Below are 137,510 nucleotides of genomic sequence, written 5' to 3'. Positions count from 1 at the left end.
ATTTACACTCATGGGAAAAAGAATTCAATGCAACCGACGTTCTGTGGGTATTTACTGTGGTATCCACTCTTATTACATCAGGCAGGGAAACATTAACTATACATGTTCTGTGTGCGGGATAGGGGTCAAAGGTCATTATTGTTTATGTAAGAAACAGGGTGCTGATAGGGTCAGGAACCAGATTATTTACGCTAGGAAGAGAGATTACATCAATGAGAGGAATAGGTTGGGGAGAATACGTATTTAGATATATGAAAAACAACCATTTAGAGATTTGACTCATTTTACATATACCATTAAACCGAATGAGAAAAGCCGAATTGATCGCTTTACTAGATAATAATCAACCCGATGATGTTGAAAAAAATAATGAGTTAAAAGTTGTACCCACAATATAAATATCTAAGAGGTTGGAAGATTGATATTAATTCCAACATGGATGTTAATGATGTTAAGCCCATCGTATCGAGCAAAATTAACGAGGAATTAGATGATTTACATAATATAAAATACCAGCTGACGATTAAAATGTTACGCAGACGATAGCACTGAATATACCGAACCTTATTTCCGGAGCAATCAAGAACTTATAACCGAATCCGATACTATAAACACATCATTAGATACATCAATTCAAAGGATACAAGAAACTTTAGAATGCTGGACTAATAGAGGATAGGGTTGGGGTGTGGATAAAATGGATAGTTTATATTTAGACATAGCAAATTATATGCCTTTCAAAGGTGGATCTTATATAGATTTACCTCCGTATCATAAAAAGAAAAAAGCCATAATTAATGTAAAAAATAAAGGCGATGACTGTTACAGAATGATGATAAGATCTGCATTGTTCCCCGTAGACAAAAATCCGGATAGACCTTCTAGCTATCCTCAAAACGATGGACTAAACCTTGATGGTATAGATGAACCTACACCAATATCACAAATTGATGAGGCGGAAAAGCAAAATAATTTAGCTATAAATGTTTTCGGACATTCTTCTAAAGGAACTGTTGTACACAGAATAAGCTCCGCCCCAGAACATATTCCCAGAATCATTCATTTCTGATCGAAAAAGATTGTAAATATCATTATACATGGATAAAGAGTTTAAGCAGACTATTATGCGATCAAACAAAACATAAGGAAAAGAAATATTTCTGCGAAAGATGCCTACATGGGTACAACAGACAAGATCTATTAGAAGCGCATAAAGAAGACTGCAGAGGTGTTGGACAGAATGCAAAAATGATTGATATGCCTAAAGAGGGGAATTTTTTTTTTTAAATTTGAACATTATCGTAATCAAATGCCAGTACCATACGTAATTTATGCCGACTTCGAGGCGCTTATCAAACCCATAGAAAATACTGAACACAATACTGATAGTAGTTTTACGTACAAAACTCAAGAACATATTCCTTGTGGGTTTGGATATATAGTTGTAAGGCATGATGGGAAAACAAACCCGTCCGTGATATACAGAGGTCCCGATGCAGCGGGAAAGTTCCTAGAATATCTACAAAATGAAGAGAGAATAATCAGGGAAAATTTATTGTGTAAGAAACCAATGTGTATGATGATCTGTACTTAAAAACCGATGTACTGTTACTCGCCGATATATTCAAGATATTTAGAAAGACATGTTTAAAACAATACCGCTTGGACCCGGCATGGTACTATTCCAGCCCCGGACTATCGTGGGATGCATTGTTGAAGAAGACCGGTGTAGAACTAAAACTACTCACCGATTACGATATGCACTTGTTTATTGAGTGAGTGAGTTAAAGCTTTACGTCACATCAGCAATATTTCAGCCATATCGTGAGACTTGTTTATTGAGAAAGGAATAAGAGGTGGTATATCGATGGTAGCGAAAAGGTATTCTAAGGCTAATAATAAATTAGTGGAAGGATATGATCCGAGAAAACCCGACACGCATATATCAAATCTCGACGCCAACAATCAGTACGGATGGGCTATGAGTCAACCTTTACCCAAGGGTGGTTTTGAGTGGGTCGATAATATCGAAGTGAATGATATCCATAATATCAATGTGAATGATGCGAATAAAGGGTACACACTAGAAGTTGACTTGGAATATCCACACTCCTTGATGGGTAATACTATGGTAGCAAACGTAGAAAAACTCATACCAAATTTGATGGATAAGACAAAATATATAGTTCACTACAGAAATCTCCAGTTATTTCTATTGTTAGGTATGAAGCTAAAGAAAATACACAGAGTTCTAAAGTTTGATCACAGCCCTTGGATGGAGCCCTATATAACGCTGAACACAGATTTAAGAAAGATAGCTACCAGCGATTTCGAAAAGAATCTTATATAAGCTCATGAATAACTCTGTATTTGGTAAAACTATGGAGAATCTAAGAAAGCCTGTTGATGTTAAATTAGTCAGATCTAATGAGGAAGAAAGACTTAGGAAACTTATAGCCAGTCTGGCTTTTAACAGAAGCAAGATATTCGATAACGACTTAGACGCATTGCATATGCAGAACAGTAATATAAAATTCAACACGCCGGTGTACGTTGGTATGAGTATTCTTAACTTGTCAAAACACTTAATGTATGACTTTTATTACAACGAACTTAAGAAGCAATACGGCGATAGATGCGAGGTGTTATATACCGACACAGATTCTTTGTTGATGGAAATACAAACCGAGGATGTGTATAAAGATATGGCAGAAAAAATTGATATGTACAACACGAGCGAATACCCAAAAGATAATCCACTGCACAGCGAGTAAATAAAAAGGTGTTAGGTAAGATGAAGGATGAATGTGCTGGGACCCCTATAGCAGAGTATATCGGATTAAGCCCTAAGTTGTATTATATAAAGAAGTCCGATAATGGAGAGATAAGAAAAGCTAAGGGTGTTAAGAAGTATGTGTTAAAAAAGCATATCAAACATGGGCTGGTATAAATATCTAAGGCTTACTCTATCCGGAATTTTTTGTTCTTTGCCTCTCCTCGGTGCTGACGATTCGGAAGTCACGGATTTCATTTTAATCGCATCGGATGGTTTCTTCCAGATTAATCTCGTTTCTTCATTATTCAGCACTGATACAACAGCTGATAGTCGTGTCACCCATTCGGTTGATCTTAATCGTTCTGATTTCATTTCTATCCCATACTGATAGCCAAACAAACGTTCCGCTAATTTCCTGTTAAATCTTTCGACGATAGCTTGACTACGGTGGGCCTCTTTTTCACCACGCCTGATTTCCACATCGTGCTTTGTTAACAGTTTAGTTACTGATCCCATAAACTCGCGACCAGGATCTACTTGAAATAGCTTAGGCCATTTTAGTAAATATATGCGGCTCAATGCATTAGCTACTTCTGTTGAATCTTTCGAGGTTAATGGCTCAGCCTCTTTGTATTGATTAGCCACATCCACTACGGTTAAAGCGTATTTATATGTTTTGCGTCTTTGCTTATCATGGGGAAGAAGCAAAGGGTCAGCCTGATGAACTTCATTCATTGTAAAAATATCAAACTTCTTCCTCAGTATATAAGGCGGTGCTGGTAAGTCTATTTGCCACATCGCTTGTTTCTTTAACCAATCCTTGGCCACATCTTTAGATACCTTAGCCGCAGTGGCTAATTCTTTTATTGCTCCTATACCTTTCCAATATCCTCGTGGGCTATAGTGAATTTTATCCATTATTAATCAACATTGATGTTTCTTTTAATAAGAATCATGACGATCGTTGAATCGCATCATCATTTTTGCATAAAAAATTCCCCTGTAGTGGTGGTATAGGTATATATATCCAGTGGAAGTGGTCCAGAATCCCCATTACCTATATTACTCCTCTCAATCTAATAGCTCTGTCAACCAGCTCCGCGATGTTCGAAGTGGATAAAGTGAAGAATGTATTTGTGAAGTAAAACAAGCCTCATGAATAGTCTTCAGCTACAATGTGCTATTAACAACGACCCATTATGTGTCGTTGGGGTGTATGATAGGGACACTCTTTGGAAAGTCAAACCCCCTACACGCCAGCAACGGGGATGGGGTTGCATTGTGAACACTGATGCTGTTCAATTACCAGGTCAACACTGGGTAGCTTTCTATTTTAAAAATAACCAGGCTCAATTTTTTATAGTTACGGACATACGCCAGCGTTTTATAACAAAGACTTTGTACATTTCTTGGAAAAGCATTCATCAACATTTAGATATAACACAAAAGTTCTTCAGCAGTCTATCTCGAGTGTGTGGATTTTATTGTTTGTATTATTTGATTCAGAAATGTAAAACACAGTCATCACTTAACCATACAGTGTCAACCTTTACAGTTGATAAGCTTCACAGTGATCTGTATGTATCAAACTACATTTGTCGTTATTTCAAATATTGTTTATCACATGTATGTAATAGGCTTAATAAAAGTATTTAATCTCTCTGATTGTGATCATGTTTTCAGTCTAATAGGAGATTTCATAAACAACAGACCATGGCTAGACGTGTTCTAACCCATTACAACTTTTTGAGACATCTCATTCTACAAAATGATTATGAACAAACACAAGATGACATACGTAATATGTCTAGTGCACAAATCAAAGCCGTCAAAGCTATTGTCAGACGCCTGCTGAATGGTCGCATACTTGTAACACGCAATGAGAATCGAAGGTACTCGCAGCTAAATCTAAATAACTCCTATTTGAGGATTTTACGGCGCATCTCCCTCAACACCACTACTGACAACAGTGTCAAACGCAGTATCATTCGACATACACAAGTGATACCGTTCATATTTAAATATGAACATGTGCGTCAGGTGATAGATGAGGCTGAACAGAACCTTCTCCGTCAAGCTAGACGAATGAGAGGTCCTCTTGTGCCACGAGCGGCTTAAATACGAGTGTCAACTACTCAATGATTCCATTTATTTTTCAACTGTATATAAGTCAACATGGGAACACAGTGTTTGCTACCTCTCTCTACACCAACCACAATATCTATCATCGGTGGTACATGTAGTGGAAAGACTTACCTAGCTAGAAAAATACTGCAAAACGTCAAAGAGTTGTTTGATAAGACACCAGAGGTCATGGTATATTGTTATGGTGCTTGGCAAGACATGTATACTGATATGCAAACTTCTGTTGAGAACATTGTGTTTCATGATAGGTTGCCCAGTGAAACTGAACTGTACTCTTGGTCTGAAACCTCTCACAAAAATATGATTTTGGTGTTTGATGATCTTAGGATGGAAATAGCGGGGAGTAAGCTTATGTTAACCTTGTAGTATAGAGCACACTCTCATCATTTGGGTATTAGCGTAATTCATTTTTAACAATGGGCCTACCCTAAAGGCTCTTTCGCTCACACAATAAGTTTAGATACACACATTTTCATTTTGATGTCCAATCCTCGTTCAGCGCATGAATACAAAATTCTAGCCTCTTTCCAGCAGAAGCAAAATACTTTACAGATTCATATCGAGATGCTGTGGAAGGAGGCAAAAAATATAATTATCTCTTGGTGGACACTTCTGCCTATAACAATCCAGAGTATGGTTGTCTGAAAACTGGTATTGTACCGGGTGAACTTTGTACCATCTATTTATCCAAAGACTAAAAATGTTATAAAACTGTACTTATCTAGCAACTACGACAGTGAGCAGTACCAGCTCAGCGGAGAGTCATTCTATCTCACTTAACAAAGAAGCAGTTCAAGGCTGTCATTACACTTCTTTACAATGTTTTGATTGGAAATACACCTCATTTCAAAAGTCACTTCCCCTGTATCGCGAAACTATTTCGCTATACGTTCGCGATAGTGCCGTGAAAGTATCGCGAAAGTGACTCGAAAGTGGCGCGATAATACTGCGAAAGTGGCTAGAAAATGCTGCGAAAGTTGCGCGCTAATGCCGCGAAGTTTCGCGTAAGTGGCGCAAAAGTGCCGTGAAAGTGGCGCGATAGTGGTGCGATAGTGCCTTGAAAGTGGCGCGATAGTGCCGCAAAAGTCGGTAATAGTGCCCAGAAAGTGGCGGCATATTGGTACACTGCATGTACACTTCAGAAATGCTGTCGTGCGTTACTTCCCCATGTATGTCGTATGTATGTTCAATCTAACCTGGAGCTATATAAGCATGTTGCTCGTGTTATATTTAAAGAGGTGTAGGTGGTAGGTCCATTAACAGTATAAAGCTTTACATGGATACAAAATTATGTTCTTAAAACTGTATTTTTTCCGCAAGGATGCATGACCTATTCTATATTAATCAATAAGAAATTAATGGACAAATGTTTATATTCCCTGATGTGTGTAACTCATTTGTATAAGTTATCAATAGTCTTCGGAATTAGGAGTAGTGTATGAGAACGCAATTCCCAGTGGTGCCTGAATACACTTTTTGTTCTAGATTCACCCCGATTTTGGTCCTCAGTTCATCTGATTCATACACAATAAGGACTTGCGTTCGTCCGTAAATGCCTGAAATACCGAGTGTTAACAGCGGCCATCACAGTCTCTGTTTAGCATTTAGCATTCAGGATTAAATATATGAAAATACATTTTGCTTTGATGTGCTTATGAAAACGGAATAACTTTCCTCAAAACGAAGTAGAAACCAGGTGATACACGGATGATACATACATGTAAGGAAGAGAATTTATGGATGGTTACTTTATTATGAGGAACACAATGTTTCGAAGTAATATTTACTCTTTCATCAGATGAAGGAGTAAGTATACACTCCAAAACATTGTGTTCCCCAAATTAAAGATGCCTTCCTTATGTGTTGAACTTGTAAATGATTTTCAAAGACATGATCCATAGGTCAAATACTGTGTTGTTTATCTGTTCCACATAGTGGTAAGTTGTAAGATGAGTTTCTGCTCGTTAATCAGACAAACTACTGCTACACTTGGTTTGTGCAAAAGTGGGGCAACCTAGGGGGGCTTCTTAGGGTTGTTTACTTAATTTGGATAACAAATTTGGAATTTTGAAATATGCCATGCAAAAGATGGGGGGGGGGGGGGGACTTAATTTAGTTTTAGTAGATGTAGTTCTAAGTATGTTTTTGTAGATTTAGAATTTTAAGGTTTTTTGGCAGCTTGTTTGTTGTACTTTGTTAGATGCGTCCGAGTAGGCCTGTTTTGATTAGATATATGCCTAGTGCTTTAAAGGTTTGTAAGTCATTTAGGGGGTTTAGTACCGTTGCTAGTGTCATTTGATTGTGGCAGTTTAGAGTGGATTGGAGTGTTGTTCTATGTTGCTGGTACTGTGTGCAATATAGTATTATGTGTTCAGGAGTTTCTTTTAAGTTGCAGTGGGGGCATTTCCCGGATTGGTGTTTTTTTAGTTTGGTGTAGGTGGGAGTTTAACTTAGTGATGCCTGTTTGTAGTTTAGTTATTTCTGATAGTTATTTTGCCACTTTTGTATTACTTTTAATTTAATCTTTTACATTGGTAGGTTGATGCTTACTTCTTCTAATTTTAGTGCAGATTTGGCTGCTTTGTCTGTGTGTTCGTTGCCAAACACTCCAACGTGGGCAGGGATCCGTACTATTTCTATGTCTTTACCTAGTTTAAGTAGATTGTTGGCGCTTTTAATTATCCGTTGTATTAGTTTTGGGCGGTTTTTGTGTTTTAGTTTTTTTATAGCCTGGAGCCCATTTAATGAATCTGAAAGGATTAGGATTTTTGGTGGCGGGGTCTGCAGATATAGTTGTTATTTGATGAATTCTTTATTCTCTAGACATTCGCGAACCAGACTGCAACATTATTCACAATGAATATACTCAGAATATCTAGTCCAATAAAAAAAAGCACCCCACAGTTTATTATGTAACTTATAGCGAGACAACTCGGATAGTTAATTACATTGTCTACTCACAATGCTAAGCAGGTGCACGAAATAACAGGAGTCATGCGTCATATAACATCATAAACGTGGAGGATGAAATCCACCTTCCAGCAAATTGTAGGAGTAGGGCAGATTCAGCTGTGCAGGCAATTGAGTAGTAGCGTTAACCAATGGCATTTAAGACGTTTTTACATTTAAGAACATATCTAATAATCATGGTCATTAGGACGGAAGCGCAACAGATATGAACGATATTGATAGGTTTGTGCGAGGAACAAGGATTACCATATATTTGTGACACAAGATCTACATGTATACTGTATTTTTCAGTGAGTATTTGTACGTGGGCCTATGGCCTTTATACTGAAAAATAAAGAATTGAATTGAAATAAAAAATTAAATTGAGTTGACACAAGATCATATTTCTTCGTCAGCAACATCTCACATATCCTGTGGTATCGTGTTTGCTTAGAATATAGAACAATGACTTCAAACACATTACACTATGCAGTCATTTTGTTGTCTTGTTCTAAACATTCCTTCACTGAAATAGGATTGCTACGCAGTATTTAATTAACTTGTTACGTTGATTCGAGACCAGAGAACATGTTATGTATCGATACCGGTTGTTTATTAATGTTCACTAAAGGAGGGAGGGCTACAATTGACAAGGACCTCTAGGCTACAGGTCATGAAAATATGTTTCTCATGTCGTTGTGTTTAGTTATACGTGTGCGCCTGCACTAATGAAGTAAGTGAATGTTAAGAAGACGAGGTAACATGTACCTGTATCATCCATCACACAAAACAATGTAGGTATGGTTTGACACTGTTTTATAACGTTTTGTAAAACGGATAGGACAAAACAAGCCAGTGCTGGCTTCTGCTGCTGCCCCTCCGAAGATCTGAATAAAAAGGTTATCATACTCATTGCCACATATTACGTTCTAAAATAGGAACATTTACAACGCGGGATTGTTTGCTCATTTATTATGTACCACACCATATATTTAAGGAGTGTAGGACATTTCCCCCACACCGACAGACCCCTACTCGGACAATATCCCGTACTGACATTTCCTCACATTGAATAAATTAATAATTCATATTACAGTTTGACAAACTATTATAATATCAACATGAAAAGTCATCATCACATGCCAAGTTCACTACATGTCACCAGCTGGAAGTGACATGGGAAATAGATTTTACTCTTTGTTCAGCTGTCCTTCGTTTAAAGACACATTTGACAAAAAAAAAAGCACGAACTGGTTGAGTGACCTCCTTTCATCAGGTTGAAAGGATTACCCACAGACAAAGAAAGGATTAGAAATCGACATGCCATTACGTATTCACTACCAACGTCCTCTAATATTAAACTGATACCCTTGTTATCCCCTAATGAGATCTTGTATACTTTGTCACACCCGGTAATTGTTAAGGTCACAAATCCTATCTACAGCCAGGCAATCTATACATGTTTCCAATACACTGTTATAATTAGTGGTGAATGCTAGAAAACACATCCTGGAAGATATCCTGAGACGCCTCCAAATGTCCACTTCATAATACTTACAAAAAGTGATATTCTACAGTCATAGCATTTGAAGGCTAATCCACAAATACCATCGCATTAATTGTTACGGAGTGGTGACCAGCATTCGTAAATGCAAAAATCAAACTGCCGAGGATAGAATGCACTTTAAAGCGAGCTGCAATCTTCTTTCTGATATGAGATATTCGTTAAGGAGATATTCATAATAATAAAAAATATTATCGAAATAAATCAACTAAATTATCTTTTTTAAAGTCTTAAATATTCTAGAATATGTCCCTAACTTACGTTAAGCATCCGACAATTATAGTTATAATTCACCCAATATGCTGCTGATAAGACAATAATATTTGAATGCGCCCCGGATTTAATCGGAGCATATCCTAACGTTGTATAGAGGTCTGACGTAAATTGACTATCGCCTGTCTGTAAAGTGTGACCCTCATGACGCTCTTATTTATTGCCACTGTCTTACTTAAACCATTCGAGTGACTCCGGTTTTCATTTCGTGTGACGGTGAGGCATTAAAACATTCATACACCCCTCACACCTTTGACTCGTCTCGATAAACATATCAATACAAAGCTTATGTAATCACTATCAGAACTAACAGATGGGCGAGAAGCTTTAGTGACAATAACCTAATTACTTCATGATATGGATGACGATGACTGAGCGGCGACAGTCGGTTCAAATGTGTGCCTTTGTTGTCTAAGCGTATGCTTTTAACACCTGGTCGTGTTTAAAGAACAGTTAACATTTCAGATATAATGGAGGGTTTACTACCGAATGTAACGTAACCACACAATCCTTCTGACTCCCAAACAACCAATCAATATTCACGGCAGAACTAATGGGCATGGCCTCAGCCCTCCATAATCAAGAATCCACGGTAATGAAAACGCCGATAAAGCAGCTAAACTATCCCTCAAAATCCCAGAAATAAGCTTAAACTTACCCATCTCAAAATCAGAAATTAAAAGTGTAAACAAGCAAAAAATCACACAAAAATGGCATAACCTATGTCTAAACTCAAATAGCCAAATCAAAAAAATGCTCAGCAAACCACTAACCAAACCATCAATTCTCCATCCATCAAAAACATTCGGCAGAGTAATCACTTAACTCCAAACAGGACACACCGACCTAAATAACCATCTAAAAAAAACTAAAAAAAACACTACAGGTAACTGCCCACACTGCAAACAACCAGAAACCCCAGAACACGCACTCATCCACTGCACACACTACCTAACACATCGAACCGCATTACAATCCCCTCAATCTAAACAAGGCTCTCACTCTAGAAGCAATACTAAACCCACAAAATAAACTAGAAAACTTCAAGGCCTTAGGCGTATTCTTAATGAAAACAGAACTAATAAAACGCATCTAAAAACACAATAACCTATCAAATAAAAATCACATAAACAAACAAACATCCACCATACCCAGCTCCCTTAGTTCTCCTCCCTAACCCCATCGGCATCTATTCCAAATCTCAAAATCCCCAAATTCTATATAAGCAACCCCTAAACCCCCCTCTTGGGTTGCACAGACCACTTTCGCCTCTTTAGGAAACGCATTAAATGGCCTGGCCGGGCCTGTGTGCGAAATACGCATCAGTCGGAAAGCGCACGTTAAATCTCCAAAGTAAGTAAGTAAGTAAGTACCGAACGTAACGGTTGTCACAAGCATGATGATCAAGTCAAGGATAAATAAGCGATGGTCCTGAAGCGATAATTCAAATACGAATGTACATATGTTGCTCTTTCTAAATAAGCACATTTACATTTATAAGCAAACATAATTTGACACAGTGTCATGATTTTGCTGAATGGTTGCTTGGCCACCCATAGCAGGTGTTGGGTGGTCTGCAGGGCGTTATCAGGCGCCCTATTTTTTCTTCTTAGGTGTCAGGCGACCCCCGGCATTCAGCTGCATGATCAGGGTTTCTGTAGCTTTTTCTTCCGTCTATAAATGCGTGTCTGGTCGGACCCCGCTTACTTTTATTAGAATGCCAGCCTTCGACCTGGTTGGTTGTTTCAGGATCCTGTGGAGCTGAAACCTCTGCTCACCATCTTGAGCCTCGCTCACTTGCCTGTGAGACGCCCCCTATAATCCTCTATTGTTTTACCAATCAACACGCTTCATTGGCTATCGTTTTACAAAAACGCTTTTCGCAATAGAGTGATTAGGTTTTCTTTTGACACTGTTTCTGGTAAATATTCCCTGGATAGAGAAGATATTGGCGACATGGGTTCCAAGCATCGTTTGATATTTGTAAACAATTCAATTCATTAATTTGAGCTCGAACATATGTTTAAGAAAGTAAGAGAGGTTCTGATTACTCGCGAGTGTGTTATCGGATATGTCGACAGATGGATTCAAACTTCAAATGGTATATTTCGAAATTCAAGCGTCTATACTGACTGCACTAACACCCGCCAACAACGTTAGTGAAATATTTAATATGCTACAGTTTCATAATAAAGGCGACACAATCCTTTCCATATTCAAAAGAAAATCTCTGCTAAAAGCATTCCGACTGTATAAATCTAAATAAAACTTATAAATCACTATCAAATAGTGATGGTATCGGGCGTTCGTGAAACGTTAATTCCATGTAAGGTGGAAAATAATACAACACAATCGTCTTGCCTCCTACCATCCCAGATAATATTTCCCCCGGGCCCCTTTCAAGGATGTTCTTTTAAACACATACATGCGTATCTAAAGAAAGAAGTCTGTGTATTGCTTTAATAATAAATATTGCATATATTTAAGGCAAAGCATTAAACTGACACTTTTGCTACGTACACGTGTCACAAAATGAACCCATTAGACCACTTCATGAAGCTCATCGGATGTCGTTATTTGGAAATACCCCTGGTGATTATAGTTTATAATAAGAAACGTATCCCTGCAGTGAAAGCATTTTCGGATTTCCGATTGCGTGGGTAAACTACTCCCTAGTTGTCATCCATGTTTTCTGGTATAACCCTAAACTTGTGTATTTGTCGTCATTCAATTGATGCTCAGTTAATTTATTACAGGTATAATTACTGGAGGCACCACTCAGATTACCTGATAAAGGTTCCCATTAGGCATTTCGTGTGTCTGGGGTATTTATTCAATTCAAATCCAGGTTTAAACCGAATCCCGGTGTGAAGTGAGGTGAAATGTATGTCATATAATATGCACGTTTCGGCCCAGCAAGAGGAGTGATCAACATCATTCCTCGCCATCAAAGGATCAGCAGAAATTACGTTGATTGAATAATCACTGTTATTTTGCACAGTGGATTTGTCAAAAGTAAGCGTTTACATGTGTATGTTTACTAAAGCAGACGGAATACCCCAATAACTGGGCGTGAAGTGCCGATGTGAAAACAACATACTTTCAAAGCCGATATAACGTTGATTGATTGCTGATTGTTATCTAACTCAATGGATTTTTTTAAAGAACCGTGGACATTATGAAAACAGTTGTCACGTGGGCTTTCTCAGCTGACCTTTGAGACTTGACACTGTGGCGATATGACAAAGATGTCTTCGTTTGTTAAGTGTGTTTATTCACTGGAAGTGTAGCTGTGTACAGGAGTGTGGCTGAAGCCATGTGCTTCCAGCCAGCAGCATACTCGTGAGAGTTATCTCCCCTCATGTCTTTGGCTGGGGCCCATTTAAGGACGGGGCCCACTTAGGGTTTAGCTAATACCACATCTCCCTTTGTTAAGCACAAAAGCAAGTTGAGAGTTCTCTAACATTAAAACTAGTAATAAAAGAATAACTGTTGATGCTGAACTATACATCACAAATAATAATGTCCTTTCCATTTTTTTGGAGTAAACATACATTTGAACCTCAGTGTCTTTTACTGAAATCAAACACAATGTAGATTTAAATCTACTGAACTGTTAACGACTAACATGAAACAATAATGTTTCTTAACTGACTACTATTCGTTTTTCTACAAATCAAGTCTGTCAGGTTTAACTGAAACCCTTCCGGATCTGATCAGAGTCACATCAGGTGGAATGTCACGCTGCACACTTGATGGTACACCAGACGAGACATTCAAGGGCTGTGACCTGGCGTCTGTGTTTGTTGGCTGCTTTCCTGGCACAGGAGTGAGGTGTCTACGATTCCTGCGCAGAATGCTATCACCTGCCTTGATGTAGAATGATCTTGGAGTTTCAGCCTCCTTGTGGATTTGACCTTCTCTGATGAATCCACTGTCATTAACAAGCACTGTATCTCCCTCCTTCACCTGGGGAAGAATGCGTGATCTGTGACGAGAGTCATAGTTCGATTTTTGACGCTGTTGGATTTTGGTAAACGACGACTTCACTTCCTGTGAAGATGGTTGATTAGCCTGAAGTTGAGATGTATGAACTGGGAGAGTTGTCCGCAAGTTGCGTCCCATCAAGAGCTGAGAAGGGCTGAATCCATTTTGTAACGGTGTACTCCTATAGGTGAGGAGTGCCATGTAAGGATCAGATGATTTCTTTAAAAGTTGCTTCACAGTTTGAACTGCTCTCTCTGCCTCACCATTACTTTGTGGGTACCGCGGGCTACTTGTGATATGAGTGAAGCAATAGGTCTCAGAAAACTTCTGAAAAACATAGGACGAGTACTGTGGACCGTTGTCCGAAATCACAATGTCCGGAATACCGTGTCTTGTGAAAAAAGATTTCAGATGGTTTATCACACTTGCAGAGGTAGTACTGTCAAGTTTTGCAATCTCAATATACTTTGAGTAGTAGTCCACTACAAGTAAGTATGGTATGGAATCCAGTTCAAATAGGTCTGTCCCCACTTTACTCCATGGGCGAGATGGAATTTCTGAAGATCTCAGAGGTTCAGGTGGGTTTGGTCGGAATCGCGCACATGTATGACAACCCCTAACTACATGTTCTATCTGTGTGCTGATGCCTGGCCACCAAACTGACTCATTTGCTCGCGCCCTGCACTTAGTAATACCTTGGTGAGAAGAATGCAAAATGTCAAGAATTTCAATTCTCATGCAAGCTGGAATTACCAGTCTTACTCCCATCATGAGTAGCCCATCTACTACAGTGAGATCCCCTTGATATGGCCAGTAGTTTCGTGCACAGTCCGGCAGAGATGTGTATTTTGGCCATCCATCAGTACAGTATTTCATTATGAGTTCACATACCGGGTCTTCACGTAGTTTGAGACATATCTCATCCAGTCGTTGATCTGTTGCAGGTAATGTAGCAAGAACAGAATCAACATAGATATTTATGTCCCTCAGAAGACAAGACTCTTGGCTTGAGAGTGGAATATCCGTCGGCGCTCTAGAGAGTGCATCCGCTGAACAAAGCTGTTTCCCTGGTACATGTGATATGGTATAGGAATAGGCCATGAGGCGCATCTTGAATCGCTGTATGCGAGGTGGCAATTAGTCCCAGCTCTTGTTTCCCAACAGAGAAAGAGGTGGTTTGTGGTCAGTGTTTATGTGAAACTGTTTACCTAGCAGGTAGTCACGAAAACGTTCACAAGCCCAGGTAATTGCCAACGCCTCTTTTTCCACTTGTGCGTAGCGCCTTTCTGTGTCCGTCATTGATCTAGAGCAGTAGGCTACTGCTTTATATACTCCACTGCCGTCTTTCTGACAGATCACTGCCCCCAATCCAAATGAGGAAGCATCGGCTGAAACACAAGTCTCCGCATTTGGATCATAATGTCCGAGTACTGGAGCAGATGTCAGTTGGTCCTTGATAGACTGAAACGCAGAACGCTGTGGTTCTTCCCAGACCCAAGCTCTGTCCTTGACAAGGAGTTCGCGAAGAGGTTGTGTTTTAGATGCAAGATTGCGTACAAACTTTGCCAGCTGATTAACCATACCGAGAAATGTCCTGATATCAGAGACTTTCTGTGGCTCGCTCATCCTGGTAATAGCATGAATTTTGTCTGGGTCTGCATAAATGCCAGTGCTGTCAATTATGTGTCCACGGAACTTCACTTTATTCTTTGAAAACTGACACTTCTCCAGATTAAGTGTTATGCCTGCATCACGCAATCTGCTCAAGGCTGCCGCTACATGCTGATCATGTTCGCTTTCATTCATTGACCATGAATCAGGATATCGTCCATCTGGCACACAACTCCATCTAGACCTTCCAGAACCTGTTGCATTCTTTTCTGAAAATGTTCTGGTGCTGACGAGATGCCAAAAGGTAGGCGGTTAAAACAATACCGGCCAAAGGGTGTGATGAAACAGGTAAGTAGTGAGGAATCTGTGGATAATGGAATCTGGTGGAATCCAGAGTTTGCGTCTAGTTTTGTGAACACTTTAGCTCCACTCAACAGACTTAGTGTGTGATCCACAGCAGGAAGAGGGTGATATTCTCTCCTCACAGACTCGTTCAATTTAGTCAGATCAACACATATTCTGACCTTCTCTGAAGATTTTGGGACGACCACCATACCAGCACACCAGTCGGTAGGACAGTCCACTTTAGATATGACACCACTGCTTTCCATTGATTGGAGCTCCTGTTTCACTTTCTTCATGAGAGGTAGAGGCACACGTCTGGGTGTTGAGATAGAGAAAGGCTTAGCATCCTCTTTGAGCTTGATAGCATATTCACCTTCCATCTTTCCTAGCCCAGTGAAAAGTTTGGGAAACATGTCTTTCCATTTGTCCCCAACAACGGTATCAATGCGGCTGACAAGGTTGAGAGCTTGAATTGCGGGTCTACCCAGCAGAGAACGAGTAAGACCTCTGGCGACATATATGTCCTGCTCAGTCACAACATCACCGTACACAGTTTTAAGTTTTGCTATGAATTTTCCAACAACATACAAACTAGAGTTAGCTGGACCATACAGTCTCTTGCCACTTTGCTGAAGTTTTGGAAAAGGCTTAGACACATAAAGGTCATAGGGAATGACGGTGACGTCAGCACCCGTGTCAATCTTAGAGTCACGAACTAGTCGTGAGTTAACCTCAAGATTTACAAGCCAAGGCCGTGATGGATCGGAGCTTTCACTATCAGCACTAATGGAACCAAGGAACGCATATTCCTTCTCGTTGGTACACTCATTGTTAGACCCTTGTTCGAGACGAATCTCAGGTTAAATTTGGTTAAATTTAGCTCGCTCAAATATGTCATTTCGACGAACAGAAAAGTACTGATCAAACTTAGCTTTGACAATAGTATAGCTCGTCTGTTCCTCTTCAGAGAGAGTGAAAGTCGGCAAAATCTCATCAGCTTCTGCTCCCATCAGGTATATGAGCTGATTTACTTGGGTTTCTTGGTCTTTTGTAGCAAGCATGGAGGTGATGCGATACCGCTCGAATCGACGGATCCATCTTGTCCATCCCTCTGTGTTAGAGAAATCAAATTGCTCAGGAGGAGTTATTTGAAAGCTTGCCATGACAAAATCCTTCTTCTGACACCATGTGGCGATATGACAAAGATGTCTTCGTTTGTTAAGTGTGTTTATTCACTGGAAGTGTAGCCGTGTACAGGAGTGTGGCTGAAGCCATGTGCTTCCAGCCAGCAGCATACTCGTGAGAGTTATCTCCCCTCATGTCTTTGGCTGGGGCCCATTTAAGGACGGGGCCCACTTAGGGTTTAGCTAATACCACAGACACCTATGTGAAACAACTGAAACAAACTAAGTGATCAGTTGAGAAACCAAACACGGGTTATAATATCCCGAAACGATAAATATATTTTGAAATATTTGATTGTTACAGAGACATGTGACATCCATTAAGTTTCTTTGTACAGCTGCAGATGTGTGGAATATTGTTCCTTTATGTGAATATTTACGGTTGCATTCCTCGAACAAGGCAGCTGACTAAAAATATACATATAACTTTGGTAGGTTGTATTTATGATATTTGCATTTTGTTTTCATTCATTTGCTGTAGCATTGAACAGAATCATTCTTGTTCCTCTACGTCTTGGTTGAGAAGTTCTTCGATGCGCGATAGACGTTGTTTTTCACAAGTCTTTTCCTTTGTATGCGTGTATATGTTACAGTCAATGTGTAAAATATGATTCATTCAGGCAATTTATAGAATGTCTAAATATTTCAGGCGATGGACTGAAAAATCTGTTCATTTATTTAACAGATTGACTAAAAATGACTAAGACTGTCAAAAGGGCTTAAAAACATCACAATAGATTAATTATGCTGCGATTAGAATCCAAACAATATAGAAATGTACTTTTAATATCCTTACATTTTCAGTCACTTGGTGATGATATTAAACATAAAGATGTTTGGATTTCGTCATCATAATAATACAGATGGGCATATTTTTCAGTCAATTTGTGAAATAACTGAATATTTAGGCGTTTAATAAATTTCCTAAGTGAAACGTTTGCACATTTTGACTGTAAAAAAATAAACACCATAAAATAAGCAATGGGCAGGTGAAATATTTTCTTTGTGTTGCAAGTCAAAATAGTGTAAACGAAAATCACACAATTACCAAGCAAGTGATTTATCAAAACACCGTCACCATTAATGATGCTACCCACAAAGATACCTACATTTCCTTATTATTTCCAAAACTGTATTTCATTGTGTTGATAAATGTGACCATACGCCCTTATACTGTCAATAAAAGTGACAACTGCGCTTACGAATGGCGCAGCACAGACCGTAAACTAGTCTAGATCTCTGCTATATCATCCGGGTACTCACGGGGAAAAACAATAACAAAGGCAACAACTCTCGGGGAATTGCTTAAGGTAATTGCCCATTTAACAGTAATCCAGTTATATCACGGCGTGTCAGCTTAATGTGGGAGGAAAGCCCAAAGTGATGCAGGTCTCAGACTTTCACCATTTTGGTGAACCCCACGAGCATGGGTATGGTGCTGACAAACCTAGAAACTTAATTTGGGCGAACCGGGTTTCGAACCCACAATCATAGGTTTCTGGCTCGCAACTATGCACAGCGAATCGCAACCCCTAAAACGACTGGGCCACCCGTGCCCCCCACTGAAATCAAAATCGGGGCACCATGTTATAAATCCTGAAGACGCTCAAATAGCAGTTCATGGAAGATTTACATTCTCTCATCAATTCTAATGAAATGTACTTGAAAAAAAAAATTTGATTAAAATTTCCCAATCAAATCTAGTTATAATCAGCCTGATAAGTCTATGTAAATACATACATGTATATTCTAGTGTCTTCCTCTAAAACACGAAACCAGCTCTTCCCTAAGTTTATTTCAGAAGCTTCGTATAAAGTTGTGTTATTTCAATGTGGTAACTGTACATGTATGTCTTTGACTTGCAAATACCTGACTTGCATTTGCATGTGTTTTTGGTGGATACGCTCTAACCTGATTCATGAGTATGATTCATTAACACATGCTTATGATATATTCAGAATGGAATGGAAAAGAAGTAAATTATGGAAATGGTTTTGTTTATTTTGTTTCCAATAAAAAGCGTATTCTGTTACAATGTAAATAGTCGTCCACACATCAAGAACTGTGTAATACAAATGCCTAACGACGTAATATTTGTGAAGGACTTCGTTTACCATAGGAAATCTTTAATAACCAAACGATTTTGTCCAGACTATTTCACATTATATTCAGAATGAAACTTATCACGAAACATTATGGGATACTAGACATGCACAAAACATTAGTTGGTTATGAGGTTTCCTGACGGTCATTTTGGCCGACACATGATAGTGTTTGATTCTGTTCTATCTTATTTGTTGCCGTGAAAATCACCTCAGCTAATGTGTGTACGAGTATTTGTGATTGGAGTCATGACCACAATATCACCTTACATTTGAAGTCTAAATAAAGTATAGATATCGGTATTGGCAAAAGGAAAAGAAGCTTTACACTATGATCTTACATAATGCAGAGTAGCATGCCATGGAAAACGTAACTCAAAATCAGTCAAGGAAAAAAGTAATACAATATATTGTACCGTACATTTAGCACCACTGTCACAAGATAGCGTGACTATTCTGTCTCGAAAGTGTCGCGATAGGGGCGTGAAAGTGGCGTGAAAGTGGCGCGATAGTGGCGTGAAAGTGGCGCGATAGTGGCGTGAAAGTTGAAGAGAGAGAGCTACTGTCATCTCATCACTACATCACACCACGCTGTGTATCCGCATTTGTCAGGTATTTGGAAGACGAACCATCTAAGGACTTCACTACAGATGACGAAACCGATGATACTACTCTCAAGGGAGACCTATCAACGACTGATACAGAAGAGGGCCACCAGTCCTTCAATCTATAGCACACCTACAAGTGATACTGAAGTAGAAAGTAACCATCTACCATGTCACGACACAGAAGATGTTGTGAATAGTAGGTTTGACACCAAAAATACGACTTAAAACAAAAGGGATGATTTTCAAACTCGTGAGAAGACAGAATCAAGTCAGCTAGACTCTCTCTTACACGAGGTCAAGTCAGGCGCTACCATGGGGAAGCTAGTGACTTTGTGGCAATCTGTGAAACAACAACGTGAACTCGATCGTATCTCATGGAATTCAAAACTCGAAACTATTGACGACAATAGCCAAACTGTCACCAATTCAAATGTAATCGACTTAATTCGTTATGTTATCTTGACAGCAAGAGATACCATAAATCCACATATTTGGTACAAACAATTTCAGAAAATTTTAAAAATATTAAAGGTTCCAAACCCTTCTTTCATGAAGTGGGTTATGTAAAGAAGAGAGTCAAAAGTTCACCTACTCCTCATAAAATGTATGTTCAAAATAAAATAAAATATGGCATTCCAGGTGTTAAAAGACTAAAGGCTTTAGAAGATATATAAAACTACAACAGTGGAGCTGTATTCACAAAGACTTTGAACTATAAAGTTGTCACTTATTTCTATTTTTCACTTATTTCACTTTCTCTCTTTAGTCGTTTTATTATTAAATTCAATTTTGATTAGTGCTGATGTCATTTTGTCATTTATTGTTCCCAAAAGGTATTTTCCGATCAATGATTTTTTAATGTTTTGTAATAAATAAATGAAAGTATTTTTAATTCACACTTCACTTGTTTTTATTCGAAAAAAGAATGAAACAACTTGGTAAGTGAAAAGAATATTCCCAGGTGATCCAGGGGAGATAATCTGTTTTTCACATCATGAGTAAGTACGACAAGTCATGGTTGAAACACTTTTTATTTTTTCACATACAATCATTATGAAGTTCCCATGCAATTTGACTCCATATCTAATGAATAAACATGAGGATATAATTATCTCATGTAATGAGTAGCGTTTTGTTGTTGTTGTTTTTAAACTCATAAGTACTTTTATCCGCGCTTCAAAGGAACGGGTCTTTAGGTAATTACCTTTTAACCACTCAATGTCCTCATACTTCAACAAGTGTATCTCATGATAGTCGTGAAGCAGATTGCCATCAGTAACATGCTCACTGCATCTGATCACTATTCTATTGGCTTCAGTGCTCTGAATACATCATCGAAATTCCCTTGAGTAGTATAGGTAATGGGAGTTCTGCCGCAACTCCACTGAAGCCAGATTCATATACCTATACTGCTACTACAGGGGGAATTTTTTATGCCAAAATGATTATGCGATTCAACGATAGTCATGATTCTTATTAAAAGAAACATCAATATTAATTGATAATGAATAAAATTTACTATAGCCCACAAGGATATTCGAAAGGTGTAGGAGCAATAAAAAAATTAGCCACCGCGGCTAAGGTCTCTAAAGATGTAGCCAAGGATTGGTTAAAGAAACAGGCGACGTGGCAAATAAACTTACCGGCACCGCGTTATATACCGAGGAAGAAGTTTGATATTTTTACAACGAATGAAGTTCATCAGGCTGACCTCTTGTTTCTTCCTCACGATAAGGTAAAACGCAAAATGTATAAATACGCTTTAACAGTAGTGGATGTGGCTAGTCGATACAAAGAGGCTGAGCCATTAACCTCGAAAGATTCAACAGAAGTAGCTAATGCACTGAGTCGCATATATAAACGCGGACCGCTAAAATGGCCTAAGCTATTTCAAGTAGATCCCGGTCGAGAGTTTATGGGATCGGTAACTAAACTGTTAACAAAGCACGACGTCAAAATCGTCCGTGGTGAAAGAGAGGCCCACCGCAGTCAAGCTATCGTTGAAAGATTTAACAGGACATTAGCGGAACGTTTGTTTGGCTATCAGTATGGGATCGAAATGAAATCCGAGTGATTGAGATCAACCGAATGGGTGACACGACTATCAGCTGTTGTATCAGTGCTGAATAATGAAGTAACGAGATTAATCTGGAAGAAACCATCCGATGCTATTAAAATGAAATCCGTGACTTCCGAATCTTCAGCACCGAGGAGAGGCAAAGAACAAAAACTTCCAGATGGAGTAAGGTTAAGATATTTATACCAGCCCGGTGAACTCGAAGGAGGCCTATGTCGTGCAACCGATCCGATTTGGTCCCTTAAGACATATAACATTAGTCGATTGATTACGAAAGAAGGAGAGCCTATTCTTTATTATCTTCAAGATGGACCGGGTAGGGCATTTGTATGTGAAGAGTTGTTCATAGTTCCCAACGGTACAGTATTACCACCATAACCATAAGCATAGGTAGTTACACCATCATTATCAATCTATCTCTATGTATCTGAGGGGGATAATGATGTCTTGTTCATTCTTAATCCATATATCCTATGATTGTAACTTCTTAAAGAGTTCATCTCGTGTTTGAACGTTCTACCGTGGAATAATGATTCTTTATACTGTTCGTGTTTGATATGCTTTTTTACCACATACTTCTTAACACCCTTAGCTTTTCTTATCTCCCCCATTATCGGACTTCTTTATAGAATACATCTTAGGTCTTAATCCGACATACTCTGCTATAGGGGTCCCAGCACATTCATCCTTCATCTTACCTAACACCTTTTTATTTACTACGCTGTGCTGTTGATTATCTTTTGGGTAATCGCTCGTGTTGTACATATCTATTTTTTCTGCCATATCTTTATACACATCTTTGGTTTGTATTTCCATCAACAAAGAATCTGTGTTGGTATATATAACACCTCGCATCTATCGCCGTATTGCTTCTTAAGTTTGTTGTAATAAAAGTCATACATTAAGTGTTTTGACAAGTCGAGAATACTCATACCGACGTACACCGGTCTGTTGAATTTTATATTACTTTTCTGCATATGCAACGCGGCTAAGTCATTATCGAATATCTTGCTTCTGTTAAAAGCCGGACTGGCTAAAAGTTTCCTGAGTCTTTCTTCCTCATTAGATCTGACTAATTTAACATCAACACGCTTCCTTAGATTCTCCATAGTTTTACCAAATACCGAGTTATTCATGAGCTTATATAGATTCTTTTCGAAATCGCTGGTAGCTATCTTTCTTAAATCTGTGTTCAGCGTTATATAGGGCTCCATCCAAGGGCTTTGATCAAACTTTAGAACTCTGTGTATTTTCTTTAGCTTCATACCTAACGATAGATACAACTGGAGATTTCTGTAGTGAACTATATATTTTGTCTTATCCATCAAATTTGGTATGAGTTTTTCTACGTTAGCTAACCTACTATTACCCATCAAGGAGCGTTGACATTCCGACATCCAATCTTTATTAACCATTAATCTTTCGGGAGCTAGCGGATAACTGTTATGGTCTTTATGTACCGAACATGGATATTCCAAGTCAACTTCTAGTATGTACCCTTTATTCGCATCATTATTATGGATATTATTCACATTGATATTATTCACTTCGATATCATCGACCCACTCAAAACCACCCTTGGGTAAAGGTTGACTCATGGCCCATCCGTACAAAGATATAATATATGCGTGTCGGGTTTACTCGGATAATATCCTTCCACTAATTTATTATTAGCCTTAGAATACCGCTGCCATCGATATACCACCTCTTAATCTTTTCTCAATAAACAAGTGCATATCGTAATCTGTGAGTAGTTTTAGTTCTACACCGGTCTTCTTCAGCAATGCATCCCACGATAGTCCAGGACTGGAATAGTACCATGCCAGGTCCAAGCAGTATTGTTTTAAACATGTCTTTCTAAATATCTCGAATATATCGGCGAGTAACAGTACATCGGTTTTTAAGTACAGATCATGATAATCGCCTAAATTCTAACAACCTAATTTATCCCAGACCATCAGAGCGTGTTCATAATCGGCATCTGTTATTTTAGATTCTGTTAAGTTACTATAGAATGATTCAAGGGGTGGTAATTCAGTTTCTTCGAATCTAGACCAATCATCCATATATTCGTAAGGATATACACCTTTTCTCAGCAACAAATGACGAGTTATCTTATCAGTATATTGATTTGTTATCGCAAAGTCATCGGGATTGTTCGCATTAGCTAAATTGTCCAGGGAAGATAACAGAAACTGTATGGAGTCTATGAATCTAAGCCCATTACTTTGCTTTATTCTAGATTTCCCATCCTTGTCCCTATAATGTATAGGTTTAGTCAACGAGAATGATATGTATTTTTCCATATTGTTAGGAATGCACGTTAAACCGCCGTCGGTCTTTTAGATAGCTTGCATGATGAGATGTGAATCGTATCCCCTAAGGTTATGAAACACAACGGGGATGGGTATTGTTTGAGAATTCATTTCTAGTTTCAAGTTACACTCGTTATGAGCGGCTCCCCGATAATTACCCGTGACGTGGCAATGATCTCTTACGAAATCCCCATTCAGAGGTTTATTACAAACATGACAACTCTTTGACTTCTCATAGGCCCTCCAATCATCCCTCGTCATACGCATGGGTTTCTTACACGATAATTTTTCCCTGATTATTCTCTCTTCATTTTGTAGATATTCTAGGAACTTTCCCGCTGCATCGGGACCTCTGTAAATCACGGGCGTGTTTGTTTTCCCATCATACCTTACAACTATATATCCAAACCCACAAGGAATATGTTCTTGAGTTTTGTACGTAAAACTATTATCTTGATTATCTTGATTGCTACAGTTGGTATTTTCTATGGGATTGATAAGCGCTTCGAAGTCGGCGTAATTTACGTACGGTACTGGCATTTGATTACAATAATGTTCAAATTTTAATATATTTTTTCCCTCTTTAGGCATATTGATCCTGATAGCGGTCTGTCCAACACCTCTACAGTCTTCTTTATGCGCTTCTAATAGATCTTGTCTGCTGTACCCATGTAGGCATCTTTCGCAGAAATATTTCTTTTCTTTATGTTTTGTTTGATCGTATAATAGCCTGTTTAAACTCTTTATCCATGTATAATGATATTTTCCATCTTTTTCGATTAGAAATGAATTGATTCTGGGGATATGTTCCGGAGCGGAGCTTATCCTGTGTACAACAATTCCTTTAGAAGAATGTCCGAAAACATTTATAGCTAAATTATTTTGCTTTTCCACCTTATCAATTTGTGATATTGGTGTAGGTTTGTCTATACCATCAAAGTTGAGTCCATCATTTTGGGGATAGCTAGAAGGTCTATTTGCAATTTTAGAATCTACGGGGAACAATGCAGATCTTATCATCATTCTTAAACAGTCATCGGATTTATTTTTTACATTAATTATGGCTTTTTTCTTTTTATAATACGGGGGTACATCTATATAAGATCCACCTTTGAAGGGCATATAATTTGCTATATCTTAATATAAACTATCGATTTTATCCACACCCCAACCCGAACCTCTATTAGTCCAGCGTTCTAAAGTTTCCTGTATTCTCTGAATTGATGTAACTAATGATGCGTTTATAGTATCGGATTCGGTTATAACTTCTTGATTGCTACGGAAATATGGTTCGGTATATTCGGTGCTATCGTCTGCGCTACTTTTACTCAATAACATTTTAATCGTCAGCTGGTATTTTATACTATGTAAATCATCTAACTCCTCGTTAATTTTACTCAATATGATAGGCTTAATATCGTTAACATCCATGTTGGAATTAATATCCATCTTCCAACCTCTTAGATATTTACCAACGCCAGTGGATGTGGGTACAAATATTAATTCTTGTTGTTTATTCTCAACATCATTATCAATATCATTATGTTCAACATCATTATTATCTAGTAAAGCGATCAATTCAGCTCTTCTCATTCAAGAATAACCTCTCAGCCCACTGTTTCTCGCTTGAGCTTTGAGTTCTCTAACAGTCTGGGGCTTGTTGTATTCCAAACCAAGTAAGGTAATCAATTCAGCTTTTCTCATTCGAGAATATCCACGTAGACCACGTTGCTTTGCCATAGCCTTCAACTCTCTGACAAAAACCGTTGTGGTTGAATGGTATATGCAAAATGAGACAAATGTCTAATTGGTTGTTTTTCATATATCTAAATACGTATTCTCCCCAACCTATTCCTCTCATTGATGTAATCTCTCTTCCTAGCATAAATAATCTGGTTCCTGACACTATCAGCACCGTATTCCTTACATAAACAATAAAGACCTTTGACCCCTATCCCGCATACACAACACATATAGTTTATGTTTCCGCGCCTGATGTAATAATTGTGTATGCCGCAGTAAATATCAACACAGCGTCGGTAACAGAGTTTTTTTACCCATGAGTGTAAATCTGCAATGATTCATGGTTTATGCATCTATCATATCATTTGTCTTAATGCAAATCACATCTACAATATTGATTAGGCAGTCAGCCAACGCTATTTATAGATTAGCTAACTAGGTCATGGTATAGCTGAAAATCAATACAGCAGTTAACCCAATTATCACAAATGTGACCCCGCGGTTCTTTTGAGCCTCTGACGGTGTATAAAACTGACTCATTGTTGGTCTCAATATTGGGTCAATTTTTTTCGCATAAACAAGGAAGTATTCGACATCCTTAAACGTTTGAATTGAATGTCCTTCCTTACGCATTTCTTCATGAATAAAGTCTAATCTCTTCATTCTCTGCCGCGTATATTGTGACTGAGCTGCATCGAGTTGTTCTAAAGCATTGTTATGTCGTTTACGCTCCTCTTCAACTTCTTTAGCGTTTGATTCCCTCATACTACAAAATAAAAAATTCCTCCCCGAAAAAGCTAGAGCATTAACAATAGCTCCACCGACCATCATAGCAATTGTTGCCATAGTATATGAATATAAAATATTCAAATGTTTAATAATATAAAATATTCAAATGTTTAATTAATTACTTCATTATGTCTTCCAGGATAAGTTTTTGTTTGATGAGCATATCCTTCGTTGCTAAAGCCAATCCAATATCCAGAATCATCATACCTATATCAAATCCATTAAAATCTAGCTTGGGAGGTGTGGCTTTAGTAATCATTTTAGCGATACGGGCATAGCAAATGGCCAAGCCGGTGACCACCGCTGAATGATACGTTGCGTTTACCAACATTTTACCGTCTGTAACTGGAGTAGTCATGCTTCTTATAGCATTATATGGGGGCTAACCTCTAATTCAACTTGTTGTTGCATTGGGGGTGACGTTTTCTCTTCTCCGGTCTTATAAAAGAACCATACAGCTGCTATACCAACAATTCCTACTAGTGCCCATGTTTTAATCGGATTAATATTTGAATTATTTATTAATTTCGCTTTCCTCGCCAGTCCTCCCTTCCTCCCAGCTGCGATTTTCAAAGGATTCTTTGTCCCTCTGGCTTTTAGTATTTTCTCATTCACATGTGGTGCAATCGCTGGTATTTCCTCATTCACTCGTTGTTCCGCAATCTGTTGTGCATCCTCGTTCACATCTGTTGTGGTGTCACTTGAGTCTCCATTATTATTAAGTTGGGACGTATGTTTAAATTGACATTACCTAGCCATTATTAAAGCTGTGGTGAGTGGAGCTAAGAACATTCCGTATCTATGATAAAACTCACAGCTCACTGAGCTTATAGCGTGTTCGATGAATGGGTCTTTCTCTAGAGATTCGCATAAATACATGTGATGTTCTGCCGGGCTAGGGAGAAACGTACTAGCTACGACTGTGTATAGTTGTAATATAGCCGACCCTATCGTTTTAGTCATGGTAGCTCCAAGTCTAGACTCGTAACTCCCGAACAGTTTTTTAATCTCTTCGCCGGTCATGTTATCAATTTTTTTTATGGTATAATTTTCTCCCAAATATTGGGAACATTTTCCACCGGCTACCAAAGCCGCGAGTCTTTCTCTATGTTTATCTAAAGATTTATCTACATTTTGATCTGCATCAGATTCTTTGAGCATTTGTTCGATGAGTTCATCGCATTCCATAATGTAATACCTAAGGAGATATTTAAGTCTAACATAATATAACATGGCATATCCAATACAACCCGTAAAAATGAACTGTTGCGAAAGAATGATGATTTTGAACCACATTTTATGTCATATTAACCGCTTATGTTCAATTTATCGTAATTGTCCTCTAATTACCACATTTGGCTATAATTTTGCTATAATTTTGCTATATTTTGCTATAATTTTGCTATAATTTTGCTACATTTTGCTATATTTGCTAAACAATTGCATAAGCAGGTGGTTGATCGGTTTTTAATACAAGTTTACAGTGCTTCGTTGCCAAAAACAGTTTTCTGACTTTATCTCGTTCGGGCTTGGTATAAATAACATCATTTTCGTGTAGACATTCCTCGAATGAATCTCGGTCTTTGCAATCTAACAGGGCTACCCATTTGGTCTGCTCTCTGAGATCTTTCAGGACAGAGTTGTATTTTTGAGTAAGTACCCAAACGCTATTCTGAGTATGCCGACCGGAGAATGCTAAATACGAAAGCATATCTTTCTTTTTGGTGAGGTCTTTACTCGCGCTGCAGTCGTCTATTATGAAAAGGGTTGATTCTCCTTTGTATTTTTCGTGACATACTCATAAACAGTCTTGTAAACGATCGCCCGGATCAACTCTGTGTACCCCGTCGTCATTCATTACCCAATCTCTCGATAGGTATGTTTTATTAACGCTTATAGTCGGACACAGAATAATAATATGATAGAAAACGTCCCGATAATGACTTTGTAAAATATCTAGAATAAAAGCTGTTTTTCCGCAGCCCGTTTGCCCGCATATGATAGCGCAGTGCGGATCTTTAGGTAAAAGATTATTAATAGATTGCTTGAACGAATCTCCCATTCTGTATATTAAGTTGCGCATCCATAATCACGTACAAATATATGTTTAATTTACCAGCCATTTCCTGGAGTTTTGTTATCTGTATAGTGACACCCTCGCTAGCATTTTCTATTCTCCTCCCACTGCCGTGTAGTTGGTCATCGTCCGTTGTTCGCATGTCGAGCCATAGAGCGGTGGTGAGGTATTCACCCATCGATACACTCCCGAGAGACAGATCTTTCACAACCGCGATAACTTCCGGGCTTCGTTTTATAGAAGGAAGTTTTTTAATCTCATCCCACTGGTGATACGCTAGCATTCCTTGGCTATATAGTTGATTAGGAACGCCCTTGATAGTCAATTCTACTTTTGTAATCTTGGGATTGTAGAACTTCTCGGTATTTCTTTTAAACGCATTGGAGGGGTCCTCGAACAACATTAAAATACCCTTCAACGACCTTGTGGGGACGTTTAGATTGATATTCCACATCGTATCTTTTCTGTCCCTCGTGATCTTTTGGTGTCGCAGCATGCGATCGTACAAAATGGCTAAACTTCCGGTATAATGGTTACGAATTTGTCTGGCTAATTCAGGATCCATTATCATATCATACTCCAACGAGATATTGTCAATGGAATAGCTAGCATCATCAGCAGCTCTGATTACACTACCGTAGTCATTAAAAGTGAGTTCGTATTCTAACCTATCGCCTAGGGATGCTTGATAAAAGGGCATGTGGGAATCTAGTAATTCAAAGTCTAGTGGAATATAGAATTGGTTACCTAATGCGTCGGCAACGGCCTTATCTTTTACGACGGTACTATCACCATTTTCAGCACCTATGCGCAGTCTCAATGTGTTCCGATTACAAATACCTTGGTACTGTAAGTTTTCCCGCTCTCCAGAGATCCATGTAACAATAGTATACATCGCTATCGTCGACACTCAAAACCTCATTACCGCTAATTTTAATGGCGATTTTCTTAATGATAGCACGACCTATGTTCTGAACGGGCTCCCTGTTAACGTCGGTAGAAGTCAAAATAATCGTAAATGCTAGTCGGGAGTTCCCGGAACTAACACATCGTGTGCGCTGAGATTAGGAAAGCGAACCAGAAGCGTTTGATTCTGATCGATGGTACTAGGGCTATTAGTTATAGTTACAGACTGACGAATTGCTTTGACCCCTAATGGATCTCGAAGTCTACGTTGTGGGTTTAACTTGCGTCCGTATTGCGAAGACATTGTTATATTGAAATTATATAACCATATGTTTAATATAAAAATGACTGACTTTGATCTAGATTATTTCGATAACCCGAATCCAATCAAAGAGGGTACTGATGAAACCAGCTTTAGTGGCACGAATCTAATGGATGAACTTTCATAAGCAACCGGTGGTGAAAAACTTTTATTACGATTATTACGATACCTTTAAAGATGATAGTCCTATTGGTCGTGAGTATTCAAAGTTTACGATAGATAGTAAAGGAATATTGCGACTGCGTGGCTCTCCGTATATTGACCTTATGCATTCTTGTACTCATAAGCCCCTAGCCTTGTCTACGATAGCCAGTAAACACGGTATCAGCACTGTTCGTGATAAATTAGGTTTTGTAGACTACTCACGACTTTCCACGAAGACTACTAAGGTTCTTAGGACTGTGCGTACTGAACTCGTTAACAACACAGATAATTTGGAAGCTTCCTCGAAGGTGGCCTAGGACGAACTCGAAGAAATCTTCGGTACCTACTACGATAATTCCACGGTCCATATTCGGAGTTCAGTATTAGGGAATTACGAGGTCTTGACAAGGCAATGCGAACAATGCAGGGAGAACTCACCAATAATATGGCCAAGATATCTGAAATCGACAAGCATATAGTTTACGAGAAAACAAAACTTGAACAGGTGGGCGATGAGTTCAGTAGACGCCGCGTAGCGGAAAGATTGCGTAACTTAGAAGACGAAAGATCGGCCCACCTCGAGGCTGTTTCCACTAATAGAGAGGCACTTCGTTCGCAAATCAGTTGAATTCGAGAAACTATTGATCGAGTCCTCAACGCTGACACTACACTGGCCGATCAAATTAAAACATTGTTCAGAGAACAGGGAATAACAATTGCCAGTATTTTAACCGCGTTGGGATTTATTATATCGACTTTGACTCTCCCGTTAACCGGTGGTACAGGTGGTACAGGTGGTAGCAGCGGATCACCGCCTACGTCGGATGGTATAAAAGAGTGGATAAAAAAGCATTTAAAAGCATTAGGTTCAGCACTGGGAAAGCTCGCTGAGAAAGCCGCGGCCGCACTTCCTGGTATAATAGGGAGTGTTGTTTCCTGCCTATTGAATTTATCAGCTGAGACCACAACTTGAATTAGTCAAAACTTGTGGGCACTGATCGTAGCAATTGCAGGGCTGTTGTACGTATCCGCTAAGAACTATTTAACCAAATCATGAGTAAACCAGCCGCGACTCCGCCTAATACAAGCGCTGTTTTTTCATCGATATGCGGCGACACTTGTGTGTCAGTAGATGTTTGTGCGTTGTTAGATGGTTGAGCGATAGTTGGTGTTTGTGGCTTGACTATTCCCTTTTCGCCTGTGATTGTTTGCATTATTAATTCGACGTTAATATCTGAATTTATACCTGGTTTTTGTTGATCGGTAGCAATAACAATTTTATTATTATAGCCTATCACTTGACCGATCTTAAGTTCAATATTACTCGGAGACATGTATAGTCCCGGCGCATAAACGTCGTCTACTTTGGATTGTACTGTAATACATCTTGAAAACGCTTTATAGACGATGGTATGTCAACTGGTGAATTAATGGTGTCCTCCACTTTGCGACAAACTGTTTTTGCGCCGTCCCAGAACCGATAATGGACGATCGTGTTTGCGATTGTGCACCGAGAATTGCCCATACATAAGTTCTTATCGATTCATTAACTCTTACAAATCCTAGGTTAGTAAAATTATTTTCCGTTTTATCATTAAGAAATTCATTCCAAGTGTTTGTGGTATTGTTCAGTTGTATAAATTTTGTAACAATATAAATTAACCCACTCTTAAAACTCATAATATCCCCTCTCCAATCGTTACTCGAAAGTTCCCAGCCATGATAAAGATTATACCAATGACTGTTTTTTTTTAAATAATCAAACATTCTTGAGTAAAGTTTGCTGGTATGCACCAACATAAACATATTAAATGGACCTTTTTTTATTAACTTCTTTAACTAAATTATCGCTTTCTTCTTTGATGGTTATTTCCCCTGTGTAAGGAACACCTAGACCATGGTTTGCTCCTTTAATATATCATGGAACTGTTCTAGGTGAACAATACCTTCCAAATGACGTGCTGGTTTTCTTGGGGAATTAGTCAGCAAGAGCCAGAGTCACAGGAGACTAATCACAATTTTATTTACAAGAACAATTAACAATTTACAATTTATGCTTAGATAATAACTGAGGGTGCCACAGAGAGTCGGTACACACTCTGGGCTGTGGGAGAGAGGTCTGCTTTGTAAGAGAGTCAAACCCCTTCTCTGCTAGAACTTGGCTACAGTATGTATTTAATGAAAGTTTGAACAATAGAAAGGAATGTGATTGGTTGATACACGATTGGTTGTGTCCTAAGCTAAATGGATGGCTAGACAGAGGGGAATACTAAATCCTGTTTATCCTGTTGGACTGGCACTAATCTTGTTGACATATTTACTGGATGCTTTGAAAGAGATTAGGGTGTCACTATAGATGAGCTTGTATGGGGGCTAATCCTTAATGCACTATAGACGAGCTTGTATGGGGCTAATCCTTAATGAGTCTTAATTGAAGTAATGTTATTCTAATATACCCCGGTAGGTGATGACAGATATACTTAAATAAATATCCTTTGTCTGGGAGATGGGATCTTGATACCTTAGGCTAGCAACCATCTAAAAAGCTTCAAATCAATTAAACTATGTAGACGTAACTCTAGAAGATGCGCTCCCATTACCTTAGGCCAGCAACCATCTAAAAAGCTATAACTGAAGCAACTGATATTTTATATATGCATTTTACCTAATGATAATTATTACTTGCTAAACTATAATTATATGAAATGATGAATAAATATTACACCATGATAACTCATAAAAGCACTTGATGTAGATCTAATTATTATAAGATAACTTAGTATAAATGTTAACCATGATAACTTCCCCTCCGTCTGAAAAAGTTTGGACCCCAAACGTGTAAAAATAAAAATAATGAAGGCTTAGATGGACAATGTTAATAAGTTAAACTGGTAGTAGTGAATAATAATTATTATAGAGTCTCTTTGATATAAGGAAAACATAATATAAAAATGCTGTCATCAGGGAATCTGGATGTGGAGCTGGCTTGTCTTGGCACTCTGTACTGGTGGTTTTATGGGTGATGTAGGAGGCCTTGAGTTCCACATCCTGGATTGGGGTTGTAAGATAGTAAGCTGTGTCCATGGAGGTTTTACATGGAAACAAAGAAAAGAGAGTTAGCATGTTCAAATAATATGTCATATATAAATACTTCCTCAGTTTGTCTGTAATAACTAGAAAATAAGACAAATATGATAATTATGATGTAAAAGATCAGTACATAATTATTACTAAACGGTGTCATGGCCAGGAAGAATGTATTGGCGGCAAATTACAAAAGTATATCATGAGAAAAATAGTAATATCCTTCTATTTTTGGATACAATCATTAGACGAATTATATATACATATATGTGCATGTGCATATAACAAGTGCATCGATTTATTACACTAATACGGTATACAAAAGGTGTTAGAAAGGTGTATATCCTTTTTAGAATTCTTTGTTAGTTTTCGTAACTATTTGGTTTGTTTCGCTTTGATTTTCGTTCGGTTCAATGTGATAGGGTTTGGTTTATTTTGCTTCGGTACGGTTTGCTTCGCTTCGGTATGGTTTGGGTTCGATTCGCAGTATGGTTTGCGTCGCTTCGGTACGGTTTGGGTTCGATTCGCAGTATGGTTTGCTTCGCTTCGGTGCGGTTTGGGTTTTGATTCGCAGTATGGTTTGCTTCGCTTCGGTGCGGTTTGGGTTTGGATTCGCAGTATGGTTTGCTTCGCTTCGGTGCGGTTTGGGTTTCGATTCGCAGTACGGTTTGCTTCGCTTCGGTGCGGTTTGGGTTTCGATTCGCAGTATGGTTTGCTTCGCTTCGGTGCGGTTTGGGTTTCGATTCGCAGTATGGTTTGCTTCGCTTCGGTGCGGTTTGGGTTTCGATTCACAGTACGGTTTGCTTCGCTTCAGTGCGGTTTGGGTTTCGATTCGCAGTATGGTTTGGTTTGTGTGATTTCACTTCGCTTTTGAGATTGGTTGATCAGGTCAATGCTCAAAATTTGTTGTGATACAAATAACTCAGATGATCAGGCTGATGCCATTTGTTCTCAACTGGCGACCCATAGTGAAAGGACTGGACACAAGAAAACATAACAAGATACAGCTAATAGCTGTTTCGTGATTTGCACCGTTTATTCAGGAGATTTTGTATTTTGATCAAGAATATGTTCAATTGGCAGATATCGGCATATATGGGGAGTAGATCACCGTATGGTTGAGTGGTACCACATTCTGTGTAATTCAGATATGATTCACGGTAGAAAAAGGTGTTGATATTTCCAAAGTCTTTATGTGGAAAAATACCCCTTTTGGATTTATAAATTGGTGCTTCCTCTGGATCATATGGAGGATTATCTTCTAGACAGGACCACTTACGGAGATCCTTCCAGCTATCATCAAGGTAGCGCTGTATGAGGTGGGGAGGAACACTTTCAAAATAGCATGTGAATTGATCAGGATTTTCTTTATATGAGACCTTGACATAGCAGTCTCCTTGAATAATTTCAATGCCCAGAACTCTTTCTATTTTATGATCGACTTTTCGTAGGTGTTTTGGAAAAAACGGATATGGTTTGACATCTAATTCTATGCATGGTTTGGTGGACATGGTTTGCTGGACATTCCCTGACATTGAATTACCTGACAGAACATTGACTGATTTATTGTCTTGTGCTGAATCCTTTTTGTCGAAAAACTTATGATTCTTCAGTGGACGTTTTCGTCGTTTTCCTGACATACTTCTTTTGAGGTGAAATTCTCTCCTAATGGAGTCTGGAATGCTGCTGCCATACTCCCATGTGTTTCCTCTTTCTGGATCCTTCCATTTCACTCTGTAGTAGATTTTGCTATTTGCTCTCTTAGAACTAACAATTGAGTGGATGTCCTCTGGATTGAAAACCTGAGGGATATCCTTGGTTTGATTACCTGATGTTGGACTTGGAGGTTGTACCTGGCTGTCGTCGGGTTGTTTTCTGGATTTGGGCTGGTGATGCTTACTATTCACTCCTCTTTTCCCTTTGTTTACCTTTTCATTTACCTTGGTTGGAGCACTAGGACCTGGTGTGGCATGATTTTCCTTCATTGTTGCCGTGGGACTGGTAGGTTTTTCTGTTGTACTTGGAACAGGGTTTTTCTTCTTTGTTGGGGTCTTTTGCTTCGGACTCTTGTTGCTGGAAGTACCTGCCTTTGTTTTGGAATTGACCTTCTTACCTTTCTGTTGTGGAGGTGATTGATCAGTAGCCTGTTTAGTTGAACTTGTTGATGGGGAATTGTTGCTGTCAGGCTGTGAATCACTGACTGGTTCCTCATTGTCATCCATGACTCCTGAATCTATGTTACTGGTGTCATTGAGGTATGGTTCTGGAGGATACTGTGGACGATCAGCAGGATCAAAATATGGCTTCAGACGGTTGGCATGGACCAGTGGTTTGTGTATTTTGTCGTCAGAACTTCGGCGTAGTTTGTAGGTATAATTTGGACCTGTATGGACGATATAATAGCTACCATACCGATTTTTGGTTAATTTGTTGGAAAGGCCTTTTTCAACTTTTTGACAGTAAAGCCAAACTCTTTGACCTGGGGCGAATTCTGGTTCTTTAGCCTTTCTATTATATTGTTCTGAATACACCTCCTTAGCCCGAGCAGTGTTTTCAGCTGCGATTGTTCTAGTGATTTCAAGCTCCTCAAGCAAATTGGAAAGATAACTTTTGTTATTGTGGCCTAAATTTTCTTTTGGAATTAATGCTACATCTTGTGGAGCTCTCATTTCTCGGCCGAAAAGCATAACATATGGGGATTTTTGAGTTGATGAATTTGGAGCCATCCGATAGGCCATCATGATGCCAGGAATGAAATGGGGCCAATCATTTTGAGACTTGTTACAATAGGCTCTTAGTGACTGATTGATATAGGAATTGAGCCTTTCTACACAGCTGTTTGTCTGAGGATGGTATGGGCTGGTATGGGTAAATTTAATTGCCAAAAGTTCACAAATTGCTTTGATAAGTTTGGACATGAAGCTCTGACCTCTGTCTGAAATTAAGGTCCGTGGTGCGCCATACCGACAAAATATTTCTCTGACGACAACATCTGCTACTTCTTTGGCTTCTTGGGTCCGAAGTGGAAAAGCTTCACACCATCTAGATGATGCATCTGTGATGACTAAAATGTACTTGTACTTATCTGGTGTTGTTGGCAGGGGACCGAGAATGTCAACGTGCCATCGGGTGAAGACCTCTTCTACAGGTAGTGGACGAAGTGGTGCCTTCTTGCCATGGTAGTGCCTCTTGGTCTGTTGACATACCTCACATGTCTGGACATAAGTGGCAATATCGCTGTACATTTTGGGCCAGTAGTACTTAGGTCTCATGGTGTTGTGCATCCTTTCTTTCCCATGGTGGCAACCGCCAAACTCTGAGTCATGATAGGATTGCAGGACTTGATTTCTGAGGGTTCTTGGGACTGCCAGCTGTTTAATGAACTTGTCTGCATGGCCTTTCTGTCTTTGTGGAACAAATCTGTATAGGATGCCTTCATCAATTTCAAAAGTATTGGCTTCAATAAGAATCTTTTGACGATCCTTTTCATTTTGTGGAAGGACATCATCCTCTTTGTAGTCAAAGATTTGGATGAAATCTGGACAAATCCTTTGTAGGTGACGTAAATTTGGATGTTCTTTTATACTTACTTCAACCAATGTGTCTTGGGTAACATCAGCATTTGTAGCATGTAATGCTGCAACAACATTAACTGGTACTGACTGATAATCCTCTTCATATTCAAAGGTGACTGACCAATGTGTTGTCTGTGTGTCTGATTCTAAGTGATTGACAATAGGTGTGCAAATATCCTCAGTCTGAGTTGTCTGTGTGACCCGTGTGGATGAATGGGTGTTTGGCAAGATTGTGGTATTGCTAGTTGATTTGCTTTGCTGAGTTGAAGTTACTGAGAAGACTGTTTTCTCAGCATCTTCTTCTGTCTGATCATTACAGTTAATATTTTCCTCATATTCCCTACGTGAGAGAGCATCGGCATTCCCATTGGCTTTGCCGCTGCGATGAACAATGTCAAAAGTGTAGGTAGAAAGTTCCAAAGACCATCGCCCTAACCTACCTGTGGCATCCTTGATGGATTTCAGCCATTTCAATGCTATATGATCAGTGTAGACTGTGAATTTGGAATTTGCAAGGTATGGACGAAAGGATCTAATGGCTTCAACTAGAGCTAAGCCTTCCTTTTCTGTAATGCTCCAGTTCTTTTCGCTGCCATGAAGAGCTCTACCACCAAAAGCTATTGGATGTTCATTATTTTTCTCGTCTTTTTGACTCAAAACAAAACCTATGCTCATATCACTGGCATCAGTTGCAAGAAGAAATTCTTTGTCAAAATTTGGATACGCCAGAACAGGTGTATTACTCATAGCATGTTTGAGGGTGTTGAATGCCTGATCACACTCAAGTGACCATTGGAACTTTGGTTTCTTTCCTACTTCTTCCTCTGAATGCTTCTTTAGCAAGGCATTCAGTGGAAGCGCTATGTGAGCGTAATTTTTCACATACTTCCTGTAGAAGTTCGTGAGACCTAAGAAGGAGCGGATCTGCTTTTGTGATTTGGGCACTGGAAAGGTTCTAATTGCTTCAATCTTTTTGTCATCAACTTGAACACCTCCACATGATAAAACATGACCCAGAAAAGAAACTTTGTCCGTTGCAAAATTGCATTTGGATGGCTTTAGTGTCAATTTTGCCTGTTTCAGATAGTAAAATACTTGCTCCAAATGTTGGAGATGCTCTTCAAAGTTTTTGCTGTAAATTATCAAATCATCAATGTAAATCAGCGCAACCTTAAAAAGCAATTTTCTTAGCACCTTGCTCATGAGCTGTTGAAAACAAAGTGGAGAATTTGTCAAACCTTGGGGTAAACGTTTGAACTGATAAAGGCCTTGATGGGTGACGAAAGCAGTTTTATGCTTTGAATCTTCATGTAATGGCACTTGGAAGAAGCCATTAGCAAGGTCTAAAGTAGAGAAGATCTTAGCTTGTGTATTGGCGATGTTATCAACAACATCATCAAAAACAGGAAGAGGCCATGACATTGGTAAAGTGACAGAATTCAACTTTCTGTAGTCACAAACAAATCTATATGAGCCATCGCGTTTCTTGACTAGGATAATGGGAGCTGAATACATAGAAGTAGACTCCTCGATTAAATCATACTTCAGAAAATCATCTATAAGTTCTTCAGTGACTTTTTGGAGATGAGGAGATTGGCGATATGGTCTACTCTTAACGGGTGGGTGGTCGCCAGTGTCAATGATATGTTGGTGCATGTCAGTCTTTCCTAAATCTGCAAGACTCGTTGAAAACATGTCTCTATTTAGTCCCAAGAATCTAAGTAGTCTGTGTCGTTGGTCTGGAGTCAGCTGTGTATTGGTCAAATCAAATCCTAATTCTTGTGCAATTTTAACATAATCCCTGGTGTCACTGTCTCTCTTCTCATTGTCAGTGTTAACGGTACTGATGAATGGTTGGTCACAGTCGATTGCATAAACAGAGTCTTGGTCAATGTAACTAAATTTGCCTACAACTGTTCCCTTGTCAAGAACTTTTTCTTCTTGGGAGGGATTCATAAGCCTAAATGTAGCAGTTTTGCTTTTCACTTTGGAAAGAGTTCTACCACCTGCTACTTCAGAATGAGCAGTGAGGGAAGCAATGGGTTCAATCAGGATGAGGGAATCCTCTTTGACCTCTGATAGTCTAACCTTGAAATGAATTTCACTCTGAGGGGGGATGTAAATCTGATCTATTGTTTTTTGCTAATCCGCTAATCTCTTGCACTGAATTGGCTATGAAATTGATATATTGCCTATCTGAGGTGCTGTTGTTAAGTATCAAGGAATGACAGCTATAATCTAAGACTGCATCATTGTCATCAAGGAAGTTCTCACCTAGTATCACTGCTTCTGGTAGTGTAGGCAGAACATAGAATCTTTGAGAAAATTCCTGATCCTCAATGACAAAATCTAACACAACTGAACCTAACACTTTATGCAATTCGCCGCCAACACCTTTAACCTGTGGAAAGGGTGAGTTTCCAAGAGTAAGGTTTTCAAAAGCTGTGCTCAGAAAAGCAGACGAAATACAACAAATGGATGCCCCTGTATCTACTAAACAATTTGTTGTTTTTGTGCCAAATTTTGCCTGAATTACACTTTTGGCAAGGGGCGTAACTAAAGACACTGTTGGAATTTCACTTTCAAAGTTACTTTCCATACCAGACTCCATATTTGCCATGACACCTATTAGTATGTACCGTACTAAATTAAAGAAAGACAAGTAATCAACAATGTAGTACTTACAATATTTGAAGACTTTTTCTTTCGTTGTTGGTGTCTTTGCAGGAGTTGGTTGTCTTTAATCCAGTGTTGAGGTCAGAGGTAGATGCAGCTTGTTGTTATTCCATCAGATGATCACGGTTGGACATGTCCTCCAATGGGTTCTTGTAGCTGGTTGTAGTTAGTTCCTGGACTCCGTGGTTCCGAAAACGATGATTCTCCGCCAAATTATCATGGAACTGTTCTAGGTGAACAATACCTTCCAAATGACGTGCTGGTTTTCTTGGGGAATTAGTCAGCAAGAGCCAGAGTCACAGGAGACTAATCACAATTTTATTTACAAGAACAATTAACAATTTACAATTTATGCTTAGATAATAACTGAGGGTGCCACAGAGAGTCGGTACACACTCTGGGCTGTGGGAGAGAGGTCTGCTTTGTAAGAGAGTCAAACCCCTTCTCTGCTAGAACTTGGCTACAGTATGTATTTAATGAAAGTTTGAACAATAGAAAGGAATGTGATTGGTTGATACACGATTGGTTGTGTCCTAAGCTAAATGGATGGCTAGACAGAGGGGAATACTAAATCCTGTTTATCCTGTTGGACTGGCACTAATCTTGTTGACATATTTACTGGATGCTTTGAAAGAGATTAGGGTGTCACTATAGATGAGCTTGTATGGGGGCTAATCCTTAATGCACTATAGACGAGCTTGTATGGGGCTAATCCTTAATGAGTCTTAATTGAAGTAATGTTATTCTAATATACCCCGGTAGGTGATGACAGATATACTTAAATAAATATCCTTTGTCTGGGAGATGGGATCTTGATACCTTAGGCTAGCAACCATCTAAAAAGCTTCAAATCAATTAAACTATGTAGACGTAACTCTAGAAGATGCGCTCCCATTACCTTAGGCCAGCAACCATCTAAAAAGCTATAACTGAAGCAACTGATATTTTATATATGCATTTTACCTAATGATAATTATTACTTGCTAAACTATAATTATATGAAATGATGAATAAATATTACACCATGATAACTCATAAAAGCACTTGATGTAGATCTAATTATTATAAGATAACTTAGTATAAATGTTAACCATGATAAATACGCCAATCTTTACTCGTAGAAACATTAAATTCATTACAAATACGTTCATATGCGGACTTATCATATGGATTATTTGCGGGATTCCACTCTGGATCCAGCGGTAATGGAGCACTAATTTCTTTAAGTATACATCTAATCTGATAGTACACGTGAAATAATATAACAGACTTATATAGTTTAAATCCTGGGGCATTAACAGATACGTCATATCCCGTTGTGGCACACCATACGGCAAAGTTTAACTGATTCTGCCAAAATTGCATCGGATTGTGAAACCAATCGTTCACCATTTTATCGTTAGTTGCCGTGAACCTGTATTTTTCAAAGATATCGTGGAATTTAACGGTAAAATCAGCACCAGAGGCAGTTACTATAATCGATTGATTAGTAATGTAAGTTGATTTCAAATTTAAGTTATGATATAGTATCATTGTATATTTAATATGTATGTTACACTCCCGGGAATATCTAATGGTCAGTCTATTCAACTGCTTCGTACTATCGATAACTCGGATGGACAACTCGAAGTAGCTCTGTGCGATGTAACGTATTACCCGAGGTGGACCAATGTAAATACTGTAAAAAGAAATAATGTGATGTTTATACCAGGTGAAAACAGTGGTATTAAAAAATACATTACTATACCTGATGGGTATTACAGCGTATGCTCACTCAATGATGAAATTTTTAAGCCTAATGGAATTAGTATCACACAAAATGAGTCGAATGGGACAGTGAAAATATACACTGGAGAAACAGGTATATTTATTGGCGAGAACTTAGCAATTACATTTGGATTTGGACAGTCAGTATTATTACCAACCAACAAAACAGTGAATGTATATGCATTACCTGATTTAGTTCCCTATAAAGAGTTGTGCATCCATCTTGATCAAATCAGCACGACGGATAATATTCTCAGATCTATTCCAGTGAAAAATGAAAAATATAATAGCGGTAGAACGGAATCTTTCTCAACATTACAATATAAAAAATTAAAGCGGGGTATTATTTCAGACCTCAAAATTTCTGTATTAGATGTAAAACACCAACCTGTACATATAGGATACTTAAATGTAACACTCCATATTATAAATAATGGTTGATGCATCAGGCCCTGGAACGCTCAGAAAATGTAATACAATTACGCTTTCCGATCTCGGAGACACAGGATTCGATAAACCTGGTACCGATGGTAAGTTATACGCTTTACACTTACACGATAATGTATACAAGGGGAAAGAAGTTACATTCACGGGTAATCTAGAAGATTTAAACGATGTCGACGTTAGTAGACTCCTTACAAACACTTCGTACAATATTACTCGCAACGACGATAAAAAATGGACTATAGTCGACGCAAAAATCAAGTGGCTATTGAATATCGTCATTACCCCACCGTATGTGATGATGGGTAAGGGACATAATTTAACTAAGATAATAAATAGTGGCATCGTCCTCGCGGCTTATATCCCGTCAAAACGAAAAAGTGTGTTAGTCTCTCCCCTGCCGGAAGACCCAGGTCATATGTTATATAGTCGTCCGGCCTTAAAAAATGTTAGTTTAAATTTGGTTACTGAATTCGATGATATTAAAGTTAACTTGAGTGCAATACCTAATATTTCTACTCTTATTATTGAAGTCTTGTTCGGAGATGCACCAGTAGATGCCTTCGAAATATTACCAGGTCTATCGATTAAATGGCTCAAGAAACACGAGCGTCGACGTTGCAGTATTATTCATATCAGAGCATCACCCGTTGCAACCGTCGAGGGGGTCCAAATTATTAAAAGTGACAGTATTTCTCTTACTAAGATATTCTTGCCGTATAATATACATTTGATAAGGTTGATGTATACTCTCAAAACATTTAAGCAAGACCAATTAAAGACTATTATAAGATCGTAATATACACTATGAGTTTATATCCGGCGCTCGATGAGGCATTTGAAAAGATGGAAACTGTTGATGGATTTCGATTACATCAAATAAGCAACATAAAACATCGAATAGAGAAGGATAGGGAGTTGAGACTTGGATTGTATAAAAAGTATCGCAGAGCCGTGAATGCTCTGGACGGAGTTGACACCGCGCTTGTAGCAGCTGACATGGGACTCGGTGTAGCCGGTGTTGGTATATTATCAACTATAATCGCCGCGCCTATCGTGCTCGGGATGGAAATAGCGGCCGGAGTCTCGGGACTGGCAGGAATAACGATAAAATTCATTTCTCGTAGGTTGCAAAAGAAAGCATTAAAACACGATAGTATTGGGATACTCGCTGAAGCAAAGTTGAACAGCATTGAGGATCATATTTCGACAGCAATGGTCGATTGTAAGATATCTGAGGAGGAGTTTCGTTTAGTGTTGTCAGATCTCAGCAAATACAACGCAATGAAGCAGGAGATTCGAGCAATGAAGCAGGAGATTCGATCAAATTCTCGTAAGACCAGTGGTAATAGCGAAGAAGAGAAAAAAAAGTTCATAGAACAGGGGAGGCAACAAGCGCGTCAATTATTCCGTGCCAAAACCAAAGAACTGTTGAAGATTAAAAATAGATTGCTTACTATCGTTAGATCACATTTAGACAAATGATTACATAAATATATATAATAATGGAGATCGAAAAAGCTATTAAATGGAGAGAATTACCACAAGGTTTTTATTATATCAGTGATGTCAAACAAACCAAATACGGTTATCAGTTGTTTCTTATCAATTTACAAGAAGAGTGTAGTTATATAGTCTGGTCTCCTAGTAAAATGAACGAAGAACTTAATAAAAATGTTGATTATCGCTTTATTGATAAAAATAATAAAGAATATTTTTATTACCATTTAGGCTCATCTAAAGCAATGATTGGCCCCAGGTGGTGGTGAGCTGGGGTCAATTTAACTTAATCTCATGACTATCATTGAATCGCATAATCATTTTGGCATAAAAAATGCCACCTGTAGTGGCAGTATAGGTATATGAATCTGGCTCCAGTGGAGTTGCGGCAGAACCCCCATTACCTATACTACTCCTTGTGTACTCATTTATCATCAGGCAGGAATAATATTTTTGTGATGGGTGGTCTATAACACACCCTTGGCACTTATCATCTGCAGCACTCATCTGGATACGGTCTATGATTTCTTTAATGAAGAATGTGTCCAACATCTCTTCATAGTTCCTCCTTTTGTCCGATAGGGTGGATTGTTGGGGTAAAGGGATATCTTGACTTGATAAGGTCCATCCTCAGAGGGGAATCCCTTCACCATGTGTCGCCCAGCCTCGATTAAGGACGAAACATTTTTGCACAATTTCATGCTATCGTACACATTCTTCATGCTTTTATTCTCAATGGTGTAACGGTATCTGGATACTGTTGACATGGCTACAACAAACAAATTAAAAACTGAATAGAAAGGGTAGTATGTTTAAAATGAAACAGTGTGATTTCCAATAATGATGTATGATTATGAAACTCAATTACATATGCAGAATCAGTTCATATACACGTACTATATTTACTCTTAACCTGTAATTGAAGACTTCAAAGGTGGATTATTTCTATTTTTAATATGAATACATAACATATAAAGTAAAGTGCATTGTTAAATGAGCGAATGTGATTGAAGGTAGCACAAAACTGTTTCCTATTGAAAAGTGACTCCTTGAACATATCGTGCCGCAGATGTTGTTTTTTTTATCCAAGAGCGTTTCACTCCCTTTGCTGTTTTTTGTTCAGTAAGTTCGCCAGAGCTCTCATCTATCAGAAAACTATAATTTTTGGCTTTCAGTCCCACAAATTCTCGATTGATTTTACCTCCCGCTTCATCCTTCATTAGTCCTGCAACTTTATGCCTCATAGTGCTATGGAGTCGATGCCAGTTAGGATAATTGGAAGTGTCAAACAGATGGATGTTTAGTAACATAAAGTCATAGGGATCAAGTAAAGTCTCTACCGAAAGAGCTCTCACTTCTATAAACAAACTGTCGGTGTCGGTGAAACAAAGTGATACATGATGTTGGTACTGTTGCACTAATATGTCATAGTAGAAAGAATAGATTCGTCGCTTAGCGTGTTCTAAAATGCAGAACCCAACAGCAATAGGTTTGTTCAACGTCACGGTTACACGTTCCATTTCAACAACCACAAGGTCGTCAGAATAAGTGTTCAAATGTTTGAAATTACAGTTTGATGTGTACTTTAAAAGTATGTTAGAATCGGAAATGAGCTCAACTTGTTTGTATTTCCTGATGCTTTCATTTGTCTTTCCAAAGCAAGCATTACAAAGATACTTATATAAATCACGAGAGGCACTGTCTGTAGCTTGCTGACATTTGTGAAAATTAAATTCAATATAAGGTTTCATCCATGATCCCTGAGTAAACCTTGATACTTTGTGAACACGAGTCCCAATCTGAGATAAAATTTTAGTGTTTCATAGTGAATCACATAATTGCCTTTGTCGTTTAAAGTACAAAACAATTTTTTACCAGAAGGTTTGTTCAGAGGGAGTCCCAGCTCCGTCATCAGCTCCATACAGTAAGGAGAAAACTCTGTTGCCTATACATTGCCATGCGATGGTGCCAAAGGGAAAGAAGCAAAAAGCTTGTGTAAGCCACGGCTGACGCTCATGTCACATTCTATAATATAGCCATAATCGTCCTCATCTGGGACAGACATCCAATCAATTTTTTTCAATCTCTTCATGGTCTAAAAATTGGAACTCTCCAATCGGTAAGGGGTCTTGCATACAAGTCGAATACAATAAATTCACTTCAAAATACAGTAGGTAACTTGTGTCTTTTATGGGGTCGTAGTCAGTCATATAGGGGTTGTTGGCTTTGGAGTAACCTTTACACACCATTGATACACCCCCGCGAATTCCCTTCTCAATATAAGTATAAAAGTCGGGGTGTGTAAACAGCTCGAGCTACACTCTCGTGTACTGGAGTCAACTCATCAAACTATCAGCAGGAAACTCAGGAAGTGATAGAGTTCCAAATCATTATCAGTGAAACACATGTGATGGAATGTTTCCATGACGTCACACAGTATCAGTGTGTCTACACTTACATAAAAACTATTCAAATATTCTTACAAAATGGTAACTTTCGTGTCAAAATATGAATGTGATCAGGAAACACTTCTCTCAAGTGTACGAAGTTTTCTTTCCCCTTGTCTTTAAGATTTTGACCCAATTTCTCAAGTGAAGTGGAGAGAAACTTGAAAGAATCAATAAATAAGAGATTATCAATACTGAAACTCAAGAATTGTTCTGTGTTGTGCGCAATACATTTCAACTTTCTATCTGCTAACAATTCGGCTGCTTGCAAGATCAAATGATTGTCATAGGGCTCAGCGTTATGAGGTACACAGCCCACTCGTTTTTGTTGTTGATAATTGATATTGCACATTTGATGAGTCATGCCCCTGCACTCGCCTGTAAGATGACAGTGATCGATATTTCTATCAAACCCGAGTTCATCTCCACAGAGGTAACATGTTGTTGTGTTTTCTATTGCTAGGCGATCTATATTGGTAAGTTTCATGGGAGCGGGGGATTCATAAATGTCTTGTATCCAATCATAATCTTCAAGGATACAGTTCACGAAATGAGCAGATGTATGTTTGCCAGAATATACCTGTAAATCTTTAGAATACTTGTGTACACCGCTAACTAACTTATATGCATAACCACTAGGTATGTGCTTTTGCATACGCATTGTATGTTAATAAGACTTTTGTCGAGGTACAAATTTTAATATGGTTTCATTTTCCAAGGGCATATTTATTCTTTGAGCCTTAATTATGATAACAATACTCCATATGTTTTTCTAAAGCTCCTTGAGAAGAAAAGGGCCACAAACACCGTCTGCAAACCGATCTCTTCACATCACCTTTACTGGTTTGGACCAAATCACCCAGTTTTGTGATCAAGTAAAAGTGAGCTTTTTCCTCATCAGTTAACAGTAACAGATCTATGCATCTGTCTGGAGTGGTCTGAGATTCTACTTTGCTGATATGCACTGGGTAGATAACACCTGATTTGGGGTTTTCGTCTGTCTGTTCGTTAGGTTCGTCGTAGTCATAGACATTGATTGAGAGATTGTTTAGAGCTTCAAATTTTGAAATATGTTTCATAGATACTGGAAACTTAATGCCGATTATATCAAACTTATCTACATGTTTCAAGTAATGGATGACATATTCGCGATGGGAAGAGGGTGGAGCTGGGTGGAGGTGAGCTATGACGGAATACAAGAAACACATTTCGTGGATATTTACAATATTGAGCAAACATTTCCTTCTAGGCTTTAATGCTGTTGGTAAAGGGATATATGAAGAACCCCTGAATGGTTGAAAACGAACAACAGTGAGCTTCAAAGACAGGACTTCTTCAAAATTGAGATTTGAACCCTCCCCTTAAAATTCATCTAGCCTTATCATGATGATATTGGCGATTTCATCATATTGTTCTGTTAAATTGTCGGTTTGTTTAGCAATAATCATCTTGGTTTTGAAATAAGGTTCAAAGAATGTGACCTCGCCATTTTCTCCTAGTTTAGATAATCTGACTTTAACGCAGAAACCCCACTTCACCGAACCCATCTTACTAATCTCCCTCTGCAGATTATTGATAACACTGTTTTGTATGCCAGCCAGATATAGCAGTAGGTCTCCACCTTCTTGTTCACGTGGATAAAAATCAAATTCACGAGACTCGCCGTTAAAAGCCTGTCGCGAACAACCAGCTCGCTTAAGTTGAGAACGAAATTGAGAGCTGTTTGAACTCCTGGCAATATTTTTACTTCTTTTCCCACCCCTTGTTCTACCCCGTGTCATAATCTTCCCCCTTCCCGAAAGCGGGTGATGACATCTTCTCATGTGTTGATCTAATTTACCCTTACTTGAACAGCTATGTTTACACAGAGCGCAGGTAATAGGAGTGGGGTGGTGGCGTGTGATGTGCCCAGATATTGTGGGTGCGATGACCAAGAAAATAAAATCCTTAATTCCGACATCAAAACTCTGAAATGCTGAATACTGCTGTGCTGTTAATTACTTATTACTGACATACAATAAACATATGTGTGGGGGTGGCTCACCCAAGAATATCCCTAATCTGAATTCAATTTTGTAGCAAACTGTGCACATTAATAACTTGTAACAAATGACAAATTTTGTCGTTTAGATTTTTGAAATTACGAGTCGAGCTTTAAGGTGTGACTCGATAACCCTACAGCTTTGGTTTGTCTGGGCCCTAGCTGCAACTATATGTCTGGCTAGGCCTGGAGACATTTAAAAGATTCCCTACACAATAATTTCAAAGATCTAGCTTGACTAAAGATGTAATTTGGAGTATATTGCACATATACAAAACTGAATTTTGGAAAGACACATTTTGGCATTAATATACTGGCTTTGATTAAACATACCTGGTTGCACTATTCAACAGTCACACAATATATATCCTGGATTGAATCCATGTAAGTAAACACAAATTAGTAAGTCCCCACGAGATATCTTGTACACAGTGTCCATCGTGTAGGTGCCCGTGAGGTGGTTTCTGTATTGTGCAGGGTCTGCATGAAGATGGCTGTGGGATAGGCCTGTATACTTCTTTTCTTAGGTCATGTGCAGGAACGACATCTTGAAGGGGAAGTCTTAGCAGTGTTGCTAAGATATTAGAGCAGGGAAGGTTTGGGATCGGAGAACTTGTTCTTGATCGGAGAGGTTCTTGTTCTTTCTTCAATCTGGTTAAAGGCCATTTCTTCGTTCTTGGTGATTGGTCTCCAGGAAGGTAGTATATCCTTTTAATAAGAGACTGTCACTTCCTACAGTTTTGTGAACCATATGCCATGCTGCAAAGAGGTACAGGAAAGGACAGACTAAGAAGTCTGTCATACCCGATAGCTCCACCAAATTAACAATGCGTGTGGTCTTACGTTGATTAATGAATAATTTGCATACTCGTATATGCAAGGGGCCGACGTATGGTTCTCAGTAGGAAGTGACAACTTGGAGACGATGGCTTGCGGTATATACAGTTTTACTTTATACATGTAGATATATACATACAAAAGACACTATATGCCAGCACCTAGTGGTAGTGGTTGTTGTTTAGGTGCCCTGGAGCTCCCAGCCTAACCCTAGCTAGGCTGAGGATAAGACCTTTCTAATCTCCTTCCTCTCAATCTCGTTCGTTCGTTCGTTCATTCGGAGATTTAACGTGCGCTTTCCGTGTGTAATAAATTACACTTAAAGGGGCACTGATCTAACGCAATTCCCCGGGACTGGTTGTTGCCTTTGTTATTGTTTTTTCCCAGTGAGTACCCGGATGTATAGCAGAAATCTAGACTAGTTCGCGACCTCTGCTGCGCCATTCGTAAGCGCATTAGTCACTTTTATGGATACGGTAGGAATAAGGGCGTATGGTCACATTGATCAACAAAATGAAATACAGTTTTCGAGATAATAAGGAAATGTAGGTATCTTTGTGGGTAGCATCGGTAATTGTGACGAAGTTTTGATAAGTCACTTGCTTGGTAATTTTGCGATTTTCGTTTACACTATTTTGACTTACAACATAAAGTAAATATTTCACCTGAGCATTGCTTTTTTTTATAGTGTGTATATTTTTTTTACTGTCAAAATGTGTAACATATTTATTAAACGTATAAATATTCAGTTATGTTACAAAGTGACTGAAAAACATTTCCATCTGTATTATTATGATAACGAATTCCAAACATTTTGATGTTCAATGTCATCACCAAGAGACTGAAAATATTACGTTGAAAAGTACATTTCTATGTTGTTTGGCTTCTAATCCTACATAATAATCTGTTGTGATGTTTGTAGGCCCTTTTGATCGTCTTAATCAATCTGGACAGATTCTTTAGTCAAAATGACTGAAATATTTACACATTTTATAAATTGCCTGAGAGAATCACATTTTACAAATTGACGGTAATATATACTCGCTTACAAAGGAAAAGACCTGTGAAACAACGTCTATCGCGCATTGAAGAATTTCCAACCATGATGTAGAGAAACAAGAACGAATCGGTTCAAATGAAGGAAAACAAAATGCAAATACCATAATTACAACCTACCAAATTTATGTGTATAAATTTTAGGCAGCTTCCTTGTTCGAGGAATGTATCCGTGAATATCCACACAAAGGAACAATATCCAACTCGTCTGAAGCTATACAAAGAAACTTATTCGATGTCACGTGTCTCTGTAACAATCAAATATTCTAAAAGATATATATCATTTCGGGATATTATAACCCGTGTTCGTTTCTCAACTGATCACTTGGATTGTTTCAGGTGTTTCACATAAATGTCAAGCCTCAAGGGTCGGCTGAGAAAGCCCACGTGACAACTATTTTCATAACGTCCACGGTTCCTAAAAAATCCATTGAGTGATAGATAACAATGATCAATCAATCAACTATTATCAGTTAACCCTTTGAACAAAGTATGTTGTTTTTACATCGGCACTTCACGCCATGATTTGAGTGTATTCCCATTGTTTTAGTAAACCTAGACATGTAAACACTCCCTTTTGACATATCCACTGTGCAAGATAACAGTGATTAATCAATCAAAGTATTTTCTGTTAATCCTTTAATGACTAGGAACGATCCGTTGATTTACAAAAAAAGTAAATCAACTGATCATTCATCTCTTGCTGGGCTGCCACGTGCATATTACATAACACACATTTCACCTCACTTCAAACCTGGATTTAGATTGAATAATTACCCCAGACACAATAAATGCCAAATGGGAACCTTTGTCAGGTAATCTACGTGGTGCTACCATTAATTGTACCTGTAATAAATTCATTAACTGAGCATCAAGTGAATGACGACAAATACACAAGTGTAGGGTTATACCAGAAAACGTGGATGACAACAAGGGAGTAGAAATCGTATTATCGACGCAATCCGAAATCCGAAAATGCTTTCACTGCATGAATACTTTTTTAGTATTAAACTATAACCAGGCGTGGGAAGGCACAGCGTCGGCTGGCGAGCTGGTGTGGTGGTGGAAGCTGGAGCTTACTGTTTCTCCCCAGCCAGGAGCCTCCTGGCTAGGTCAAGCTCCCCTGGAGGGAGAGCTTGGAACAGTGCGGTGGTGAGGCGGGCGGCTGCGTTGGTGATGAAGAGGGGGCTGACTTGAAGATCGCAGTCGACCAGGAAATCCGAGAGATCCTGGTAGCTGTGGATTTCATGTTCAAATCTCTCTTCTCCCCAGTACTGCACCAGTACCATGGGTGGGCGTGGCCGGTTGCTGGGGTATACCTTGCCGCTCTCATGCTGGTAGCAGGGGTTAGGGTGGACCTTCTGCTGCTCCAGGATGAGGCTGGCCTTCTGGACGTCTTCCTCAACAACCGGTTCCGGAACCGGGTCGGTTTGGACTTGGCTGGTGTTGAGGGAGGGGCCTGGTGTTGCGGCGGTCTGTGTTTCCGTGGTCTTGCTTGTAGGTGGTGATGGGAGGGGGGGGGGGGGGGGGGGGGGGGAAGTCAAGGGAGAAGATACTTTTCCTCTTTCTCTTCTTCCTCCTGTGTCCTGTTGCTACAGGCGTGCGAAAGGGCTCCTCCTCTCTGGATTCGTGGGGAGCGAGTTCCAATGCTGCTGTTGGGGGCGGAGGGGTGGTGGGTAGGCTCTCCTGGATCTCCATGGCGGTGACTGGTGGAGCCTTCTACACTTTGGGCGACCTGGCCTTCTGTACCGGGCGTGGTGCAGCAGGGATAGGGTTTTCTCCTTAGGCTTGGTCTTGGCCGGAGCTTTGACCAGAGGCCTTTTCCTTTGACCTAAGTCAAAGGAGATGGAGAGGGTGGAGGAGTTGGAATTGTAGGAAGTCCTGAGGGATTAGTCCCCAACCCTGAAAGCCAGCAAGGGCTCCAGAATGGCAACTAGCTCCCTCGGTAGCGACAGAGCCAGAGCGATGTCTCTCATAGTTGAGCGTGGGTAGCGAGCTTGGAAGGACACGTCTGCACGGGGCGAGTGTCCAAGCCGAGATGGCTCTCAATCTCTTACTTACTTACTTATATTGGAGATTTAACGTGCGCTTTCCGACTGCAAGCGTATGTCGCACACGGGCCCGGCCAGGCCATTTAATGTGTTTCCAAAAAGGGGAAAAGTGAGTTTGTGCAACCCAGGAGGGGGGCTTTAGGGGTTGCTTATATAGTAATTTTGAAATTTTGAGATTTGGAAAGAATGCCAAGAGTGGGTGGGGGACGAACTAAGGGAGCTGTGTGTGTTGGGTGATTGTTAGATAAGGTAGTTTTGGTTTTAATATTTTATTTGGGGTTTAAATGCGACTAATTAATCCTGTTTTAATTAGGTATATGCCTAAGGCTTTGAATTTTTCTAATTTATTTTGTGGATTTAGGATTGATTCTAGTGTTAGTCCCGTTTTAAGATTTAGGGTGGTCTGTAGTGTTGTTCGGTGTGTTTGGTAGTGTGTGCAGTGAATGAGTACGTGTTCTGCTGTTTCTTGTTGTTTGCAATGTGGGCAGTTTCCTGTTGTGTGTAGATTAGCTATTTTATGGTGATTATTTAGTTTGGTGTGGCCTGTTTGTAGTTTAGTAATTATTCTGTCGATTTTTTTGGATAGGTGTAGTATTTTTGGTTTATTTAGGGTTTTTTGAGTACTTTCCTGATTTGGCTATTTGAGTTTTGGTATATATTTTGCCATTTTTTGTTGATTTTTTGTTTAGTGACACTTTTGATTTCTGATTTTGAGCTGGGTATGTTTAAGCTTATTTCTGGGAGTTTAAGGGATAATTTTGCTGCTTTATCTGCCTTTTCATTTCCAAAGATTCTTACGTGGGCGGGGATCCAAATGAACTCCATTTGTTTACCTGCCTTAGTTAAGTTGTTTGAGCTGTTGAGTATTTGATTTATTAGTTTGGGGTGGTTTTTAGTGTTTTTATTTTTGAGGGCTTGTAGTCCACTGAGGGAGTCGGTTAGGATGAGGATTTTTTGTTGTTTTTTAGATTGCTGATTGTGTAGTGCTGAGGCCATGCATCATTAGTTCGGCCGTGAATATGGATTGGTTGTCTGGGAGTCGGTAAGATTGTGTGTTTTTGGTTGGTTGTGCGATGTGGACTCCCAAACCTGTGTGTTTTGAGATCGGATCTGAGGATCCGTCTGTGTATATGTGACACCAATTTGGCCAATTTTCATGTATGTATGCTAGTGTGGTGGTTTTAGCGATGTTAGGATCGGTCTGTTTATTTAGTGTATCGGCTAGTGTTGTGTCTATTTTTGGTATTTTAAGTTTTGGAGTGAAGATATTGGATGATTTATTGTTTTGTTTAAGATTATTTATTTTGTGTTCCTTTAGGTAATTGGTTATCCTTTGGGAAATTGGAGCAAGTAGGGGATGTTTCCAGGCTAGGGCTTGGTTTCTAGGGCTAATATTGTTTTTTATTAAGTTTTCGATTAGAGGGTTTGATTGGGACGCGGCCCAGAAGTTTAGGGTAAGTTGTTCCCTACGTAGTTTAAGTGGCATTTCTCATGTTAAGGCCTGGAGTGAGGTGGAGGAGGTGCCATGTTGAGTTCGTGTGATTAGTTTTAGGGCCTGATACTGGATTGAGTCTAGTTTTTTAATGAGAGAGTTGTTTAAGGTGTCGTAAATGGCACTGCCATAGTCTAGTTTGGATCTAATTAGTGATATATAGAGTGAGAGGAGGGTGTAATTAGAGGCCCCCCAGTTGCAGCCGGTTAGGCATCTTAACGTGTTTAGGTCTTTGCTGCATCTGGTTACTAGGTTTTTAATGTGAGCATCCCAGGTGAGATGTTCATCGAAGATTAATCCTAAGAATTTGGTTTGTTTTTGGAATTTGATTGGTTTGTTGTTTAGTTGGAGGTTTACGGAGGCGGGTTGCATATTTGTGTGTTTAAATACTATTCCTGTGTTTTTTTCTCAGTTGAGGGAGAAGCCCCATTTGTCAGCCCATTTTTGTATTTTATTTAGAGATTTTTGTAGTAAGTTTTGGGCCATTTTAATGCTTTCAGTGCGGATCCAGAGGGCTCCATCATCCGCGAATTTTGATGTGTTTACTTTGGGGGATAGTCCCTCGAATAGATAATTAATCATAATATTGAAGAGTGTTGGGCTTAAGATGCTGCCCTGGGGAGTGCCATTTTCTAGGGGACATTGGTCCGATTGCGTTTGGTCTATGCCCACGGTAATTTTGCGGTTAGTTAGGAAACTTTGGATGTAGTTAATTATTTGACCTTTAAGACCTATTTTTTGTAGTTTTTGTATTAGCCTGTTATGCCAAACCATGTCGAATGCTTTGGAGAAGTCTAGAAAGATGCCTGTAGTATATTGTTTGTTAAGTTGGCCTGTTTTAATGTCCTGCTCTAGTCGGGCGAGGTTATCTAAGGTTGAGCGTCCAGGAGTGAAACCGCTTTGGTCTGGATTTATTATGTTGTTTTGTTCTAAGTAGTGTTGTAACCTGTTTTTTGACATTGATTCCATTACTTTGCATAAGTTAAAAGTTAGGGAGATTGGTCTGTATGAATTAGCCTGGCCAGCTGGTTTATTGGCTTTGGGGATTGGTATGACCAGGGCTTGTTTCCAAGGTGATGGGACCTGTCCGTTTAGATATATGAGGTTATAGAGTTTTAGAAGAGTTTGGAGTAGTTTGGGTGGTAGTTGTTAAATTATCTGGTATGAAGTAAGGTCTAAGCCTGGGGCTGTACCCTTTTTCCTATTTTGTAGAACGTGGACTAGTTCTTCCATTGTGAAATGGAGATTAATTTCTAGGTTATTATCTTTTGGGTCTTTGGTCAATTTGGTTTCTGATTTTAGTTGTTCCTGGAATTTTTGGTTGAAGTTGCTATTGCTACTGACGGCCGAGAAGTGGTTTGCTAGGTTATTAGCTTTTTCAGTGAGGTTTGTTGAATTGTTTATGTTGGGAGTTTTTTTTATGACGTTTAATTTTAATTTTTAATTTTCAAGTCTCTAGTTTTAGCTGTTTTAACTAAGCTTTGTACTTTGTGATTTAGTTCATGTGCTATCTTTAGGTGTTTGAAGTCACGTTTGGCTTTATTGAATGCGGATTTGCGTTTATGTCTAGTTTGTTCTATCTCCTCGTTCCACCAAGGAACCGAGGGTTTGCCTATGTTGGTTGTTTTGAAAGGAATGGAGTTTTTATATAGTCAGTGAGGTTTTTACAGTAGATTTCGGGGTCGTTACTTTCTAGGTCAGCTTGGTTAGCCTGGTTGCAAATTTCCTGAAATTTGTCCCAGTTGGCTTTGTTGTAGTGGAATTTAGGTTCCTGGTTTTGGGTTAGTGTTGGGATGTTTACGTCTCCTATAGTTATATTTATGGGGAAGTGGTCACTACCTAGTGGTACCCCGTGTACTTCCCATTGAATAGTTTGGGCTAAATCTGGGGTGCGTATGACCAAGTCGATAGCCGACATTTTGTGGTGTATTTTGTCATATCTAGTAGGTTGGTTGTTATTTAGTAGTATTAAGTCATTTTGTTCTATCCATTCTGAGATGAGTTTTCCGTGTTTATCTATTTTATCTTCTATACCCCAGGTAGGGTGGTGGGCATTAAAGTCTCCTAGGAAGATTGTAGATTTATTGCCTATTTGGAGGAGGGTGTTTAAATCCTCAGGTTTGACCTGTTTTTCTACCCAGTGGTATATATTTATGATATTAATTTTTTGGTTGTTATATATTTGTTATTTGGATACCGTTTGCTTCTAGGTTTGGTGTGTTTATTTTCAGTTCTTTGTAGCTTAAGTCTTCCCTGACGTATATGATTAGGCCGCCTCCGGCTCTACCTGGGTTTGTTTTGGCTCGGTCAGTTCTTATTGAGTTATAGTTTGGTAGGGTGAATTTAGATCTAGTAGAGAATTTAGTTTCCTGTATACAGACTATGTGTGGACCTGAATTTAGCTTTTAATTCCTGGCCGTGGGAGGCTAATCCGTTCGCGTTCCACTGATATATATTTAGTCCTTCCATTTTGGGGGGATGAGAGGTTATTAGTTTGTTTTGAGTTTTAGGTTGTGTTTAATTGGTAGCTTCCCTATGTTGGGAGAGAAATAACTCAAAGGAGAGAGTTGTGAGTTTTAGTTTTTGCGCTACTGAGTGAAAAGCTTTAGTACTAGCATTTGGTGAGTTTTTGCTTATGCATGTAGGCTAGGAGTAGTGTGAGGTTATTAAGAGTTTTAGTGCTAGTTAATTGAGGATTTTTGCGCCTGAAATTTTTGTTTGTTTTAGGGGCTGAGAAAGTGATTTCATTTATTTCCTCGGTGGAAGAATACTCGTCTCTGTCGTTTAGGTTGTTTTTTATTGATTGAGGATTTTTGCGCCTGAAGTTTTTGTTTGTTTTAGGGGCTGAGAAAGTGATTTCATTTATTTCCTCGGTGGAAGAATACTCGTCTTCGTCGTTTAGGTTGGTTTTTATTGTTTGAGTTTCCATTGGGGAGGCTTGTGGAGGTGTTTGTGGTGTGGGGGGTTGAGTTTGTGCTTGCGTGTTGGGTGTAGCTGTGGTTTCCACAGTGTTTGAGGTTTTTTGTTGTGCTTGCTTCTGGGGAAGAGTTGTTGCCATGGGGGCTGTAGAGTGTCTGGCTGAGGGTCGTTGTGTGTCTGTGGTTTTGCTGTTTGCGGGTGTTGATGTTATGGGGGAGTTGGTAGGTAGCTGTGTGAGGTGATGTGTGGATGTGGTGGGTGCGGTTTCTATGTGGTTGCCCCAGAGGGAATCCGTGAGTTTGTGTGTGGTGTTTGAGTGTGGTGTGGGGAGGAGAGGTTTGGATGTAGGTGGTGCATATTTTCTTGTTTGGATTTTGGCCGAATCTGTGTTTATGTGTTTGTTGGCCTGTTGTGTTAGGACATGTCTGTGCGGACACTGGTTTGATAGTGATGTATGTTTTATGCAATTGCAATGGATGCACCATGGAGAGCATGTGCCTGGGCAATCGGTTTGGGCGCATTTTTTACATTTAGTTTTTTTGAATGTACATTGGGTGGCCGTGTGGTTATATCTAAGGTAGTTAGAACATTGTTTGACCTGTTTGGTATATGGTTTAACTTCTAGTTTAGTGTGGGCGCCGAAAGAGATGTGTTTAGAGGCTTCAGGAAATTTAGCAGGTTTTTTTAAGTTTACAATAACGATTGAGGTAGGGAACGTTTTGCCGTTTCTGTTTGAGGTTATCCTGCGGGTGCTGGTTATTTGAGGTTGAGGGTATTGATTTGTGTTTGCTTCTTGGGTGTAGAGTTCTAGGTCTTCGGCTGTTTCTCTAGGGTTCACTCTTATTACCCCTCTGGTGAATTGCTGCCACTTTGGAATTTGTTTTGTTACGGTTACGTGAAATATTTGTACTATTGTTTTAAGCTGCATTGAAGGAATCTTGATTTGGGAATATTATTTGGTAACCTTTATTTGCTTTTTGGATATTGCTGTAATGGATTTTTTCGTGTTTAAACCATAAACCTATCCTGTCTGCTGAGAGTTGTTTAGTTAGGATTGATGCTGAGCCTGTGGCGAAGAAGTATAGTGCGAAGGTGGTGATGAAGGAAGCCGGGGTGGGTGTGGGAGAAGGTGGTCGAGTGGACCAAGGCTTATATATAGCCAAGGTCACCTGACATTTAGTAAGTAATAAATATAAATATAAACAGTAATTCATCCACTTATTAGTGACATACTTGCACATCTCGTTCAGGATGGCAGACGGTCGATGTACACAAAAATGGGGATTAACAATTAGGATTAGCATCTTATAAATAACAGCAATTAAGTGTTTTAAGGCATATGGATGTCATGGCTCCAGGGTAATGAGCCTTTGCAATTAAATGTTCTTCAGACAATGGGTGTTGTAAATCAGTCGCTATGACAGTATGTAAGAAATGTAATGGACATTGAACCATTCTACACTTTCACATTCCAATAAAATATGTGTAATGTCTAATATTCCTTAGTTTCTACAGTATTCAGAGCCAGTTTTAAGGAATGGTATACAGAGAGTCTCCAGTACCAAGCACGCGCATAAAAACTTCTTCGTTTCTTTTCCGATGCGTTTAAAAAAGTGACTCTGGTTTCATGTCTTCTGTTAAAAACAATCTCATCTAGAAACAAAAGAATTCAATGATTGCTAAATGTTTTAAGAACCTTATTTTGAAATATGACACTTTACAGATAATCTTGTTTAGTATCTTTCTTTTTAAGATTTGAATTTCTCAATCTAGAAACATCGAATTCATGGTGAGTGTGTTAAAACAAAATAACAACATGAAAATATCTGTTCGTGGTTTAAAACATCTTAGTAATAACAGTTCGTATCTTTATTGAAAAGGCTTTGAATTGTTCATCTTTGTTAAAAAAAGTTTTTTTTAGCAATAAGCCTTCATATGTAGAAGAGGTCAATTGGGTATACGCCACTCGCTAACCTTATAGTCTCTCTGAGATGTTTCGAATGTAACGCACATGTGTGAAATAGAGAAGTATGAAATGATGCTTATCACATTTAAAAAATTACACACTTATCTCACTTTTTTTAATGCGTCAGCAGCATTTTGTTCTACTTTCGATTGAGTGGTGACCTCTTATTTTAGTTGCAACTGATTGGATAATTTCGTCAACTGCCTTAAATTTGTATTGTTCGTATTCACAAATCTATGCAATTTTTTCCTGTCAATCAAAACCTTAACCGTCTATAAAAGGAGATGTTGTAGCACCCTATCCTCACTTCGTCAAGATAACACGATTGTTTTATTCACCCTACACGAGAGATAAGAAGAAGACATGGCAATCAATAGAGTCAAGTATTGTTTTAACGACACCTTTAATGTAACTGTGTTCAACCAGAGGGTTTATGTTCACATAAAAAAAAGAGATATAGATGGCATTGAAAAGTAGTCAGCTTGACTGTCGATGCCTTTCGTTCGCTCGTGGAACGAAGAGAGGACATTCTGAACATCATAGAAGACTTGCAGTTGGTGACTGCATTGACTGCCACAACCAATACTATGAACAGCCCCACCTATACCGCCACCTCCACAACTCCTGTGACGGAACGTTCAGTGACGTCGTCAAAACAATTTCGCCCATACCAACCTTAAGTATTATTTTACTCTAAATATAGTTTATTGTCAATACATTTATATTTTGTAATGGTTTACATATAGTGCTATGCAGTGTCGTATATATACTCACACGCAAAAGAAACGCAAGTCGAGTATGCAGTATACATGTTATTTATTTTCACCAGTAAAGACAAGAAATATTAATAGGGCAAGATTGACAAAAATTTGGCTGAAGACAGTTTAATGGATTAAAAGGCAGATGACATAATTGTTTTTTTCAAATGTTAAGGGCTTACACAGTTTCGGGTCAATACCAAAAATGTCAGTCAATAGCTGGTGTGACCACCATTAGCATTGATCGCTGCCACACATCACCTGTACATTGAGTGGATCAGACGATTTGTGAAAGCCCTAGTGAACCTCCTGCACACATCCAGAGCAGCTGTGCGTAGTTCATCGGCTGTTGTAGGGACTGGGCGCACATTGTGCAGACGCCTTTAAACCTCATCCCACAAGTGTTCGATGGAGTTCAGATCAGGGCTGAGGGATGGTCACGGTAGAACACGGATGTTGTGTTGTTGCAGAAAGGCCATGGTATCTCTGGCAACATGGGGACGAGCGTTGTCCTGCTGGAAAATGTGTAACAACGTGGGGTCTGATCATTTGGTCGATATACTGCTGAGCAGTGACGCCGTGTCCCCGACCTTGACCAACATCCAGAAAGCACATGGGTCCAAGTCTCGCATTAAGTCAAATCCCTGCCCATATCATGACGCTAGGTCCACCCCATGGATCCCTTTCCACAACGTTTCTGTCAGCGAAACGATCACCTCGACGCCGCCAAATTCTTACTCTTCTGTCTGCATAGGAGACACAGAAGCGACTTTCATCAGAGAAGATGACACGCCTCCAATCACGATGACGCCAATTGCGATGACCCTGTGCCCACTGAAGTCGTGCTTGTCGATGCCGTGGTTGGAGAACAGGACCACGTGCTGATGTTGTTGGAACGGAGACGTGGGATCACAGTGTCCCGGCTAATGTGTCGATTATGTGTTCCTATGGTCTGTCGAGCACTTTCACTTGCAGTTAGGAAAGGATGTCGCTGGTGTCGACGGGTAATCTGCCGATCTTGTTGGGGTGTGGTGACCCTAGGACGACCGCTCCGAGGGAGGTCATCTCTGGTCTATGTAGCATTGTATCGATGCAGGAGACGGTAAATTGTGGTTATGTTAACGTTGAAATGACGGGCAACATCTTGGACACTCTCCAGCTTCCAAACTTCCGATAGCCTGGTTTGTCTGAATTTGTGTTAGGCGTGGCATTGTTGACCAAGGAGTGTTAGGTCCAATAATCGGCCACACTTATATACCGACTACAGTTTGTGACAGTTCGTGCATTTTCAATTTCGCTAGAAATGGGTGCATGATACCCACATATTCAGTAGAAATGGTGTGTTTTACTCGGGGCTTCCAAAATGCAACCAAAAATATTGATAACACCATCAGCCTTCACTACATGCTATAACTCGTATCAATTTATGGTTCCGTGTTTGTTACCTATTTGCTTAAACCACTTGCGTTTCTTTTAGGTGTGAGTATATATATATATTTATATTTATATGGATAGAGAGAGATCGATAGACATACGTGGTGTTTTACTCGTAGTCATGTTTTTTACTCGTAGGCGTGTACCTCCAAAAGGACGGGGAGGGTGTGGGTTCTTTTGGATTGTTGTTTGTGTTGGCAAAGCAATGAACAAAACGTTTCTTTCGGGAGCGATGGGTGGCCCTGAAAAGGGCCATTGGAAAACAAACTGGAAACTGGAAACTTGAAAAACAGTTGAGCAGCATGTGCCATGCGTTAGTCACTTTGCTCAGATGATATATACTGAACCAACCATGCTTGTCAGTCATGATGCCTATGAGTGCCTGATGAACGTCTGCTTTTCTTGATTTATAGACAAGCCTTCCCCAAAACAGGATCGAAAATCTGGCTAATCAGAAACTTGGGGTTTTGACCAATCAGAAGACAGCAACTACCAATCAGAAGACAGCACCCGAGCCAAGTTGTGCTTTCTCTTACATGGAACAGGCCTGTTCCTATGGAAAAGAAACACAAGGGGCGGGTCGGTTTGGAAAACTGAGGCTCAGGCCAGGCGCCGAAATGGACCAATCGGCGTTCTGCGTTTTGGACCAATCAAAACAGGGGCCATTTCGATCCACTCCTCTCCTATAAAAGAGAGCGAACACTAGAGACTGGAAAAAATTCTGCGAAGGTATAAATAACCGTACAGATGCCAGAACGGTCTGGCGCAAAATCCACGCCATTAGAGGCTTAAAACGACATAAAAAAAACCCTAACATTAACAACTCAACCAACCCCGCCCAAAAAGCAAATAATCTCGCCAACCACTTTTCGGCCGTTAGCAGTAACAGCAACTTCAGCCAAAAATTCCAAGATAAACTTAAAACAGAAAACAAACCCACAAAAGAACCAAACAATAACAATCTAGAAATAAATCAACCCTACACAATGGAGGAGCTCCTCTACGTAATCCAAAACAGGAAAAAGGGCACAGCCCCAGGATTAGACCTAACCTCTTACCAAATAATTAAAAAACTCCCCCTAAAACTGCTCCAGGCACTACTCAAACTATACAATCTCATCTACCTAAACGGACAGGTTCCTACTCCCTGGAAACAGGCCCTAGTCATACCAATCCCTAAACCTAATAAACCAGCTAATCAAGCTAACTCATATAGACCAATATCCCTAACTTCAAACTTATGTAAAGTAATGGAATCAATGGCTAAAAATAGATTACAACATTACTTAACCCAAAATAACACCATAAACCCAGATCAAAGCGGTTTCACTCCTGGCCGCTCAACCCTAGATAACCTCGCCCGACTAGAACAAGATATTAAGACAGGACAACTAAATAAACAATATACCACAGGCATCTTCTTAGACTTCTCTAAAGCTTTCGACATGGTATGGCACGATGGGCTAATACAAAAACTTAAAAAAATAGGACTCAAAGGTCAGATAATAAACTACATCCAGGACTTCCTAAACAATCGTAAAATAACCGTGTGTATAGACCAAACTCTATCGGACCAATGTCCCCTAGAAAATGGCACTCCACAGGGCAGTATCCTCAGCCCCACCCTCTTCAATATAATGATAAACGATCTATTCGAGGGTCTATCCCCTAAAGTAAACACATCAAAATTCGCGGATGATGGAGCCATCTGGATCCGCACAAAAAGCATGAAAATGGCCAAAAATCTACTCCAAAAATCTCTTAATAAAATACAACAATGGGCTGACAAATGGGGCTTCTCCCTTAACTCAGAAAAAACAACAGGAATAGTATTCAAACATAAAAACATGAAACCCGCCTCCCCAATCCTCCAGCTAAACAATCAAACAATCAAATTTCAAAAACAAACCAAATTCTTAGGACTTATTTTCGATGAACATCTCACCTGGGATGCTCACATCCAAAACCTAACAACTAAATGCAGTAAAGACCTAAACACCCTAAGATGCCTAACTGGCTCTAACTGGGGAGCCTCCAAAGATACTCTCCTCTCTCTCTACATATCCCTAATTAGATCAAAACTAGACTACGGCTGCGCCATATACAACACCCTAAACAACTCTCTATCTAAAAAACTTGACTCAATACAATATCAGGCTCTCAAACTCATTACACGCACCCAACATGGCACCTCCTACACCTCACTTCAGGCCTTAACAGGAGAAATGCCACTAAGTCTACGCAGGGAACAGCTAAGCTTAAATTTCTGGGCCGCGTCCCAATCAAACCCTCTCATCCAAAACTTAATAAACCAAAACATCAGCCCTAAAAACCAAGCTCTAGCTCGTAAACACCCCTTACTTACCCCAATATCCCAAAGAATAACAAACTACCTAAATGAACACCAAATTAAAAATCTTAAACAAAACTGCAAACAATCAAATATCTTCACCCCTAAACTTAAAATACCCAAAATAGACACAACACTAGCTAGCCAAATAAATAAACAAACCGACCCAAACATAGCTAAAACTACCACACTAGCATATATACACAAAAATTGGCCAAATTGGTGTCACATTTACACGGACGGATCCTCAGATCCGACCTCCAAACACACGGGTTTCGGAGTCCATACCACACAACCAACTAAAACCACACAATCCTTCCGACTCCCAAATAACCAATCAATATTCACGGCCGAACTAATGGGCATGGCCTCAGCCCTCCACAATCAAGAATCCAAAAACAACCAAAAAATCCTAATACTTACTGACTCCCTAAGTGGACTACAAGCCCTCCAAAACAAAAATACCAAAAACCGACCTAAATTAATAAATCAAATACTTAAAAGTTCCAACGACCTAACAAAAGCAGGCAAACAAATAACCTTCTTGTGGATACCCGCCCACGTAGGAATATACGGTAATGAAAACGCCGATAAAGCAGCTAAACTATCCCTCAAAATCCCAGAAATAAGCTTAAACTTACCCATCTCAAAATCTGAAATTAAAAGTGTAAACAAACAAAAAATCTCAAAAAAATGGCATAACCTATATCTAAACTCAAATAGCCAAATCAAAAGAGTGCTGAGCAAACCACTAACCAAACCAAAAATTCTCCATCCATCAAAAAAAATCGACAGAGTAATCACTAAACTCCAAACAGGACACACCAACCTAAATAACCACCTAAAAAAATTTAAAAAACACACTACAGGTAACTGCCCACACTGCAAACAACCAGAAACCCCAGAACACGCACTCATCCACTGCACACACTACCTAACACATCGAACCGCATTACAAACCACCCTCAATCTAAACAATGCTCTCACTCTAGAAGCAATACTAAACCCACAAAATAAACTAGAAAACTTCAAGGCCTTAGGCGTATTCTTAATAAAAACGGAACTAATAAAATGCATCTAAAACCATAATAACCTACCAAATCAAAATCACATAAACAAACAATCATCCACCATACCCAGCTCCCTTAGTTCTCCTCCCCAACCCCATCGGCATCTATTCCAAATCTCAAAATTCCCAAATTCTATATAAGCAACCCCTAAAGCCCCCTCTTGGGTTGCACAGACCACCCTCGCCCCTTTCGGAAACACATTAAATGGCCTGGCCGGGCCCGTGTGCGAAATACGCATCAGTCGGAAAGCGCACGTTAAATCTCCAAAGTAAGTAAGTAAGTAAGTACGAGTGGGTTCAGTGTCACTTGTGAAAAAATCATCATCGCCCCGAGAATGGCAGAGACAAAGACCTGTGCAGATGTTTGTGGTGAGGGGAGCAGGACTCTTCTGAAATTCTTGTGGACCCAGGAATGAGGGTACGGATGCTTGTGATGGTAGGCCACTGCCACCGCCATCCAGTAAGCCACCGTCGCCCCATTATCTACACTTTGAAAGAAGGCTAGCCTCGTTTGAGGGTTGGTTGATGCAGATGAACCAGACCGCTGAAGAGATGGCCGATTCGGGCTTCGTGTACACACAAAGTGCCGATGGTGTGTACTGCTTTCATTGTGGCAAGCGGCTGAGAAGATGGGCTCCCAGCGATCATCCTTGGCTGGAACACCTCAAGTGGTCCTCTCACTGCGCCTACCTCAAGCTGACCAGGCTGGTGAGACACAAGAAGAACGTGGCAGCTACTGCTTACTGGCAGTATCTGTGCGAGGAGAATGCGAATGAGGAAGCTTTCCCACCTTCCTAGAATGAAGTTTCCGTTTCCCTTCCCGTTCCAGTTCCCATTCCAGTTTGTTTCCAACGGCCCTTTTCAGGGCCACCTCACTTTCCCGAAAGAACGCTTTCATCATTGCTTTACCTACCCACCACAACCACAAAAAAAACCTCATCCTGTTCCTCCCTCCACCACCACCACCGTCTTTCCACCACCACTTTATTTTTAAAAAAAATGAAAGTGGAAGATTTTACGTGCGCTTTTCTTAATTTGAAGTGGAGGATTTTACATGCGCTTTTCCTCCTCGCACGCATGCCCCTCTTTGCCAATCTAAGATGGCGGCACTTCTGGTAGGGGAGGTAACTCCTGCTGGCTTAGTCACCAGGGTACGGTCTATAACTACTTCTATAGACATATTCATTGTATTGCGTAGGAGACAATGATTATGGTGAAAGCAAAATTATAAACGTATACATCACAGATACATGACACAGGGTCTTAAATTACTTGGTTAACTTGGCAAGAGAGGTGCACAGCTAAGTGTTCTTTCTGCGAAAATACTCGTAAATGAGCTGTTGGAAAATCTATCCTCTAGCAAAAAAGCTACCATTGTCCTAGACCTGCATGTTCCATCACCCAAACAAACAAACTGAGGATATAGCAGTTATCAGCCCAGTAGAAACAAATCTTCGAACTATGATATCGCTTTGTGAAGCATACAATACATAATGATGCTTTACCTTTTCTCCTACAAAGAGTACTTTGGTTAAATTCTCAAGAAACAAGAACCCTCCAAAGTTGATCCTGTAGGCTCAACCAATTCCAACAACATCCTGAGATTAAGCATGTTGGCATCATCCTCAGCGATGCCTATAAATCATGCGAGAGAACCCTGGATAGTTGCTCCAAGCTAGGCTCTTCAGCAATGGCACTTGTCAAATCTTGACCTCACATCAAGGCGCAAAACCCTATAACAAGTTCAAAACTGCTACAAACAGTTTGCATTCCCAAGCACTATTTGGTTGCGAACTCTGGTCAAACATCACAAACAGGGAGATACTAGCACTTGGGAGGGCACAGCGTTTTGCACTCAAGATGGATCAGGGCCTACACCTACCTACAAGATCTGACATTGTATATGTGAAAAGAAGATGAAGAAGTCCTCGGCAGTTATTTAGACCATTTAATGGCAGTTTGTTTATCCTCACAGTCATAGGCAAGGCATCGCAGTTTGTCAACACATGCACACGGACAGCACGAGGTTACATAAAAAGTATGAACCGGGTGCATACAATTGTTGAACTGGAACGGAAAGGCAGTTAAACAAAATCACACCCGACGACATGTACACAGCATCAGCAATAGGCGAACAGTCCTACTATTCTTACTATTATTGAACAGCATTCATTCATTACTTTATGACAAAGCCGCCCACAAATTTGGAACAAAATTTGGAAAAAGATTAAAGTGATTCCCTTTTGGCATAGTCAAAATTATCATTAAGGCAAGCTGCATTAATGTCAATTCTGTTCAATGGCACCAAAACAAGGTCAGTCATTGGCAATACAATATCAGTCATTGACACTACAATATAAAAGTCACAGTTCAAAGGCAAAGATAATCAGTTATCATCTGGGCATTCTGGGAGTCTGATCAGTCGCATGACTGGTCGCGAAATGTCACGCGACTGATCCTTACAGTTAATGTCACTCTGATCCTTCTTATCAGAAACCCATTTGCTTCTTAACTACAAGTCTGGCAAATAACGTTTCAAATAGTGCTTCCAAAAGTGATCTGCAAGGACTTGACTATGGCGCCACCTGCGCCTTCCAATGATTGATTGATCCAGGCGTCCCATCAGAACATTGGGAGTAATGGGGTCTATGTCACGCACATCACTAGACACATAACCTAATGGTTTAGAGTTCAAAATGCCTTCAATTTGAGCAAATACTGTTTGAAGTACAGGTTCAGTGTCTGATTGGTCTCCCAAGATTACCTTGAGTCCATCCTTGATGCACTTAATCTCCCGTTCCCATGCACCACCGAAGTGTGGAGCACTTGGTGGATTAAACCGAAAGGAGATTTTCTGTTTTGCTAACTGTCCATTCAGTGAAGAGGGCATTGCTGCCCATGCCTCCTCAAGCTCTCTCTGACCGCCCCAAAAATTTGTGCCTCTGTCACATAAAACTTCATAAGGCTTGCCACGTCTTGATATGAAACGTCTAAGTGACATCAAAAATGAATCAGTGTCCATTTTGTCCAATATGTCAAGATAAACAGCTCTTGTCGTCATACATTTGTAAAGAATGCCCCATCTCTTTTCCAATCTCAGAGCAATCTTCACCGTCAGAGGGCCAAAACAGTCAATTCCAGTTGAATAAAAAGATGGCTTAAATAATCAAAGTTGTGCTGATGGCAAATCAACCATCTTGGGAGCTTCTGGCTTGCCTCTCCATTTCTGGCATGTTCTGCACTTACGTTGATCTTTGCGAATTGCCTCCCTTCCATGTATGATCCAGAAAGTTCTTCTTTCTGCAAGCACCCGTTCAGGTCCATAGTGTTTAAGTCTTTCATCATACTCCTTTATGAGGAGTTGGGTCATGGCATGCTTTGGATCCAACACTACAGGGTGTTTCACGTCACCAGGTAAGTCCTCAGATCTGTGTAGTCTTCCGCCTACACAGATATCCTTGTAGGTTGAATCATAAACAGAATCAAGCTTCAACAACCTACTACTGGAAGGTACGAGTTTCCAAGATTCCAATGCAGTAAACGCATCTGGAAAGCACTGTCGCTGAGCAAGGCTGTAGACATGCATTTCAGTTTGTTCTGGTATCAGCATCATCAGCTGCCCCATGAAACACCTGCATAGTCTTGGTGACGAGATCATTCCAATCTGTACAACTGTTGGGATCAACAGGTAGATCAACATTCAATGCAGACAGCATGCACCTTGTTTTCACTTCACTGTCATCTACAGTGTCTGGCTGAATTTCAATTGGCCACTGGTCAAGAGATAGATGTAAGAAGGTAGGACCATTTCTCCATCGGGATTGATCATCACTTATATCTATCAATTTCTTGCCTTTCAAGTCATCTGTTGGATTGGATGCCGTGTTGATGTAATACCACTGAGAGGATTCAGTAAGGGTCTGTATCTCTGCAACACGTGTTCCCACAAATACCTTATAACGGCAAGAGTCAGATTTGATCCATGTCAACAGTGTTGTTGAATCACTCCAAAGCATGATTCTGTGGATTGGCAATGTAAGTTCACTGGACAATACATCTAACAATACATCTAACAATTGAGCTCCTACAAGAGCTGCATATAACTCCAACCAGGGCATGGACAACTGGCGCTTTGGTGCAACTCTCATACGTGCTTGCAGAAAACTGACATGAATATCACCATCATCAACAGTCCTCATGTATGCAAACAGCTCCATATGTCCACTCAGTTCTCAATGTAGCATAACAACTTGGAAGTCGCACTTCACTGACATTTGGAAGCTGCAACTCCCAAGTCATCCATCTGTCATATAGGACACCTTGTTCAATAGTTGCATCCCAGTCTCTCTTAACAGCCCACAGGTCCTGAACAATACACTTAGCTACGGCTAAGAAAGGCGCCAAAAATCCAATAGGATCGTATTTGCCCGCAAGTATGTGATAAATCTCACTCAAGGTCAGTGGAGCATATTATGTTAGCTTCTGCTTGTAACCCAGCTCATCAGTATTGATGTACCACAACAAACCTAAGGTTCTCTCAGACTTATCATCTCCACATCATCTCTTATGTTCAACCACATCTCGCACGAATCTGGACGGTCCTCGGATGGGACATCTTGCACAACAGAAGCATCATTACTGGTCCACTGTTAAACATGAAATCCTCCATCATACAACAGATTCCCAATATCATGGAGCAAGTTTCTAGCATCTTCACTAGTTGGCACACTGTCCAGGCAGTTGTTGACATAGAAAGTTTCCATAACAGATGTCTTGACATGTTCTTTGCCCTACCTGTGGTTCTTTACATGCCTCTGTAGGGCGTAAGATGCGCATACTGGACTGCACGTTGTTCCAAATGGCAGTACTTGCCATTCATAAATGTCTGGTTCACCATGACATCTCATGGCACGCCACAGAAAACGAAGAAGTGATCTGTCCCTTGGCAAAAGTCGCACTTGATGGAACATAGCCTTTATGTCCCCAGCAATGGCAACAGAATGCTGTCGAAATCTCAAAAAAACTCCAAGTAGGGATGGTCCCAACTGTGGTCCAGGTAACAATTTCTTGTTGAGATTTTTACTGTCATGTTCATAAGAGCAATTAAACACCAAACTGTGTTTACCATTTTGTTCCACAACATGATGAGGAATGTACCATGACTCGGAAGTCTTCCTGTGTTTTTCGTCACTTATAACTTATACTAGTCCATCATCAACTAACTTGTGAACAAGATCAATGTGAATTTCTGCCCTTGCCAGATGATTCAGTAAACGGCGCTCCATATGTTGAAGTGTTGGGATCATATCTTCTTTTGAAGCCTCAAACACTGTGTCATCTAATCTCAACAATAGAGTTGCATATCGGTAAACACCATTCACTTCCACTCTTTGAGTATCAGTTTCTAGAATATGCATGGCAAGGTTATCCTGCTTTGACCTTATCACATCCTTCTTCAGATAAGGCATCACATCCATTTTCCACAATGCCTGAACGTCACTCATGAGACTAGTAGATTCCACTTCAGTGAATAATACTGTTTGGGTCCTAACATGCAACTGGAAATTGTGTGTTCCTTGAAGTGACCAGCCCAGTCTGGTATGCACAGCGATTGGAGAACCACTTGGTCCACTTCTAACTGGCTCTTGGGGTACGATCAGTTCAGCCAAGTCTGAACCAATCAGGATGACTGGTTTAGCATTGTCAATATGGAGCAAAGGTAAGTCTCTGATATGTGCCCACTGTTTCTGGAGTTCAGCCACTGGGTATGTATATTCAGATAAAGACAGGTTGCTTGATGTGAAGGCATTTAGCACATTGTATCTTGTTTCTGGCATATCCTTTGCAGATACCTGAAGACTAACAGACTGTCCACTGCACAGATATGGCTCATGCCGAATTGTTGTAAGCAAAATGGTATCTGGTTTCTCCAAAAGATCAAGAGACTTCACAGCGGATTCTAGAATCATGGTTCTTTGAGATCCGTCATCAAGGATTGCGTAAGCATTCATGCTTCGGCCTTGTCCGTACAAAGTAAACTCAACAACTTTCAACATGGTACTAAAGGGCTTGGATGGCTGATCAAGATATACTTGTGCAGACGAGGAAGAGGTCTTCGAAAACATCACCCTCTGTGCAGTCATATGCCTGCATGCATCATGCAGGGCAGTAAGATGCAACTCGGTACATAGTTGACATGGTGTCTTTAGGTTACAGTCCTCTGGTTTATGTTTTCTTGCACATCGAAAACATCGATCTCTCAACCAAGATTCAACTTCCAGATCAGAAAGTTTCTTAAACTCTGGGCATGTATTCAGAAAATGATCAGCTGATATACATTTAGGACAGTAGACCTTGTACTTTGGTTTGACCTTGAGCTGTTGACCCTGTTGTCTGCCATTTGAAGCATTTTGCTGAGTGTAGAATGTTGATGCAGAACTTGTTTCCTTACTTTGTTGGCTAGAGACAACTGTACGTCGAAACATTCGCTTATCAGACTTCATGGAGTCATTCCAAGGCACTGCTTGATGAGATAATCTCTTGGCCCTTGATTTAAGCTGTAACCACTGGTCAAGGTGGGTCAAATTGTATGTTGCATTAGAACCAGAATCATACAGTCCCTGTTTGATACAGTACTCTGTAAAGTTATCACGCATCCCATGTTGACACATGTGAAGCACAATACAGTTCAGCTCCACTCTGCATGGATTTCAACATCCCAACTAACAACTGTATACGTAAGGCAAATTTCAAAGGCATCATAATCTCCAAACCTAATTGGTGGACTGTTTAGCAAGGCACTTATCTCACTCTGAATCAGTTGGCCCGCACTACCATTATGTGCATTGCAATATATATATATTCCTGCACAGCTTTTGTGTAAGGAGTGAAACATGAAGGCCTCAGCAAGCTGTCTTGGTTTATTACCAAGTTTATCCAATAATAGTTGATACTTGTAAGTTTCAGTCAGGTGAGGATGAACATCAACTTGTGTCTCAAGTGCCATCTTCAGTAAGAAAAGTCTCGTTCCTTACCACTCTTGAATTTCTGGTAGAGTAGGTTTAGGAATTCCATACACAGATGAAATCAGCATGGCATTCATTGGCAATTCAACACTGGGAACATCTGAAGCAAGTGTGGGCTGAGGTACAATGGCAGGTGATTGATTGACATGGGAATCCTTATTCTATCTAGGTGCAAACACATCAGCACTTGGACGGAGAGTGTGATTATGGTCTACATATGAATGTTCAATTTCACGCTTAATATGTCTATCAGTGGTTGGTTCACCTTGATCAGTAAACTGCGTTGGGTATGTTACCTCAGTGTTAAGTTCCCTGGGATAGGATGTCTCACTGACTACTGGCTCCTTTATCTTATCACCACGGTCAATCATTGATGAAATTAACTTTGCTTCTTTATACCTATTCTCTGCTTCTCTTAAGTTTCTTTCTTTAGCAACCTGTGACAACCTACTTTCCTTCTCTTTCTTGATAGTTCTCTCCAATCTCTCTAGCTCATGTCTAGTTTCAGATGCTTCATCCTCCACATGCTTAATGTGAACAGCTATATCTCTATCTTCTTCTAAGTTCATGTTTATGTTTTACTGCCTCAAGTTCAGCAGTTTGCTTATCACTTAGTCTTGACAAAACAGAAGAACTAGTAGAACGTGCACTTCCCACACTTATTTCTGATCTTGTGGTCATTATTTAATCAAGTTCATGATTTAAGCCAACTACATAATCTGACAAATAGGCAGGTGGTCATCTGTGCCTGGACGAAAACCGGACGGGGTGTCCGTCTTGCGAATGCAACCGTGTTTCACCGAGCATATCATTGTCATCACTGTCCAAGTTCATAATTAGGCACTGTACTTACATGTCCGGCTCGCAGGGCCATGAAAAGAAGATGAAGAAGTCCTCGGCAGTTATTCAGACCATTTAATGGCAGTTTGTTCATCCTCATAGTCATAGGCAAGGCATGGCAGTTTGTCAACACACGCACATGGACAGCACGAGGTTACATAAAAAGTATGAATCGGCTGCATACAACTGTCGAACCCGAACGGAATGGCAGACAAATGAAATCACACCAAACGACATGTACACAGCATCAGCAATTGGCGAACAGCCTTACTATTCTTACTATTATTGAACCGCATTCATTCATCACTTTATGACAATATGCCTTGCTTGGCTGGTTCCCTTTAGAATCCCACATGAATTCAAAAAAGTTGTTTTTCCGTGGTCATCTATGCAATTGCGCTTACCATCTTTTTCCTATAAGAAGATTTTTCTCACCAAACTTTCTGATATAGACACAAGTGCTCGAATATCAATTTTGGCTTCATTCCTGATCTTTGTAATATTCTTAAGAAAATATTCTCTTGAGAATTATCTAGAGCCGTTTCTCAACACAGGCATTTTTAAAAAAAAGGCAACCTGGAAAAGAAAAGCAAAAAAGCAGTGAGGAACTTCTAAGTTGCATTCTGGAGACAAAGACTATTAACTGACCCGGACACAAGTCACTTCCACTCTATTACTCCCTGACGAGACACCCTATGTTACATGGATCGTTGCAAGAGAGTGTCCAACTCTGAAGACTGCTGCCAGTTTTGCTGTCAACTTGTGGACAGTGCAACTATTTTGACTCCTGCTATAGTGATTTAATGACACATTTGATATGTCCATATGGTACCATGGACAGGTTCAGAGGCAATCTATAGTGTGACATATCATGCATTGATCCAATCTATAGTGTGACATGTCATGCATTGATCCAATCGAGACTATTGTTGAACTCAGATAACGCTCTAGCTGCCTGTTGACTGTCATGTACCCCCAGCGGTTCGGTTCGACTTACAAAGATATTATTTGGTAAAACTGTCATCAAAAGAAGGTATTAAAACATGTCTGTCTTCTAAGACTTTATCCAAGTTTTTTCCGATACCCGGTGTCTTTCATACATACCAGGTTATATCACCTGTTTCTTATCAATAGGATTTCGAATGTAATTATTTCATAAAAATAGGGAAAATATGGTATAAAGTTAAAACCTCCAAACACAACCTAGTTCTATTGAAGCTCTCGGTAACATCACAGAGCTCCGCGAACGAGATATCGCTGTGAGGAGCTTGTTATAGACTGGGATCCTGCCTACCTAAACTCGCGCTAAGCTTGCGTCGCGTAGCAAAAGTGGAACCAGTTTATCTCAGTTTTGATTTTACTCTCGTTACACAAGTGAAATATTGTTTGTGTCAATATATTATGAATATGAATCATGAAATGAATAATTAAGACATTTTGATAGTTGTTATAAATATATTTATTGTGTTTTTACTATCTTACTTAATGTTGCTATCTGCATGTTATTAGAAGTTTGAGGCGATCTTCCTCGAGATTACAGTTTCAAGATGGCAGCCTCCACGGAAAGTTCGATTCGTGTCAAACTTTTGTTTAAGCATATTGACATAAACCCTTCATGGTTTTGTGTTTATGTAAAGGAATCTTTAAAAGTGTCTGATGTTGAGAAGAGAATAATTTCAAAGTTTGGACTCTGTGAAAAACACGTAGAGTTATTCGTATCTGGTTGCAGATTGCCATCATGGGAGACCACTTGTGTCCTGAGAGAAAATGACATCGTGCACGTGTTTCTGCAAAAAGCTAATGAGTACGTAGAATCTGTGGCATTGACTGTGACAGTTTATCGGGCGCAGTTTATTATTGGCTAGGCGGGATTAGGTTCCGGCTGCCGACTGTGTTTCTCGCTTCACGGATCTCCGCCGCATACCTCTTCGATTGCAACTCTATCCTTAGCCCTCGGATCCCCTTTCGGCCTACCTTTAGAATACAGTACCACAACTTTTTCAAACTTGTGACAATACCCTATGACGTAATTTGTAGTATAGTCGTTTTCAGTTCGTGCCATATCGGCTCATTCCTCACCGCTCGGTATCTGGTAGAATACGGCGAATAGGACGAGTGTGTCAAATGGCATGGGGATCATTCGTAAGTGTCCGTAGACTAAAGTCACCATGCCTACCCGTAACCTTCGTAAGTGTCCGTCACCTATTCGACCGTTTTCGTTCAGTTCCTTGATGTCATAGGGATGACTAGGTAAATTTGCTCTTAGTTTCACAGTGTGGACGTAGCTCAGTCGGTTAGCTGTCGGGCTAACAATCTGAAGGTCTCGAGGTCGCGTCCGACGGATTCTCACCAAAACTGTTTGCTTGCCTTTGAAACATGTGACCTACGGCAGAGAACGTCCTCACGAGAAGTTGTGGTACTGTATTCTAAAGCTGCTCCCATTAATTTTCATTATTATGCACAGGAATGCAGTTGATTAGGTATATTATATTGGCGCTGAACACATCCAAATGTTGCCGTTTTTTGGGTAGGTTAGCCCGAACTCTATCCTCAGCACTCGGGTCCCCTTTGCAATGAATCAACCCTAGCTTACCTGTGGAGATCTGGCATAGAATAGGTCTTCAGTAACCCATGCTTGTCGTAAAAATCGACTATGATTGACGGAAGAGGTGACTAATGGGATCGGGTGGTCAGACTCGCTGACTTGGTTGAAGCATGTCATTGCATCCCAATTGCGTGGATCGATGCTCGTGATTTCAATCAATGGGTCGTCTGGTCCACTCTTGATTATTTACAGACCACCATCATATAGCTGGAATATTGCTGACTACAGTGTTAAACAACAAACAAAGAAAAACAAACAAATGAACCCTAGCTTTATGATCATTTGTGTTAGGTATCTGTTTAGTAGCTATTATAGATTCTATAGCGGCTCCTAATATTCTTCACACTAAAACTTCAAGAAAAAAGGATGAAATGGTTCAGTGTTGAATATTTTGGCTTCTGGAAACTGTCCTAGAACATTCACACAAGAACTGATTCAAAAGAGAACTCACTCTTGTATCGTCACTAACCATGCTTATGCCTCCCTTGTTCCTCCCCTACCACACTTTTCATTCACAAAAATCACCTGACGTATTATTAAATTCCATGTCATTTCATGCGTACCTGCGCGTTTTACATCTGACACATGACATCAAGAACCATTTTCAGTTCGTGCCATACCGGCTCATTCCTCGCCACTCGGTATCTTGTAGATTACGGAATGGGACAAGTGTGCCAAAGGGCATTGTAATCACTCGTAAATGTCCATAGACTAAAGTCATGAGACACCATGCCTACCCGTAACCTTTGTAAGTGTCCGTGTTCTATACGACACTTTTCGTTCAGTTCCGTAACGGCATAGACTAGGTACCTTTGCACTTAGTTTCAAAGTGTGGACATAGCTTAGTTGGTTAGCTGTCGGGCTATCAATCCAAAGGTCGCGAGTTTGCATCTGACAGGTTTTCACAAAAACTGGTAGCTTGTCTTTGAGACAAGTGACCTACTTCAGAGATCGTCCTTGCGAGTTCTACTGTATTCTAAAGGTGCTCCCACTTTCCGACCAAGCACCCCTTTTCAATCATTAGGGTAAGGCACCCCTTTACAAAGTAATCCAATGTAATATGAGCATGATGAGGAAACTCAGAAAATATGGCTCCTGCACATGCGCTTAAAGGTAAACAATCAGGTGCTGAGCATTAGTTATTTAGGGTTGTTCCTGTGGTAGGGGGTTGGCTAAATAGATTAACTCATTGACCTAGCTTCAAGCTGGCAATGTGAGTTTGATCCTCCACGCAGCGCTAACTGTAATCAGGAAAAAGTGCTCCTCGTAAAGTGCACTTCTCCCTCCCGGTCTAATTTCTGTCTCATAATTTCATGTGTATAAAACATGCTCAATGAAAGATTTTTTTTGTTTTAAGGGAGATCTGTGGAATCAGAACTGATTTACCCTCATGTTGGGTCTGGCAGTTATACTGCCATAAACTTCACTCCCTATCCCCCAGACACAAGGACAGCTGTCACAAGCGTGCAATGTCTGACCCTTACCCCATGTTAAAGCATATTGAAAAAAACTGACCTTGTACTTACTTACCTGTTGTTTAAAAAACCAAAACAACATAAGACATTAATACAACATATATACCCATGTCATTGTTTTCTCGCTAATCACATGAACAACTGTAAAACATCTCATTCACTTATAAAGGACAACTTTATCTTAAAAACAAGCCATCATCTGAGTATTTACAATTTCTGTGCGGCACCACACCCCTCTTTATAGTGCAACATATTCAAGATAGAAAACGTATAATATCTGAAAACCTGTGATCCGAAGATAATTGTATTGTCAATTAATAATAAAGGCATAGATACTAAACAACAGAAGTTCCTGTGACATTGAATAAGATTTAATGCAAAGTTATAATTTTTACGAAATCTGAAACAATTTCGGTTTGCAACAGATAAAAGACTCCTGTAAGTGTTCAAATGGTTTAATTTGCCATACTGACTTCAGAAAATGCGTGATTTCATAAAAAACATGAACATTCCAAAATGTCAATTTACAAATCAGTAACGTGTGTGTCCACCTCTGGTTGCGATGCAAGCAACACATCTTCGTCTCATGGAATGGACCAGGCGTCACACAAAGTCCTGTGGGATATCTGTCCATATCTGCTGGAGCATGTTTCGAAGTCCCTGTAGAGTCTGTGGAACACGTGGTAGACGTCGAAGGCGCTGATTCATCTCGTCCCACGTGTGCTCGATTGGTGAGAGATCAGGGGAGCGAGCCGGCCAGGGGATGACATTCACGTTGTTTTGTTGAAGAGAATCCTGAACAAGTCAAGCAATATGAGGCAGGGCGTTGTCATGTTGAAAGGTAATGCCTGGGCCATGATGATGCCAAAACAGTAGAACAACAGGGCTGATGATCTCGTCGCGGTTGCAATGTCCATTGAGATTTCCCTCTACCACTATCAAACGGGTCCTCTGTCTTGCTGTAATCCCACCCCTTACCATAATGCTGCCGCCCCAGAACCGATCTTCTTCCATGACACAATAATTGACGTAACGTGTACCTCGACGTCGGTACACTCGAATCCGTCCATCGCTGTGGCTGAGGTGAAAACGAGACTCGTCAGTGAATAGAACTTGTACCCACTGCATGGCCGTCCAGCGGAGACGCTGTCTGCATCACTCTAGAACTGCTTGACGGTGGTTTCCTATCAAAATGGGACGTCTGGCGGGTCTTCTGGCGACAATCCCTGCACATCTGAGGCAACGACGTTGTCTTGTCGATTATTGGTTAGGCGTGGCCTGCCACTCCGAGGATGGTCTCTGACTGCATTCGTCTGTTGCCAACATTGCCATAAACACAAAATGGTGTTTCTGTGGACGTTAAATTGTCTTGCAACATCACGTTTACTTGATCCAGCTTCAAGCATACCAATGGCTCGCAGACGCTCATTTTCAGACAGGCGTGGCATTTCGGAATGTTGAATAATTGCGTTATTTTGTTGTTTTTCTGAGTGGTTGTGGTTGTTTTTATACCCATTCTTGGGTAGTGAAATGCATGGGGCTTTTGCATGGAATGCATGCTTTTTTTGTAGCAGTTGCATTTTTGTGACTTGATTCCATACATGTACTAAAATATTGAAAACCAAACTTTACTTTTTTGAAAAATACACTAAAATAATTGTCACAGGAACTTTTGTTGTTGAGTATATGATGCTGAAAGCTCTGATCGAAAACAGCACTGTACATTCTCTTGATTGACACAGAACTTTGAGAGCATTTCATTGGTCCATGAAATATTACTTATTAAATTCACACATTTAAAGTTGAAATTCACATTTACACTTAATACTGTCCATATAATGAATTTTCAAATTAACACCATACAGTCCATAGGTGTTTCACAATACACTAACAGTCCATGAGATTCACAAATTGGCACTTAAGAAAGATCACTTTAGAGTCTCTGAATAATAAACAATATTTGGCACATAAACTATTAAGCGTTCTATATTACTGAACACTTGAAATTAAAGATATTGATAGTCTCTCAGCTTAGCGAGCTTAGCGACGACTTGGCCACTCCTAGATACGGTCTTGGCTGGCGTTGTTGACTGGTACTTGTATGGTTGGTGTTGACTCCATGGACAGTTTGGCTGTCGTGGTCGACATTGGCAGACAGGTTGCTACAATTGGTGACTTTGATGGGACCACTTCACGTGGTGCTGCTGGCATACTCGGTGCTGGTATGGATATGTCTGGTACGACGGGTTTACTGATTACTGTTTCTCTGAGGTTTCTTCTGTAGGTGCGTCCGGTCTCCGATTGCACAATGTACAATCTAGGTGTGGCATGTTTCTGTACTACTCTGTCAGGCATCCAGGAGTTATTTCCTCTTACCATGACTCTATCTCCTGCTTCTAGTGGTTTCAGATAAGTGTTACCTTTGTAATGTTTGTTTTGACTGACTTGTCTATTCTGGAGTAGGTTTCTGTCTTGTTCTGTATGTTCAGTGCTTAGTAATGGGTTTGAGATTGGTACAGTTCCTCTCAATCTCCTCCCCATGAATAATTGAGCAGGAGACTTTCTTATCCCTTTGTTAGGACTGTTTCTGTAATCCAAGAGTCCCTTGTAGGGTTCAGATGCTTTCTTCTTCTACTCCCAGGTGTGAACTATGAATTCTCTCAAGCATTTCTTTTCTGCTACTATTTGGCACCACCAGTTTGTGTCCTTTAAACACTAAACCATCCACACATGTCAATTCTTCTCTGTATGTCCAATATTGTGTTGCTTGAATACTAACTTCACTTGGCTGGTCAGGCCATCCTTCCATTATGTAGTCTCTGACTTCTGTCAACACGCTGTCTTTAGCTGTAGCTGACTGTAACATCTTCAACTTGGTATCTGTGGCAGGGAGATAACTGATCATATTGACATCAAGTGTCTCTGTTTCATACGATTCCTTCAAGAAATTTCTGCTCAGGTGATCAGCAAACAGGAGTTCTCTTCCAGGTCAGTAATTTACGTTCAGATCATATGATATCGTTGTAGCATCATCATAATCTTCTGCAGTTGAGGCAGAGCTTTGTGAAGGGGCTTTCTGAAGATAGCTTGTAATGGTTTGTTATCAGTCTCGACATCAGCCTTTCTCATGTAGATATATTGATGAAACTTTTGACATCCGAAGGAGATTGCTAGCATTTCTTTTTCAATCTCTGCGTACTTGGTCAGTGTTTCTGTTAGGGCTCTTGATGCATATGCAATTGGTTTTCCTTGCTGAAGTAACACTGCTCCTAATCCAATGGAACTTGCGTCGACTGATAGTGTGAGAGGTAGCTTCGAGTTGTAGAAGGCTAGTAGTGGTGCTTGTGTTGTGATTTTCTTCAGTTGTTGGAAGCTGTTTTCTTGTGTGGTTCCCCAATGCCAGGCTGCTGATAGTAATCTTAATAGTAATCTGACGTAATCCTCTTTGGAGATTTCATGTCCGACGTACTGCACTCGGTCGACTTTGAACTTGCGCTTACCGGTACTCTTGTGAAGCTTCAGGTTGTATTTTCTGGTTCGTTCGAGAAGCTTCTTCACACGTTCATCATGGTCTGTGTCATTCTTTCCCCGGGTGAGAATGTCATCCATTATTGGTTCAACTCCGTCGAAGTCTGCTACCATGCTTGATATGATTCTTTGGAAAACATCAGGTGCTGATTTGATTGCAAAAAGCAATCTTTTAAATCTGTATCGCCCGAAAGGTGTGTTGAAAGTGCATAGCCTCGATGAAACTTTGTGAAGGCAAATCCGCCAGAACCCAGAACTTGGAGAATACTTTGGCCTCAGGCATCACTGCAACAACTTCTTCGATGGTCTCTAATGGATAGTGCTCTCGTTGAATGGCTCTGTTCAAGTCTGAAGGATCAATGCAGATTCTTATCTTGTTCAGTTTCACAAAGACAGTCATGCTGTTTACCCATTCTGTTGGTTCGGTCTGTCTGACGATTACTCCGAGCTGTTCCAGGCGATCCAGTTCTGTTTTGATTTGGTCTTGTAATGCGACGGCTAACTTGTGGGGAGGATGAACAACTGGTGTCTGTTCCCAATTCAGTTTGATCTTTCGGTGACTGTTCTTTGATTGCGTAGACACGTTAAAGTAAGCCAATTTCGATGCATGTTTCTCCACCCAGTACTGGAATTTCATCAATGTTGATGATGTTGAACAACACTGAATGAATGTCATTTTTGCCTTTACTGTGACTGGCAATCTCATTAAAATTGGAACTTAGTTTTCGCTACCGCTAAACAAAGATCTGACGACATCCCATTCCGGTTCACGTCAGAATGATTCCTCGCGAACTTTGACCGATCAGTGAAATGACTGACAAGAAATCGACATTAGCCAATCAGAAGGCAGTTTTCTCAAGCTTAACGACACTACTTTCAAACATGATCTGGTAAGCGACGTTCTGTTTGGTTGGATGAAAGGTCGTTCTGACATGACCCGTAATGGGATGTCTTCAGATCTTTGTTTAGCGATAGCAAGAACTAAGATCTGATTTTAATGAGATTGCTATGACTGGTAGCTTCACAACGCCTTGGATTGCTATCTGATGACCTGTGTAGCTCTTGATACTTGAAATAATGTCTTGTTTCTGTAATGGTCCCTGAAATACTTTGTCCAATAACTTCTTAGACAACACATTACAATTCGCCCCTGTATCTAACTGAATTCTGACTGAATGTCAATTGAAGAACATCTGTTGCGTCCATCTTGATTCATCATCTTCACCTCCAATGACATTTATCATTCCCAGAATAAAATCTCCCCTTCAACTTCTTCTAGATGAAATATTTTCCCCTTCTTTCAGAGGCATTTAGAAGTTGGTGTGAAGAAGAAAGATAAGTTCTATGGATGAACAACTTCTTTATTACAATTAGTGCGACGTTTTGGTGTAGATCCTAACACCTTGCTTGATAAAAGGTGTTAGGATCTACACCGAAATGTCACTTAGAGGTATCTGGAGAGTCTGTGTCCTTACATGTTACCATTAATCAGGGAAGTAAATGTTGCATCCCAGAAAGTCAAAACTATTAATAGAAATTTGTATGACAAGTGACTTCTCATGAGCAAGAGATATGACATTTAGGCTAGTATTTGGCTGTTGTATAAATTGTATGGTGTCAATGTTTCAGACTCGATGTAAACACCCATTCTAACTGTCAACAGCTGCTGGATGGAAACACTAAGAAGAAGAAGAAGAAGAAGGAGAAGAAGAAAAGAGAACAGCAATGTGATGAGTCACATGCACCTTCTGATAATGATATCTGCAGCATTGCAGATGATGACATTGATGTTGACACCAACACAATGCCTTGTTTGCAGAAGAGGAAGCAGGAGATTCTTGAAGTCCTGGATGATGCAATAGCATATGCGAATGAATGTGATAGGGTCAATGAAGGAAAAGAAGAATCACATTTGGTGTTAACTTACAAGAAAGCTCACATTACAGATACAATAGATGGAGAGGAAAAGATGGAGTTGGCAGATTTAACATCAACTGAGGAACCAGCACGCAAAAGAAAAAGGAAGAGGAAAAGGAAAAACAAAGCAAATGAATTTCATGTTGACCAGAGCATTGAGAATGGTACTGTATCTTTGGAAGCATCAACTGCAAACCCTCTTCCTTTTAATGAAGAAATCAATATGACTTTGCCACATTATAAACAGCCCAACAACAAACACATTACATTTTCAGAAGATAACCTACCCAGTGACACTCCTCAAGATTGTTTGGCTTCAATGCAAGATCATGATAACTTAAATTTCCCTCAACCACAGTTTGCTCTTACTCATAATCAGCCAGTACCAGTCTGCTATCATACTGAGGAAACAATGTATCCCACTGAAAACCACCACCTGGAAGAAGGGACAAGAATATATAAAAACAAATTATACCCCAAAGTCAAAGAAACGACATTGAGTAATGGTGTAACGGTATTCACAAGACAGAAGAAGATACCAGTTCCTCATCTTAACAAACAAGTTCCATTAAAATCCGTTACTTTAGAGGTAAGAATTCACAATAACAAGATGATGTTTATTCATTTAGATGTTAGAATCTGGGAATAAATGTGCTACCAGGTGAATGTATCCATTTGTCCTTTTCACTGTCAACTATACAACATGAGTTGTCCCGAAAATAACACTAGCAGCTCAGGGCTCTTACGCGAATAAGGTGGGAATACCTCCACTTCTTTCCTGTGTGTGCTAGAGTCAACACTTACTTATAAAAGTAGATGATCTCTCTAGCACTAAGCTGTGGTCACATGCTTTGCTATATATTCAGTATTTTGTTATTCTATATTGCTATGTTAGAATCTTTAGTTACTGGGCTCGATCTACTTGAGTATTTGGTTGTGATTGTGTTTGTTTATTTTCCAAGTGACCCTTCATGATGGCGTCCTCTTCCCCTCAATCAACCTGTCACAAGTCACGGCGACCCTCATCACGAGTGTTGGAAATGCAGAGAGCCTTCTTGTACAGAAGAGGATCACTGTACACTCTGTCTCCAACTCTCCAAGAAGGCATTCTCCAAACTCAGCCATGCACTCACTAAAGCAAAGAGAAAAGATGCCACTAAAAATAAGGTGGACGATGTCATGTCGGGGTCTGACAAACAACCAGCCGATCGCATGCAGCTGTCTGTTATACTGGAGCAGCCTACGTTTCCAATTGCCTTGCTGGAGCAGTTTTTTGCTCTGCAGAATTCTGAGATGTCTAATCTGTTTGAATCTCGTCTTTCGGTCTATCACTGGAGGTAGAATGGCTGCTCGACCTCACAACGAGGTTAAGAAGGCTATGTCAGCACAGTCTGGTGTCCCCCGCCGTGATATTGCTGGAATATTGCTAAAAGCGGCGTAAAACCATACTCACTCACGCACTATGTCAGCACAGAAATTGACTCGGAGCCTTTCCACGTCGCCCAACTCCCGCACGGACAGCCTGGGATTCATCAACCTGCAGTATCCCGTCAGTGACAGGACTCGGCCACCATACAGTACCCGCATGGGTCGCACGGACTGTTAACTATATGATTTTGTCAATATCCTGGCTTGGTCCGGTTGATCATGTTGATGGTCCGGTTTCTATGAGCGGAAGCGGAAGCCCTTCTGGTTATGTAAATGAGGAGGGCAATGGCGGGATTAAAAGACATCGAGACCAAACATGAGTGTTAGAGAGATTTAATCAATACTGTAAAAGGTGGACGATGTCATGTCGGGGTCTGACAAACAACCAGCCGATGGCATGCAGCTGTCTGGTATACTGGAGCAGCCTACGTTTCCAATTGCCGTGCTGGAGCAGTTTTTTGCTCTGCAGAATTCTGAGATGTCTAATCTATTTGAATCTCGTCTTTCGGTCTATCACTGGAGGTAGAATGGCTGCTCGACCTCACAACGAGGTTAAGAAGGCTATGTCAGCACAGAAATTGACTCGGAGCCTTTCCATGTCGCCCAACTCCCGCCTGGGATTCATCAACCTGCAGTATCCCGTCAGTGACAGGACTCGGCCACCATACAGTACCCGCATGGGTCGCACGGACTGTTAACTGGCTTGGTCCGGTTGATCATGTTGATGGTCCGGTTTCTATGAGCGGAAGCGGAAGCCCTTCTGGTTATGTAAATGAGGAGGGCAATGGCGGGCAATCATATCACAGCACTTCACTCCACAAGAAAGGCGTTCATGGAGTCAGAATGTTTAGAAAGAATTTGTTGTGCACTTCGAAAATAAGTACGGCCTACTTGAGATAAGTATTCCTCTGGAGAAAAGGTTTATTATAAACGCCCTGATTGTAGAGAATGGAAAGGGCCAGGAACTGTGATTGGTCAAGACAGGGTGCTTGTTTTCGTTAGACATGGTGGTTTAACTATTAGAGTACACCATTGTCGACTGCAGAGGGCCAAGTGTCAAGTAGGAGAAAGAGATCGTGAAAATGTGATACCTGAGAATATGTCAAATGAACAAGGTATTGATCAATGTACTGAGAATGATCACACATTGAAGAATGTGACAGTCGCCACTAATCATATTCATCAACAACAGAGATGAAAATCATATTGAAGAAGATTGTGAAAGCAGATCGTTAGAGTCAATGGAAATGTCAGATTTGAGCATGTTAGGAAATGAAACTATCCAGATGAAAACTGGACAACTGGTCATGTACAAAGACAAACACTCTGGAACTATTCATCTTGCACAAGTACTTGGAAGGGCAGGAAAGCTAACTGGAAAATACAAAAACTGGTATAACATAGAGTTTTGTGAGCCAGAGAACGTTAAAGGAACAACAGCGTCTGTTGACCTCACCTGTGTTGACTTACTAGCTGTTAGTTATGCTGGAGATGGCCAACACAAAGAATGAAAATAATAATGTTCAAGATGATAATGTCATGGTTTTTGAAAATGTGTGTTTTGAAGCAGCAAAATCCAAAGAATTGGAAAGTTGGAAGAAAAATGCTGTATATACAGAAGTCATTGATCATGGGCAGAAGTGTATTTCCACTAGGTGGATATGTAACGTCAAAGAGTCAACGGATGGAATAGTTCCTAAGGCAAGATTAGTTGCTTGTGGGTTCGAGGAGGTTGATAATAAAGATCTACCAAGCGATTCCCCCACATGTTCTTCTGAGTCGCTGATAATAATTTTGGCTTTGCTCAAAACAAGTTGAAAGGTCATTCCATGGACAATAAAACTGCTTTTTTACAGTTTGTGGGCATTGAACTTGTCAGTGAGCAGAATATCATCGTATCCCAATTGCATGGATCGATGCTCATGATATTAATCACTGGATTGTCTGGTCCAGACTCGATTATTTAAAGACCGCTGTCAAATAGCTGGAATATTCTTGAGTGCGGCGTAAAACAACAAACCAACCAACCAACATTGAGCAGAATGCAATTTTGATGAAACAAGACAATTATGTTGAAAATCTCATTCAGATCTCTCTTGATAAACAAAGAGCATCTCAGCGCGATTCCCCACTGACAGTAACAGAACTTAATGTTTATCGATCAAAAGTGGGACAGATACTCTGGGTAGGTAGACAGAGTGGACCAGACATCATGTTTGATGCCAGCAGTTTGGCAGCCACCATAAAGAGGGCTACTGTGCAAGATATTATTGCGGCCAATAAGGTTGTCAGCATGTTGAAGTCTGAAAAGGCTACCCTTTGATTCCAATTCCTGGGTGATGAGAATACCCTAGAACTACTTGTGTTCAGTGAAGCCATGCTTGGCAACTTACATGATGGTGGCACTCAAGGAGGTCATCTCAAATTGCTTGAAAGTACCTTAGCAGGGGAAACATTGGCCATGGCTGATGGCATTGACAGTTGTATATTTCTTGCTACATTGTATTCTGAGTTGACAACAGGGCATGTACAACCAGATGTACTGCCAATCACCTGTTACAGATTGTCATTCACTTGTCGATCCTGTGAAATCCACAAAGTTTGTGAATGATGAAAGGCTTCGAATGGAGATTAGCAGTATTAAAGAACTCATAAAACTATAAAAGTCCAGTTTCCACCCTTGCCGAACTAGACTGGTATTATGGAGTTAAATTTTGGCTGGACTAACGAGTCTATGCATTGTCCAATCAAAATCGAAATCCGGTTTGTAAACTGTCATGCAGATTTCGGTCTATTGCAGGATTTGCAAAGCATGTGCACCGCCAACTCGTTGTCAGCAGATATTTTCCAAATCTTCTCATGTTTTTAATCAAGGTGCTCACGTGATTTGATGCATTTCGCGATGTAAGACCCTTTTAATCACAATATAGATCTTGATTATCGATCAGATCGTCCTGACTGGGCGCCAATATTTTGTTTTAAAGCAAAAGCAAGTGAAATGAGAGGTGGAATCTGATTGGTCCATAGGAGAGGCTTAGAAGGGACATAACTGATAATAGCCACTGGTGGCGCTACGATCGAGCCCAGTAATTCCAGCCAAGTTTGGCAATGGTGGAAACTGGACTTTTAAAGTCAGTTAACTCTCTTGCCTCGGAAGGGGCGGTCGGGTAGCCTAGTGGTTAAAGCGTTCGCTCGTCACGCCGAAGACCCGAGTTCGAATCCCGACATGGGTACAATGTGTGAAGCCCATTTCTGGTGTCCCCCGCCGTGATATTGCTGGTATACTGCTAAAAGCGGCGTAAAACCATATTCACTCACTCACTCTCTTGCCTCGGGAAGATGGATGGTGTGTGGCACCATTACAATTAAAAAAACAGATGGCGTGTATCGTTTTACATCATGTCCATGTTCTAAGCAACGTCATGTGAGTTACATGGCTGTTTGTTTTGCAAATTATGACTTTAAAAAAGAAACAATTATTTCTTTGATGCATCTTATGTTATAATTTCTATATTGTTCACTTCTGGTTCATATTTTGTGAGCAGGACAGCTTTTTTGTTTCTTTCGAATTATCTTTTCTTAAAAAGAAATAGAAATGAGATTGTTAACTATATGATTTTGTCAATATCCCGGCTTGGTCATGTTGATCATGTTGATGGTCCGGTTTAATGAGCGGAAGCGGAAACCCTTCCGGTTATGTAAATGAGGAGGGCAATGGAGGGAATAAAAGACATCAAGAAATGAAGGTGTTGTGGGATTCCCACTGACGGCTCGAAACTCTCTGTTCCAAGGAGACAGAGGTCTGTGACGCCAGAATTGTGGCTAAGGCTCTAATTTTGTTTTGGGAGCATAATCCCAGGAGGGGAGGAGTGTCTTGGGCAGGGAATTGTCGACCACGCCTCTAATTACCTTCACAGACTCAGGCATGATGACAGGCTGCCTCTCCCTAGGCTGAAGTTTATCAAACCCACGAGCCACCGACACCAGAGACACGGGTACTTGATGAAGATTTCTTAAAGCTGGTCAAGAATCCAAGTACAATGCTTTCTCTTCCTGCAGTCTGTGTTAATGACCTCTCTACAGCCACCCGGTACTCAATGGTCATGGGCTTTTATATTAAATGGTTCGTAGCCAATGTACGCCACGCTGTTCTTCCCCTCCTCCCAGAGAATTGTGAGACACCACCTTACCAATTCGCATTGATCAAGTGGGACTTATTCATAGCCTCTTGGACACGATTGTCACAACGCAACAAGAACTACTGACTATGCAGGTCTGGTCATCGTCCCAATTCCTCTGGCTCCTATGTCAACACCTTCTATCTCAGATCCAATCAAAGGCTGTCACTTCACAGGCCAAGAAAACCTTGATGACTGAACCTATTTCATCTCCCACTGTCTTCAACAATCAACTTAGAAGGATAATTGACGAACTCACGCAGGACACTACGGTTCCAAGCCTCTAACAATATCTCTCGCCGCCAAAGGTCATGAATCATTGAAGAGATATGGGTACACCTCAAGAGACAGCACCTTCCGAGAGCCACCTCAGAAGAAGTACATCCCTTCTGTCAAGGAATCTTATTAGTCCTTTAAATGCTGGAACTATTCGCAGCAGCAAACAAACTCTTTTCATCAGCCAGATTACAAGCGTCGGGGAAACAACAGAAGGGTTTCCAGATCGCGCAACTTTGATCGCCCAGCAGCCACTCCAACAGACGCAAGCCCTATCGACCTGGACATGTCTACAGACATTCACGGCTAACCCCCTTCACCATTTTGCCATCACTGGATCCAGTGGTGAGTCGTCTGTCATTCTATGCCGACATCTGGAAGCTACACTTCTACAACCTCTTCACATGTCCCGACCTAGAGGTCACAGATTCCATCTAGTCGGTCCAGTGTTCTTGGTGCCCAAAAAGAATACCACATAAATGAGAATGATCATAGATCATCCATGAATAAGGATTATCTCATACCTCCTCTCAAATTCCATATGCAAGCTTACTGAAAACTGCATTCTGCCATGCGTCAGGGAGATTGGGCCTTCAGCATAGACTTACAAGACACATATCTCCACATGCCTATCCACCACTCATCTTGGAAATACCTCCATTTCCCGGTCTCTACTTGTTCAAGGTGCTCCCCCACGGGATCTCCATCTCACCTTGGTTATCACCAGAATAATGTTGGATCAGTGATCGGCTATGCCCATCTCCATCTCATTTGACTGCACTGCTACCTCGACAATTTCCTGGCAGCCAATCAGGACCAATCTCTGCTGGCACAGACCCAAATATTTCTGACACAACTCATGACCTGTAAGGCTTCCTCATTGGAACTTATGCCCATCCAAGACCTGTCTTACATCGGAGCACACTCCCTTCCCCGGGTGGGTCTACTCTGTCCCCAGAAGATCGTTTTACTGCGATGACTCACATGATCACCCGAGCCCTTGACCTTGCCGATTTACATGATCCGATGGTGGATGTCCCTCCTCGGAAGGCTTTTCTCACTTCAAGATCTGACTCACAGGGGCTGATTACGACATCTACAGTCATGGATAAACAGTATCCATGACCTCCCTCTAGACACCTCAGTTCCCTTCCCTTCCCTGTGGTTGACTCACCGACATCACCAACTCATTACTGGGGAGTCCAGCTAGCAGACCTCCAGAAACAGGGTCTATGGATGGAATCAGAACAGACTCTCCAGATGAGGGCGATAATTTAGGCAATCCAGCACTAAAAGGATCTCCGTTCTTATTGCCACGTACAACACCACAGTTGTGGCCTACATACAGAAGCAGGGCGGAACTAAGTCTACTTCTCTAATGATGGGGAGGCATAGGTGATGTAGTTGTCTAAGGTGCTGAAATTTGCTGTGCAGAATTGCGTCCCTTGGGCACGCCAGAAACCTATGATTATGGGTTTGAATCCCAGTTCGCCCCAGTTATGTTTCTAGGTTTGACAGCACCATACCCGTGGGTTTCACTGAAGTGGTAAACGTCTGAGACCTGCGTCACTTTGGGCTTTCCTCCCACATTAAGCTGACATGCCTTGATATAACTGTAATAATGTTAAAAGCGGCGTTAAACCCAACTCACTCACTCACTCTCTAATGATGGAGACCTCACATTTATTCAACTTATCTGACTCATTACCTTGCCAGATGGAAATGAGACATATACCAGAGAAACTGAACATCCTCATGGACAGCCTGATCCATGAAATGGGCCCTCCATCCGCACATATTCTCCTGGATCATGTCGACACATAGATCTTTTTGCGACTTGTCTAAACCAATGACTTCCAGTGTACGTCAGCCTAGTTCCGCATCCAAAGGCCTTAAAGACCAATGCTCTGTCCATGCATTGAACCAATCTCTTTGCTTACGTCTTTCCTCCATGGTCACTTCTCGACAGGGTGATACAGATGATAGAATCGACAGACCGTACCATCATTCTGATCGCCCTGATCTGGCCCAGGAGACCCTGGTACCCCAGACTACTAGCTCTACTCATGACCAATCCTCTTCCGCTTCCGTTACACAAGGATCTTCTACATCAACCCAAATCGGACTAGCCTCCTTTTCACCGACTGGAAGCTATCACGCAAAGAATGCAGGCATCTTGATTCTCTAAAATCTGCCTCTGCAGCAGAGGCTAGATCGTGGAGACCGCTTCCTCTCTCCTTTACGGCAACAGATGGACTAAGTTCATCCTGTGGCGACGACGATTCAGATCCATCTCCATGGTTGCTGACGTCTCCATCAGGATAACCATTTTTGTCATGTAACCGTCAAAGGATATCGCTCTGCTATTCTGTCCATTTTCCAACATGACATGATGGTTTATTGATCTGCTGCTATGAATTGAATCGGCTCATGTGTTTGTTTTTCCTTTAAGATGTCCGTATTTCTTGTACCATCCCAAAATGGGACCTCTCAGTGGTCCTCTCAGCCCTCCTTTTTTCACCTAACTAGCCTCAGAAATCAGCATTCCTCTTATCCATGGCTACAGCAGCTAAAGTTTCTGAACTCCAGGCCTTGAACCACTCCAGGGGCGCTTTGCAAGCCATGAATTGCTTAGAGAAAACAAATTACTACTTTGAAGATGTGGAGCAGACTGAGGATGATGGGGTGTTAGCTGCCATTTGTTCATTTCCTCGTTGATCCAGTCAAGAATTTCTTGTTCCGCTGTCAAAGTCAGCCACCATTTTGGTTTTAGAGCTAAGCGACCTCAGCCAGCGATTGTTGAAAGTTAGCACACTGTTGTAAGGCGAATCTCTGCCCAAACTGGTCTTCCATGCCTTTACATATCCCAGAATTTGTGGCCAAAAACCAGGCAGCCAGTTTTGGCTCATTGTGACACCGACATTATATCACCCCTGCACTGGGACCCACAGAGCTCTCAAATTCTATCTCGCTGCTACGGATCCCCATCGCCGAAGTCAGAAAAGACTGTTCTTCTCATTCTGTTCTCTTCTCAAGACACATTCTGACGAGGCTATAACTAAGGCCGCGGTAGCAGGCTGGCTCAAGATAAAACTTCAGCCTAGGGAGAGGCAGCCTGTCATTATGCCTGAGTCTGTGAAGGTTATTAGAGGCGTGGTCGACAATTCCCAGCCCAAGACATTCCTCCCCTCCTGGGATTATGCTCTCTAAACAAAATTAGAGCCTTAGCCACAATTCTGGCGTCATGGACATCTGTCTCCTTGGAACAGAGAGTTTCGAGCCGTCAGTGGGAATCCCACAACACCTTCATTTCCTTTTACATCTGTGATATTCAGCCCGATCTTAAGGGAATCTTCTCATGCCATAGATCTCGTCGTCGGAACTGCTGGTGCCTGAACCGACTGCCACTATTATAGGTTGGACTGTTGCTGGCCGTAGTCCATCTCGTGACCAATAACGTGGCTCTATCTCGTCAACAACTGTGGCCACACAACGCCTCCATGTTTCTACTGTTACCCGACCAAGGGATTCCTTTACGAGTTGTTCAACGTCAGTCGTAAGACAGCGTGACCCTGACCCTTGATGTAACTGTCAACTTCATACACGGGGTCAGGTTTCATAGTTTTGATGATTTCATAGAGCTGTGGTTCACACTCGAGAAGGAAAGGTAATGTTCCTCCGTTGCAGCCAAGTAACCATGTCTCCTTTACGGTTATTAGAGGTTGGAGTCTTGCTTTCTGGATCCTGCACACTATGATACGGTGCATTGTCCATGACAATGAGAGACTTGATAGGCAAAGCAGGGACTAATTTATCTTTCACCCACTCCAGAAAAATATTGCCGTTCATTTCTGTGTGGTAGTCCCTGTTGTCTTTGGCCTTTGCTCTAAAGACGAGGTCACAGTCTGGGAGAAAACCCTGACTAGCAGAACCAGCATGGAGAACTATGAGTCTTTCACCCTTTCCCATTGGTAACTTTCTACCAGACTCCTTACAGTCACCACTAGGTACCTACTGACTGCTGGCTGTGTGTGACGCATTTACCCATGTCTCATCTAAGAAGACAGGCTCATATCCTTCTTCACGTTTCTGCTTGATGGTACAAAGGTAATGATTTCGGATTTCATGGTCAGTTTCAAGGTGTTTCTTCAAAATTCTTAGGGACAGGAACTTATTTTCTGAGTGCAGTTTAACAATTGCACGTCTGACTTGATCCCTCTGAAAACTGTCTAATTTATCAACCTTGCGTGGTTTTGACATGTTCCCTACCTCCTTGGCCTGGTGATTTGTATCTCGTCGACTAACAACATTTTTAAGTTTCTGAGGGGACATACCAAGAGCTTTTGAAGCTCGTTTCAAGAATTTATTAATTGCATAAAAAGGCTTTGCTCTTTCTGCTTCACTTCTAAAGAAATCATACACATTCAACATCAACTGTTTAACATCTGCTGAGTAGCGCATCTTGTCATTGAATGAATACGGTCACTGTGTAGCACGTGCAGACCGTGCTTGCGCTGTTTCTTCCACGGTTTGTCCCCCTACGTGTCATGTACACATTTCTATACAAAATTACATGATAGTTTCTTAAAGAACTTCATCCGTCATGGGTCTTAAAATAAACAAAATTCAGATTTTGTTGGGTCCAGGATATTCATGGTCAAGTACCGTATTGATGTTTCATACACTTTTCTGGATTTCGAGTTATTTTGCAATTCATCGTTCTCATTTGGAGTCAAACGGACTGTAGTGCCCAGGGCAGATGTATCATCACAGTTAAGTTAACTGGTACTATGAGAGTGATGTTGCATTTGGAAGAGAAATGAGACCAGAAGTGACGTAATCAACGACGTCATAAAAGAGAGTGACATTTCGACAAGAAGTGACGTTAGAAGTCAGTATTTAAGGTCTTAAAACTGACGTAAGAATTATACCAAACTATGATATACAAGTATAGGGATACTCGTAACTTTTCGACAAGAAGTGACGTTAGAAGTCAGTATTTAAGGTCTTAAAACTGACGTAAGAATTATACCAAACTATGATATACAAGTATAGGGATACTCGTAACTGAAATATCAGCAATATAATGGTAGTTCTGGAGAAAGTATCACATATTGTCTGATGATTTCACTACACGATTTTCAAGTCCTCTGGAAATGGTTTGACATTACATCTCTCAGGGATTTGAATCAGTTATAAGATGGAAGCACAAGGATTATTGGATACTGCTGTCAAGTGTACAGGGAGTGTACTTGAGGCAGACCCGCCTTTTCCCTCTGGTATGTTCTGGCTGTGATGTATTAGAGCTAGAAGATTTGTAAGAATTATTAAACAATAGTTATCATTGTTCATTATTCTAAGAATACTACCTCTATTACATCAGAAGTACTACCTCCCACCTCCTCAATCATCTGCCTGTTGTAGGCTGATGTTTACTGAGAATGAAGTGAAGGTTTTCCCGCCTTAAACACGTAAGAGCTGTGAGCTACTCGTGCTACTTTTGGGAAAACTAATGTTGTATAATTGACAGTGAAGAAGACGTCACTGGGGACCTTAAAAGTTTTAGTTTGTTGTGACTACAGTGAAAATACAGGATTTATGGCAATGATGTAATAGAGGTTATGTTTTTAGAGTTATAAACAATGATAATTATTGTTTGATGTTCTGATGTTTGTGATATGTTAAACTTTGACCTTTACTTGACCGCTGCAATTTGACCATGCTTCTAAATTATCTGAAAATGCAGTTCCTCACACTGTAAAACATCATCTTCTCAGAAGTCATATGACCAAGGAAGCTGAAACTTCAAATGCTTGTCCCCCCAATGATGACATTTGAATTTGTTCTCAAGGTTTGAAAATGATTTTCATGGCAACATTATTGAAGAACTTATTTATGCCTATTACTTGTCCATTTTTATTCAAACATTTGGCACATGTGTAGTTAAGTAGTGGGATCCAACATGTATGTTCCATTTAGTTTTTCAAGTTTGTACATTTTGACCTTGTATGACATGCTCTTATTTTCTCTTAAATTTCTTATTTGCTTCTGTGATATCACTTGGGGATTAATTTAACTTATTTTTTATATTTCCTGCATTACTCCTCAATACATTCACTGCTTACCTTACGACAACTAGGACAGCGCAACAGCGATGGTCCTGGGCGTAGAAATAAAGTATTTGTTCTGAAGTCCCCTTTACTGACCTTCATCGCTGTCCTGTGACCTTGGTGACACCCGAGGTCACCTTCTACACATTACTGCTTGTCGCACTACAGCAAGGACGTGTCCCAGCGGAGCTCTCCTTTTGGATTAATTTAGACCTTCAGTTTTCTTCTACAATCCTAAAATTCAACTGTAATGGGTGATGTATTCTTTTCATATTACTTTCACCATGCGGTGTAGTTTTATGTGAATTAATTGGGCATACAAAGACTGTCTTTTTTTCCCACCCCATATTTGTTGTTCGCCGCCATTTTGTTGCATTTGTTTGCCTTCCAGGGTAGTCAAATTGTTTACAATCCTCAGCTATGAGGGAATAACATGTTCTTGTGTTCTTAAATACTACTAGCTTTGGCGTAACAGTGTGTTGCGTATATATAAATTACTGTATACACTTTCAACTCGTTAAAAATATGTTTGCTGATAGATTAATATCAATTCTACAGCTTTCTTCCAGTCCCACTTCATCAACAATTCTTTAATTACGTAACTTATGTTTGCGTGTTGTGTTAATTGGTGTGAAAATTATTTTTTTCAAAGATTATCATCCATGTTGGTTGGCTTGCAGGCAGATGTGCTCGCCAAAATCAAAACGTAAATAGCCTAGTTTACATTGAGTTGCATACATAAAAATATTCTATGTACTTTCAACTCATATTTTTGCCGATAAATTATTGTTCAATTCTACGGCATTCTTCCACTACCATTTCATCAACTATGGTTTATTTGCGTAACTTATGCTTGTGCGTTGTACATATTGTTGTGGGAAAAATTGCCCAAAGATCTTTATCCATAGATCCATTTATCCCACGTAGGTGTGCTTGCCAAATTCGAAATGTAATTTTTGTGTAAATCTCTCTCCAACGAGTTTTACAATATAATGGCAGGTTACTCACAATCACATTTTGTAGCAATCCCGTCATGAGACAAGAGGAATGTCACACTTGCTGAAAAGCGAAAGACATGGTTCAGTCATTACCACCCAGCCATTATCATTGGCGGGTAATATGACACCTGTAACTGTGACTGCAGAAGTGCACCCTCCACTGAAATCAACAATACTGGAGGATTTTGTGAGTATCGTAACTGCTCCTAAATTTCAGCCGCCTGACACATCCAGATCTGCTAAATCTGCGACGCCTGCGCCAGCACCAGCGTCTCAAGACGCTTTGATGGGGGTAGTGCAGACGCACGCTGTGATCCAGTCAATACCAATGGGCTTTGTGTCTCAGTCACCTGCGCTGAGTGCAGCGCCTGACTACTACCCAAGCGCCTCTACAATGACTTCAGCGTACATTGTTTATGTAGGAAGCGCACGATCAGCTTAGCACTCTTCCATCATATCCAGCGCAGCAGATGTACACTCGGGCGTCAGCACCGTTCCAGAACACTAAATGGACAATGGTCCAAGAGCTTCTACAATGAACATCGACACATGGCTCCTTATCCAGGGGGGTCTTCAAAGCCTTCTAAAAGAGGAGGCACAACGCACCGGAGCAGATCACCGGCTTAGTGCAAGTAACCGATTGGGTAGCAGACCATCTCGTGTCAGTGACACCCTCCCCTGGTAAAGGGGTAAATAAGAGCGACACCAAGATGTCTTTGGAGGAAGACTTCTCCAAACTTACATTTGCTCCGTCATTTAAGCTACCAACGTCGTCAATGCTTGCGGTGGATCAAGATCTATCAAAGGATAACTCTTTTTGATTAGATCACTTCAAAACTATGGTGATTTTCCTACAGCGTCAGATTGACCACAGAAAAATTCATCTTGAGGTTGCCCTGGCGGAGATTACCGTCACACGCAGATTTTAGAGTTCTTCTAACTGGGACTCTGATTTCAAAGGCAGACTGCTATGTCAACCTTGGTTATCTACTCCCCTATTCAATGAACAGATTCCAAAACATTTGGAATGACACTGTGCTCAAGAATCTAGAGCATGTCTCTATTAGTCTATTCCAGCGGGCTGGCAGGTCAGGCAATTTTAAGCCTAGACGTGCGTCTCTCAAGGAAGACCAGTATTCCCTTATTGGGAAAGGGCGTGGCGTGACAGAGGCAAGTCTCGAGGACAATTACATACTCATTGTACTGTATCATGGTTTCCGTATACACGTAGAGATAACCCTACCATTGACCACAGTTTGATTTGGAAAATCCAACATGGACATACTGTTGGTAAAAAGTAGCTGTAGAGTTGGTTCACAAACCCAGTCTTTACACCAGGGTTTTATCCTCACATCTGCCTGGTACCCATGAAGGACCCAGACAAGATGAGAATGTTACACAATCTCTCCGTGTTTAACGAATGTTATCTGAAGCGTCCACATTATTGCCGCCTCACCACGTTGAGACTGCTCATAATTAACATCAATGCGTTTGATCCATGATCAGTCTCGACTATTTATCCCAACTGCAGACTCCTCAGGTCCAGTCTAATGGGGTTCACTACCAATGGGTAGTGTTCCCATTTGGCATTTCAGTGACCCTATTTACAGGAGTAATGAAGCCAATAACTGCGTATCTACACTTTACAAACCCTTGGTTCGAGTCATAGTTAGAGGACGATCTACTGTGTCATCAACACATGCCAATGTTAGTATGTCACCGGGAATTCACCAGGCAGACAGCAGCTATATCTTTTTAACTGGGATGGATAATCAACAAGGCAAAGTCGGAGTTATCTCCTTCCTATCGGCATCAGTTCATAGGAGGCCTGTTCCAGACAGACCAGGATCTCCTATCAGAACCGAGGGACAGATGGCACAAGATTCTACATCTCATCTGCTCAACACCAACCATGCACGCTTCGCCAATGGCAAGTGTTGCTAGTGTTACTCACCTTGGCACGCTGACATTTGCGCCCAATTCATCATTTTCTGAACCCTTACATCAGGCGTCAGGATCCACTCAAGGCCATCACACTACCGGCTAAACTAGGGCCTTACCTCAATTGGTGGTATAGAATGTCTTAGGAGGAGTCTCTTTATTCATGTTATCCTCGAATATACACCTGTTTGTGGACGCCTCCCTTCAGGTTTGGGGTGCACACTTGCAAAACCAGACAACCTCAGGGCTATGGTCCGGCGCTCAACGAAAGTGGCACATAAACAACTTGGAGTTGGAAGCTTTAATTCTGGCCATATCACATTGGCAGAATCAACTACAGTCAGCCCAACTCGCAATATCCACAGACAACAGCAGTGTGGTGTGGTGCCTGCGCAATCAGGGAGCAGTGCACTCCCACGCTCTACTTCAAGAGACATTCAGATTTTTCCATCTAGTGGATCAGCTGCAACTACAGTTCACAGTTCAGCACATCCCTGGATGTCGAAACGTACTGGCCGATACCTTATCACGTCCACACAGGGTGGCTCTGAGCAAGTGGAAACTTCTCACAGAAGCATACCAGTTACTGCTTCAGAAGTTCAGGCAACCGTTTATTCATTATTAATTAATATTGATGTTTCTTTTAATACGTCTCATGACGATCGTTGATGCTCATCATCGTTTTGACATAAAAAATTCCCTCTGTAGTAGTGGTATAGGTATATATATATAAATCTGACTCCATATCGACTATTGTGGGAGCCGTATATGATGGTGAATTTCTCCTGGGCTCAGTGTGAGCAGTTCGAGTTTTAATTTGCTGCTCCATGACTAGGTGTGGTTCGAGGAAACGGTTATTTATACCCATGTTTACTACGTCCACAACCAAAGTTAGTCGCAAACACCATATCCCTATGGTTACGTGCAGTCATCCTTCAGGCTTACGAGTGCCAAGAGCCAAGAGCGAATTACCCTTACGATCTCAGGGTGTTAGCTTTACCATGGCTCTACACTGCAATTGTTCTTTTAGGACAATCACGTAAGGATATTTCTAGAGGTTCGACATAGTTTTCGTTAGTCATTATCTTCGCGTTGTGGCTCTCGAGGACGTCGAAGGCGTGTGAAGTTTGGTCTCCTGGTTGTAATCCAGCAGGTTACAAACGCAATCCTGACGCAAATAATGAACTTGCCCTTTATTTTTTACATTTGTATACTTGTCTCGCATTATTACGTTTAGGCCCACCCGTCGCAAGACTTGGCTTCAGAAATCTCAAAAGTATGTTTTTCTAAGAGCTCGAGTGACAGGCAGTGATATGAAGAGGGTGACCTCAGGTGTCACCAAGGTCACAGGACAGCGATGAAGATCAGTAAAGGGGACTTCAGAACAACAACTTTATTTCTTCACCCAGGGTCATCACTGTTGTGCTGTCCTTCTAGTTGTCATAAAGTAAGCAGTGAATGTATTAAGGAGTAATGCAGGATAAGTATACAAATGTAAAAAATATTTAAATTTTACTAATTTAGTTTCATGCAGAAAATATTTGAATAGCAGTACTGACAGAGGTTTTAGTTAAGTGGCTGTCATTGTTTTTTAAACTCTTGACTGCATAACTAGGTTAGTTGGTTAGCAACAGTGCTGTTGTTAGTCAATGGCTTGTTAGTCAATGGCATATCTTCTTCAGAAGCCATGTGATCAGTCAAGCTGGAACAGTGTGTGCTTGTTCCCTCCAATGATTACTAATTGGAATAATGGAAATCCCATTTGTGGACACGATTGAATTATACCTCTAAACTTCTACTTCAAATGATCTTGCCTCAATCCTTAAAAGACCGCCTCCGTGGTCTAGTTGTAGAGCGTCCGCCCGAAGAGCGGAAGGTCCAGGGTTCGATCCCCGGCCGCATCATACCAAAAGACGTTAAGAGATGGTACTTGTTGTTACCCTGTCTGGCGCTCGGCATTAAGGGGCTAAAACAAGGACTGGTCGGCTCGGAGTCAGTATACTGTGTCTGAGTGGGGTATTCATGTTAAACTGCGGCATGGTATCTCAGTGAGCTAGCACTATAACTCGGCATTAGTCAGCCACACAAACACACATACTTACATGCACGTCGCTATAAAAGTGCAATAATCTTGGATGCGACGTTAAACCCCATTTCACCTCACCTCAATCCTTAAAATTACAAGGTTTATTCATGTTCATGTTGAATTAAATGTTCATTGTAGAATGATGCAAGTAGAAAGCTGGAATCACCAAAACATTGGAAAACAATAGGTATTACTGCCTCCAAGGTTACAGACTACAGTCAGTATCCAGATCTCGAAGCACCACCACACAGGAGTGACAACATAGCTTTCAAGGCAAGTACATCCATCCACTGATATGATTTTGAAGCTAACTCAGCAAGATCTCTTGATTGTTGCTGGTTACTGGAACTCTGCCATCATTTGAATGCAGTCTCTTCTCAATATGGGGGCACGGGTGGCCCAATCGTCTAAGGCGCTGTGCAGAGTTGTGTCCCTTGGGCATGCCAGAAACCTATGATTGTGGGTTCAAATCCCGGTTCGCCCCGATTATGTTTCTAGGTTTGTCAGCACCATACCCTTGCTCGTGGGTTTCACCGAAGTGGTAAACGTCTGAGACCTGCATCACTTTGGGCTTTCCTCCCACATTAAGCTGACACGCCGTGATATAACTGGAATACTGTTAAAAGCGGCGTTAAACCCAACTCACTCACTCTTCTCAATACATACTGCACCACTTGATTCACAGTACAGTACATATATCTAAACACTTGATTGACGGTACAATACATATCTCGACGGTTTATTCAAGATACTGTACACATGGCAACGCTTGATTCACAGTACAGTACATATATCTAAACACTTGATTCACGGTACAATACATATGTCGACGGTTGATTCACGATACAATACACATTGCAATGCTTGATTCATGATATAATACACATCGCAATGCTTGTTTCACGATACAATATGTATCTCATCACCTAATTCATGATACAGGACACATCGCAACGCTTGATTCATGATACAATACATATCTCAACATTTGATCCATGATACAATACATATCTCAATGTTTTTGCATGAAATGCTTGGCTAACAAGAAGTTGTTTCTATCTGCCAGTTTGTGTTAAACTTACATGACTGGTAATTCAGGTTTGTTGAGGTAGATTTATGACATCAAGTTTTATTTAGCAAGCCTGAATTATAGTGAATAGTTATCAGACTGAGAGGCTAAAGTAAGTAAATATTACTTTTTGAAAATCAAATATACAGAATTAAAACATGATTCAATACATGTGTAGGCATACTGACACCTGCATACTCTCACACTGCCAACAGCCCCTATGATTATCCACTTCCCAGAATAACTGAATGAGGCCTTTGCGGTGATTCACTGGAAAGAATTGTTACGCAAACAAGGCTTTGGTATGTTAAGGTTTAGGCTGCATGGTGTACCCTTCCCCATGGTTTCGCCATCAGATGTGCAGAAGTTTGGTTTTTGGGGAGGACGTGTTAAAGTGGACAACAAGATACTGACATTGACAGTGATTTACATCTTGCCTTTATGCCACTTTCCCCAGTGGCATCCTTTTTGGAAGCAATGATTAAAGCTATCAGGGAGACTCCAGCTACTACCTTATTTTCACAGCTGCCGGCAGTGTTATCCAGAGTACTGCTAGAAACTAGGCAGATAATACTGTTTTTGGAAGCAAGTTTATTGGCCCAGGAGATTGTGTTTTGCAGAACTAACAAAGATTGCAGGAAACCTGGTTACGTGGCAGAAGCAACTAATGAACCCACTTATTTTCAAAAGGCATTAATGACCAGAGTTGTTTCTGTAAGAGCAGCACAGACCATTGTGCGTGCTCACAGCAATTCTTCTAGACGTCTTTACAACACTAGGTGGGATTCGTTTGTTGCTTACTGCAGTACAAAACAATAAGATTTGATGAGAGCTACGACTCTCTGTTTATTGTAGAGTACTTACTGTTTCTGCGAACATCTAAACAGTTGCCAGGACGTACCGTCGATCGGAAGTTATTTATGCAGGATGGCAGCTTGAAGGTCCGTGGTCTTGTGGTAGAGCCTCCGCCCGGAGAGCGGAAGGTCCATGGTTCGATCCCGGGCTGCGTCATACAAAAAGACGTTAAAAGATTGTACTTGTTGTTACCCTGTCTGGCGCTTGGCATTAAGGGGATAAAACAAGGACTGGTCACCTCGGAGACAGTATACTGTGTCTGAGTGGGGTATTCATGTTAAACTGTGACATGGTATCTCTGTGGGCTAGCACTATAAAATTGGCATCATTCCGGACTAGTACAAGCAGTCACACACAAGAGCATGCACTTCGCTATATAAGTGCAATAATCTTGGACGCGACGTTAAACCGAATTTCACCTCACCTCACCTGTCATGATCAGCACAGCGCCCAAAATAACAGCTGTGTTGAAGGGCTTCAGACTGCAAGATCACAAGAAACACTTCAGACCTCTTGTATGGGATCTGGGGCTGGTACTACAACATCTGGTATCATAACCCAATAAAAAAAGGTTTTTATCTGACAGCATTAGCTACTTAAGATCAGATTGGTGAAATGCATGCTATGGACGTCACACAGATACAGTTTGACAGGGTTCCATATGCTAAGGTTTGCATGGGCCTCATATGGGATATTGTGCCTAAGAATCAGCAGTTGGGGGGACGATAATTGGATGTTCATGATATTGCAGTTATCATCCGTTTTGGGAAGGAGGACATAGCGGATGTATTATGCTTAGGCATTATTTGGAGGAGATGAAGACTTCCAAGAAGCAGCGCGGAGGTATCGAAGAATACCATGGCATCTTGGCTTCTTCAATCCTGCAGGCGCATCAACATGCAGGGTTGGACCCACCTCAAGCGCTCCATTCCGATGAAATCAAGACCCTGGCATCTTTGATGCAGCTGCATACAAACAGATCAGTGAATGATGTCATCAATGGGTGTTTTGGTGAACTGATACTACAACTGCCACCTCTATCTGAGAAACCACTCTGTCAAAACATCAAGCAGGCCATCTTCGATTAGAGGAAACTCGCAGCATCAAACAAGACGCAACCATTACTCAGTCATCCCGGTCGCCGCACAGATCATGCATTGGCTCTACAAGCTACTAGCCAACAGATTTTTGGGCTTCTCAGAAGCACATGGTATCTGATACAGTTCTCATAGATGACAGAACAAGCTCATCATGCAGATTCTGTTAGCCATAGCAGGAGATCAGATTCCATGGACTTTGACCATTCAGGAATACTTGTCACTGTCAGACAAAGACATCCCCAAATACCTCCTGATGACTATGGATACCAAATGTAATTGTCCCCCGCCGCGCGAAAGTGCAAAGCGGGGGATATAGTATTCACGACCGTCCGTACGTACGTCTGTACGTCCGTCCGTACGTACGTCCCACCTGTTTGTTGCCGCGATATCTCAAGAACTAAACACTGGATTGTCTTCATATTTGGAACTATGGTGTATATACAGACACCGCAGACACCAGTCGGTTTTGGTGTCCTTAACCCCATTTTCAAGGTCACAGCAGACAAATCTGCTTTTGGAGTTGGAAAACGGTGTTGCCGCGATATCTCAAGAACTAAACATTGGATTATTTTCATATTTGGAACTATGGTGTATATACAGACTCCGCAGACACCAGTCGGTTTTGGTGACCTTGACCCCATTTTCAAGGTCGGAAGCAGGCAAATCTGCTTTTGGAGTTGGAAAACGGTGTTGCCGCGATATCTCAAGAACTAATCGCAGGATTGTCTTCATATTTGTTACTATGGTGTATATACAGGCGGGGGACATTTCGTCACTTTGTGACAAATACTTGTTCTACTTCATTACTAGGTGTTCCTGATATGGATTCTGCACAGACCCTGCAGGTAATATGTTCACGAAATGCCCCCTTTCTGCCACCATAACCAGTATGGAAACAGAGCTTACCATGGGCCAACCAAGTGGTTTTATTGACAGTCAACTTACCTATCTAGGTACTGTTAGCTGCACCACGATAGCACAACCTCAACGTGCAAATCTCATACCAGAGTCTTGGTTTCCATTAGATGTTCAATCACACAAGGACTGCAGGGATCCTATTGACCTAACCGGCACCACTCTTCACCATACCTCCTTACTTTGTATCACCTTTCACCCTATGGATTCAGAATCGGATATTGGGGAATAGTATTGTTTGTGCTCGGATTATTTACAATGACGGAATTATGAACCTGCCTTGTGAAAATCAGGGTTAGAATCTGTAGGTCTTCAGCAACCCATGCTTGTTGTAAGAGGCAACTAATGGAATTGGGTGGTCAGGCTTGCTATCTTGGTTGATGCATGTCAATCACTGGATTGTCTGGACCAGACTTGATTAGGGGTGGTGATGTAGCCTAGTGGTTAAAGCGTTCACTTGACACACCCTAGATCCGGGTTGGATTCACCACATCGGTACAATGCGTGAAACCCATTTCTGGTGTCCCCCAAAGTTTTATTGCTGGAATATTGCTAAAAGTGGCGTAAAACCATTCTCACTCTCTCACTCCCAGACTCGATTATTTACAGACCGCCATCATATGGCTGGAATATTGCTGAGTGTGGTGTTAAACAACAAACAAAACAAAAAGGATTATGAACCTCAAGAATTATTGAAGCAATTATGTCACCTCATGCCAGTTTTGCAACCCAAGACTGAAGAGATGGAATTACCGCAGATGCTAGATTATGCAGGTTGCCATGCCCTGACTCCGAGATCCCAGGTTCTCTGACAGAAGTCTTCCCCTGCCTTCATTAAAATGGTGCTTATACCAGACTTGTGACTGTCCTCTCCCAGAGTTTTAAGGATTTCTGCAAACTTAACTGTACGCCTAGGGAAAGGATTTCCTTCAGGCCAAAGATCAGAAATACCGATCACAACGTCCATCTGATACTTCCAGATAATCGGACTACAAACGTAGAGGAAGTAACCAATGAAGATCCAGACCTGGAAGTAGGGTGATTGCCGAACCTGACGTCATACCTTACCCTCTCGTCATTTCCAACCCTGTCGACCTAGCTTTGTCTGTGGACTTGGACTTTTGTCTACCATCTTGCAATATAGTGCAGAAGCCTGATCCAGTGGGACGATGTCTATGTTTAGCGCTGAGAGTTGGTAACAGATCACATACTACTGCTGGATTCTTTACAGAAGGGTACAGGCTACATTTCCAACGCACCCTTTCCATTTATCCAGGCCAGTAGACCAAAGATCCAGACTACAAAGGAGATAATCGATATTGATTATCTGTGAATCCCATCAACATGGATATTTATTCATGCACCTACAAAAGATTTACCTCATACTTACACCATTATCGGTGGTAATGCCGATTGAGGACATTCGTCAGAAGTTGAAAATACATAAAGAAAGCTCCTTACAGTGCGTTCGTGGAGCTTTCTCTTCTACCGAGGATGCATACTACACCAAGATTTAAAGTCTTCTGTTACGCAGTGATACAAGATTGCTGATGGGCTGTTATGTCAAACAAGATATTCACTTGTTCTTAGAACTGATGATTTCTCAACAATATCGGTTATGTCAAAGGAAATTCCAGGTGGAATCAGTACAAAACTGAGTACTTCAGTCCACTTTATTTTCATTTTAAATGCCATTCATCAGATTTGATCACATTGGGTTATATTGATTTTGTTCGATCTGGATAGAAATTGTCTTATGTCCAACAAAAACATTGTGATTCAGCTTCTGTTTTCATCTTGTTAGAATACACTCAAATTAGGAATCAAGCCAGTTCAAGACATTTTTATCAAGTGTCAGAGTAATCTTAAGTCTACTGGAGGATTGTTGTCTCAATATGCTCAAAACACTGTAGATGGCTACTGATGGGAGATTGTCTTATATACGATGGTGGTTTTGTTGCTGAGCCTGACGTTCCCACAAGTCATGACAAGTAAAAGTTTTCAGCTTCACCACATACTGATTCCATCAGCTGCTGGATGGTAGTAAAATATATTCCTGGGACAGCTTCTCTGTTCAATTCATCCTCACTTCATCTGGAGGTGTTTGCCTGGATAACCTCATTATGAGACACACCATATCTGGACAACCAATTTCTGGTCTATGTCAATACAAGACCCAATGGCTATCCAAATGGACGCATTATCGATGGATTGGACATGTCTTTTTGCGTACACGTTCCCACCTTGGCTGCTCCTAGACAAAATTATAGGAACCAAGAGAACACAAATTGTATAACCATGTTCATAGCTTCAACCAGTTTTCCAGACTATTTCCACTGCTTATGGAGGACTCTCTCCACCTACCTCTATATCAAGATGTGCTTTGTCAGCCGAGGACAGATATATTCTTCAACAGTCTCCCAAGCCTGCATCTAATCGTCTTTTAGTTATCATGCAAAGATGCACGCCCCAGGCTTTTCTGAGTCTTCCTCTACAGCTGTTTCAAGGTCTTGGAGACCATCAGTCTCCCTCCCCTATGACTACCAATGGGACAAGTTCGTCCACTGGAGATGATGATGAGGTGTGAGGCACTAAAGAGAACCATAGATCAGCACTACACTTTACAACATGAATCCCAGATGGATTCCCAAATGGATCCTTTCCATTCTACTATTTGATCTCCTTGCAGAACCCTAGGAACCATGTGCTAAAACTACCTTGCTTCAGGAGTGGAGAAAACATTTCTTGGGCAGTTAGGTCACAGACATACCACACCTACCTTCCCCCAAACTGTAGCCCATCCGGATCATCTCATCAGCCCGATTAGGGCTCTTAAGTATTGCTTAGTGGCTACAGACCCACATAGGAGACATGCAAGACTCATTCCGACAACGATATCCCCAAAGCCACAGTGGCTGGTTGACTCAAGGCTGCTGCAAGTTATTGTCAAGCCCAAGATTCTACTCCCATACATGGTTCCTGTTCAGCTCATGATATAAGAGCATTAGCTGCGAGCCTTGCCTCATGGACATCTGTGTCAGTCTAACATGTAGTCTCCAGTAGTGTCTCTTCTATCTCTGTGATGTTCAACCAGATTAAAAAGAAATCCATTCCCTAGGTCCTATAGTGGCAGCTCAAACTATCATATCGAAATTAGTTTGCTCCTGAGTGTAAACGTGCAATATCTGAATCCATCCTGAAGTCACAAGCTTTGCTAACAGATAACTGGAAGTGATGTCACAGCCAGAAGTGACATTATATCAGACCGGAAATGAGATCAGAGAAGAAATTATACCTGGAAATGATGTCAAGAAAGAAAATGGTGACCCTAAATCAGAAGCGATGTCAGAACTGGAAAAACACCTTATGACGTCATTTACATGAATAACAGCTATAAAATTATAGTGAAGGTACCACATATTTGTCTGATTCATGTAGTTTTGGTAACAACTATTAATGGATGGAATCACGAGAGATCTGAGAACTATTGTCAACTACGGTTTGAGTGCACTAGAGGCAGGGCCCACCTATCCCTCTGGTGCATTCTGGCAATGATTTAATGTATTTGTGAGAATTATCAAAACAATAGTTATCATTGTTAATAATTCTAAGAATATTAATTCTGTTACATCAGAAGTACTCCCCTCCTCCCCAATCATCTGCCTCTCGTTGATAGATGTTTGGAAAGCGAGGATTTTCCCGCCTTTGCTGAAGAGCTGTAGGCTGACTGATGCTTATGCTGGACAACTAGTGGTGTGAAGATGACACGTGAAGAGGACATCTGTTTAAAATCAGAAGATTTAGTTATTGTGTGATTGCAGCCAAAATACAGGAATTTGGAAATGATGTAATAGAGGTTGTATTCTTAGAATTATTAACAATGATAACTATTGTTTTGATAAATGATGTACCTGAAAATTGGCATATCATCTCATGATGTTGTATTTTGTTCAGTTTTTTACTTATCCTGCATTACTCCTTAATGCATATTATTGCTTGTTCTTGACAGAGAAAAGAGCTGTGTGAAGGTCTTTGCTTGAAGAAGTTGCTCCAACTATCTCAGAGGTCAACCCTATCACGCAGCTCCCACGTGACCAATGGAAGTGACATCACGGATCCTCACATTACTCTTGTCACTTGTTGAGTGAAGACCTGTTTTTGCTGTAGCATAAAACTTATTCAAACCCTCACGTGTTTGCTCTTTGAGTTAATGTTTTTTGTCTTTGTGTTATGCCTACGGTTTGTATTTTGTACATTCTATGTTTGATAAACATGTGCATAATGTTATAAGCATTTACTGGCGTTTTCTCAAAAAGAAAACATAATGCCAGGTGTCGTGTTGTTCCAAGTAGCCATCTTGAATATTTTACGTGGCCAGCAGTTAATGTACTGGTTTGCGTTCTATATTCTTTTTGCTTGGTACCCCACGATTGGCGTATCATCGCACGTATTGTTTGTTTTTGTTGTATGTTGTCTTACGTTTGTGGTAATATTTCTTTCATAAACCCACATAGTTGCATAAACAAATTATAGCATACATAATCGATAGGGATTTTTACGCTGCTTCATTGCAGATATCATGCCCTCCTGCTCAAAGTGCCGGCGTAATATGTCAGCGTGGGATCCCCACCCCCTGTGCCTTAATTGTACATCTCAAAGCCTCCAGGGTCACCGATGTGAAGACTGTCTACTGCTTTCACCCACAGCTTTCAGTCAGTATCTCCATGTTTCTAAGATAGGCAGAACACAGCAGGCCAGGAAACACCGGCGCAGGATGTCAGACCCCCTGAGAATTCCCCCGCAAGATCGGCCATCTTGGATGACTACCTCCCTACCTCAACTATAACCTTGATGTGGGACCCCACGGTCGCAGTCTCTACCCATAGCACTCTGACGACCACTACAGCGCCTATATTTATGGCGGCGCCCAGCGTGGCGCTCACTTACCAAACGGCGCCTATACTATCCTCCTGATAGACGCTCGGTCTCCTACAGGCGCCCCCGCCTGATGCCCATGATTGACGCCTCTCTCCTTCAGTACATTCAGTACTTACAGGCCAGACAGCCGTTGATGCCAGCGCGTTTACAGATGCCTCTACAAGCGCCTCCTATATGCCACCACAGACGCCTCTTCAAGCGCCCTTTCAGACCATGCCTATATATCTTACAGCGCCTATACAGTCGCCAGTGCCTCTGCCTCCGCCTAGTCGGTCGACCACACAGACGCCTCTACCTCTCGTCATTCCGTGGACTCGGCTTCACGTCGGAGTGACAGCAGATCTTATTATCAGGGTCAACTCCCACCTGGGTTTAGCCCAAGTCGCAAACTGGCTGGCAGACAGATTGCAGGTAATCGCTCCCTCGCCTGGCCTAGGGGTCGATCGCAAGACAGTCATACATGCAGACCTCAATCCGTCCTGACCCACTGATCAGAGACATGATCTCAGCCTTGGACGAGGACTTCATTAAACTGTCACTGACGCCATCCTTCAGGCCCCCACACTACAGACGACATGACTTCCCAGTCCACTCTCTTCAAGTCGCATACCGTGCTCCTACCCTAGATGAGGACATGCACCGCATGACAGGATCAAACCGCTCCACCTCAGTCCCAGTTTCCGACAGCAACTCGCTTATGTGGAAACCGATAATCGCCACACGCTCAAACCTCTCTCACTGATGGCGTCGTCATCCAGAGCCATATTGCAGGACTTATCGGAGGATAACCCCCATAGTATTGACCTAACAATGGTTGTATCCTACCTCCAACAACAAGTGGAACAGATGCACTCTCTCTGATAGAGCTCACAACCACTAGACACCTTGGGTACCTTGCCTTGTCGAATTGGGACCCAGAGTTTAAAAGAGACCTTTTGCGTCAACCTTGGTCCGGCTCTGACCTCTTTAAGGGACAGATATCCAAGACACACTCCCTGGTCTCAGCCTTCGCCCGTGATGAGACAGCTCTCAAGGCCCTGGCCAGGGTGTCACAGCCAGCCTTGTCTGCCAGCCAGTCTGGCTCCTACGAGCCACGAAGCAACACCCTCCAGACTCGGGGGCGGGGCTCCCCCTCAAAAGTGGGAAAGGAAAGTCCTCGGGTGCATGCCAGTCCTGCTGCGGCCACCCCAAGGGAGGTAACGCCGACCGCAGGGACCTAAGGTGAATTGCCAGACAGGCACAACTTGGACCTCCCACCCCCAGCCGTCAAAGTTGTTGACACCCCAGTAGGTGGGAGACTGAGTCACTTCTGGCAGAATTGGGAGATCCTGGGGGACCCATATGTCACCAACATCATCTGACCCGGGTACCACCTGACGCTTATAGACGAACCGCCACTCATGTCGTCCCCCATAGTGGACACATACCCCCCTACTCAACAGCAGCTACTGAGCCGGAACATCACGATGCTGCTAGACAAGAAAGCCATAGGGGTTGTACAGGCCCCAGCCATAACACCAGGCTTCTATTCACCTGTCTTCCTGGTCCCCAAGAAGGACTCATACAAACATAGGATGATCCACAACCTTGCCGCTTTCAACAAACGCTACCTGGCACTTCCACCTTATTTCAGGATGACCACGCTCAGGCTACTGCAATCCCGGATCCAGGCGCAGTATGTGCTCATCAGCCTGGACATCGAGTCCCTACATGTCCCTATACATCCCGACTACCAGAAACTCTTGCGCTTCATCTTCATGGGAATCCATTATCAATGGGCGATCCTCCCATTTGGAATTTCTTCGGCCCCGTGGCTATTCACTTGGCTTACCAAGCCGATAGCCGCATACCTTCACCACCGGGATATTCAGTTCAAGGCGTACATAGATTACTGCCTACTGAACCATTGGGACATGGTCACTCTACACTGCCACAGGGACTTCACCCTCCGGCTCCAGTACCAGCTGGGGTGGAAGATCAATCTCAGGAAGTCAAGAGTTGACACCTTCAATCGCCTTCAGTTCATCGGGGGCATCTTCCAGATGCATCTCGACCTCCTCTCTGTACCCAGAGACCGGTGGAAGCGCATGCAGGTGCACCTGACTCCAGCGCTCCTTCTACCGAAAACTTTGCGCCAGTGGCAAGTTCTCCTGGGCCTCCTAACCTCAGCACAGTACTTGACCTACAGAGGGAGGCTCCAACTGCGCCCAGTTCAGATGTTCCTGGCTTCCTACATCAGGTGCCAGGACCCCTCAGTATCCATCCTCCTCCCGGATCATCTCAAGCAGCATCTCCGGTGGTGGACGATGTAATCGAATGGCTTAGGCAGTGTCTCCTTGACAGGGCTTACAACCTCTCTGCGCCTATTCGTAGACGCGCCCCTGCAGTGATGGGGCACACACCTGGAGGGACAGTTTGCCTCGGGTCTGTGGTCCGCCGATCAACGCCTATGGCACATCAACAACCTCGAACTGGAGGCGCTCATCTTGGCCATCGCTCATTGGAAACAGCAGCCCGAGTCTTTGAGCTACACGCCTTGGACACGGGTCCGCTTTGAGCTTGGAGCACACAGAGCTGTGCAACTGGGCCTGTGCAGGGACAGGATTGCAAGAATCAGCTCCCAGGACGGCCCGACAGATCCTCATCCCCCCTTTCATCGATTGTGGGCGGGGAAGACGAACAAGAGCTCCTACTATGTCCAGTTACAGCGCTCCATTGCTACATCAGATGATCCAAGGAACGCTGTAAACTACGCCTCTTTGTACCAGTATCTGCGACCTCGCGAGCGGAAGTCAGCCGCAACACGATCGCCCTCTGGATACGAGCCATCATTCTTCAGGCCTGCGAGCCGCGAGATTGGACCCTCGGTGCTCCAACAACCCACACGAGATCCGGACGGTCGTCTCCACCATGGTGCTACACAGCAACTGCTCTCTACGGAGGGGTGTTTCTGGTGATCCAACAAAATCTTCTCCAGTCACTACCTGCGAGACCTCGCATTGGAGGATGTGCAAGGCACGCACAGCTTTGGTCCGTTAGTAGTGGCCCAGCAGGTCCACTTGCATACGGCTCAGTGCTCGAGGCTCGACCTAAGTGAGAGTTGCTGTCAGGCTGCGTAGTACCAGGACACAACGCATACCTGACTTTTCCCTTCCATGTAATGGTCATCCAGGCCGACCATGCAGCCGAAGACCGGCTGAGGGAATTGAAGGTTCCAGTACATGGAGTGGTCACCCGATGCTGACCACATAGCCAAACCTGGCTAGGGAACAGAGTCTGCAAATAAAAGATGAAAGCCCACATCTGAAGGTATGCCCTCCACCTGGTCCGATAAAGACGCATTAACGAGTAATGCAGGATAAGTAAAAAATCTGGTAAAATCTTAGGTATTTTTTATATTTGTATACTTATCCTGCATTACTGCGTCTAAAGGGACCCAACCATTGCAGAGCTACTTCCCCACGATGCCTTCCGATGTTTTGGAGTCCAGAGTAATGTGAGGATCCGTGACGTCAATTCCTTGGCTGCGTGATGGATTGGCCTCTCAGCTAGTTAGAGCAACTTCTTCGAGCAAAGACCTTCACACAGCTCTTTTGTCTGTCAAGAACAAGCAGTTATATGCATTAAGGAGTTATGCAGGAAAAGTATACAAATATATAAAATATTTAGGATTTTACTAGAATCATTAGTTTAGTCATAGTTGTTTTGTCTTCTGTATTTTTGCAAAATGCATATCAATTCTGACTGCAAGTGTCTTTATTGACAACTGTTGAACACATATCCAGGTGAGCTACAATGCCATAGCACTATTTGATGAAGATGACAAAATCAAAGTTGGTTAACAAAAATTGTAAGAATCTTCTGTGAACAACAATGTCTTGGAATTTGAAATGTTGATATGATGTGTAGCAACTCAAGGACATTCTGCACAAACTTTGAAGTGGAAACTTTTGAAGATATAAACAAATTTGGGATGATCAAGTACTTAATTTCTTGAATTGTTTGATAAATGCAGTATAAAACAGTGAAAACAATCACATTTTTATTTCTTTTGAAACATTTTGAAATCCAAGTGTAAGTTTGGCCCTTATGTTTATTCTCCATTTCAGATGGTTGAGTTAAAAAAAAATTGTCCAGAAATATCATCTTATAAGGTGAGTATCTTTACACTTGTTTCTATCAAAACATTATCTTACCTGAAAGAATGTACAGAGTCCGTCTGTCTTGACATCTGTATGAGGAACAATATTTAAGGGAAGCCCTGTAATTTCAGCCGTAAGAATATAATGATCAGCTTTGTTTGCAGGTGACAAAGTTACTGTACTTAGGCAGTTAACTCGTTCTAACATTGCACACAGCACATGTAAAAATTCTGTCCACACTGACACATCCTGTTTGCTTGTATGTGACATCAAACATCACAACCACATGACTCATTGACACTGATGGACCGAAATGGTTAACGGCTGGGGTTAAGATTAGGATAGATAGAGGAAGGCCAAGAAAGACAATTACTGGATTGATACATACTCACCATTGCGTTGAGGGACAGATTCACTCTGCACCAGAACTTAAGGACAAGTGGGATTTTCAGAGGAGGACATTGGTTGATTCATGGATCATATATATACATAGATGTGTCATGTCAGAGGAATTTGGAAACAATCTGACAATCTATATTTATTTTTTTGTTTATATGTTTGCCATTGAGAATTCTTCCAATACTCTTTCCATGCATATTCTCAAAAATGTGAGCCAACATATGCAACAAATAGACAAATGGATCTCTCAAAATAGGAGAAAATACCACACTGTGTATAATGTGAATTTTGCTTTGTTTACATTTCAAACATAAACAGTTTTTCAAATTACAGAGTCTGTTTTTTCACCTGATTTATTTCGCTTGATTTCATCAAGCTATTTGTATATTGTGACCAAGAAAATTTGTTTTTTGATATAAAACTGTATGCATATTTCAAGGATGTATGTATCGCAGCTGTGTGTGAAATATATTTCAAATGATAAGCGTCTTTTACACAAAAGCTGATTTTGTAAACACTATGGAATATGGCGGAAGTTGAATTTAGTGTTACTGGTGACATTTCAGAATGATCATTGGTGATTTGATCAATCATAGATACCCAAGATCAACAATTGCCTATTATTTGTTAACTAATCCTGAATTACTCCTAAATCCACTGCTTGTTCTTGACAGAGAGAAAGAGTTGTGTGGAGATCTTGCTTGAAGAAGTTGTTTCAACTAGCTGACCCTATCACACAGCTCCTATGTGATCATGGAAGGGTTGACGTCACTGATCATCACATTACTGCTGTCACTTCAAGAGAACAGTCACCTGTTTGAGCTGTCAGTTTTAATCCATTGAATCCATGTGTTATTGCAACACTATTGTTTCTTGTGATTTATATTCTGCTTACAGTTTGTATTTTCACATATATCATATGATTTCTACCATTACATGAATATTTAATGCTTGCTTGGTGGCGTTTGCCACGGTAAATGTCAGGCATGTTGTTGTTCCAATTAGCCATTTTCATTGCGTGGTCATGTAGGTCATGCGTTCTGTATTCTTTATATTGCTTGGTACTTCAATTCATTGTCGTACCGACAATAAGTCTGGGTCAGACCCTCATCCCTTGTGTCTTAACTGTACTACTCTATACTCCCAGACTACTATGTGTAGAGATTGTCTACCATTTTCCCTACAGCGTTCTCGAAATACCTCCAGGGATCACTGGCACAGAACAATTTTAGGCGGCTACAATCAACTTTAAAATCATAATACAATTGTCGTATTCCACTTGCACAAACTGATCTTAGCGTAATTGTAAGACGGCTTGGATTTAAGATCGCGATCGTAGCTAAGATTGAAATCTTCAACGGTGGAGGCACAAATATTTTAAACACGACTCCTATCTACAGTTGTCTACAAATATGCATAGCTTGCTGCGCATACAATAAGTGGAACCGGTAACGACACACAACAGTACCTCCCTCCATGGCACCTTGCACAGTTTTAACAAAGGTCCCAAATATTTGAAGGAAACGATTACTAGAATGATGGCATATATTTTTGTCGGCATTAATAATGTCATGATATAGGGATTGCAACTGAAGAAATACCCAACTCATGTTTTATTAAAAGTTTTGAAATACGAATAAATACATTATTTAGTGACATAATTATTATGAAAATTATAATTAATGATAATAATTATATGTCCTCATAACGAAATACGTGAATGTATGATCGTCATCTATTTGGGGGAGGTTTTCGTAAAATCCTAAATATATGCTTCATATTTTCGTTTTGCTGCTTTAACAAAGGATGTTATGACTACCTTTTCAAAACACAGAAAGATCGAGGATTTCAAGAATGCATGGACGGGAAATATGAATAATGTTTTGAGAAAGCAGTTTAATATATATTTATGCAAACAATAACATAACAAAGAATATATGAAAAAATATGGTTTTATCAAAGTATATACAGGATTGGAGGATTAAAGTACTCATGGAAATGAAAAAAACCTGTTTTGCTGGATTTAATAATCGACACAAAGCATTACGTAGATGTAAATACGAAATAACAAAACAACTGGAAAAGTACTAGTCTGGATTTGCTAGTTTTATCTCAGTGCTCAATACAAAATGTACTTTACAGGAGGTAATTTGTAGGCACTTTCAACATTCAAAAATAAAACTAAGTCCAAATTGACATGGAAGAGACAGGCTATAGGCATTATGCAAATTAGCCTTGGGAAAAAAAGTTATCAAAACAACAATAAAAATAAAGGCTATGTTTATGTACATAATAATAATGACATGTAAGTTGTTGTTTGAGAAGGGAATATGTTACTTTTACGTTCTGATTTGCTATCCCACAATGCCACTCACAAATCACATGCACGTGGGTTTCAAGCACCTGTTTTCACCTGTCGTCAAGGTGTCATAGGTCATGGACATTCACCTTGATCTACTAACACCTGGTTATGCTCAGTTTCACAATAGTCTGTTTTGTTCATATTTTTACACACTTTTACGTGTAAAAAGACATAAAAACCTTTGATACGCTGTATTTGTGCCAAGGCCCAATTAGGACTAATTGAGTTGTTTGAATATTTATATATTTTGTATATTAACTGCATTTATTTAAAATCTGAGATCGAAAAAACAGTTTTTTTTCATTTCCGTGAGTACTTTAGGAAGTCTGATTGCCTCTGACCCTGGGGCTAAGTAGTAACACGCCGGATGTGTCCTAGGTTACCCTTAGCACGCCGGGTACCTGAAGAATTGGGGTGGGGTGGGGTGGCAAAACAGTTTCTTGTGTGGGAGAATGTTTTGAGGCCCAATAGAATGAATGTTAATGGATGAGGTGCCAACTCTATGCGGGCAGCACTGCAGGATAGAAGCAGCTCCACGATGGAAGCTATGTGTGTTGTACAAGTCACCATTGATACCAATTCTGCAGAGAATACAATTTAGATAGCCTAGAAATCTAGTTCTGGAGATATGTTGCCCATCTGAATTGACAAACAGAGGATGAGCTGGCGAAGCACCGTCCTTCCTGCACACATGTATCCAATTTCAAGGCAGTATATGGGCAAGCGAGTGTACCTGTACTACAGAGGGTGATCACAACGCTTTTACGAAAAGGATCAGGTTTTGACACTTTCAACGTCACTTTTGCACATGGAACACTGTGATCTAGTGTGATATCAGCCAAGCACATGTTGACAGCTGGATTAAAGCTAGTTGTTAGTTGTACAAGTGAATTCACTACATCTCATGAACCCCAAAAATGTTTGAATAAATTCACAAATACGCTTTATCTTGTTTTGTGGTTGACGTGCTTCCATGTTTACCGTGTTCAGGATAATTCCAAGGTATTCCAGTTCGTGTACGGGTCCAACTGTTTTATGGTGTGCTAGGGGTACGCAACATTGATTGAAAATGAGAGTTAGAAGAGCCATGGTCCTGTCAACATCATAGTCTGGAGTGTCTGTGGTAAGAAAATCATCCAATAACCACAAAATGTTTTTGATGCGATACCTATTCTCAGCTATCCACCCTAGTGCCCGAGAAAGCAAGTTGAATATACATGGGCTGGACCTGCATCCAAAAGCTAGTCGTGTGGAGAAACAGTATTGATTGTTCCACTTGAAGTCAAAGTATTTCCAAAAGTCAGGGTGAATGGGTATTTGCTTAAAAGCGTAAGATATGAAGAAGAAGAAATGTCTTACTTTACATAACCGCGCCCCCCGACCACACCGCTTGATAGTATCGATAGCCTTATCTATGGTCACATATGTGAGAGAGCACAAGTCTTTGTCTTTTAGCTGATTGATACTAGGCTCTTCAGAATTGTGGGGGGCTGATAAGTCCAAGATAAGTCTTTTCTTCTTGCTGTATTTCCCTTCAGCAACCCCAAGGGTGCTCACTCTGAACACCCTGAATGGGGGTGCATCACAAGGACTGATACAAAGAGATTGGTTACTTCCTTTTGAACAGCTGCTTCACCATGTCTTTTTGTTTCCTGGCACTGAAATTGTTTTTACATTCGAATTTGCTCATGGGGACGGGTTCAATGAGTGGATGGAAGCCGTCTTGCAGTCCAGTAATTAAAGTGTTCATGAACGATGCGTGGACGCTACCAGTCACTTTCTCTTCTCTTTACGGAAAGTAGTTTTAAGGCAATCCATTTAGCCATGCCCCGCTTGACGGCAGTTGATGCATTTGTGGGGGAAGATGCAGGCGTCCCTTCTGCAGCCTCTGTCATTGAAGTTGTTGCTCACTTCGCCTCCCTCGATAATATTGCGTGGTCGTCCGTGTGAGTCATGATTGCGTGTATATGGGTGGAGTGTTGTATCCTTCTTGCTTGTCAAGAAGCAGAACTCTGACGTGTGTGTGAGACTGTGGCAGATACTACACGCCCGGGTACGTCGTCCTGATGTGACGGTTGTGTATAGCCTTGTATCAAGTATGCTCCAATCTATGATGATTCCTTTGGAGGCAAAAGATGCGGCCCTGGTAGCAAACATGCGGTGATATTCATAGAACAGAGAGCCACCATACTGTGAAGCCATACCAAAAGTCGCTTGTATCTGTCCATTTCGTCTCTGCAGTGTGGATATGCTTTGCAGAACACAGATTTATGAATCCCAAATACCTTTATGAATTCCCCTAAAGTAAGGGGGCACTGGCCTCTTTGATGTGTACCTGGTCTCCTTCTGCCGAAAACTTGGACATTCTGTACTCACCAGAATCGGTATGAGCTGAAAGCAATTTTGCTAGATTAGAATATTTCCTGCCCTCAATGATTTCCTTGCGGTGTTTGCTTTGTACTGGGTCAATGTGGGGCAGGGAGCCTGATACATCTGTACCAAAAGTTTTTTGGTAGATTGTCTGGGACCTGGACACCCATGTTTGATAGCCTTCCAGTCACGACATAGTATGCCCAATTCTCAGGCCGATCTCTGGCCCATCTGTCATTGTCAGCTGCGGTGGTGGATCGAGTCGATTGAGTAATTCTCTGGCAAGTGTGGGGCCTGCCATGAATGCTGTAACTATTGATAAACAAAATAATTCATGCATGGGATCTTCTTCAATATGGCGAATAAAAGAAGTTCTACCCGAAATGCATTGTGGGTCAATTACCCGAGGCACTGTGGGTAGTATTGTTTGATAGATTAATTTGTTAGTTGATAAAGCATAATGTTAATTATTTACTTCGACTTATATATATATACAGTATATACTACTGTTACGCAGATGCACAATATATACACAACAACAAAAGTTCCTGTGACATTGAATAAGATTTAATGCAAAGTTATGTTTTTTACCAAATCTGAAACGATTTCAGTTTGCAACAGATAAAACTCATGTAAGTGTTCAAATGGTTAAAATTTCCAGACTTCAGAAAATGTGTGATTTAATAAAAAAACATGAACATGCCAAAATGTCAATTTACAAATCAATAGCGTGTGTATCCACCTCTGGTTGTGATGCAAACAACACATCCTCGTCTCATGTAATGGACCTGGCGTCGCACAAAGTCATGTGGGATATATATCCATATCTGCTGGACCACGTTTCGAAGTTCCTGGAGTGTCTGTGGAACACATGGTTGACGCCAAAGGCCCTGATTCATCTCATCCCACATGTACTCAATTGGTGAGAGATCAGGGGAGCGAGCCGGCCAGGGGATGACATTCACGTTGTTTTGTTGAAGAGAATCCTGAACAAGTCAAGCAATATGAGGCCGGACGTTGTCATGTTGAAAGGTAATGCCTGGGCAATGACAAAGCAAAAACGGAAGAACAACAGGGCCGATGATCACGTCGCAGTAGCACTGTCCATTGAGATTTCCCTCTACCACGATCAAACGGGTCCTCTGTCTTGCTGTAATTCTACACCATACCATAACGCTGCCGCCCCTGAACCGATTTTCTTCCATGACACAATGATCGACGTAACATTCACCTCGACGTCGGTACACTCGAATCCAGCCATCGCTGTGGCTGAGGTGAAATCGAGACTCGTCAGTGAATAGAACTTGTCCCCACTGCATGGCCCTCCAGCATAGACGCTGTCTGCACCACTGTAGATGTGCTTGACGGTGGTTTCCTGTCAAAATGGGACGTCTGGCGGGTCTTCTGGCGATAATCCCTGCACATCTGAGGCGACGACGTACGGTTTGTGAAGATATTCGTCGAAGGCCAGGATGCTTCTTGCAGTCACTGTTGCTGGCTGGAATCAATTTCGTAGGTGTGTTGTTCGAATCCAGTTGTCTTGTCGATTATTTGTTATGCATGGCCTGCCACTCTGAGAATGGTCTCTGACTGCATTCGTCTGTTGCCAACGTTGCCATAAACACCAAATGGTGTTTCTGTGGACGCTAAATTGTCTTGCAACATCATGTTGACTCGATCCTGCTTCAAGCATACCAATGGCTGCAGATGCTCATTTTCGGACAGGCGTGGCATTTTGTAATGTTGAATAATTGCGTAATATTGTTGTTTTTCTGAGTGATTGTTGTCAGCACGATGCTATACAATGCTTATGGAATCCTGTTAAAGCACATGTTTGTATACCCGTTCTTGGGTAGTGAAATGCATGGGGCTTGTATAAAAGTCAACTTTTGCATGGAATGCTTTTCTGTAGCAGTTGCGTTTTTGTGACTTGATTCCATACATGTACTACAATATTGAAAACCAAACTTTACTTGTTTGAAAAATACACTAAAATATTGGTGTCACAGTATTGGTGTCTCATTGTTGTTAAGTATATGTGAATGGGCCATATTAATTGCCGTGCTGGACACGTGTAGTTACGCTGTACCTGTGGACTGGGGTAAGATTGCCTCAAAGAGCATGGTAATGAAAATATACACACAGTGGAGACCTGTGTAAACGCTAAGTAGAAAACCAGCATGGTACACGGAAGTAGTTGTGGATTGAAGAGTTGTGGACGTTAAAAAATGGAAATAGCCTATACAAGCCGGTAGGCAATGTCGTTATTGCATAAACTCATTATAAAATTACATACATTCACTAGGTATTAATTATATTGGTAATTGTGGGATATTTTACACAAATTTCAAATGACTCATCATATGTATTTGCCTGTTTGATGAATACTTGTATTTTTATTCTTTTAAATTCAGATATTAAAATTGCTGATCCACATCCCACTTAATTTTAGATTTAAACATGTATGATTTCGCTCTTCAATTTGTATTTAGTTGTAGATTAATTTAATCATAAACTAAAGATAAAATGCAACCTAACGGAAATACAGAGGGAGCTCAGCGATTCTACAACATTAATACACTAGGCAAGTTAGTTTCTACTCTACTGGCTTATTCAAAGGGAAACCACTCCCATCTAGAGTATAAACTAAGATTAGCTGCCCTTGATTTATCCAAAAGGTCATGGATGTTACAAATCGCTTGCAGACGACTTAGGTTTTTATCCTTCCCTTGATTAACGAAAAGGTATGTTGTTTTTAGCTATTGACTCGATAGTTATGTGGTTCACTGTTGCAATTAATGATAATTCTGACGTTAAATCTGTGGTCCATTCTTTGTGGTGTTGAAGTGTCAATTTGAATCATAAAGTTTAATAAAATAAAGAGGCAGTGTTTTATTTATGTGAAACAGACCAAAGCTTGCACACCATTTTGTTGAGTGTATTCAAGGACTAGAGAGTAGTATAGGTAATGGTGATTCTGGCTCACTTCCACTGGAGCCAGATTTATATACCTATACTGCTACTGCAGATGGAATTTTTTATGCAAAAATGAAGATGTGATTCAACGATCGTCGTGAGATTAAACTAAATTGTAATGAAAATATTCTCTATTATTTTTACTCATATGCATACCATTATTTTGAACAAAGTGATATTCAACATTTTTACTTAGTTCTTCGTTCATTTTACTAGGAGACCAGACTATGTATTCATTTTCGACATTGGAAAGAAACAATTGATCACCGTATTTGGTTGGTTTGACATCACTGATATAACCAGTGGTAATTCGCGCCATTTGATTGGCTCCATTATTATATACTTATGTAAGCATTCGTCTAAATTATTGTAGTGTGATCCAATGTGATCAAGCAATCTATTTTTAATCTCCAACCAGTTCTTTGGTTTTGGCACGGAATAATTGACGCGCTTGTTGTCTCCCCTGTTCTATGAACTTTTTTTTCTCGTCTTTGCTAATACCACTGGTCTTATGAGATTTTGATCAAATCTCCTGCTTCATTGCGTTCATCCTCCTCGGATATCTTACAATCAGCCAGTGCTGTTGAAATATGATCAGTTCCTGCCAGTCCTGAGATTCCTGCGGCTATTTCCATGCCAAGTACCATAGATGCGGCGGTTATAGTTGATAATAAACCAACACCGGCTACACCGAGTTCCATGCTGTCTGTTACAAGCGCAGTGTCAACTCCGTCGAGAGCATTCACGGCTCTGCGATACTTTTTATACAATCCAAGTCTCAACTCCCGCTCCTTCTCTATTCGATGTTTTATGTCGCTTATTTGATGTAATCGAAATCAATCAACAGTATCCATCTTTTCAGATGCTTCATCGAGCGCCGGATATAAACCCATAGTGTATATTATTATATCATATAATAGTCTTTAATTGGTCTTGGTTCAATGTTTTGAGAGTATACATCAACCTTATTAAATGTATATTATACGGCATAAATATCTTAGTAAGAGAAATGCTGTCATCTTTAATGATTTGGACCCCCGCAAGGGTTGCAATGTGTGATACTCCCACATAAATAATACTACAACGTCGACGCTCGTGTTGCTTGAGCCATTTAATTGATAGACCTGGTAATATCTCGAAGGCATCTTCTGATGCATCCCCAAACAAGACTTCAATAATAATTGTAGAAAGATCAGGTATGGCATTTAAGTTCTGTTTTATATCACTTAATTCAGTAACCAAATTTAAACTAACATCTTTTACTGCCGGACAACTCAATAACATATGACCTGGGTTTTCTGGCAGGGGAGCTACTAACACACTTTTTCGTTTTGAGGGGATATAAGCCCCGAGTACGATCCCAATATTTATTATCTTAGTTAATTGATGTGCCTTACCCATCATCACATAAGGTGGGGTAATGATGATATTCAGTAGCCACTCGATTTTTGCTTCGACCATAGTCCATTTATTATCACCATTACGAGTAGGATTGTATGAAATGTTTTTATTGAGTCTACTAACGTCGACATCGCTTAAATCTCCTAAATTTCCTGTGAATGTAACTTCTTTCCGCTTGTATACATTATCTTGTAAGTGTAAAGCGTATAACTTACCATCGGTACCGGGTTTATTGAATCCTACTGTGTCTCCAAGATCAGAAAGCGCAATTGTATGACATGATGAATCAACCATTATTTAAAATATGGAGTTTTACACTCAAGTATCCTATATGTACAGGTTGATGTTTTACATCTAATACAGAAATTTTGAGATCTGAAATAATACCTCGCTTAAATTTTTTATATTGTAATGATGAGAAAGATTCCGTTCTACGGCTATTGTATTTTTCACTTTGACTGGAATAGCTCTCAGCCGAGTTGAAGGACTTTCTAGCTGAATATTATCCGTTGTACTGATCTGATCAAGATGGATGCACAACTCTATAGGGAACTAAATCGGGTAATTTAACTCCATGAACTATATCGTTGGGTTGCATTTGTATTGGAGAGGGGATATTATGAGTTTTAAGAGTGGTTTAATTTATATTGTTACAAAATTTGTACAACTGAACTATACCGCAAACACTTTGAATGAATTTCTTAATGATAAAACAGAAAATAATTTTACTAACCCAGGAGTTGAAAGAGTTAATGAATCAATAAGAACTTATGTATGGGCAATTCTTGGTGCACAATCGCAAACACAAACGGGAATAATTGGTTCTGGGACTGCGCTCGATGCGCAAAAAATCAGTTTGTCGAAAACGTAGAGGATGCTATTAATTCACCAGTTGACATACCATCTTTTATAAAGTGTTATCAAGATGTATTACAGTATGCTCAATCCAATGTAGACTACGTTCATGCGCCGGGACTACATGTCCCTGAGTAATATGGAACTTAGATCGGTCAAGTAATCGGTTATAATAATAAAGTTGTTATTGCTTCCGATCAACAAAAAACAGGTATAAAGTCAGATATTACTACCGAATTAATAACACAAACAAACACAGGTGAAACAGGAATAGTCAAGCCACAAACACCACATGTTTCACAGCCATCTACTGACGCACAACCACAGTGCCACCACATATTACAGATAAAGATCAACAACATATCGATGAAAAAACAGCGCTTATAGTAGGTGGAGTCGCGGCTGGTTTACTCATGATTTGGATAAATAGTTCTTAATGAATTGATTTGGATAAATAGTCTTTAGCGGATACGTACAACAGCCCTGCATTTGCTACGATCAGTGCCCACAAGTTTTGACTAAGCCAAATGGTGGTTTTAGCTAATAAATTCAAGAGCCAGAAAACAATACTCCCTATTATACCAGGAAGTGCAGACGCGGCTTTCCCAGTGAGCTTTCCCAGTGCTTCTCCTAATACTTTTAAATGCTTTTTATCCACTCTTTTACACCACCCCCATCACTAGACGATGTGCCACCTCTTGTACCACCGACACCAGTTAACGCAAGAGTCAAAGTCGATATAATAAATCCCAATGCGCTTAAAATACTGGCTATGGTTATCCCCTGTTCTCTGAGCAATGTTTTAATTTTATCAGCCAGTGTGGTATCATCGTTGAGGACTTGATCGATGTATATTTCTGTTACATGGATCTCTGGAGAATGGCTAAAGAACGGGAAAACTTACAATACCAAGGTATTTGTAATTAGAATGCATTGAGACTGCGTGTGGGTGCTGATAGTGGCGATAATAACGTCGTAGGAGATAAGGCTGTTGCTGATGCATCAGGTAACCAATTCTATATTCCGCTAGACTTTGAATTACTAGATAGTCAGATGCCCTTCTATCAAGCATCCCTAGGCGATAGGTTAGAATACGAACTCACTTTTAATGACTACAGCAGAGTAATCAAAGCTCCTGAAGATCCTAGTAGCTATTCTATTGAAAATATCTCACTGGAGTATGATATGATAACAGATCCTGAATTAGCCAGACAAATTCGTAACCAGTATACAGGAAGTTTAGCCATTTTGTACGATCGCATGCTTCAACACCGAAAGATCACCAGGAACAAAAGAGATATGACATGGAATATCAATCTAAACGTCCCAGCGAGATTGTTAAAGGGTATGTAATGTTGTTCGAGGACCCTTCTGAAGCATTTGCAAGAGATACCGAGAAGTTCTACAACCCCAAGATTACAAAAGTAGAATTGACTATCGAGGACGTGCCTAATTGACTATATAGTCAAGGCATGCGAGCATATCAACAGTGGGATGAGATTAAAAAACTCCCTTCTATAAAACGAAGTTAACGCGGTCGTGAAAGATCTGTCTCTCGGGGATGTATCGATGACTGAATTCCTTACCACGAAGTATGCGCTATGGCTCGACATGCGAACCACAGATGATGACCAACTACACGGCAGTGGGTGGAGAATAGAAAATGCCAGTGAGGGTGTTTCTATACAGATAACGAAGCTCTTCGAAGCGGCTTGTAAATTTAACATATATTTGTACGTGATTATGGACGCACAACTTAATATACAGAATGGACGATTCGTGCAAACGATCTATTAATAATCTTTTACCTAAAGAACCGCACTGCGCTATCATCTGAGGGAAAACATGTTGTGGAAAAACAGCTTTTATTTTTGATATTTTACAAAGTCATTATCGGGATATTTTCGACCATATTATTATTTTGTGTCCGAATAAAACATACCTATTGAGAGATTGGGTAATGAATGATCCCGAGGTGTACAAAGTCTCGAAAAATACAAAGGAGAATCAACCCTTTTCATAATAGACAACTGCAATGCAAGTAAAGAACTTACCAAAAAGAAAGATATGCTTTCATATTTAGCATTCTGCGGAAGACATACTCAGCAAACCGTTTGGGTACTTACTCAAAAATACAACTCTGTCCTGAAAGATCTCAGAGAGTAGACCAAATGGGTAGCCCTGTTTCATTGCAAAGACCGAGATTCATTTGAGGAATGTCTACGCGAAAATGATGTTATTTATACCAAGCCCAAATGAGATAAAGTCAGAAAACTGTTAGCAGAAACGAAGCATTGTAAACTCGTATTAAAAACTGATCAACCAGCTGCTTATGCAATTGCTTAGCAAAAATAGCAACATTATAGCAAATAAATTGAACATTAGCGGTTATTATGTAATAATGTGGTTTGAAATCCTCATTCTCTCTACAACAGTTTATTATTTCGGGCTGTATTGGATATGCCATATTTTATTATGTTAGACTTAAATATCTCCTTAGGTATTACATTATGGAATGCGACGAACTCATTGAACAAATGCTCAAAGAACCTGATGAACATGCAGAAGTAGTTAAAAGATAAATCTTTAGATAAACATAGAGAAAGACTCGCCGCTTGGGTAGCCGGTGGAAAATGTTCCCAATATTTGGGGGAAAATCATATCACTGAAAAAATTGATAACATGACTGATGAAGAAATGAAAAAACTGTACGCGTGTTACGAGTCTAGACTGGGAACTACCATGACTAAAACAATAGGTTCGGTTATGTTACAACTATACACAGTCGTAGCGAGTACGTTTCTCCCTATCCCGGCAGAACATCGCCCGTATTTATGCGAGTCTCATTTATCGAACACGCTATAAGCGCAGTAAGCTGTGAGTTTTATCATAGATACGGAATGTTCTTAGCGCCGGTGACCACTGCTAGGTATTGTCAATTTAAACATATGTGCCCATTTACTAACAATGGAGACTCAAGTGACACCACAACAGATTGTGGAAACACAATCACAACAAGTGAACGAGGAAATACCAGCGATTGCACAACAACAAGCCAGAGTGACTAAGAATCCTCGAAAAGTCGCAGCTGGTAGGAATGGTGCGCTAACGAGGAAGGCAAAACTAATACACAATTCAAATATTGAAGATAGTTATCCGATTAAAACTTGGGCTCCCTATACACTAGGGGTTGTTGCTATAATGGCGGTATGGTTGTTTTATAAGACCGGAGGAGAGAAAACGTCACCAGCGATTGCACAATCACAACAACAAGTTCATTTAGAGTTAAGCCCTCATATAATGTTATAAAAGCAATGACTACTCCAGTTACAGATGGTAAAATCATTCAGCAGTGGTCAGCGGCTATGCCCGTATGGCTAAAATGATAACCAAAGCCACACCACCCAAGCTAGATTTTAATGGTTACAATATTGGTATGATGATTCTTCATATAGGATTGGCAATGGCAACAAAAGATATGCTCATCAAAGAAGGGCTTATCCCAGAAGACATAATGAAGTAATTAAACATTTGAATATTTTATAAACATAGTATTATTGAACACATGGCAACAATTGCGATGATTGTCTGTGGAGCTATTGTTAATGCTCTAGCTTTTCGGGGAGTAATTATTTATTTTCTACTCTGAGGGAATCAAATGCTGAAGAAGTTGAAGAGGAGCGTAAACGACATAATAAAGCATTAGAACAACTCGAAACAGCCCAGTCACAATGGGCCAGGCGCAGAATGGAGAGATTAGATTTTATTAATGATAAACTGCATAAAGAGGGACATTCAAGTCAAACGTTTAAGGATGTTGAATATGCCATGCAAGAATACTTCCTTGTTTATGGAAAGATACTTGACCCAATACCGAGGCCAACAATAAGTCAGTTTTATACACCGTCAGAGGCTCAGAAAGACAGCGAGATAGCGTTTATAGTGTTTGGGTCATCAGTCATTGCTCTTTATAGCTACACAATAACTACGCATAATCCACGATCTACTGCGTATCAACCATTAATAATAACCCTGACTACTCAGCTATTGATAACCCTAACTACTCAGCTATTAATAACCCTGACTGGCTAATCTATAAATAGCGATGACAGCTATGACTCACCAGTGGAGATGTGATTTGCATTTAGACAAATGATATGATAGATGTATAACCATGAATCTGTGCAGATTTACACTCATGGGGAAGCCGATTCAATGCAACCGACGTTATGGGGGTGTTAACTGTGGGATCCACTCTTATTACATCAGACAGGGAAATATAAATTATGTTTGTTCTGTATGTGGGATAGGGGTCAAAGGTCGTTTTTGTTTATGTAAGAAACACGGTGCTGATAGGGTTAGGAACCAGATGATTTATGCTAGGAAGAGAGATTACATCAATGAGAGGAATAGGTTGGGAAGAATACGTATTTAGATGTATGAAAAACAACCATATAGAGAATTGACTCATTTTGCATATACTATGCATTAAACCACAATGGTTTTTGTCAGAGTTGAAGGCTTTGGCAAAACAACGTGGTCTACATGGTTATTCTAGAATGAGAAAAGCTGAATTGATTGATTTACTCGGTTTGGAATACAACAAACCCCCGACTGTTAGAGAACTCAAAGCTCAAGCGAAAAAAAGTGGGCTGAGAGGTTATTCTCGAATGAGAAAAGATGAATTGATCGATTGACTAGATAATAATAAATCAGTAGATGTTGATAAAAATAAACCCACTGTTGTTGATAATAATAATGAGTTAAAATTTGTACCCACAACCGGCGTTGGTTAATATCTAAGAGGTTGGAAGATGGATATTAATTCCAACATGGATGTTAATGATGTTAAGCCCATCGTATCGAGCAAAATTAACAAGGAGTTAGATGATTTAAATAGTATAAAATACCAGCTGACGGTTAAAATTTCATTGAGTAAAGTAACGCAGACAATTGCGCTGAATATACCGAACCTTATTTCTGGAGCAATCAAGAAGTTATAACCGAATCCGATACTATAAACACATCATTAGATACATCAATTCAGAGAATACAGGAAACTTTAGAACGCTGGACTAATAGAGGTTCGGGTTGGGGTGTGGATAAAATCGCTAGTTTATATTTAGATATAGCAAATTTTATGCCTTTCAAAGGTGGATCTTATATATATTTACCCTCGTATTATTAAAAGAAAAAAGCCATAATTAATGTAAAAAATAAAGGCGATGACTGTTTCAGAATGATGATAAGATCTGCATTGTTCACCGTAGTCAAAAATCTGTTGATGTCGTTGTGTTTCATAACCTTTGAGGATATGATTCACATCTCATCATGCAAGCTATCTCAAACACAGACAGCGGCTTAACATGCATTCCTAATAATATGGAAAAATATATATCATTCTCGTTGACTAAAACTATACATTTTATGGACAAGGATGGGAAAGCCAGAACAAAGCAAAGTAATGGACTTAGATTCATAGACTCCGTACAGTTTCTGTTATCTTCCCTGGACAATTTAGCTAATGCGAACAATCCCCATGACTTTGCAATAACAAATCAATATACCGATCGGATAAGTCATCATTTGTTGTTGAGAAAAGGTGTATATCCTTATGAATATATGGATGATTGGCCTAGATTCAATGAAACTAAATTACCACCCCTTGAATCATTCAAGAGGTCAGCCTGATGAACTTCATTCGTTGTAAAAATATCAAACTTCTTCCTCGGTATATAACGCGGTGCCGTTAAATATATTTGCCACATCGCTTGATTCTATAACAAATCCTTGGCCACATCTTTAGATACCTTCGCCGCAGTGGCTAATTTTTTTACTGCTCCTATACCTTTCCAATATCCTCGTGGGCTATAGGAAATTTTATCCATTATTAATCAATATTGATGATTATTTTAATACGAATCGTGACGATTGTTAAATCGCATCATCATTTTTGCATAAAAAATTCCATCTGTAGTAGCAGTATACCGTATATGACTGCGGATAAGCCGACCCCGTAGATAAGCCAAGGTGTTAACTTGACCATTGAAATACGAAAGAAAATGATATGACCCGCAGATAAGCCGAACCAGGAAGTGAAAGGCAAAAAACACTGCATAGTCGGACTTCAAGACATGTGCAGGTTCTCGCAGATATTAAAATATATCAGATGAAAAACGTTGTAATTATATTGAAAAAGTCATTATTATTTCTAATAAAGGTTTAACAAACCAGTCATCCACTTTCATAATGTGGGAAGCTGTTTCTCTTGTCTTTTTTTAATCTCATAATGATCGTTATATGTTGCCATCAACAACGAAGCGCCATTTTGTGAATCGGTGTATATAGAGTTATGAACCCGTGAGAAAATATATCAGCTATTGCGAAGACTCGCAGTTTTAATTCAGCATCGTAAGCATGGTGTTTTCGTTTCAAACTCATAAAGAGAATGTCAGTTAATAAAAATATACCAACTTTTATACCCCCTTTATACTACTATTGTATGTTAATCCAATTGAATTAAATAAACTATGAACACATTGAATGACCATCACTTACTCACAGGCTTCTCCAGTTTATTAAACTAATCTCTCGAAAACAAAGGAATTAAGCCCCTACTCCCAACACGATTGCTAAGCACCCACAACTTGAAAATGTTTGTGCAAACAACATGACAATACCAATCGGCCCGTTATTATCAGTGCTCATTTCCTTGTGTACCGTGTTGCTTTTTAAACAACAGGAAGCAATCACAGTGGTCACAGTTTGTGACGTCACAGGAAACAGCTGATCACATGTTTTTGGAAATGGCGAACGGAATAACTCGCCGTTACAGTTGTTGATTTGCCTCTTTCAATAAAGGTAGATACTTGTTCACTATCAATTTATGAACTTTGCAAAAACGTACGTAATAGCTATTGGCGATTTCATCTGGGGATTATATATTATAGCTGTGAATTACATATATTGTTACATGTAAAGATTTTGAGTTTATGAAGAACGATAAACTTTGAACATTCAATTGAAAACTTATTATCGGAAGTAGTAACATGCATAACATTTTTTTTAATACCGTATTTTCTTGAGTATAGTGCGCACTTTTTAAAAAAAACCACAGCTGTGTAGAAGGGGGTGCGCATTATACACAAATTATGAGTTTGGATGTTTTTTTCCCCCATGGAAAGACATTACCGTGAGCACGAAACACCGGAAATACCATGTCAACAAATCCATACTAAAGTACACAAAATAATCATGTAATTACACATCTGGCTATAAAAAGTGTTCTTTGTATATCTTGACTTATGTTTGTAACTTATTTCATTAATTTTATTCAAAATTCCTTATAATATTATTTGTATTAATTTCGGCGAAATCGTGTGTGAAGCGATCGGAAGATCGCACAACTCACCGTTATTAACAGCAACCACGGTCAGAATACCGCTATTGACGCCTTGAAACGAACTTTAGTTGACAAAGAATGGATACATATATCATAAATGACATACTTTGACTCGTTAAAAGTCATATTTGTTTTTGTTTGACGATTCAACATGAAATTCTCGCGATCACGTGCGTGTGAGCCTTGACGGTGACTGGTCAGCCAGGTTCCATGTTAAAAATAATACCCGGGAATAGCGATCAGCTGCTTCGCTTAGGGTTATTATTATTTTAAATATGTTAGTAAAGGCTGCATATAATTAAGAAAATAATGGAATATATTATTCCTGATAAAAAAAATAGTTTCCGATACAATTGTTGCTGATCCTTGCATTAAAAATCCTATAAAGTTATATCATTGGGTGTGTCTTGACCGAATCACCGGTCGATTCCAAGAAAACTTGTGTACAGCTGATTGCTGTTTCCGGCTTAGTTTACGAGAAAATACACAAGGTAATCCTAATCCCTAGATATAAAACAATGCCTAGCAGAACAATAAATACTATTTAAACGTTAAATAAATATGTCTGGTGATTTTTTATCTCAAATTTCGAATTTGTATTGACGAAGTTTCTCAGCACCCGTTCGTTTGCCGGACTTCGCTGAAAGGGTACGGTGTAAATTTTTTCTGCGCATAATATTCAAATTTCTTTTTTTCCAAAATATTGGACCCGCTAGAAGGGGGTGTGCATTATACATGAGTGCACATTATACATGGGTGCGCACTATACTGAAGAAAATACGGTAATGACAACATTGGTGTATAATAATAACTTTATTGATAATTTATAACAATAATGGCTCCAGTCGTGGCAACTTCCAAACTTTCTGGAAGTTGTAATCTATCGGACCATCATTCAGGCGATGTTTCTGACGGATCACGATCTGAAAAATACTATCATCATGAAAGTGTATCCCGTGGATAAGCCGACCCCTTCCTACAGAATCTTTTTTCTGGTCCTCAAAATTCGGCTTATACGCGAACATATACGGTAGGTATATAAATCTGGCTCCAGTGGAAGTGAGCCAGAATCACCATTACCTATACTACTCTAGAGCAATCTTAGCTACTTCAGATTTGTCCGGACCAATTGTGAATTGTGAATTGTAGCTTACTATGATCATGGCGCCGGAGACGCCTACCGGATTCTGACAAGCACCATTTCAAATGGAGCCTCCCCAGACACACCCTTTTATGGACCCATCCTGGATTCATCTAATGCAGACGATGATATAGCAAGAGATGCCATAGTTTCCTGTCTTCCTGTACTAGACACGTATCTTAGAGGCCCTCCCAATCAGATGATCAAAAATATGATCACAGTATTAGATGAGGACTTTGCCAAGTTATCACTCACTCCTTCTTTCCAGGTGCCAAAATACAGGAAAGATGCTTTCCCGTTCCATGCCCTGGATATAACCGACATTTTCATGCCCTCGATGACGATCTTCAATGTATGACAGGGTCTCATCGCTCAACATTCATCCATGTAGCAAACACCAGACTCACCTATATCGAAACAGAGATACGCCTCTCTGCAAGCCTCTCTCTGACCTCCAGAGCCATTATTCAAGACCTCTCAGAGGATAACCCTCATCATCTGGACCGTCTTGTCACTGTCATTCTTACAGCACCAGATTGACCACATTCTCACTCACATGCATTCTGCTTTGGTGGAACTAACAACTACCTGATTGTTACCTGGCACTTGCTGAGTGGGACTCGGAATTCAAGAGGGATCTCTTGCGACAGCCTTGGACTTCAATCGCCCTCTTCAATGGCCAAGTCTCCACGACCCATCTCGTGTCTCCAAAGCCCTGGTGCAAGTTTCACAGCCCACTGTCTTTAAGCCATCACAAACTGGTAGTTGTCGGCCCCCAATGTTATTCCCTCAAAGTCACGCGGACAAGACACCTCAGCCTTTCATGGCAGAAGCCGTGTTAAGGAAAGGTTATCTGGGACCTACCAGCTGCTCTGTGACCGTTCCCACGGTGGGAGCGGAGACTGCAAGGGCAAGCTGATGTGATGGATGCCAAAAACTTGGACCTCCCACCATTCCAGTAGTAGAGACTCCTTTGGTGGAAGAATAGGACTCTACTGGCACAGTTGGGATATTTTGGGGTCCCATACGAAGTCAACATCCTGCAACATGGGTATTGGCTCACACTGATAGACGACCTGCCTATCCAGTCATCAGCCATAGCAGACACCTACCCCCCTACATAAAAGCAGGTCCTCTCAGACATTCACACTCTTCTAGACTAAGAGGCCATAGAGATTGTCCACTCCCCGGCCCAAACACCAGACTTCTATTCACCAATATTCTTTGACCTCAAGAAGGACTCAGACCAACTTAGAACAATCCATAACCTGGCCTAATTCAACAAATTTTACCTAGTATGCCTTCCACATGTCCACACAAAGACAGGTGAGGTTGAAGATTCAGGCCAACAATTCATTGATCAGCCTAGACATCCAGGATGCCTAATTACATGTGCCGATCCATCTAGGGACAGGAAATTCCATTATTAATGGGCATTGCTGCCATTTGGCAGCCCCATGGCTATTTACACGCATGACAAAGCCGATAGCCACCTTCCTCCAGAGGAATTTCCAGTTTGAGGTGTACATGAATGCCAACTAAATCAACAGGACACGGCCACTCTCATCCTCCATAGGGATTTCACACAACGCCTCCTCCACCAGCTGGGTTGATGATCAATGTGTGGAAATCGGAGCTCACATCTTCATTCAATACAACCTCCAATTCATTGCAGGCTTCTTCCAGACTGACTGAGACCTCCTCTCTGTACCCAGGGACAGGTGGCACAGATTTCAACACCATCTTCTCCCAGTGCCTCAGCAACCTCGTACCCTTTGCCAGTGGCAGGCACTTCTGGGTCTCCTGACATCAGTGCAGCACTTGACCTCCACTGCGCCCAATACAAATGTTCTTTGCTTCCTACTTCAGGCGCCAGGACCAGTCTTTCTCCATCGTGCACCCGGATCACCTCAAGCCGCATATCCAGAGGTGAACGTTGGAGCCAAATGTCTTAGACTGCATCTCCTTCACAGAGCACACCTTACCTGTCGCAGAGTTGCCTCCCTACGATATCTTCAGATGCTCTGTTTTCAGCAGTAATGTGCTGAACAGTGACATCTCCCATTCCATGGTCACGTGGGAACTGTGTCATAGGGTTAGCCATTCATCCAGTTGGAACAACTTCTTCAGCAAGACCTCTCACAGCTCTTTCTCTGTCAAGAACAAGTACTAAATGCATTAAGGAATAATGCAGGATAAGTATACAAGTATAAAAAATATCTTGATTCTACTAGTTTGTTATTGAATTAATATCCAATATTTAGATTTCAAAAGATTCTGTGAACGGTGAGATATTTCATGATGAACCTAATTTTCAGAGGTCAGTTTCTGTAATTTTGCTGTTGAAATGACAGAGGATGACATCACAGAACATTGAATTTCCTGCAAAATTCAAAACTGTGAATTGTATGTGCATGCATGATGTATTTTGAGTTTTATTCAGCTTCAAAGTGAGGTTTGAAGAGGAGAGACATGTATGTCCCTGTGGCATCCAGGGGGTTAGGGATCACCCATTATGATTACTATGCCACAAAAGATTTAATGTTAAGTGATGTAATAGGGCTGCATCATGCTCATCTATCAAACAGTAGGAAAATATAAATTAGGTTGAACTACATTAGTTTAATATGATATAATTACTGGTACGTTAGTATTATTACTGGCTCAAAGACAGAAACACTTCATAAATTTCAGTTGTTCAGTTTTTTGTTCTCAGGAAGCTGAGGTCATATCATATGACCCAATCACAACCAAGGTACAGCTACAGTTATCATCAGGTATGTGTTCAGTAAATTACCTCAAAATGCATTTTTGTGGACTTCTCTGAAATTGCCTGACATTGTCTTGAACTTCAGCATGTATGTTTCATCTTAAGACAACATCATATTTTGTTCAAATCATTGTGATTTTTAGTGTTAGATGTTGAAGATGAAGATGAGGCTAAGAATTGGTCTTCAGCAACCCATTCTTGTAAGAGGCGACCAATGAGATGAGGTGGTCAGGCTCTCTTGACTTGGTTGATGCATGTAATTGTATCCCAATTGTGTAGATCGATGGTCTTGATTTCAATCACTGGATTGTCAGGTCCAGACTCGATTATTTACAGACCACTGTCACTTAGCTGGAAAATTTATGAGTATAGCGTTAAACAACAAACAAAAAAAAAAAAAAAGGTGTTGGTGCTCAGTAATTTTGCAGAAAATATTTATGTTAACAAAAACAGCCATTTGACATTTTAAACTTGACAACATATCTAGGTGAACTAAAGTGCAGCAGCACTATGTTTTTTAGAAAATCAGCACACCTGCATGGGCAAATTTCACACCAACTTGGATGCATCGAAGAGTGAAGAAACTAATGCGGATTGTATAGTAAGTATGGTTGGTAATCTGAAGCAGCCCATTGTGAATCTTGATGCTTTTAGGTTTTGCCTGAAGTTGATTACTGCCATTCCCCTTTGTCTTTAGAACCACAGCAGTACTTGGACACCTCAAGGATATCATTTCATGTATACCTGGGAATTCTTTTGACACATTCATCAGTTTTGTCAATGTCATCCCCAAGGTCATATGTGGTAAACAAACTATTTTCAACCAAACTCAAGATGGATTAACTGTATGTTTATCAAACTTGGTACTTCTTCCTTAGTGGTCTGCCCAGAGAAAACGTTGGTGGTTCGATTCCTGGCTGCCTCATACCTAAAGATGTTAAAAGATGGTACTAATTGGTAGTCAGTCGGCTGGTATATACTGTGTCGCACACACAGATATGTCAAATTCACTGGAATGTCTGTGTTTGTAGGACATGTTTGCAGGAGCTTATTACCATGTTTTCAACTGAAAATAATCAAGTATGTGATTAGCTGAAGTTGAGGTGCATATATTTAACTCTAGCAAGAGGTTGCTTCAGGGGGTTGATACGGACTAGTGGATGCACCCTGATAGCAGCAGAGTTTGGAAGCGTGGTCATGTGCTCGTATCAGGTCACCCGGAGCAGTGTTGTGACTCACACTATTGGATAAATTGCACATACTTGAACTTGAAGGGCAGCAAACTGTCATAGCGACTGATTTACGACATCCATTGTCTGAAGAACATTTGATTGCAAAGGCTCATTACCCTGGAGCCATGACATCTATATGCCTTGAAACACTTAATTGCTGTTATTTATTAGATGCTAATCCTATTTGTTAATCTCCATTTTTGTGTACATCGACCGTCTGCCATCCTGAACAGGATGTGCAAGTATGTCACTGATGATTTACTGTTTACATTTATATTTATTGCTTACTAAATGTCAGGTGACCTTGGCTATATAAGCCTTGGTCCAGAGAGATTGAGAAGGAGAAAAAAAGGTCTTACCCTTAGCCTAGCTAGGGTTAGGCTGGGTGCTCCGGGGCACCTAGACAACAACCACTACCACTATGTGCTGACCAGGCACATAGTGTCTTTTGTATGTATATATCAACATGTATAAAGTAGAACTGTATATACCGCAAGCCATCGTCTCCAAGTTGTCACTTCCTACTGAGAACCATATGTCGGCCCCTTGCATATACGAGTGTGCAAATTGTTCATTAATCAACGTCGGACCGACACGCGTTGTTAAAACTCTGATTAGGTGACTTCCTCCTCTTTTTCACTCTGTTAGGGATGTTGAAGATAAGAAGGAAAATATACACATACAGTGTTCTGCCAAGAAACCGAACAAGTGGGGACAGGGACCCCTTCAACAAAAAAACAGCGGCCTCACTCTGAGAGATTTATAAAAAAAACCTTAAAAAATCTTATATGCAGGTTATTAATGCAGAATCCCCATTCACAGGAGATGCTTGTGATACATAAAACGTTTCCCATGACTTCTTTCTCAGATTTAAGGTTATGTACTGCTGCAACAATGCCTGATGTCATATATGTAGTCTCAATTAACAGCTTGTTTCTGATCATTGATAGCAAGTCTTTTCAAGGTACTCATTCCAAAATAATAATTTAGCTTTAACATTGAATTTGATTTCACATAATTTATGCAAAGCTGACATGTCATAGTATTTCTTTCTGAGTTATGCTGTAACCATGTCTAGGTCTAAAGCCAGGTTCATTGAACTAACATCGCTAACTTAACCTGTGGTTTGCGATTCAGCGATCATTCAAAGGAGAAACATCTTTGTCATTATCAGAAGACGGTTTAAGCTGTGTTGACGACAAAAAAATATTTAAGATTGACCTATCTTATGAAAAACTGACTGCTCTTGGATTTTGCTGTTTGGTCAGGGTTTATTAGTTATGGCAAAGAACCATTGAAAATGTTCCATATGACAGCTATGTTTGCACCAATGTGTAAGCTTGATTCTGGACTTTTTGCAACTTTTAGCCAATGATAGGTGTAGACCACAAAATGAGACACGAAAAAGAGGAAGTTTACATTCAATAATAGAAACAGCTGTGTGAGTGATGGAAAATATTTTTTGAGACAATCAGTGGCCCCAATAATTCATCACTTACTCATCCTATTGGTTTGTCTTAGGTTCCTGAAAAACTGTCAGTGAGTATTCCATATATTATATACTCACATGCAAAAGAAACACAAGTCGAGTATGCTGTATACATGTTATTTATTTTCAACAGTAAAGACAAGAAATACTAATAGGGCAAGATTGACAAAAAATTGACTGAAGACAGTTTAATGGATTAAAAGGCAGATGACATAATTTGGTTTTTTTCAAATGTTAAGGGCTTACACAGTTTCGGGTCAATACCCAAAATGTCAGTCAATACCTGGTGTGACCACCATTAGCATTGATAACTGCCACACATCTCCTGTACATTGAGTGGATCAGATGATTTGTGAAGACCCTAGGGATCCTGCACACATCAAGAGCAGCTGTGCGTAGTTCATCGGCAGTTGTAGGGACTGGGCGCACATTGTGCAGACGCCTTTGAACCTCATCCCACAAGTGTTCGATGTTGTTCAGATCAGGGCTGAGGGATGGCCACGGTAGAACATGGATTTTGTGTTGTTGCAGAAAGGCCATGGTATCTCTGGCAACATGGGGACGAGCATTGTCCTGCTGGAAAATGTGTTGTTGATGTTGTGCAAAAAATGGAACAACGCGGGGTCTGATCACTTGGGCGATTTACAGCTGAGCAGTGACGTTGTGTCCCCGACCTTGACCAACATTCAGAAAGCACATGGGTCCAAGTCTCACATTAGTCCAATCCCTGCCCATATCATGACGCTAGGTCCACCCTATGGATCTCTTTCCACAACGTTTCTATCAGCGAAACAATCACCTCGCCGCCGCCAAATTCTGACCCTTCCGTCCGCATGGGAGACACAAAAGCGACTTTCATCAGAGAAGATGACACGCCTCCACTCACGATGATGCCAATTGTGGACCATGTGCCCACTGAAGTCGTGCTTGTCGATGCCGTGGTTGGAGAACAAGACGACGTGCTGGTCAGTGATATCTGAGGTTGTTGGAACGGAGACGTCGGATCACAGTGTCCCGGCTGTGTGTTCCTATGGTCTGTCGAGCACTTTCACTTGCAGTTAGGAACGGATGTCGCTGGTGTTGACGGGTAATCTGCAGATCTTGTCAAGGTGTGGTGACGACCCTAGGACGACGGCTCCGAGGAAGGTCATCTGTGGTCTGTGTAGCATTGTATCGATGCAGGAGACGGTAAATTGTGGTTATGTTAACATTGAAATGACGGGCAATATCTTGGACAGACTCTCCAGCTTCCATACTTCCGATAGTCTGGTTTGTCTGAATTTGAGTTAGGCGTGGCATTGTTGACCAATGAATCGGCCAGTTTTATACCCACTACAGTTTCTGACAGTTCGTGCATTTTCGATTTCGCGAAAAATGGGTGCATGATACCCACATATTCATTGAAATGGTGCGTTTTGTCAACTTGTTTTTTATGTTGCGTTTTTATTCGGGGCTTCCAAAATCAACCAAAATTATTGATAACACCACCAGGCTTCACTACATGCTAAAACTCGTATCAATTTATGGTTCCGTGTTTGTTACCTATTTGCTTAAAACCACTTGCATTTCTTTTGCGTGTGAGTATATATACTAAGCTTGATAAGTGCAGTGTTCTGCCAATAATTACTACAAAATAGGTAATACTGTTTTCAGCGTATTCTAATTGTATTCAGACACTGTTACTTACATTATGAAACTACTGACACTTAATGGTGCAAGTTTCGTGAAGTGAAAAAAAGAAAGAAGATTGGTACTACCCCAAACTGGAGAATCAGTTTTATACAAAACTAGTTTTTCACATCTTTCATCAATACAGTTTTGTCATTAATAATGTACCAGAATCGTGATGTAATATGACATTCAGTGCCACATCAGTGTCACCTTCCACTTTCTTGCTCTATTCTGTTATGATAGAAAAACTGTCTAATTCAAAATGTCTTCTTTGTTTCAGGTTACTCTGGATTGGGTTTCCCTGGTTGAGCCTAAACTTTTGTGTTGAAAAACTGCCTTTCTACATAGTAGGGTACTGGTGGATTACCATATCAATTTCTTTGAATTATTACTCAAACTAAAATAAACATTGTATGAATAATAAACATGTTAGATTGACAATAGTCTCCGAAGTGTGTATCATTACCAAACTTACTTGTAATAACTATGGGGCAGTGGGTAGACTAGTGGTTAGACCGTTGCTCGTCAGGCCGAAGACCCTGGTTTGATTCCCAACATGGGTACAATGTGTGAAGTCCATTTCTGGTGTCCAAGCCGTGATATTGCTGATCTCTTGCTAAAAGCCGCGTTAGA

At 40.6% G+C, this 137,510-nt stretch overlaps 1 protein-coding gene across 3 annotated transcripts; it reads left to right on the top strand.

Moving 5' to 3' along the window:
* The first annotated feature begins 72,795 nt into the window (after positions 1–72,795).
* On the top strand, positions 72,796–137,279 carry LOC139468156 (coilin-like). Of its 3 annotated transcripts, XM_071249935.1 has the most exons (8): positions 72,796–73,052; positions 80,486–81,362; positions 97,929–98,063; positions 110,777–110,821; positions 132,432–132,492; positions 133,007–133,086; positions 135,239–135,256; positions 137,158–137,279. In XM_071249935.1, exons 1-8 carry the CDS (start codon positions 72,796–72,798, stop codon positions 137,203–137,205), a joined length of 1,521 nt encoding a protein of 506 aa, XP_071106036.1. In that variant the 3' UTR covers positions 137,206–137,279. The 3 variants fall into 3 exon arrangements, with proteins under 3 accessions (XP_071106036.1, XP_071106037.1, XP_071106038.1); XM_071249936.1 differs by lacking the exon at positions 135,239–135,256; XM_071249937.1 differs by lacking the exons at positions 135,239–135,256; positions 137,158–137,279 and adding an exon at positions 133,183–134,679.
* The last annotated feature ends 231 nt before the right edge of the window (positions 137,280–137,510 follow it).

Source organism: Haliotis cracherodii, unplaced genomic scaffold, assembly GCF_022045235.1.
Source record: "Haliotis cracherodii isolate W230 unplaced genomic scaffold, xgHalCrac1.p SCAF_2, whole genome shotgun sequence".
NCBI classification, from domain to species: Eukaryota; Metazoa; Mollusca; class Gastropoda; order Lepetellida; family Haliotidae; genus Haliotis; species Haliotis cracherodii.
Note: the sequence above shows the minus strand (reverse complement) of the source record. Positions and strands in the feature narration are given on the sequence as shown.

What these genes read in the sequence shown, in the direction of transcription:
- LOC139468156 (XM_071249935.1), top strand. Translation starts at nt 72,796, where the DNA reads ATGGCAGCCTCCACGGAAAGTTCGATTCGTGTCAAACTTTTGTTTAAG. An exon ending in TTTCTGCAAAAAGCTAATGA is followed by an intron (nt 73,053 to 80,485) that starts GTACGTAGAATC and finishes TCAATGTTTCAG; the next exon opens with ACTCGATGTAAACACCCATT. An exon ending in CAGAAATATCATCTTATAAG is followed by an intron (nt 110,822 to 132,431) that starts GTGAGTATCTTT and finishes TTTTGTTCTCAG; the next exon opens with GAAGCTGAGGTCATATCATA.